We start from the raw sequence: 144,179 nt of genomic DNA, 5'->3' as shown, positions 1-144,179 counted from the left end.
ACCCTTCACTTATGTTTTTATGTGAGCTTATGTCTCACTTTATCTCTCACACCTCTCATTATAAGGTGAACATCTCTTGTGCACATTATTGGTGCACCCCCACCCTTGACCCTAGTAAGCCAAACAATCTATTTATACTAAAATCTAGGGAGTTTGAGAAATTTATTACATAAATTTACATTTCTCTATAGTATTCTTATACTTTTTTAGATTTTTCTATCATTGTCTAGATTTTTTTTAAGGCTCAATTTAGTCTAGTTTATTCTAGATTTTTCATATTACATTCCATCACTCCCCCTAATATGAAAAATCTTGTACACAAAATCTGGAGTGATTGCTGATGCACATGTCACCAACACTTGTCGATCTTCTTGCTTACTTTTGCTGTCTTTGGCGCTCTTGTCACAAATGTACACTATTTTTCAATTATCTTCTTCTTGTTGTTGGCACCCTTGTTACCAAACGTTTTTCTTCCAATATGTTTTCGGAACGTTTCTTGTTTTCGTGGGTACATATGTTACCCACCATTCTCCAAACTTTATTCACTATTTTTTTTATGCTCATGTTACCACGTATATTTTTGATACAGCTCCATTTATATTTTCCTTAACATTTCAAATTTCACCACTTTTCACTTTCCTTATTTGTTTTTGTCTTCTCCCTTTTTTTACTCTTTTTATCAACTCCTACTAATTTTTCTTCGAATTTTCTTTTTTTTTTTCTAGTAGTGCTCATGTCACCAACTTTTCATATTTCTTTCATAAATCTTAATTCTCAATTTTCTCATTTTTTTTAATTTCTTCAAATTCTTTTGTTAATACCCGTGTCATTAACAATCTTCATAATTTCTTCTTCTATATCTTTTACAATTTGTTTGTCATTTTTTTATGTTAATGCTTATGTCATTAATCTCCCCCATTTTCATATTATTGTTAGTGCTCTTGTCACTAACTTACTTAATTTATTAAATTTTCTTTTTATCTTTCCATTTAAATATTTTTCTCTGATTTTATTTTTTTAAAACTATCAAAGTACTTACCACACTCTTGTTGTGGTTCTTCAACCCTTTCTTTGATTGCTTCATCGTACTTTATTCTCGACCTCCCGATCTTCCAGCTCTGATACCATGATAGAAGTTTTGAGCGCACGTGAAATTATAGTTGGACTCAAGTAAATATTGTATTACATTAACTGAATACAAATATCTAATTACATCATAAATTGTACAATAATAATTTTTGGTGGGACACTTGTTCCACACCTATACACTCTTCACTTATGTTTTTACGTGAGCTCATGTCTCACTTTATCTCTCACACCTCTCACTATAAGCTATACATCTCTTTTGCACATCATTGGTGCACCCCCACCCTTGACCCTAGTAAGCCAAACAATCTATTTATACTAAAATGTAGGTAGTTTGAGAAGTTTATTACATAAATCTACATTTCTCTACAGTATTCTTATATATTTACTTTTTTAGATTTTTCTATCATTGTCTAGATTTTTTTTAAGGCTCAATTTAGTTTAGTTTATTCTAGATTTTTCATATTACATTCCATCAGACTGTACTTCAATCTAAACATCGAGTAAATCAGATAAAGGAGCACTAGTTTTAATGATATACGATGAATAGCGGTCAAAGGCTAGGGTGAATTGCAGGTTACTAATACTTGAGTCCCAAGTTTAGTTGTAATGGGTGTACAAGAATTACTGAAAGGGCATTATTATAGTTCCAAGTCCTTTTCATTTTATTGTCACCCCTTATATATTGAACTTTTAAGATTGCACCTGGTTACTTTTTAAACCTTCAATCTCTAACATCTCTCTAAAAACTCTCTCCGAACATTCATTCAACTAAAACAAGCTAAAACTAAAAATCGAATTACAATGGCCAACGAAAATGAGCATCAATATGATTGCGACATCAATATGATTGTGTTAAAATTTTATTCATGTTCACTCTTTTGGCTATAACTTTAAATAGTAAAATCATATACTTCCTCCGTTCCATATTAGTCACAACATTGGCAAAAATGGCACTATTCATTCATGACTCTTAATTTGTGATTATTTTTTAATCTATAGCTTAAAATATAGTCAAGTGAGATCTTGTTTAATTCGTCTGATTGCAAAGATTATTAATATTAAGTTTTTATAATTTTTTATCATACATAATTAGAGATAATAAGGATTGAATTAGTGCATCGGACTGCGTGAAAAAGCAAATGTTGCAAGTAAATTGAAACGGAGGAAGTAATTGCAATGTTTGCGGCATTAGAACCTAGACTTCAAGCTTTCCAATGATATATTATACGGCCAATTCGGGTAACCGAGCGAGAAATGACGATCATTTAAAGTTTAAAGAGATTTTTGACATCTAGTCGCGCGACCGTGGTATGGTCGCGTAAAATGCGCTATCGAACCGCTGTATGGTCGCGTAAAATGTGCGACCGAACCGCAGTCTGGTCACTTAAAACGCGCAACTCTGCCGCGGTCCGGTCTGGCTCGACTTAATGTTAGAAATCTCTGTAAATTTTAAACGATCGTCATTTCTCACTCAATTGTCAGAATTGGACATATAATATGTCATTAGAAAGCTGTTGAAGTCTAATTTCTAATGCCGCAAACCTTGCATTAATAGGATTTTATAAAAAGTTATGCCCAAAAGATTGAACATACATCAAATTTTAACACAAGCAAGTTTTAAACGATCATCATTTCTCGCTCGGTTATCGAAATTGGGTATGTAATATATCACTGAAAAGATATTAAAGTCTAGGTTCTAATGCTGCAATTATTGCAATAATGTGATTTTTCTATCAAAAATTTTGGCCAAAAGAGTGATTATGTATCATTTTAACACAAAACGTGTGATTAGGTTTATTTTCCGATTTAAATTTTTTTTTTCTGTTTTAAAATTAATATTTTTTATTTTAATTTAATTATTAATAAAAAATTTAGTTTAGTAATAATAATGGTTGATTTTATAATTAAAAATAGATTTAAGGGCATTTTAGTAATTGTATTAAAAAAGGGTGGCGATATAATGAAAAGGCTTGCGAAGTTTAAGCATTGGATAATGCGGAGGGGAAGGGAAAGGCAATGGACGGTCTTTGGGATGGCAAACGGGTAAAATTATATGGATTTGGGGATTCACATTGCATTCCCCCAGTTATGGGTATGATTTTGGTGAGTAATAGGTGGGTATGAGTATGAAAAGTCCTGCGTGCCATTGGTAGTGGGTAGATGGTGGGTATAACATTGACCGTAGACAATGCAAGTTCAAATGACATAGCGGCAATTACCTTAAGAAAAGACTTAACATTTGGGATACTGGTTTGTTAGAGGGTCAATACCTTAATATGAGATGTGCATCACATATTTTGAATTTGATTGTGAAAGATGGTTTGAATGAAGTTGATTTGTCTATTTTGAATATTCGTGTTCTTGTGAAGTATGTAAGGTCTTCTCCTGCTAGGCTTAATAAGTTTAAAGAATGCATAAAAGAGGAGAAAGAGGAGAGCAAAAGCCTTGTTGTTTTGGATATTGAAACTAGATGGAATTCAACTTAGCTAATGCTTGAATCTACTATCAAATTTAAAAAGTCATTTGCTTCTTTATGCATGAAAGATTCTGCTTTAGTTAAGTTACTTAGGAAGTTTGGTGATGCTCCTACTGAAGTGGATTGGAAGAAAGTGTCTACTTTCTTACCTTTCTTGAGTGTTTTTTATGATGCAACTTTGAGATTTTTCTCGTTATGTAACTTGCAATTCTTATGCACATGAGATTTTTGGGACTAGATTATTGCTTGCCAACAACATGAGTGCCGATGATGAGAGTATGAGGAAAATGGTTACCAATATGATGGAAAAATATGACAAATATTATGGAAACATTGATATTATCAATATTTTAGTGTTTGTTCTCCTTGACCCTAGGCATAAGTGGAATTATGTTGATTGGATTGTGCGTGCTTCATATGATGCCACAAAAGCTACTCTCTTGTCACTAAAGATTAAAATGGTTTTTCAAAATTTGTTTGATTCTTATACTTGTTCTATGCCTCCACCAAAGACAAGTGGAGCTACTTCCTCCACTTCCACCTCTTCAACCTCTTCCATTTTTACTCAAAGTGGGACTCAAGGAATGGGGAAGGTGGACCTTATTGAACTAATGAATTCAAGATATCAAATGGAGACAGGTTGTTCATTAACCAATGTAAACAAAAGTGAGTTGGATAGGTATTTAGAAGATGCATGTGAACCTCATGATTCTAACTTTGATATTTTACTATGGTGGAAAGATCAAACAAAAAGGTATCCCATTCTTCAAAAGATGGCTAAAGATGTGCTTGCTATACCTATTTCTACCGTTGCTTCTGAATCTGCTTTTAGTACTGGTGATCGTATTCTTGATGATTTTCGAACATCATTGACTCCAAAGATGGCCGAAGCCGTTATTTGCGCACAAGATTGGCTTCGTATTTCTAGAACTCCTTTAGCAATAGAGGAGAGTTTGCTTGCACTTGAAGAAATGGAGGGAGGTTCGTATAAATTTTTAATCATTTTTCAATTGATTATTTAATATTTAAGAGTAAAAAAATTTTTCCTTTAACCTTATATTGTTCCACTGTTCGTGCTCTTGGTTTAGGTAATGCATTAACTTTGGAGCATCCGGAGGTCATAATCGATGAAAATCTTGACGTCGTTGAAGATGCTTAATGGAGCTTGAAGTTTCAACTTATAAATTTTAATTGCTTGCTTGTAGTTTTTTAATAGTTAGATATTAGATGTGTAACTTTATGAGTTTATGGAATTATGGTTGTATTTCAATTAACTAATGGTTGTATTTTAATAGTTTATGAATAATTAAGTTAAGTATTTATAAAGATTTAGTATTTGAATTATATATAAAAAAATGTTAAAAGAAATAAGGAAAAAAAAAAAGTTTTTAACAAAACCGAATCGGAACCGGATCAGAATTTTAAGTATCCGAAAAACCGGGTACCCGGTTTTCCGGATCCGGGTCGACCCGATATCCGGTTTTGAACACCCCTAGGTATAAGGTCATAACCCGCCCCATATCCACCTGCCCCACCCAATACCCACCCGCCTCGCCTTATAGTACCCCATCCTATATCTACAGACTACAATGTACTAATTTACATCAATTTTGTATATTGTTATTAAAACTATTAATAAAGAATTTAGAATACTATTTTTATTTTGTTACATTCTATGGTTTTAACAAATTAAATGTACAATTAAATTTGTAAGGATTTATGAAATATATAATGCAAACTTGGAATGAACGCGAGATTGGTATAAGGTGAGTATACCCAGTTTGTCATAGTAGGTGGAAATGAATTTAAATGCATATCCAGGTGGACAGGCGTTGTTACCCCTAGACAATCTTAACAGTGAATGGGGAGGAGCTGCAAGCCTATAATTTTACCGTTGTTTATTTTTTTGAATAAATCTACTTTAAATATAAAAAAAATTCTTAAATGAGACGGTTTCATAGTGAGACCATCTCTAATAGACTGACTCATATATATTTAATGCGTTAAAGTGACCACTTAAAATTTTGAAGTGATCAATTCGATAAATAAACTAATTATATGGGCTCGTCTCATGGTAAAATGGTCATATATAAGTCGAGTAGTAAATATAAATATATAATTTGAAGATAAAAGTAAAATATTAGTTATTATCATTATTATTAAGATAAGAATTTGATCTTACAATTAAATAACTAATTAATTAAAGTTACAATTTTTAAATTAAAATATAACAAAAAATGAATTAAAACTAATTTTAAATACTTACTTCCATAAAAGTATATATTTCCTCTGTTCTGTATTAGATGCTACATTAGCATGGGCACACAAATTAAGAAATCTGCTCACCTACTGTGTAGCTTACTGTTCACATTATAGAGTACTTCAGATTACTGTTTACAAAGTACTGTTCTGTATTAGATGATAATATTAGTAGCTAATTAATAATCAGAATTTCAAGATTATCAAAAAAAAAAAAACTGATCATTATTCAAATAGACCTAATAAAAACTGATTAATATAAAAACAACATGCAAGAGTATCATTAATTAAAACATAACAGGTAAAAGGCTTAAATTAGATCTTAGTTTTCGGATTAAAAACCAAAGAAACAGGTAATCAAAAAAAAAAAATCAAAATCATAATCAGATCAAAATAAACATGAAGTTAGACTACAAATGAGCAGATCAAAATCAAAATCATCATTAACATACAAAGAACAAACAAGATTATCAAGAAAGAAAACAGATCAGGGAAAAAATCTAAAATCAGATCATGATTTTCGGATTAAAAACAAATAAAAGAGAAAATCAAAATACATAAGATAAATCAAAATCATAATCAGATCAACATAAAACTGAGACAAATGAAAAAAAAACAGAAGAATTAGAGAAATTTTGGAAAACCCAGATGTAAAGCTTAACCAAATATAAAACCAAAGATCAGAAACAAAACCAGCTCTAATCCCTCTTTTCGTCAAATATAGTGAAAGAAAACAAAAAAAATGAAATCAGAAACAAACCCAAAGAATTGAAATCACAAAGCCAAAGAGTTTAGGGTTAAGAGTTTTCAGAGATTTAGAGAAACAGAGAATGAGAGAGAGAGAGGGGGGGAGGGGGGGGAGGGAACGGCAATGGAAGGGAAATGGGAAATGTGATTTGGTGGAACCGTGGAAGGGAAATGGGAAATGTTATTAGGGTTAGGAGTGGGTAGGGGTTAGTTTATATAGTAAATAAATCAACGGTTAGATTAAGGCCAAATAAAATCCAATGGTTGATATCAATCCCACTATTAATATTAGGAAATTGGGAAGGTTGGTTTAAATGGGAGAATTAATTAATTGGGATAGTGTATTTAAATGGGAAAATAATTAATTGGGATGGTGGGTTTAATGGGAAATTAGGTGAGTTTTTAATGGGAATAATAATTATGGAGGGAATATTAATTTTAGTTGGGAATAGATAAAGATTAAATAATGGTAGGTATAAAAGTAAAAGAGGTATAGAGTAGGATAAAAATAGGAGTAGGTAGAATTTTAAATGATTGATTTATTACTAAAAATGGAAATGTAGCAAGTAATATGAAATTGTCAAAAATAGAATATGTAGCAAGTATTATGAAACGGAGGAAGTATAAAAGAAACGCCATGTGTATGATCACGTGTACAATCAAATCAAAAAAATGGTATTCTTGACTTGCCACATTAGCCAATGACATGAAGTTCAAGTCAACAATTAGTAATAGCATGTTGGATTAGACTAATTTACAAAATTCGTCCCATGGAATATAATTCCTAACGTCCATCCTAATAAACTTGAAGAGTAAAAGTCCGCATGTTTGGGGCAATTTTCCCTACTTATTAGTTTGTTATTATGAAGTAAACTAATTTGAATAGAACGACTTATTAAATTTACTTAATACGTATGAGTATTTTTGAATAAAACTTATACTTTTTCTGATTAACAAAAATAGAGTTGAAAAGATAACTCAATCGAATCTATAAAATAAAAACAACCTCAAAGTCCAAAATATACAAATTTTCTTACAAACAATTACTTCTCCCTTTGTATTTAATTGGTCCATCTATTCTACTTTGCATTATTGTTATTTTGGATTGTCTCGTCAATACTTTTTTTATTCTAATTTACTTAATTTTTTTCATTATTCGTTTTTTTTAATAATCGTGTAATAGTATACTGTTGTACAGTGATAATTTTAAATAATTTAGTAAGAAAGGACAAATTGTGTCCAAATAAGTGAGTGAGCACTTAGCAGTTAGCAGTGCATTTGTTGAAGATTCGGGAGCAGAGGCATATGATGAGAATGAGTGAATTAGCCGATGTTGGGGACATTAGCCACTAGTGCTTGACCCTGCCTTGTCAATTGTCGTCCCCCTTATATGTTAGTTTTGCTACATTAATTAATAATGTTGAGGAACTTCTTACCACACCTTTAAAACACTCACATGCCATTGCATTCTTACCACACATTCTATCTATATTTAAAGTTGCACTTCCTAAATAGTGCTCGTTCCCGTCACTTTGCCTCATCAACTAATTGGTATAGAAACTTAAAAATTAAGTATAATAGGTTCAACCGATTTTCTGAGAGACGTCTCTCAGACCTAACCCATTAAATTTTAATGCATACTTATGTTATACTTAATGCCTACTTACAATATATTTAATGTCCACCGAGTAAGTACTTAAAATGTCTTCTTACAATATTTTTAATACCTACCAAGAAACATAGACTACTAGCTTATTTATCATATCCTTAATGTCTACTTACAATATCATGTAATACGTTAAAATAATACTCCTTCTGTTTCTTTTGTTAGTACACTTTAAGTTTTTTTAACTTTAGGAGAAAGAAATTTAAATTTGATTTTTGAAGTATATATTGAAGACAAAATATATTTATGTGGGATCTTGTTAGATTCTGTTAGATTCGTTCTGATGCAAAGAATTTTAATATATATATTTTTACAATTTTTGATGATTCGTATTTAGAGATATTGAGGTTCAAAATTTACTTTGAAATGCATGCAAAAAGTAAAGTGGACAGACAAAAAAGAACATATGAAGTAGAGTATTTAGAAATAAGAGAGAATATAGAAAGTAAAAATTATAATGTAATATCTAAAAATAGAAATAAACCAAATTCATAGGTTATGTTTGGGAATAAGTATTTTATTTTAAATTGTAGATTTTCAATTATCAAATCATAAATGAAGAATTTGAAAATGACAAGGTGTGGGAAGTCATTCTCAAATTCTCAATTTTAATTAACTTTTATGTAATGGTGAAATTGATACAAATTGAAATTTCGTTTTTATTAATTTGCCAAACACTAAATTTATATCAATTCAAGATTTTCAAATGAAATCATTATTCCTAAACATAACATTACGAATTCAAATAAAAAATAATTGAGTGAGTTGTGAGTACAATATGTTTGAAACATTATTGTCCCATACTCCCCCACAATCTTGAGGATCGGCCATCGGGCAAATGATTTTGCACTATACAATACAAATGTTAATTATTACAAAAAGTATTTTAATTATATAAATGATTTAGACATTTGATCATACTAATAAAATTTTTATCTTGGCACTTGGTTATTATTCAAACTTTTAACCTATAAGATTCAACAAATATAAAAAAAGTATTTTATTATATTTACTATTATTGTCTCATTTAATTTTTTAATATTATTTATCGATGATTTTTAATTTAAATTTTATTTTTAATCTATAAATTAAAGCACAGTCATGTGTAATCTTATTTGATTTGTCTCAACGTAAATTTTATTAATGTCAATATTTTATAATTTTTAATCAAATACAATTTAAAATATTTATAATTGAATATGTAAATTGACAAACATGTATAAATCGAATGAGATAATAGTAGTAAATTGATCAAGATATCTATAATAAATTTTATCTTTTAAATGTTCTTGTTTTCGTTCCTATTTGGTGTAACTTTTTTGGAGTTCAAATTAGCTAAAAAAATTGTTGACTGGTTTGTTTTCCTACATGTTAAATGTGATTAACTTGCCATGAATGATATTTATACTCAAGAATTTAGTATTCAGATAGTTTCTGTCTCTTTGAGACACGTATTTCAACTCCCACCCATTAAAAATTAATGTCTACTTACTGTATTTTTGATGTCTACTTATATAATTCTTAAAGTTTGCTTTCCGTATCCTTAATGTCTACTTTCAATATCTTATTTTGATAAGGGTATATAATGTCAATTTTCAATCTCCTCAAATGATGATTATAACTTACATGAGCAAAATATAATTAGATATGAAAATTATGATAATTAAGTCGACCAATTTAGTAAAAAAAGACTTCAAATAATTACTACTTTTTTTTAATAGATATAATTCTATGTAAAAAAGAAGAAGAATAGCAATTAAAAAAAAGAGAAAATAGTGTTATGGTAGATTATTGTTATGAGTGATGCATGGCCTATTTTTCTTCCCCACAAAAAATCAAAACAATCAAATAATTGCGAACCTTAAGGCTTTATATATTCTCATTGCAAGTAAATGTGCACAAATCAAATTTTAGAATTTATACACCTTTTCCCACCAAAATAAATTAATATATTATCTAAGCTAATTTTATCCTTAATTGCCTTGTTCAAACCAACTTGGCCTTTGTTTATTTCAAAATATTTTAAAGTTTATTTTAAACTTCCAAGTTTAATCAAATTGTTGCTAGTTTTTTCCACCAAAACTAAAAATCAATTGGCCTGGCTTTTTCAAATCAACTATTAAAATTTTTTTTAACCCAAAATAATAAAATCATGTAGGAACCATGCCCAACACACCTTTGAATTTTCTCCCCTAAAATCAAATTTTTAAATTGGAAGTTGCAACAATGTGATTTAAGAAAACATTTTACATAGTAGAAGCCAAGACTAACTAAACAAGAACCCTTCATTTTGCAACTTTTAAATTTTAAGTTTATACTCCGTATATCTTAACTAACTTAAAGCCTAATTAAAACAAAGCTTAATTACATAAAAAAAAAAAAGGCTTAATATATCTTTCACAAATGACAAAAAAAAACATGAAAATACAACCAAAAAGTAATAATATGAAATTTTCGAAAGAATATAAATTTGATCAAAGTACAATACTAGCTAATTATCAATTAATATAAGTATATATATTATAAAAAATAATAAAAGAATACAAAATCGAAAACTTATCAAAAATTTGTTGAATATTGATTCATAACATATCATCGTAACCGGTAAATCTTTTTTATAAAGCTAGAATTCGAGGTAAATGACATATAAGTCATACTCGTACTTTGTAAGGGAGGACCGGAAGAATGCGATCAATTCATTCCTATGCTCTTTAAGTTTTCAAAAATAAACTATGAAAGAAGGGGATCCTTCAATAATGGGAGACGGAGACGCAGACGAAGGCGATGAAGATGAAGATGAAGATGAAAGATACGAAATCCGTCTTCGAGCATTTAACTCGAGCCTCAATCTTGCAAGAACAGCCTTGGATTGCTCAAGTAACTCAGCTACAACACCAAGCTTCATCATCTTTCAAATTTATTTTTTTTTTTAATTTTTATTATTTTGGTTTGATTAAGTTTTTCTCTCTTCTCTTCTCTTAAGTTAAGTAGCAAAATCAATGTGGATTTATCGGTGGAGCAGTTTGTGGGGCCATTGGTTATGTGGTGCAAATATCATACACATACAGAAATTTGAATACTCGGACTAGTTTTAGGAAGTGTATGGTGTATATGATTATGTACTGGGTTTAAAATAGACCTAAAAATATAATATTTATTTAATTTTTTTAATACAAATTAACTTGATTTAACTTTAAAAATATATTTATATTTATATAAAAATCAACGTAAACACAAATTTTAATTTTAAATTAATTTGAAACACCTTATTTGAAATTCAACGAATAATGGAAATGAATCTCTTAATGAGAATGGTTAATTCTTGGAGCGGTGTTCAGCTTTTATTGACATTCAATGTTGCAATTATATTTGAATAGATACAATGATAGGTATTTCAAGTGGAATCAAATATTGTTTAAAGAATTGTAAATTAATTCATTGTGTAAAATTTTAAGGGTTTTTTACATTTTTTAAAATTTGTTCAATTTTTATTTACAACTTAGTGGAAATTTGGTGTATTAATTTGTATTTTAATTATATTTTAGTCTAACTTTGAGTAATTATAAGACCATAGGTGGTCCAAATTTAAAGATTCAAGGTTTTAGAAAAACTAAAATATAACGACGAGTCATAATATCAAGTTTATGATCGCTACGATTAAAAGTGGTGAATGGGGTGGGTCGGTCTATTGAGATGCAAGCTTTGTTATTATATTAAGCGGGTCGATCCATTGGGAATTTGGGATGCAATCATGCAAGCTTTCTTATATTACGCGTGTCGATAATGGGATGGATCTTTAATGGATTTTATAATACAAGTTATTAGTGGTTCATGAGGAAATTTTGAGAATTTTAGAAAAAGTTGAGCGAAAAAATAAAAAAAATTAAGCAAATAAGCGAAATTCTAACTTTTCCCAAAAGTAAGCGTCCAAACCCCAAAGCTGTGCTTTGGAGTTGTTCGCAGTTACTAACTGCGAACAGCTATAAAAGACAAAAGAGTTGTTCGCAGTTAGTAACTGCGAACAGACCTGATATACAAATTCAGATCAGTTTCTGTTTTTCGCAAAATCCCATTTCTCAAACCCTACCTCACTCGACATTTCCACCTTCTCCCTCTAAAACCTTTGATTCATTCCATCAAATCGTGCAATCCTCTTTCAATTTGGCACTTCAAAATTAGTGTGGGATACTATAGCTTGCGCAAAGGTAAATTTTTTTTTGTTTTTTTGGTGTATATTTGGATTTTAGGGTTTTAACCAAATTTGTTTATTTTTTCAAATGTAGGTTTGTAGTTGTTAAATCAAGACTAATCTTAATCATCCATAAGCATTGAAGGTAATTTCTAATTGTTTTTATAGCTTTATGTTGGATTTTGAAGTAATGTTGTTGTATTAGTTGAATATTATTAGAAAATGTTGATGTTGATGTTGGTATTAGAAATATTGTTTGTGAACTTATGAATTGATTTATTATTTGGATTATGTGTATTATATATGTATGAACTTAGCTACATTATGGATTTGAATAATTTGTAGACCAAAAAAGATTATAATCAAATGAATATAATGTACTTGTATGGGCATGAGTTGATGTTGATGTTGATTTTCTTTGTGTTAATGTAGAAAATGGCATCATTTCGCGTCACTATAGTATGTTTTTGGAATGGTTGTATTAGAGAAAATAATGGCAAAGTTCATTATGTTGGGGGAAGACGTAAGTTGTTTGCTTGCAATTCGAACATGGATTTGAATCACTTTAGACGTTTTATATCTTCTAAGATTGGATTGGACCCTACTAGAAGTACCGTAAATATAAGCTTTAAATATGCCTTGAGTGGAGAATTTATTGCCTTTCCTGTTGAGGATGATGAGGCTATAGATGCGATGTGGGAGCATTCAAAGTACACCCAAATTCCCTCTTTGGAGTTATACGTAGAAGAAGTACCATTAGAGAATGTAGTTGCTTCTAATCCTACTCCTACCCCTATGCCTATAGTAACTCAGGAAACTGTAAATCCCGTCGTTTCTTCCGCATCTTGTAATTTTTCTCAACCCTCTACGAATCAAGTTCCAATTGATTCAATGGTTAACTTAGGAGAAATTGCTGAGATGGGACCTTGGGATGATGGAAATGAGAGTAATGAGCTCATTGACGATCCTTCTGAGGACGATGTGGATGTCGATGAGGATGCGCTAGCAAATGACATGACTCTAGGCAACATTCCTACAATCATTCCTCCTACACCTTATGCCCTCTGTCCACCTTTAAACGAGTATGCGGAGGACAGCTCATGGAGGACTTGGGCTTGTGATACCACATACACCGAACAGGGAGAGTTTGAGAAGGGTATGATGTTTGATAACAAGGAATCGTTGTTGGAAGCTATCAGAGTGTATCATATTGGGAGAAATGTGGAGTACAGAACGGAGACCTCGAACCAAACTGTCCTTTCCTTGAAGTGCAAGCGGGGTTGTTCGTGGAAACTTAGAGCTATGTTTGACTCTAATATATCTTCATGGCGTATTGTTACCTATAAGGGTAAGCACGGTTCTTGTGTATTGGGTAGTGACAATGTGTCGGCTGGACACATTCACCTAACATCTTCTGTCATTAACAATGTTATTAGAAATTGTGTTGCTAAAGACCCATCCATTAAGGTATCTGTCATTCGTCAGATGGTTAAAGATCGCTTTGGTGTGGATGTGAATTATAAGAGAGCGTGGTGTGCAAAGCAACAAGCTTTGTTATCCATTTACGGGACATGGGAAGGTTCTTACTCACTCCTTCCACGCTTTTTAGAAGCTTTGCAACATTCCAACCCGGGGTTAGTATTTGAGTGGTATTTTAAGGAGGACAATGACATTGGTGTATATGTGAGACCTAATATTAGGACCTTCCAGCGTGTCTTTTGGGCCTTTAAACCTTGCATTGAAGGCTTCAATTATTGTAAACCTCTTATTGCCATTGACGGCACACACTTGTATGGTAAATATCGTCATACCTTATTGACTGCCATTGCCCAAGATGGTGATAAGGGAATCTTTCCATTGGCCTTCGCATTGGTAGAGAAGGAGAACATAAGTGCATGGTCCTGGTTCATGTCCTGTATTCATAAGCATGTCACACAGAGGATGGGGTTATGCGTTATTTCTGATAGACACGCTGGTATTTTAGCAACCATGGAAGAGCCGGAGTGGCAACCACCTAATGCTTATCATAGGTTTTGCTTACGCCATTTGCTTAGCAACTTTAATCGTGCTATGGATAATGTTCGGTTGAAGAAGTTGTTTGGTAAAACAGCTGAGCAAAGACAACAAGTTAAGTTAATGAATGGTCTAAAGGCAATTGCGACTGTGCCACTCATATGCTTCGACATTGTCGAAGCACATCTACCAGAGCGCGTAATGCGCCAATATGGGTTGGTACAGGGCATTCCACCGCCTTGTGACACTGAACCCCGGCTGCACCTAATTTCGCGAAGAAATCAAGCTGGGGCTAACTGGATGGAGATCAACGGGCGCCACATCGCTCGTTGGGATCATAGACTTGAGCTGCTGGCACAAGGTGCGCCGATCGATGTTGTCGGCGCACCTACTACACCTGACTATATGCCGTGGTTCCTCTCCATCACGCGCCGATGGATGACACCACGTGCCATCTTGGAAGCAGCACATTACGCACCTGCTGCGCCTACGATGACCCAATTTGTAAGTCTTCATTTGCATTTATTTGATTAAGTTGCCAATTAAATAATAAAATGTTACATTATCTAAATATTAATTGCAGGCACAAGGTGCGGCAAACGTGATGCGGTACAGCCAGGAGGAGCCGGTGAGGGAGATTGCGCATGGCATGCTCGTTGGCTCGCAGTTCCAGCACTTCATACCGGAAGTCGCTACACAACACTCACCGACTATCTCCCATACGCACATGGCATGCTCTCCTTCTTATGACTACCATTTGGAGGAGATGGATCATTCATATCCCGTTGACGCTGCGGGGACCTCGCAGGCTGGGCCATCACAGCCATCACAGTACCAGTCCCCTCCACTGCCAGAGCGTCACGCGAACGCCTCTTTCTATCGTAGGAGGCGAAGGAGACCAACTCAGTTGGATAAGGTAGATGAGGGTTCGTGAGCGTTAACGATTACCTTTTGTGTATTTGGATCGACTATGTACATATATATATATTTTAATTGACTTGTATATTTCAAACATTTGTGTATATTTTGTTGTATATACATGTTTAATTACTTTATCATAAGCCCCAAACTTTGACTTATGAATGATCGGAGTTTTGGCGATGAATCATGCCGCCTTAAAAATACATCGACTTGTAATTACCTATTCTAATGTCTCTAGTGCAATTACAACAAACAACAACTCAAAAATAAAGGAAAAAAAAAATTAATTAGCTGTCCGCAGTTAGTAACTGCGAACAGCTATAAAAGACAAAACAGACTGTTCGCAGTTACTAACTGCGAACAGCTCTTTTGTCTTTTATAGCTGTTCGCAGTTAGTAACTGCGAACAGCTCCAAAGCACAGCTTTGGGGTTTGGACGCTTACTTTTGGGAAAAGTTTAGAATTTCGCTTATTTGCTTAATTTTTTTATTTTTTCGCTCAACTTTTTCTAAAATTCAAATTTTGAAGTAGACAACTAAAATAATATTAAAAGTTTTCAAAATAAGCAATGAAAAAATTTATTTCTTAAAATAAACACTTTTAGCCCAATGCTGAGAGCCGATTTTTTTTGACTCAACTTATTAATGGGCCGACGTCAGTAAGAGCGGCCCATCAATAAGCTGAGTCAAAGAAAAGAGCGGCCCATCAATAAGTTGAGTCAAAGAAAGTCAGCTCAGAAATGGGCGGCTCTTATTAAAACAGTGGTCGATTATTGAACTGACTTACGTTGACTCAACTTAGTAATGAGCCGCTGTTAATAAGTGCGAACAAATATCAAACCTTAATATTGAACTAAAAGTACTTATTTTGGAAAATAAGTTTCTCCATAGTTTATTTTGTGATTTTTTAATATTCTTTTACTTACTTTCTTCAAATTTTAGTTCATGAACAGGCCAAACATCAAGTAATTTTGTCCATGATAATAAATTTACGAGCTACTTTCGCGAGACATCGTCTCTTGTGAGACGATCTCAAAACAAAGAACTCATATAATAATAATTTTATTAGTTGGACTATTTAATATATATATATATATATAAGACGTTTCACGATGAGATCATCTCATAAAAAATTTGTTTAAATCAATCATATTTCACAATGTATACTACTTTTCGCACGCAAATAAAAAAAATGAAATCTCATTTGCCATAGTCTAGTTCAAAAAAGTACGTCTTCATTTATTAAAAAATATATTTAAGCTAATATATAGAAGTACTTGCAATCTACTCCTCTAATCTAATATTGGCTACCTTTTCCCACCTAAAAAATAAACAAATTGAAAATCACTTCTCTTTTTCAAATTAACATGCTGAGAATGAAGATTTCATTTGAAAATATAGATTTGACTTAAATTTAATATTTGTCAAATAAAAAAATTCTAAATTTAAATTTGAGTCAAATTCACAATTATAATATAAATGATTAAAGATGAGAATTTGAGAATGACTTCCCAAACCTTATCATTCTCAAATTCTACATTAATAATTTTATAATTAAAATCTATAATTTAAAATAAAATACTTATTTCCAAATGCTAACATAAATTTCATTTATTTAATATAGAAAGTTTTCTGAAAAAATTTATTCATACCCATTTACTTTTTTGTGAGAGCTTTTTAAGTTAAATAATATTATTTGAGAAGAATCGAAATAATATTTTCTTTGTTAAATTCTTAGAAATTTTAAAAATTGTTTATTTAACACAACAGTAAAGAGTTCTAAATTATTAAGGGATAAGTATGATAACTAAAATCTCATAAAATATGGGGAAGTTGAACTTTCTTTTAATTCTAATTTTAAGTTCCTACTATTTAAATTTTTTTAAATAAACAAATCTCTCATCACTGACTTTATGAAATTTAAAATTTTAAGGGTAAAAACAACTTATCATCATATATCTAATCTATTTCACTCATACAAATACAAATAAACTATAATTAGGATAAAATCGACTCCCTAGAATTCCATCGGTGCACAGGACCTTCTTTTTGCAGCTTTCAACGTCATCCATATATACACCATATTAAGTAACTTAATGCCTTATTATATATTAAAAGAAAAAGTAACTTAACGCCCAATTACATCAAAAAAAATTAACTTGAAGCCTAATTAAAAGAAAAGCATTATTTATGAAGGAAAATTTATTCAAGGAATAATACAATTTTTTTTCTTATTTCCCTATAGTAATATCAATTTTTAATTAACTGTTAATAATATCAACTTTAAGGATGTTTTCCTAAAATATTCTTAACATGTTGAAATTCAAATTATAGGAAATTATATGATAAAAAATTGGTAAATTAGCTAATAAACAAAAATTGGTATTATTCTCAAAATAAATTAAAATTGGTATTATTCATGATTAACTAAAAGTTATTATTATTATAGAAAAATTATCAAAAGGTTGAATTATTCGTAGTAATTTTCCTATTATCAATCAAGAACTAAAATGAATAAGAGAAGTTCCTTTCAAAAAAAAATGAATAAGAGAATATTGTTTTGTCTCGATCAAAGCATATATATTACTCTTTCTAAGAGGATTCTTGGTTCAATTCTTGCATTGTTCCTCTCCCTAGTCCTTTTCTCCCTTTCTTTCCCTTAAAGTACCTATAAAAAAAACTATTTTTTTGAAATATAAGATTGACTAAAAAATAAAACTGTAAGAACCAAATTCAAAACTAATCAGAGAAAATAACTCTTGCTTTTTAAATGAGAACACACCTAAATATTATGAAAAAATAACTTGAATAATCAACTAGAAAACAACAAAACAAATATAAAAACACCACAAAACTAGTCATCAAATATATTTCATATTCCATATTGACCATATTCAAAGAGACTACATATATTTTTGATCAAAGAACAATACTTATTGATTAATAATAATGTAAAAGAAAATTAAATCAATGAATTAAGATAAAACAATAAAATAAAAAATAAACCTCATTAAAATTGCCTGGACTAACTAATTAATTATTTAGTTAATATATACTCCTACGGTTTATTTGATTAGTAGAACTAAATGGTGGTTATAAGATTAATTTGTGGTGTAAAATTTTATTAAAAGTTTCATATCAATCCCATGGTGATGAACTTTGATCACTAAAAAACATCTTTTTGTTTACAAACTTTCATTACCATTTAATACTAACTCTTCCATTCATAATGCATTAAAATAAATTTTATGAAAAAAAAGAGATAATTATAAATGGATAAGCATAGGCATCAAGGCAGCCAAAAGATTTTTCAATTAAATTGACACTAATTTTCATTAATATTACCACCGTTTATTATCACCTACCAAACGAACCGCTAGCTAGGGTTTTCAGAAATAAACAATGAAAGATGGTGATCCTTCAGAAATGGGAGGCCAATTAGACGAACGAGATGAAGATGAAGATGACAATATCCGTCTTCGAGTTTCCAACTCTATCATCATTCTCTCAAGAACAGCCTTGTATTGCTCAATCAATTCTGCCACAACACCCAGCTTCATCATATTTCAAATTTTAAGATTTTTTTTTCTTTTTTCTATTTGCTTAATTATTAAGGTAGGGTTATTTTGGTGGAATAGTTTGTGGGGTTTTGGTTTTGTGGTTCAGAAATGGGTTTTTATTTATACTTGAGTTGATGATGATCATGTAGGACTTGGATGGAGTATTGGAGTGTTTGGAAGATAAATGGTCAATTCTTTTAGGCAGTTTGTGCTTTTAATGTGAAATGTCAATGTTATTGTCAAATAGGATACGTTTTTCAACGGAGGTAGTTTCTTCCCGGACTTACGTGGCATATGAAATTATTCCACGCCTTCTCTTTTATCAACTACCACATTAAAAAAAATACAATTAGTTCTTTTCGTACTTCTTTCATTTTAAAATACTTGTTATATTTTGATTATCAATATTGCTTATCGTTTAAACTTAATTTATATATTGCCGCTAATGTGTAAATAAAATATAGTTAAGTGAAATTTTGTTTCAATCGTTTAATAGCATACTTTCGTAAAATTAACTTTTTATAATTTTTAAATATGTATAATTCAGCTTACAAAATAAACAAAATAACTCATTGGATTGCGTAAAAAGTCAAATGTAGTAAGTATAATGAAACGGACGAACGGTAGAAGTATTTGCTGACTCAATATACATTGATTGTTTTAAAATAATTATTTATAATTTTAAAATGATCACCAGTTATGAAGTGATCAATATTATAATTATAAAGTGATCACTTATAACTTTAAAGTGATCACTTATAATTTTAAAGTGATTAATTAAAAAAAATAGACTAAATTCATAAGCTCGTCTTATAGTGAGACGAGACGATCTCATAAAAAAATTTTTCCATATTTTTTAAGTTTGCCTAATGTCCTAATTTATAGTCTATACCTTTGAATTTTATTGCATTTGTCTTTTTTAATTGTCTCTTTTACAACTATTTTGCATAGCTGTTATAAGTAATTATTTGTGATTTAGTAAGATTAGATAAGATATTAATTTAAAGAGAATGTTATTTGTTATGGTAATATTTAAATTTATTTAATTAATTATTTATTAGTGATAATTTTACCTTAATACTCTTTGACTTTTTATTGACCTTGACTCTTAATTAAGGGGCTTTTACGACTTTTCAATCTACTTGCTTGGTTACCAAGTAAGTTACCTCTCTAACCCTAAAATAACTACCCACTACTCACTACTTTCCTCCGCTACCCTCCATCATACATTCATACCCATAATGTCCTACTGTTCTCTGGTATAACTCCCTCTTTGTGATTATAAATATGTGTTACTTACATCATTTTGGAGGGGACGCTCATAAATACCGTATCGAAACACTGCCTAAACCTCTATTCATTATCATCTTTATCAACATACCAGACTATAATTAACCAGCATCCCGATATGCACGGTCTTGCATTCAATCTATTATTGTTCATTCATTAATCTCTTATCTCCTATCTGACTTGAGCGTTGGAGGGGTTTTCCGGGAGATCACCATCGGACAAGGCTAACGTGTTGTGTTGCATGACTTCAGGTTACTTCCGCGGAAGAATTACATCACACTTCCAATTCGTTGACCGTTGACTTTGATAATGCTTCCACTTTAGGTATTTTAAGTGTCTTTCGCACTTCTTCGTTTCATTATCAAAATATTATTCTTTATTAAATAATAATTTAAGTAACTTTTAGTGGTGTTATTAGTTGTTTTCACAACGTTACAACTTTTAGCATTTTAAAATCAAATTAATCTTTTAAGATATTCTTTATATATTTCTTGACACATTGTATTCCAATAAATACCATATTCATTACTTTTTTGGACTAGTATTAATATACATAGCTAATGAGATTGCTAAATTTGTTGTATTTGTTTTTTTTAAATAGTGAATTTGCTATATTTTATTTTAGAAATATTAATTTAGGCATTCTCAATTTTTATTGTTCATTTTATCCATATTTTTTTTGTTTTTTCACCGAAAATTTAATAAAATAATGAATTACATTTGTAACTAACTATGTGAGATGGAGGAGGTAGAGTAATTGTTCAAAGAAACAAAAGGAATACAATTTAAGCTATTAGTAAAATAACAAATTTAAGTCTGAAAAAAAATAATAATTGGAGAAATAAAATTAGAGTCATCAATTTAGTATCTCGTATAAGTTAGAATCTGATGAATAATTGAAGAAACACTAGTAATAAATCTGTAAAAAAACTTAACGCACCTTAGTAAAAATAAGTATATTTAACAAAAATAGGTCAAGCGAGACTTTTGTAATGGAAAATATTGAGAATTGAGATAGCGTAGTCCTTATTTAAAACAAAAGAACCTCAAATGTGTATTAATAGTACAATAATAATTGTTTGTAATAAAGTAACTAATTGCAAATTTACAATAAAAAATAGGTCATTTAAAAATGATTATTATGAAGTTTAGATTCCAAATTGGTAATAGACTAAGAGCCCACTTAATTATTTTGGATAAGACACGAAAAGAAACTAAAAAAGGTACTAATTGAGTATTAAGGTGATGATAACAAGATTACCAGAGACTACCCATTACTTTCAATTATTTGTCCAATTTGAAGTATTTTCTTTGTCCCACTGATTTTGGTTTATTTCTATTTTGGGAAATTATTCATTATTTTTACTCTATATTTTTTATTTAATGACTATAACATTTTAACTCTATATATTCAATTCTTTAATCTTTGTGTTATTTGTAAATAAGAAAAAATGATTACCAAAGTGATCCACGTAGGCGTTTTAGGTATATTTTGGGTGCCCGACCACTTGGACCAAAAATTAGGGATCCCTAATTAGTTTTCTATGTATTTTTTTTGTATAATCAAGTTTTGCAGTTTAAACTAAATTTTTAGCTTTTAATAGATTTGTTAGATTATAATATGAATTTTGTGTTGTTTCTTCTATTTACGAACGAATATTCAAGCATAAACTATTTCATTTATACCAGAGGGGTCCTTGAGGGTGTGCGAAGTGATTGACTGCATAAGGCCTCCTTTTTCTCTCGTATATGAAAAAGGTAATCAAAAAAAAATATGTTAAGTTATTAATAAAATAAATATATTTAACATATACAAATAAGATGCAAAATAAAAGTTTTGCACATAACCCATAAATTTTTCAAAACGACTCTGCTTCATACATATCAATGTCAAATAATTTACAAGTTATGCAATTTTCTTTAATCATCCGTAAAAGGTGTAAGGGCTCCAATTTAGAAGAAACTGAAAAAAAAAATAAATAAATAAATTAAGCTCCTTGCTGAGCTCCACCCCGAGGATGTAACTATTAAAAAAATGACCTTTTTAGTTTTATATGCATTATTTTGTCGTTGATGTATTTGAAAAATGCCAAATATGATTGACTTTTTGGCACATTTTAGTGGTAAATTTAAGGTGTCAAAACTTTGAAGTATGAATCTCATCATATCTATAATCTTTAGTAGGGCTTATGAATATATATGTTAGGACAAAAAACGTCACAAATGTATTCTTTACGCGTTAGGGATTAGATTATAGATTTGGTCATAGGTTACCGTCAACAATTTTATATTTTCTTCAATTCACGTTTACAAAGTAGAATTCACAAATTTTTTTTTAAAAAAAAATAAAAAATAAAAACAAATAAATAGAATTCACAAAAGTCTCTACTTATCTTCTTTAACAAAAATAGTCTCCTGATATCTACAACTACAAGACCATTACTTGCCTACGTCGTCTTACAATTTAATAACCACTTGTAATATATACTTATATATCTAATCTAAATTTATACTACTCCGTACCATCAAATTATTAGCAAAATAAGATATGATTTTTTTTAAAAAAAAATAAATATACTAATAAATACAATAATAAAGATAAATTGTATAAATAAAATTAAAAGAAAGTTAAAATATATGAATAATATTAAAAAAAACGGTAAATTATTGTCCAGAAATAAAATTAATGGAAAATGAGTGGGACGGAGACAATCAGAATTTTAAGGTGGATATTTGAGTAATCAAATTTGATTTGTATGTTGTCTTTTTTGAGTTTTTTTTGAGTTGTTTTATTTTTTTTGACATTGTGAAGCTTTAGCAAGACTTCAATAAAAAGAGGGATCTTTATACACATATTTAGAGTAAGCATTGAGTTTGGATTTAAAATATAGTGTTGTGGGACAAGACTTGCATTATGAAATACCCGCATGTTCAAAAATCTAAGAAGCATATTCAATTAGATCGAGATAAGAAATGACCACTAGAAAGTCTAATAACAACATTACTCCAAAAACAACTTAAAGGAATTAAATCCCTCATACCAAATTCGGAATTCTCTGAATAAAAAATTTTCTAGAAAAAAGTACGAAAACCACTAAGAACAGTGTCATCCATATATATATATATATATATATATATATATATATATATATATATATATATATATATATATATATATATATATATATATATATATATATAAATATAAAAGAAGATAAGCAATATCACATCCTTGCTTATAAATGAATAATAATGTTTACAAGTGCTATGAATGAAATCAATATAATATGTGAAAACAAAATTGATTGTAGCAATCACAAGGAACTTGCTTTGGACTATACAATAATTTGTTTAATTCGTATATGTAATAAGCACCCGTTTCTGATTCTCTTAGGGTAGGGGTTAAGGGAGGGGTTTTTCTTCTCTTCACACTTATGCCCACCTAAGGATCTGGAGGGATGAATTTTCCTTTATTTGGATAGTAAATTTTGAAGGGGGATGCATTCGGGAGAAAGGATTTGAAGGAATTTAGTCTTTTATTTTTGTTAATATTCAATTCTTTTCAATATTGTAAACATTTGAAAGGAAAAAGGTTTATTGACTATCAAAGTAATGGAATGACTTTTACTCTTACCATTTTATTTTCTAATTTGGATGAATCTATGTCATTTCCTTCTATGATTTTTAAGTACAAAAAATTCATGTTCACCATTTCCTTTGTCTTCCTTCCAATTCCCTCCTAAATAAACAAATAAATTATCTCTTTCTATTTCTCTTTCCTTCTTTCCTTTCTTTTCCCTTCACTCTCTTAATCTTTTTCCAGTTAATGCTCTATTCAAACACAACATAAAAGTAAAAGAGAAAAATTAAAAAATTTAATCCAAATTGGTATGTCTATGAATCTCTTTCTTAAAATAAAAATCTTCCTCCCATTTCTTTTGATAACAAGCCTTGATCCCATAAGTAATGGGTGTGGCTTAATTGTTGGGCACAAAGGATTGATTACAACTCACCAACACCCACTTTAAGACCAATTTAGGGAAGACAATCATCCAAGCCAAGACAAAACTCTAACTCACTTCAATTACTAAAATAAAAAACGAGCATAAATAACACAAACAATAATGGACAATAGCCAATAACAACACAAAAGGATTTTTATGTGGAAAACCCCTTAGGTGTGAATAGTAAAATGAAACACCCCATTAAAATATCAATTAAAAATTAATTATTTAATAAATAATTAGTCGATTAAATATATTAAAAAATTATTTGATTATATTTTTGTTGTGCGCACTTTTAGTCGTGTAACAAGTTTAACGCATAACGGTATTTGAGTAACCGAACAATTAATTTATTAAATTAAAAAAAATTTAAAAAATATGATCATATGAATAGTTGGCCGGTTGTGAAGAAGGAATTGAGGAGTTCATGTAACTCCTCCTTAAATGCCTTTTATGGGTATTAACTTAGGATTTTTAAAGATAGGCATTATGAGACTTAAAGTATGCACATGAATGTGATTGTTATTTGCAAAAAAATTCAGAAAATTCTCTTCATTTTCCTATCATTTCATTCAAATATTGAGAGCAAAAAGGGGATAAAAAGAGAAAACTTCAAGGGTGGGTTTTGGTGTTCAAGAGTTCTTAATCCTAGCATTTTGATCTATGATTGGTAAGTATTCATGATTCATAAACTTTTAGCAAGATTTTAATTTGTTCAAAGGATTATGTTCATACCTTTTATTTGAAATACATAGAAAGAAATAAATTAGTAATGAAAATATATTATAACAAGTATGTTTATATTTTGTTTCATGATTTTATATGATGATGAAATTATGTATATATAATATGTATATATCATTAATTTATAAATAGATTTTTTATGAGTAGAGATTTAAAAGAAATGTGTGATGTGATGATTTAGAAAATAAGGCTCAATGTATTCAAAATATAAGATTGGTAGTCATCATTGAAACAATTTAGATATGTTTGATTTCTAAGGATTTTGGTTGATATGTATATATAATGGTATGAAATATGAATTTTTAAACGAGAATATGAAAATGAAGTTAGATTTATATATTTTCTGTTTTTTATAAAATTATTTCTAATTTTGGTTGATTTAATTATTTTGATAAAAGAGTGATAACGTATGTTGTTGTTTTGAGGTTTTTATATCGTGGTTGAATCCGTAGAATTGAGGAATGACATGGAAAGAATTAATTAGAGAAAAAAAATTAATTTCGGACATAATATATTCTGTCTCGGGAGGCGCATCTTTTGCCTTTATGGTTCGGGTGCGTTTCTTGTGTTGTTTCACTCCCGATTGAATTAAAAGTCTCTTAAACGCGTAAGCGGGTATTAAAAATAGTAAACGGGTATTAAAAATTATGAAATTTGGTACCCCAAGGTAATTGATGCCTTCGGACGCAGTGGTGAAGTCGGATTTTCTGTTTGAATATTCTAAACTGTCCAAAAAGGCCAGTAAAGTTACTCATCGTTTTTAGAAGATAGGAAATATTGAGATTTATGATTCAATCTTTTAAGATTATGAATAGTAGTGATGCCTTGATGGTATAAAGTGGATTGAATGTGTAAACACATACTAATACGTGATTTTTGTATGTGCATTTGTGTTTAGAACCTTGGTTCATAAGAGGTTGAAATTCCATTCGTGCAGTGCTTGTGTTGATCTATCATGCTACTAAGGTACACGCTTTGAACATACTTTGTAATTGGTTATATAAAGTAATTTTGTATTCATTCTATGATGTGATGTTGTATATCACTTAAGGCTCAGACACCTCAAATAATTTAAAAGGAGTTTAACATATAATTGGAGGATGAATGTGTTGTTACCCTAATTGGGTTGGTATAAATTAGATTTGGTGCCCTTATAGGGTTGGAATTATTATTATCCGTCCCATGGCAGTTGTGGATCATTACGGTCACTATGGGGGTATGCATACTTTACCTTTGACGACCCGAATAGGACAGGCAACGTCTTAGGTTGGAGGTTGCCTTGGGATTAGTTCTCCCATTTGTATTCCTCCAAACTTTGATATTACTTTGGCGACCCGAATAGAAGTGGCAACGACATGAGTTGGGAAATTGGAATGTCAAATATGATATCTAAATTATTAGAGCCTTTGCATGCTAGGATGAACTCATTACTTGTATATATATAACCTATATAATGCGTTGTATGAAGTCTCTGACGTGTACATGTTTATATTCTTTGGAACATGCTATGTTGTTGTTATTCGACGACTAGCAGGTTGACTAGTAGGTGGGACTGGTGTGTAAGGAATTAAGCAAAAAACCTGTAGACTTATGTTATTTTTGTCGAATGAAATTTGTTATATATTTTTTTTGAACATTAATTAATTTTGGATGAGGCCAGTAGGTTCTCAAGTTGTAAATCTTAAGAAACTTCCGCTAATTTAATATTCTCGTTATTGTTATTTATTTCTTTTATCACTAGTTAGTCGTTGGTCCTAGAAACAGTTTAACTTAAATGTCTGACATGTGACCCAAAATTCATATATACATGTGAATATCCGTTTCGCTTAGACTCGGGTTATTACATAAAACCTTCGAGACTAATCAAGGGAGCTCACCCAAGTCACTCTTATTATAATAAAATGAGAGTACAAGCACCAATAGCTAACCAACAAAGTGCACTACTCACCATCAACCTTCAACAAGAGAAATACAATAAGAGAAGAAAAGTGAAAAGAATTTCACCCAAAACAGGTCAGGCACTGTTCCAGCCAGTTTTTCGGCACACCGGAGCACCAAAACCGATCACCACCGTTCAGATTGAAGCCTCATGTGTCCTCTACAACAAATTCACAAATTAGAGTTGTTCATGGGCGGGCTACTCGAAAAACGGGCGAACTTGGACAATGTTTTTCAAAAAAAATTATAATTTGGACGAGTAATACTCGCCCTACAAAATAAATGGATGGGTAAAGACACCAAAAAAAACCCGCGAATATACCCATTTGTCTGCTTATTTTAATATTCTTTCTTATTCATCTTAAGCATCTCATTTATTTTATGCACTCTATTCAATGAACTTATTCAATCATTAATATATCTAATTATGTATAATCATAAAATTATAAACAATTGATATTAATATAGTTTACACTAAAACAAATCAAATAAGATCTCACATGACCATGTTTTAACTTATAGATTACTAATAAAACACAATTTAAGAGTAATAGATGAATAGCGTCCCAAAAATAAATGGAACACTTAAGTTGAATAGGAGGGAGTAATATTGGATTAAAAACAAAGTTAATTAGATAGAAAATTAAAGGAACTTAATTGTCAGAGAGGTGGAAAAATTGGTTCAAAAGTAAAGAAAAATGAATAAAATAGCAATTAGTTTCCTCATATTGAGGGATAAATGTACCCTAGAGGAGGTTAGGGGAATACATTTCTCCAAGTAAGAGAAATCATTTTCCTTTTTTATTCATCTTTTTTAATTTGCTCTCTAACAAGTATTTCATTACTTTATTTACTCCTTTACTTACATTTATTTTATTAGTTTGACTTTTTTTTTTACTCTCTTAAATCTTACTCAATCCAAGCGAGTCCTAAATAACAATCCTTTACCCCTCGGAAAAATATTAAGGATTTGAGGTTGTAAACTATACTAATTGGACATCTGATGAATAAAATTTCGCCACTAACATGCATTAACTAGCTTAATAATAAGTTTAAGACTCTAAACTAACTTTTACTAACATACTTTTGTTGGTGCTCTTTTTCTCTGGTTTCCATTGACTAATTACTTTATATTGGTAATGTATATGGATTTGATCTGCAAATGAAATTCCTAACTTTATATTAGTTAAATATCTAATGTATATAGATTTGCTAGTAATATACTGTTCAGGTAAAAAATCGGAAATAATCAAATAAATGGCTACCTTTGGGTAGGAATACTATTGAATACCTGAAAATTAACACCAACAACCCCGGGGTGATCCCTGAGGGCGGTGCTTCCGACGCCCAAATTAATACTCACATATAAGTTACTATGATGTAGTAGTATTTTAGAGAGATAAAGTAAGACTTTTGTCTGAGTTGTGAGCAAATATAAATTTTCCATCCCCCTTAACTTACCTCTTAAGAGGTATATATATAGAGGCTCCTAGTGGACTTATTAGTGAGTTGACTTTAGCCTATTTAAGTGGGCTTATATTTTATTTACAAATAATTGCCCCCCAAACTTCAGAGCTATAGTAAATGGGTTTGAATTCTATAACTTAGCTGCCCTAAGACACTATGTTTGTTCCATGAATCTCGCTTATCTAAGCTTAGTGGTGAAATATTGGTTTAAATTGGAAATCAATTTGGACTAGCTATTGGTTTAAACTGGGGATATCACTAACACAAAAATGTGTTGTACCTAGGTTCTTATGGTTCAAGTTCTCAGCTGGGTTCTTATGTTGCCAGTCTATACTGAGGACACACCCTTCCCAGCTATTGATAGTTCTTATTAGTCTTTACCGCATACTAGTTTAATTGAGAACCAATTTTCACTAAATACAGAACTCTAATAGGTAAATGTGATCATCTCACTAGGTATCAGTTCTACTAGTAATCAATTTCGACTGGATGTTGATATAAACTGGCGGTTGCACTGGCGCAAAAATTTGTCGTACCTGGATTCTTATGGTTCCATGATCCAACACATGTGCTAACCTATAAACCCCTTTAGATCAATGAGTCCTTAACTTATGAGGAGAGACCTATCAGGATTTTGGATACCTGAGTCAAGGAATTGAGAAACTCTAGGCTTCTGTTGGTTAAGGTTATGTGGTCAAACCACAGAGTCGAGGAAGCTACTTGGGAAAAGGACACATACAAGAGAGAGCGATACCTTAACCTTTTTCGTAAGTTCTAGTTTCGAGACGAAACTATCTTAAGGGGAAAGAGTTGTAACAGACTCGAAATTTCAAATCTTAATAATTTTCGATTGATTCTTAGTTCATTTAATCTAATTTCTAATTCTTGATCATTAAACTCCAAATTTATCTAATCCTTAAAACTTATATTTCAATTATTCATATTTTTATTTCTTGATTAAATTTCATTTTTAATTCCTGATTCGATTTTCAAGTTCTTAACTTATTTAATTCCTTTAAATTCCCGATATTTGTCCGATTTCATAAACTAATCTAAATATGAAACTGTAAATTTTTTTTATGATTTCTGAATATGATTCTTTTTATGAGCCCAAAAGTTTTGATTATTTCTTTATATTACGAAAATTTCAAAATCATTAATTAGTTTACGGATTACTAAAACTTTAAATTTAAAATTCTTATTTCTTAAATACTTCCGTTAACAATTATTTTGATGACTTTAACACTTTTATTAAACTATTCTAAACTATTATATTTTTATTAATAAAGTTTTTAAGCTAGTTTAATACCTAAACTAATTTTTAAACACCTAAACCTATTTGGTCAAAACTAGGGATGGTCATGGGGCGGGTCTGGTCAGACCCGGACCCGGACCCGGACCCTTTTATTTTTTTTGGATCCCGACTCGGATCCGGACCCTAAGGGTCCAAAATTTTCAGACCCAGACCCGGACCCTACGGATCTGACAGGGTCTAGGGTCCTTAATGGGTCCATAATGGGTCTTATACAAAACTTCTTTGATTTGTCAAAATTGAACCTTTTTCGAGTCTTTTTGTATTTTTGTAAGCAACTTATTATTGTATTACAAACACTTGTTCGAGTCCATGAAATTCAAATACAAAATAATTACTAGAGCGTAAAAACACTTGTCTAAATAGCGATGGCTGGCGAATGGCGATGGAGGCGCAGAGATGTTAGAGGAGAAAGAAAAATTAGGGTTACTGGAGTTTGCTTTACTGCTTTAGGCTTTAGGCAAAAACGGGTTTTCAACTTTTCATTATATTAGAAATAAATTAAGAAATCAGAAATTTAAAATATAAAATTTAAAAGTTTAGGGTCTGGGTTCGGGTTCGGGTCTTCACCTTAGGACCCAGACTCGGACCCGTTAAATTTTTTTTAGATCCAAACCCGGATCCGGATCCGATGGGTCTAAAAAATTAAGACTGTAACACCCCTGAATTTCAAACCCCTTAAACGAAACCAGAATCGTGAAGGAAGGGAGGAAATTCGGGTGTTACATAAAAAAAAAGGGAAAATAATTAGAATAAACGCTAAAGATTAATTAAAAAGGGTGAGTAAGTGGAAATTTCGGCAGCATCTCTGCTGAAAACTGAGGATGTGACGAGAATATATACATGGATAACATAACTAAAATAATCTAAGGCCTTTAATGCTTTCAAGAATACGTCACGACGGAAAGAATCATCGTCGGCTCCTCAAATCGTCAACTCTAAGGAGGATCGTGGTTCCAGTGTTAACGCATCGATTTGACGGGTACTCAAGGTGTATTTTCACTGCTATACATCCAAAAATTACACAGCGTTACTATGGATTATACAAGGAGTCACATGGCTCCATACAAAAGAAATTTACACAATCCCAAAAGAAAACTTTACAAGTTATAGCAGCTACATGCATTGGACTATTTGTATACAATTGTTACGATCGTACTCCACTCTTTCCCCCAATGCATAGCAAAAAGAGCTCCTATACCTGTCATGTCAGGCTATGATCCTCCTGCTGCTCAACATAATGACCATAGTCAGATGTGTCATAGCAGGAACATCATAGAGAGTCATGAACAAACAACAACAAACACATACACGTCAGTAATTAATCAACTTACAACAATTAAAGTCATCGAACAAAACTGTAGGCAACGATATAGTATGGCAATAACGAGTCTACTCATCTGTCTAAACACCTCTATTTATTCATAATTTCTCTTTCAAACTACTAATCTCTCAAGGTATATTCAAGGTAGAGGATCCTCTCTCTATTCATGGCATAGTGACACGGCCAAGGGCGTTATCGGCCTCCCGGCGCCCATTGGCAAAGTATGAGCTCATGCCCCCCTCTAGCTGACCCTCTTGGGTCCTACCTTCGGGAAAAACTAACACACTGGGGTACTAAACCAGTGAAGAGGCCACCATATTGGGGTTTGCAAGGCCCACATGGTAACACCTCGGTCACGGGGCGTTATCGGCCTCCCGGCGCCCAATGACCCAAGCATGCTCATACCCCCCTTACGGTGGTCCCGTCAAACCTCACCTAGGGGACTATTAAATCAACCGGATATAATCCAGCTGAGTCACGCCAACTAATCATAAATCAAGGCTCAATAAGTAGGAAAAACACTTCGATACTACACTCAATCATGGCGCGTTCTCTACTATATAGAAATATGTTCTCACAGTCTCCTTATGCTTTCATTCTACTTGCCTATATCTCTATTATGACTATACGCCAGCATAATTAACTTTGTGGCGCTCTATAATTCTAATACAATGCATATAATAGTGAAATATTGATAATACTTTGTAACGATAAACATGATAATAAATTACTGCGTGTACGTACCTGCAAGCGTCACTGCACAACCAAGAGTTACAAAAATCACCCAATTAAGTTCTACTTTCCTCTTATGAATTTGGAATCTATACAAGTTATGAGTAGAACTAATAAGTTCCCTTAACTACTTTGCCATACCAAACTAAATACGACAGTAACCGCTATTATCACCTAACTACGAAACTAAAAATAATACTCAATAACATAACAATATCCACCATCATCTTTATAATACAAGTGACAATTAACACCACTTTTGTGACTAATACTCTCAATTATTACAACTATTATCACCTATTCACAATCAAATCATATATTCAAATCTCATACCAATCTATTTAAGTTTTAAAACATCCCCAAGCACAAAAGTAGTACAATTATTATCACTTCTATTCATACTTTAACTCTAATTCATAGTTATATTCAAATCATCACTTAAACTCTTACCCATCATAAGATTTAATAGAAATAAAACAAAAATCTACACAAAATCCATAAACTTGATACAAATTCCCATTCAAAACAATGAAAATCAATTAGGGGAAGAAGATGGCTTACAAAGATGAGACTAGCAAAAGGGATGAAGGGGGTAAGTGGAGGTTGTAGTGGTGGATCACAATTGATGGTCGTGTGGGGTGGTGGAGCAACCACCACGTGGCTACTGACCTGCTGGCGGTACACAGATCAGCCGGCTGCTGTTGGAGAACGCGCAGCCTGCTATGCTGCTGCCTGGGGCTGCTCGTGGAAGGGGGAAGGACTGAGAGGAGCAGCTGGCTTCTGCTGGTTGCTGCCGTGGAGGGGGGAAGAGAAAGGGCCGGCTGCTGTAGAGCGTGACTGTGCGTGAGGGAGGCTGCTGCTGTGGCGGTGGTGCACGGTTTCATCCGTGAGTGAGGGAGAAGGGAGAAGAGAGAAGAGAAGGAGAAGAGGAGGAAGGAGTGACGGCTTGGTCTTGTGAGCGTTTAGGGTGGGTTTTTATACTGTTTTTTTATTTTTTTTTCTTATTGTTATTATTATTAGGCTTATTTTATTTATTTTTATCTCGATTCATTTTCTTACGATACCCAACTTACCTTCGTGGGTTCACATATTTTAATAAAATAATCATTTTTATTCGAACCTCTTTATTTGAGAAGTCGTAACTATATTTTTAATATATATATATATATATATATATATATATATATATATATATATATATGTTAACATTTAAATCCGTATATGAAAGAAATTTATTAAAACTAATTCAGAAATAATTAATAAAATTTTAAAATCTTTAAAAGTTGTTAAAATATTAAATAATTTCATTATTAAAATCTCGTGGTGTTACAAAGACCCAGACCCTTAAAAAAGGGCGGGTCCAACAGGGTCCTGGACCCATGACCATCCCTAGTCAAAACCTACCATAATATTTTAAAGTAGTATACTTACATAAGTAAAGTAAGTTTGAAAAGAAATCAAACTCCTCCTTACCATCATTAGAGGTGTTCATTCTGGTGAACGAATTGGTTTTGGAACGGGTGTCATTCGGTTCGGTTCGGTTGTATTTCGGATTGGTTATATTTTGGATGCGTGTTACAACGGGTCACACTCGGGTCGGATCGGCTAGTCACGGTTCGGTTGAAGATCGGTTATTCGAGCTATCGGGTTAGCATCAATTTGGTGTCGGTTGAAGTTCGTGTCAAGTTTTAATCGGTCTCGGGTTGTCATCGGTTAATAGTTGGTTTGGTTTTACCAGGTACAAATCAGGTCTGGGTATTTTTCAAGTAGAATTCGGTTACGAATTACTTATTACTATCAATCGAGTCAGTATCAGATGTTATTAGTCATTTTTTAGTTAATGATAAGGTTCCCTTTACTTAAAGCAAAATAGTTAAAATGCAAATCAATTAGTGATCATTATTACATTGTTACTTTTACTTATTTGACCGAAAATTAAAATTATAAAGTTTTATCAATTTTCATCTAATTCCATCAAAAGTAGTTAAATAAACATTGACCGTTGATTATAAACTCTAAATATATGAAACCATGTATTTATAAAAATTATTTTTTAAAATATTTATCAATTTATTAGAATAACTGATTAGATGATTGAATATGAGTCGATTATACTTCTATGTAAAAAATTGGTTTAGGTTTACAGCAGTTCGATCTAAACTTCGTTCGGGTTAAGTCGATTTTAGCCGGATCAAGTTTGTTTCGAGCATGATTCGGGTTGGATATGACTCGGGTCGGTCATTAATAGGTTCGGATTATCTCGATTAATGGTTATGTGTCGGTTAAAAAAATCGGTTACAGCTCGGGTTTAGTTTTCCCATTTTCGGTTGTTAACCAGTTTGGGTATAACTTTGGGTCGGGTAATGTCGGTTCGATAAACCTAAAAAAGAAACACATTTTTGGGTTGGTTTACTTTTGATTTCGGTTCGGGTTTACGGGTCGGGTCACTTTTGAACAGCTCTAACCATCATGTTGGATGGATATGGACTTAGATTTGGAGCATGCTTTTTTTTTTTAAATCCAAATTCTTTAAGATTTTGTCCCCTAAATATCTACTTTATATAGTAGTTTTTACCTAAGGGTTCTACATAGGAAATTCGAAGCAAAACTCATCCATTTTCCACCTTTCCACGTATACATCTATAATTTCATGCCCTATAATTTTTCTTCCATTTTCCTCCTAAATTCACTTTATAAAATCAAGTACTAAATTCCTAATTCCTTTTATAGTTAATGAAATTCAAGAAGATGGAGCATAAATAATTATTTTCCTAGCATTTTGGGGTTGGATAATTATTTTGGGTACTTAAAAGATCATCATTTTGGAGTTTGGTAATTATTTTGGAAGCTTAGAATATCATCACTTTTGGAACATTGGAGCTTGGAGTATTTAATTAGCTTGGAGGATCATATTTACTTATTAGTACTTAGTACTACTACTCCTTGGTGTCAGTATGGTATAACTTCTTACCCTATTCTTTATGTGGAATATTTACATTATATTTACTTTATAATATGAAAAGTATGAAATATGTTAAGTATGTTTAAGTGAGAAGTTAGTTTAATGAAATTATAATTAAGATTATTTAAGTATGTTTATGCTAAAAGTATTTTTAGTATTTTAATAAGTAATTTTTGAACATGTTTGGAAAGTTGGTGAAAAATATCATATTCTAGTGATATTAAGTATTATTTTTATGTGTTACATTAGAAATGCTATTATATTTAAGTTTTTTTTAATGTTAGAATTTTTGTTAATATGTTTATGTTTGCCTATAAACTAGTTTATAAAGTTGTCTGCTATTTTACAAACATACTTTTACTAAGTATGGTTATGTTAAGATTATTGTCATTATACTTTATTTTAATATTAAACTTATCCTTAAAGTTATATTAAGTTTCTATTTATTGTGTAAAAGTTTTTATTTTAGTGATTATGTGAATTATTTAAATTTTGAATTTATTATGATAAAGTAAGTTTTTTTTAGTGAAAAAGGTCTAAAAATAATCATAGGCCATTTGGCAACTATCATAAAAAAAAAGGATTTTATTTACTATTTTAATTTATTACAAGCATTTTATAAATAATAATAAAATAATAAGTTAAAAAGAAATTTTTGAGAAATTTTTATAAGTTAAGTGTTTTCTTGAATATATGAGATTTTTTTTTATAAAAGTAACTTTTGTGATATTAAATAACTAGTGTGTACCAAATATTCCTTAGTTGACTATTTGACCAAAATTTATATAAAAAGGTAAAAATAGTTTTTTTTTTTAATAAAGTTGTCTTTATGTGTCAAATTTTGATTTTATGAATATTAAAGAATAAAGTTTTTACTAGTTTTATAACAATAATTATTGATTTGTGTGAAAAATATAAGTTTTACATGTTTTGTAACTAGAAGTAATGTTTTTGGTGAACTTATAAAATGTTATTTGCTTTATAACTAAAAATATTGATTTCGTAAACGTATAATTTCTATTTGTTTTATCATTAAAATATTGATTTTTGTGAAGTTAATAAGTTTTACTTATTTTTCAACTTGAAATATTGATTTTTCGTGAATTTATTGAATTTTGGAAATTTATCCAAAGAATAAGTTTTACTCGATTCATAATTAAAATATTTAATTTTGTGAAAAGAATAAAAGATTTATTTATTTTAAAGTTAGAAATGTTGATTATTGAAACTTATTTCAAGAAAAATAAATTTTAGTGACTACTAATGAAAAATATTAATTTTGACTATTAATAGAACATTAAGGTATTATTGTGAATTTATTTAACAAAAGAGCTATTAAAAATAAAGTTATAACTAAAGTTTAAAGTGTAAAAATTTTTAGTAATGAACTAATAAGGGTATAAAGGTAGATTTAACATTATTATTAAGAATCTTATTAAATTAAGGAAGTTACCACCTAAGTTAGTCAAAATCGAAGTCGAAGTTAACTTATAGTAATAAAAAAATATGATGTGCTTGTGTAAAATTATTTTAGTATTGATTGAATGATCCTGATAGTAAGGTAATGTCGAACTATGGACCGGCATGTAAAATCCCGGCGCCCGTGTTAGCTGACACTTAAAATGCGGTGTAAGACAAGGGGTTAGCTACCTATCTTGTAGAAGCTCGAGCATAATTGTATTGGAGGGGTGACGACTCCCACCACAGTTAGATGTAGGGCTTCGGTCCTAATCTAGCCAGACCCTTCCATATATCAGGTGTCATATTGTTGTGCTTGTTGATCGGTGATAAACTTGATTAGTGTTGACGCTACGATGCTTGGTACGATTATAAGTATTAACCAAATGAACTTACTTAAGTATTAAGATTATTGAATTGTATAAGTCGCAGTAACGTACTTCTGCCAGCGTTGAGAATGGTATCTTGATGACTTAAAAGTATGGATAGTTAAGTATTCCCGCCTGTCACGCGGGTGACCCGGGTTCGATCCCCGGCACTGGCGCCAAAATTTGGTAGGTACTTTCTCAGTCGCCTAAACTCTAACCAAAAATAAATTCACTTACTTTTCAAATACAACTTAATGTAGTAGGGTAGTAAGATTCGTATCCACAAAGAGATGGGGTTCGAGAAGGTTTTAGTATGATATGTGCTTTGAAAATTGAAATTGAAAACAATCAATAACGCAAAGAAAAGGGGGGTTTTGATTTGTTTTTCTGGAATAAAATAACTTGAACAAGCAATGAACTAAGTGAAATCTATAACAATGGTGTTTTCTACAAATCAATAGAAAGGATATCTTGAGTTAAGTTGATTGTATACTTCTTGTTTCTCATTGATCATTGAATATTCACTTTTGACTACCTATTGTGAAGATGATTATACTTCTATTCTCCTTAAGTGTAGCTAAACATCAAAATCAGTTTGAATGTAAAGCTCTTATTATTAGTTAATTCACTCTAATTAGAGAATAAATTCAATCCAACAGTAGCTTTAAGAAAAAAGAATCAATAGGTTTGCTAAAACTATTCAAGCAAATAGTTTTCAATCAAAATGAAAAGTTCATTTAGATTCTAATAATTCACAATCTGCATTCACAATTAGAAGTAGTTGCTACCACTAAACCAAGTACAAAACTAACTGATTTTGCAAATAGATTTAGCATATATGAATATTGCAATAATAAGAACAATAGTTGATTTCCAATTCAAACAACATTCATAAGATTATAATAAGAACTTTTCAATAATCAAAAGTATATTAAGTAGAGGAATTCTTACAATGAGTAATTAGAAGTCTCCAATCAACCTTCCTTAAGAAATGAAAATTTAAGCTTGAAGCTCCATAAACATGGCAAACAGAAATGAAGAAGAAGAAGTATTTTAATGAAAATTTACATGCAAGTCGCCTCCCAAATCCCTCTAAACATCCAATTGAAAATGAAAGCCGAAATGGAAAAAGTGAAATAGTTGCCCAGCCTACAGACTGAAATCCGCACCCCGCATAAAACTCTGCGGGTCGCGCATCTCAGTCTGATTCGGTTCTTTGCTTGCTTCTTCTTTTTTGCTTGAAATGATATATTTACATAATGACCTTCTAATAAGACTAGGATTATCATCTTAGAGAATTACATCAATAAAACTATTCTATAAAGTAATTTCTCTAATTGTTATATAGTTAGATTTAAATTCTACTTAATAAAACCGAAATTGAAATGGAAAAATACACAAAATAAGGCATTATAAGGAACAGTGAAGGAATATAGTAAAAGTATACAGTGGTGTCAATTAATTATAAGTTTGTACTTTAATGATTATTTTGTAAATATAGTGTGTAATTTCGTATTTTGAGTTGGATAGGTTTTTATGCTTGGCGTTAAGTGCTGATCGATTCAATCGGGTGTCATCTGTATTATGGATGGCAGCATTTTGCAAAATTTAGTTTTAGGTTCCTATCTAGGCCGCAACTACAATTTATTTACGCTATCAAGGACTTAGCTGCATTTTGTTTGATGATTTTGATGTATTTGATTCTAATTATTATGTTTTTTTGGAACAAACGATATGTATTTCTTATTTTCCAACTCTGATGTAATATTTATTGTTCATCATAAACAATTTTTAGTTTTTAAAAGTTTTTACTAGATCGGCATTTTGAGACTTCCGCATTATTATTGTAAACATTATCATTAATGTTAATTACGTATCGAGACTGTCGATCCTGCTACACTTGGTATCAGAACTAAAGTTACTCGAGTTACGGAACTTCAATTCTAATGTTAAAAAAATATCTCGATAGCCGACATTTTCAAAAAAAAAAAAGAAAGCTTTTCAAATAACTTTTCAAATAACTTTTTTTTTCTAACTTTTTTATATGTGCTTGGGTGATATGTGTAATTTATCTGTTAGAATTAGGTTGATGTGATATCGATCACATGTTTAAATTTCATTTGTGATGACGAGAGACGATAATATTCTCCTCTATTCAAGAGTCTAGGATCCGAGCATTAGAGGAAAAGTTCGCAATAATCAATAGTTTGAAGATAAAGTTATTTGAAGTTATTTTCTCATAGAAAATTATTTCGCGAATATTCTTTTTGATTTAAAAGCTGATCAATCTTTTATTTGAACTTGTTTTTTTTTTCACAATTTCTCTATCTCTCTTAAACCTCATAAATTCAATCCTCAAATTCTATTACCCGACAGTTCACCATTCTTATATGACAGTGTCTTTCCTAGCTTCCCTCTTATGATTCTAGATCATCATTTGCCCGCCAGCTAGATAATGTTTGAATTGGGTACTTATGATATAATTTTGGGTATGTCATCATGTGGAGATTTTGTGTAAGGAAAAGATTGTTTGGGTTAAGACTGAAGAAGGAGAGTACGTGCTTGATTATGAAGAATTATATGTCCCATATTCAAACCATTTATGTCGTTCAAGCAATTGAGATGATTAGGCATAGAGATGAAGGATACATGCATGTGTTTTATTTTCTACAGTGAGGAGAAATACAAACTGAGACTCATGGAAACCCCAATTGTTTGTGAAAAAAATGAATTTTTTTTCTTAAGGATTTACTTGGTTTGCCCCGGGGAAGAGTGGTAGATTTCCATATTAATCTGATTTCTAATGCTAACCCTATCTCTAAGACTCCATACTGTTTTACCTCGGTTGAGTTAACCAAATTAAAGAAGCAATTGGATGAGTTATTAGAAAAATGTTTTATCCATTCTAGTGTCATCCTTAGGAGTCCCTATTTTATTTTTGTAAAAAAAGGAAAGATGGTACAATGAGGATATGCATTGATTTCAGGGAGATTAACAAGGTCATCATTAAGAAGTGTTTACTATTTGCCCTTGATAAGTGCTTACGTGTTTTGTTAAGATTGATTTGAGTTATGGGTATCATCAATTGAGGATAGCCTAGGGGATTTCTCTAACACTGCGTTCCAGATCAAATTTGGACATAAGAGTTTTTGGTGACATCATTTAAGATAACATATGCGCCATCAACTGTAACATTCGGGAAAATTAATATTTTAAGACGAGTAAGTTTAAGAGAATTATCAGTGCGAGAATGATCTTAAATACAAATGACATAAAATATTCTTAATTTAACTTCTTCTTTCCTTTTCCTTTTCTTAATAAAAAGAAAAAAAATATCACGTGTCTCACTTTTCATCATCATCTTCAACACAAAAGGAAAAATCAAACCCTTCTTTGCCTTCCGAAAACCTTCGAAAACCCATACCTCATCCCGTCATTCCTTACCTTCGATCTTCAAAGAAAACGCAGCTTTACTCATCTTCTCCATCTGATTTCGCTCCTGCTTCTTCAACAAACGCAATCCTTCGCTCGAATTGTTTTTGAAAAGTAACGAACTAAAGCTAATAAGGTATAATTTACTCGATTTCTTCTTTGATTTTCGACACGTTATTTCAGCAATCTCTTTATCTTTTCTCTAATTTCGAACCACCATAAGTGTAGAAGGAATCGAAAACTTCGTCCCTTGACTTGAATTCTGCCGATTTGGGGAAGTTTGAGTGAGTTTTGGTCTTGTTGATTAAACATCAGATCCAAGTCGAAAACAAAGTGTTGAATCTGGAATTTTTTTCGTTTCTTGCTGCTGCAAACAGAAGGTAGTCCTTCTAGAATTCTTTCTTTGTTTTTCCTTAATAATCATACTCTTATTCATATAGAAATTAGTTGCATTGGCATACTTTCACTTGCTTAATTCTTAACCATGTATGAAGCCTAAATGTTGATGAATCTTGGAATGTGTATGAGATGGTAGATGAGTCATTAAATTGGAAATTATGGATAATGTGTTATTAGTGAGTTATGTGAGGATTGATATGTGATTATAAGAGATTGTGATTGAGGAGCTTTGGGGAAGATTTCTAAAATCAAATGTAATTTGGGATTTATGATGTAAAAATGATAGATTGAAGGATATTGAAACTACTTGTTGAAATTATTGATTAGTACGTAATTTACAAAGATTAGAATACCGATAGGATGTTAGATGTAGAGAGATTATGAGAATTGTTGTTCTTGAATATTAGGAATTCTTGTGAAATTACTGATGGTGGATAAATCTTGTTGTTGTTATTAATCGAATAGTTGTGGTAAATATAAGTGTTGGATATAACCCTTGATTATATACGATTGGTTGTTCTTGAGAATATTTAGGGTTTGTGTGGAAATTATTAGTTGAATGGATAACTAGCTGAACCTTTCTTTTGGACAGCTTGTTAATCTTGTTTGGTTTCTTGGTTTTGAGTTTAGATGAACATGAAAGTGTTTGAATTGAAATATAAAAGGGAATTGTGGAGACGTACGATCTTTACAGGAATATAAGCTAGTTTTAAATAGGTTATATATTTTCTTATGACTTTTGGGGGTTAGAATTATAACTTGCGCAATCTTTGAAATTAGAAATATTAGAATAAAAGATGGAATTGTGATGCATTCTTAGGATGAGATGTAATGAGCTATAAGAACTTAGTTGTAGTACCGTATGCTTTGTTGTGATGGTATATTTGTTATGCTTCAGGAGGCGACGTCATCGAGGAACCTTTCTAGTTGATAGCTGCGAATCAATCACGGCTCTTTGGAGCGTCTTGTTGGTGAGTAGTAACAGTCCCTTAAAGGTTCTGGCCAGACTACTTTTCGTGTAAAAATCATTTTTATCCAAGTTCTTTTGAAATTGAAAATTGATTGAGACAAATATTGTTGTGATTGCTTATGTTGATATTATGATATGGTCAATGGATCGGGCTTGCGAGCTGGTCATTGACGGAGTTGAGGAACATTGTTCCTTGCTCCCTGTTTTGAAACGAATTGTCATTGAGATATTGACTAGCTTCACCCGAGAGTGGCATAGCCTTAGAGCTATGGATGTTCCTCTCAACTAGACTCCCTGTGCGCATATAGATCTAGGGAACTGATGTTGCTTATAAATCTATGATTTGTTTTATGGTGTTTTGTCGTTTTGGATTGTTACTTCTCATTCAGTTTAATCTGACCTTCTGTTGTTTTTCATCTTTTAGTTTGATTACAGATCGGAACCGGTCGGGAATGATGGGTTAGTAGTGTTGAATAGCGTTCCAAGGATGTATAGTGAGCTGAGCACATAGGAATTTGTAGACTTGTATTAGAATTTTGGATAAATGTATACTAGATTTGGTTGTGTTGGCTATATTCGACTTGTAGAGATTTGTATGAATATCTTGTGTTTTAGTTAGATGTTTGTTTTGAGATATAGTTGAGTTGGTTACGTTAAAGAGCTGGTGTTCCTTAACTCAAGTTTTAGAAGTGTGAATTCAGTTTCTTGGGATTTAAACCCCGTGATGACTCTGTTTACTCAGTCAACGGTAAGTCGGGTTGTTACATCAACATTTATGGATTTTATGTAGCAATAACTTTGTCCTTATTTGAATAAGTTTGTAGTCGTTTTTTTCATGACATTTTGGTACATTTGAGGAACATGAAGAAACATGAGGAACACGTAAGGATCTTTCAAAAACTTTTAAGGAAAGAAAAATTATTTAGGAATCAATAAGTGCGAGTTTTGGTTTGAGGAAAAATTTACATTTTTTTAGTCATATTTTTTTTCTAAGGATGGAAATTCTGTTGATCCGAAGAAGATCAAGGCAATAATCAATTAGCCGATTCCGAGGAATAAACTATTATCCGAAGCTTTTTGGGATTAGTAAGTTATTCTAGGAAATATGTTGAGATCTTCTCTAAAGTTATTTGTCCCATGTGTAAGTTGTTGAAGAAAGGGAGTCGATTGAGAGTGAGAGACACACGATTGCTTTTGAGGAATTAAAGAAGAAACTTACTATTACTTTTGTTTTAACAATGCCTGATTATAGCAAACCATTGAGGTTTATCGTGATTTTTCATTTGAAGGTTTGAGTTGTGTACTTTTGCAATAAGGAAAGGTCATAGATTATGTATTGATGTAGTTGAGGCCACATGAAGGAATTACCAGCGCACGACATCAAACTTGCTGTACTCTGAAGTAGTAGAGACATTATTTGTATGGTTTACCATATAAGATCTACACCGATCATCAGAACTTGAGGTATGTCTTCAACCAAAAGGAATTGAACATGCGCAGAAGGCGATGGCTTAAGGTTATTAAGGATTATGATTTTGAGATTGTGTACCACCGTGGGAAAACGAACAAGGTAGCTGATGCCTTAAGTAGAAGATTGAGAGTGTCTGTGAATGCTAGTATGTACGTACCTTGGGAGTTTTACATGAGATGCAAAGTTTGGAATTACAGATTTGTAGCCAACATGATGTTGTTCAGTATTTGGGAGCAATGACCGTATAAACCAACTTTGTTCGACTCATATCATTAAGGCACAACTTGAAGATCTAGAGAATGTTGAGTTAACCTATGGCATTGAGAGAAATGAGACTGATGTTTTTGAGTTAAGAGATAGAGGAAATTTGAGCCCAAAATTTTATTTGAATTCTAATAAGAGTCGGGGAAGTTGCTTAGAGTTGGCCTTACCTCTAAGTTTGGCAATACTTTATAATATATTCCATGCATGTTTCACAGTTGAGGAAGTATATTCATGATCCAACACATGTGCTAACCCATGAACCCCTTCAGATCAATGAGTCCTTAACTTATGAGGAAAGACCTATCAGGATTTTGGATAACTAAGTCAAGGAATTGAGAAACTCTTGGCTTCTGTTGGTTAAGGTTATGCAGTCAAACCACAGAATCGAGGAAGCTACTTGGAAAAAGAACACATACATAAGAGAGCGATGCCTTAACCTTTTTCGTAAGTTCTAGTTTTGAGATAAAAAAATCTGGGACCAAAAACATATTTGAAAGCTAAAATTTTCTGGGTAATCCGTAAACTGGGATGAAGTATCCGGATGAAAAATGTTTTTGAAAGCCATTTCATTTTCCGGGCGGGAGCAATTTCTTCTGGGACTGGGTCATAAAATTTGGAAGCAATTATAACAACTCTATCAACAATGAGCCAAAACGGACCACATTTGCCCCTCCATCAAACATATTGATTGAAATTGTGCAGGCTGATTTTTTTGTAACAAACCCACTTACTCTCACTTTTTCTACTATATTGTATTCTGATTTTTCTGCCTTCTTATTGCCCCTTTTTCAGTAATATAAAGACTAAAAGAAAAAATTAGTTAAAACTTCCAAGAGAAGCTAACCACATTAATAATAAGTAGGTCTAAATATTACAAATGGTATGTACACCCAACACAATAACCATTTTAGAGTCTGATTTGATCTTAAATTTAACAATATAATACCCTTCTTCTTTGTCACGCAACCTTTATAAATATAGGGATGGGAGAAGATAGGTTTTTTACTAGCTTATCTCTCTTTGTAGCTTTATTTTGTAGATAATGCGTAATACATAAGAGGTTACAAAGCCTCATACCAAAAAAACTCATATAACTTAAACTATATGATCAAAAGAGGATTGCATAATACATGCTACCCTTCGCACTCATGATTTCCCCTAATATAATACAATGTAAAAGAGTTTTAGTACTTGCTACGCCTGTTATTACACATAAAACCAACAATTAGGTGCATCATAAGCTTTAACTAATCCCTTTTTTTTAGTTTTAGTATTACTGAAAAGGTAGACAGCAAGTAGACAGAAAAATTAGAACACGCATATATGTGTAGCCAACAATTCATTAGAGTAAGATTGCAAAAATAGATTAAGGTAAATATCTAAATCTATACAATAATAAAAGCGCTACTTGTTATCCTAACCATTGTCTATCTACTTCATAGATTGCTTTCTAAGTTCTAATTTCTTAAATATTTTCATAGGCAGTCTATCTATTCTTCACGATAATGGTCATTTATGTGATCAACAAACATATGTTTGCATTGTGCTTGGATTAGTTCTTCGCGGTTATTGTTTTTGGACCATGATTTGAGGTTTGGATGCATGTATTGTAACAGTCCATGGGGGACACGATTTTTGATGGTATTATTTTTTCATCTTAGCTTATGAAATATAATCATATAAGTCACTTCTCTAACATTTTGAAAATTAAATAAGTCTAATTACCTTCCTCCATTCTTTTCGCAGATCAAATTAGTGGTGGATTCAGACATTATATCAAGTGGTTCAAAAAGTCAGAATCAGAACCCAAATTATTACCGAATGACTAAAATTTTTGCAATTAGTAATGCCCACCATTTTTTTGTTGATTTTTGGTCAATTGTCGAATAATGTATGTTAAATTTAAATTTGGGCCAAAAATTTTATTGTTGAAGATAAGTTGTAATTTATATTTGTCTACCGAACATAACGTATCCAAAACAAAAAATACATAGCCTATTATACATTTATACTCATTTAAATTGATTGATAAATGTCACTATAACATTTACCTAGAGTTGTCTAAAATTGACTTGATTAACCAAAATCGAGTACGACTTGACCTGAAATAACTTGTATTGTAAAAATCAAATTAGATTGTCAAGATATTTACATGTGATACTCTAGAAGAAAAATCAAACACCCGACTTATTATATTCGAGATGCGGTCAAACACCCAATATTTTGGATACCTCTAATTAAACCACTTAGATTCATTCCTTTTTTAGTTATTGAAAACGAAAGTCTCAAAGAGGTTCAACAATGAAAAACAAATGAAAAATATAATGCAAAAGATGAACACAAGTGTTTATGAGGTATCTTTAATACCTCCCCCTCAAATATAGTTTATTATAATTAATTCAACAATTACAAGTATAATAAACCTCCCTTATCTTGAGAACAATCTCTCAAGACCACAAATACTAAAGCAAAGTAAGAACACTCTTAAGTTTCTAACAATGCAATAGCCCTCTCAACAATATGTGTGTTTTGTGGTTAATTTTACTATGAGGGATGAATCCTATTTATAGGCAAGATATTCATCACTCTTAGTATTCCCTCATAAATCACCATAAACTCACATGTAACATCCCAATTAATATCCTAATTAACTATGACAATAAACATTACAATAAACAATAGAGTAATGCACCACATAATTGCATAGTCACTACAAATTCTGACCAAAAACAGGATCCAATGTAGTCTGCTGGACTTCCGCTCGACCGAGCCACTACCTCGCTCGGTCGAGCAAGCTTCTAGTGAAGCTACTGACCTGTTCTGGACACCTTGCTCGACCGAGCCAACACCGCTCGACCGGTCGAGCTAGGCTCTACTCGATCGAGCGGCTGGTCGAGCCACTCACAGTCTGCTTCTTTCTTTGTTGCTTTGATCAAGCAACTCTTATCAACCGTTCCAAACCTTAAATCACCCATATCCGACACATCTTTATCGACCCTCTCTAAAGTACAAGACAAAGCATGTTCGATTATATGTTTAAAGTTAACGTCATCATTAAGATTATTGGCACTTGCTTTAACAGTTATCAATATGTCAAGTGTGTTCAATGAAATAACTAATTTTATTTTTTCATTATTATTATGAGTAAAATATCTAAATTTTCAAGAGTTGAAAAAATCAAGTAAGGTCGAATGACACTATAGGCACGTTATATACTCTAACAACAACTTAATAAACAAACTTGAGCACTCAAATATTACTAGTGTGCAAGCAAGGATTTTTAGTGACAACAAACTTATTTGTAAGTACTACAATGTTAAAAGATAACTAAATGCCTACTCTGTATTAGTTTTTCTCCCAAATTCTTAACATAGTGCACATATATATAGAAAAGCTCAAAAAAAAGCTTATTATTAAAAAAATTCTCAAAATAAACTTCGAAAAATTTTAATTTCCAAAATAAACGTTATTGTGTCTGAACCTAAGGCCAGATATGTTCACTGTTACTAATAACGAACAAAAAATCCAGTAAAAAAGTCAAAATTTTTTGTTCGTTGTTACTAACGGCGAACAAAAAAAAGACGATATCATAGTATTGGAAGGGACAAAAACAATTAAAACGCGCTTGTTCACTGTTTGCTGTTAGTAATAGTGAACAAACATATTGTATTTTTTTGTCTTTTTCAACGCTATAACATTATCTCTCTTTTGTTCGCTGTTAGTTACAACGAATAAAGAATTTTGACTTTTTTGACTCATTTCTTTGTTCGTTCTTAGTAACAACAAACATACCTGACCTCAACTATGACATAAATACCCTTATTTTGGGAATAATTTTTTTGTTCAATCTTTCCAAATAGTCCATCCCATATTTTGGTCCATTATATGGTCATTCCTATATTTAAATCACAAATTCTTGTGAAAGACAATTTCTTTAAGAGACCATCTCTAATTGGGCCGACTCATTATATATTTTTTAGAATATATTATAAATAGACATTAAGAAATGTAAGTAGGCATTTAAGATATTGAAATTAGACATTAAGAATACGGTAAGTAGGAATTAAGGAGAATATAAGTAAGTATTAAGAATACGTTAAATATGCATTAATCTTTAATGAGTTGGACTTAAAATATGTCTCTCAAAGAAACGGTCTCCCACGAGACCAGGTGTATCCAAATTTGATGCAAGATGAGGTTGAGTTTGGGACACAAAAAGGTGGGTTTCGAGCTGTGTTTGGCTGGTTGTACACAATAAACAAAAAAAACCCAAACCCTTTTCCCATCAACAAGCATGGCATTGGCAGCATTGTATTTGGAATTGAAATGGCAGGTGGTGAAAATAATATTTCAACCTATTCCTCCTACTTGTAGTAAATTTCCATTTCCCCCAAACAAACCCGTACATTTGTTTCCCTACACCTCCTTACCCTCGCCAAACACTCCTCCTTCTACCGGAGATCGCGGAGAGTGAGAATCGTCGGCCATCGGATCTACATCCCGGCGATTTCCACGGCTTCATTCTTTTCTCCCGATCTCTTTTTCAATCAGTCTTTTGGCGATCATTGTAATATACGGTCTTTTTTTTCAACCATTAGGGTTTTTTGATTTTGTTTAATCGGAATCGACTTTCGATCGAAATAATTAGTCGAAGAAGAAGAGGAGCTCTTCTTCATCTATGTAAGCTCTTTTCTCTTTTATTAATGATTGTTGTCAATATCTTTTGTTGTATATCAATCGTTGGTTGGCTGTTTGTGTAATTCAAATGCTGCAATTAGTTCTTTTTTATGAAATGATTGTAGTAATTGTTGAACCAAGGTATTGTAGTGGAGCTTAGTGGATGGTGTTAGATTATCGCTGTTTAAGCTGGTGAAATGGAACAAAGTTGTTGAAATTGACAGCTTAGTGTCAATTGTTGTCATTTTCAAGACTTATGATCTTTAATAGAAGAATAACTTGTTATGGCAATGTGCGTTGTGGTCATAGGTGACGAAGTCTCAGTGAAGTGATTTGTGCTTGATTTTGTGCTTTTGTCTCCATAATTATGTAATGGCTTGATTTGCGTCATGGTGATTGTGATAATGATGGTTTACTTATGAGGAAGTTTATTAGTGGTTTGTGTACCTTGCCTTGTTGTCGAGATTGTGGGAAGTTACTGCACAGATGGAATGCTTTTGATTCATCAAGAAGCAAAGTGTTAATTTTCATTTGGAGCTAGGAATATAGGGGAAGGGGGTCACTACTATTATATTGTGTTTAATAGAAGGTCATCTTGACTGAAATCTCGTTAAATAACAAATTGTTCCATCTAATAGTTATAAACGGTTAAATACAATTTACAAATGTATAAAAACGGTTCTGTGTTAAGTCGTTTGACTTTATGGCATACTTGTTAATGCTTTCATGATGCTGTCAAAATTTCTTTGTCATTTTCCTTTTTCTGAAAATTTTGAGAGCTGTGAAAGGTGTTGTGCATATGTTAGGACTTTGGCATCTATGGCTAGAATAGGAAAAAAGGTGACCTGCTAAGATAAGTTAGAAAATATGCTTCGAAGAATGCAATTACTGAGCTTTGGTATGTGATATTACAATTTCACCTTTTCTTGCAATGGTGGTGAGCTGATTAATCTTCTGTTCCTTTTACTGAAAATTTTGGTTATGTGCTCCATGTGATTGGATTATTGTATTTGTATTTGTGAACAAAAGTCTTTAGGCTTACCTTCGATGTGTTTTGACTCTTGTACTTGTAGAACCTGTTGTGTGAATATGTCTTTTTCTAAATAGATGAGTTGACTTTCATATTTAGTTACCTATTCTTTTGTTTGTTTGCTTCTCGTAAAGTTCTTTTTGCAAATGAGTACAACGATTAAAAGTTTTGATTTATTGCTGTTTTGGAAGGGAGGGATGCAAGTTTGTGTAAGTTTCTCTTGGAAGTAGGTTATGCTTCGTCATCTCAGATGGTTAATTGATTTGACTCAGAGAAATTTAACGACAAAGAGATTGACCGATGCGGAGGTTAAACCATTTAAGCCAGCTATGTTGGATTCTTTTCATGAAGTTGCTATTTACCTTCATAGGTTTCACAATCTTGATCTTTTCCAGCAAGGGTAAGTTTGTTGCTCAAGCCTTTTTTATTCTTTTTTTTCTTTTTTTTTTTTTTTTTTTATAGTTCTGCCAAAAAAGACGGTTGTCTTTCATCTCAAGTGTGCTTACACTAATTTAAGTTTATGTAGATGGTACCAAATTAAAGTTTCGATGAAGTGGGAGGATGGGGGTGGGACCTATGTTGGAATTCCCTCAAGAGTTGTACAATATGAAGGTACTTCTGTTAAATATATTGCTTTTTATTTTTTTGATGCACATTTTGATATTTGTGATTTTTGAAAAGTTTTGTAGTTACTCAAAGTGGTGGTCAAGTAAAGAAAAATATGGTTACCATTTTTGTATGTGGTTTATTTAAATACTCATTAAAATGATCATATTGACTTCCATATAGTCACGTCCAATCAAGCAGAATATTAAGTTTCTTTTGTGGTCTTATTATTGTTTTTTCTTTACTCTTTGTTGTGACATGCTTCTCTCTATGTTCTTCCTCTTTCTATTCTCTGTTTCTTTTCCTTTCACTTAACCAAACAAGTTAATTTCCAAACCTTGATATGAATGCCAGAGAAATTGTTTTGTGGCCTTGCTACGTACACGTATTTTCTTGTGATGGCTTAAGAATCGTCATCACTGGTCGATATTGAGGATGCAAAGTGTCTTGCCAATGCTTTTAGGGAAAACAGTTTCGAAGAATTTTTTGGGCATTTCAGGGTGCATTTTTTTTTCTACTATAGCCAATTGTTTGTTCCAGAATCAAAGCTTGTGCATGTTAGATTCCGTGAAACTCGTCAATTGGAGTAATTTTCGATGATCAATATTTGTGGTAATGAATCACAATCTCAACGTAGGAAATTAAGTTGAATAAGATATATTTTATCTATCACTGACCCTTGGTTAAAATATCGACAAATTGGAAGCATGGCTGGCACATGTAGCATGCGAATCTCACATAGCGGCCTTCGAATGAACAAAATGAGTATCAAGTTCAACATGCTTAATCCTTGGTGCTGAACATTTGTAGAAATAAATTACAATTTCATTCCTAACAATCTTAGAAAAACCTAAGCATACAAGATGTAAATTAGATTAGACATGTTCGTATCTAAGTGTAGACATCTCCTATTAGATGTTGTAAATATTGTCGGCATAGTTGTTAGAATCGCAATCCAAATCGTGGGATTGTATGATCCCATGATTCTAAAATGCCCAAGCGATCCAAATTGGTTAAGAATCGGAAAATTGCATAGAATTGTTCATAATTACTCAGAATCAAAGCAAAATCGATCAAGATTAGTTAGAATCCCTCAGACTCGATGTAGGATTGTCAGGATCGGTCGATTCTGCAAACAACTTCTGTTTTTGCTCATTTTGTATATTTATTTTGCACTTATTATGCAAGCAAAATATAATGATACTGTATTTAAAGCATATATATAGATATAAATGATTAATTTTTATCCATATATAATTATTTTTTTTGAAGTTAATATATATATATATATATATATATATATATATATATATATATATATATATATATATATATATATATATATATATATATATATATATATATATATAATATGTGTGTGTGTATTATTATCCTTTTATAAATTAAAAGAAAAAATAACTTAAATACTAATGTATTATTGTTAATGAATGTGTATTACCTATTATTATCTTATAATTTAACAATTGTACAAAATTAGCAATTTCATGTTCACTTTTAGGATTCTCCATCTCACAACCTTAAATAATCTTAACATGAATCATTTATTAATTATAGCCATGAAGTTTGAGTCATTTATAAATTATAGCCGCAAAGTTCAATATTTTCGAGTTAAAGCCACTATAAAGTGTAACAATTATAACATGTCACTGAATTTTGGTCACTATTGATGTGCTAAACTCAATTTATAACCTTTGACCTTCATTCTCAACTATACTCCTTTAACCCAAGTTAACCCATCCTCCAACTATTTATACCATGCTATATTAGTTTGGGAGATCTTCAACTAGGATATTCTTCTAAAAGCAATAGACATGCCAATATAAATTCTGATGAATGATTTCACAAGCCCTACAAATCCAAGCCAAAATAATATTTGGGATATTAGTTATCGATCTAGTTTTTTTAGAAAGCCGCAGCTCGTATTTAGGAGTACTATTATTAAGAAAGGAAAAGTTTTTGAATATCCTAATAATAGTGCAAGTACAAATGGTTAAGAGTGAATTTTAAACTGTTGAGCTGAATATTTACACTTTCTATCATCCTTGTGCAGTTTTGGACCTTACAACAGTTTGTGCTTTTAGAGTATCATTGGATAACTGCTTCAATTTCCTGTCTATTTATATCATTTGTTAGATTTATGTGATTCTGATTGCTTGCTGCTTTGATATAAGATGGTTAATAGAAACAGCAGTGGAGAAACAGTGTCAGAAAGGGAGTTTTTTATATATTATTTTCTCTGTTTATGAGAGTAGAACTATAGAACTTATTATTTTGTAGATATATATTCAATTCTGTCTAACTACCACACACTTGCAAGTTTTTGGTACGCTCTCTGATCCACATCCTAGCAATTTTGTATAAAAACTATCCATACTCACCTTTGAGCGAAGCATAAGAGAAGTGCTAAATTTGTCATTGCTCATTAAACTTGACTCAGTTTTGTTGAATGTACTTGTGGTAAATATTAACCACATTACCACAAAGGGATTTTCTGTAAATGGTGCAAGAATCTGGAGCGACTAAGTGGGTCAAATTTTGTTAATGTAAGGAATTTTAAGGTGAAATTTATGATGTTCTTGTGAGCTTTTTCTATTGATATTTAACATAATTTTGTAGAAAATTTATATATTTCTGTTTTGGGCATAATTAGGATGTAATCCTCATACAAACTATGTTTGATTATACATTGCATTTGCTTATTTGTTAATCAATACTTCCTTTGTCCATGTGACTTTGCTACTCTAAAGCTAAAATGCTCACAAACTAAGGCTCAATATTGCAAATTTAAAGGGACTGAGGTAGTACAATGTTACCCTCTTTAGGGATTACACTGGCATTGGGAATTCTGAACCAGTGGAATTTCTTCATGCTAAATCCTGTTTGAATTAGAAAATGAAACTGGGGCTTATGCAAGTGAAGGTGAAAGCACTATTGTTTATAATCTTATGTGCTAAATTGTTTAACAAAGATAATATAGGGTCTGCAAGGAGGAATTTTAGCTACAAATACTTTCTCATTGCAAGGAAAAGAATTCTTTTCAATCTATAACTACTACTAAAACAAAACACCATCGACATCATCTACTATCATAACTGTATATATGTCATATTTTCATGAAAGATTTTCGCTCCAAAGTCTAATGATGATGTCATCACCATTATTATCATATTTAGTATTTTTCGAATTTACTATAATCCATTATTACACTATCATTTATATTTATTGATATTTGACTTTTTAGATAATATTTAATTTAAGACATTAAAAATAAACTACAAATACTTCACATCTATAAATTGAATTTATTTTCATCAAATAATATTTTTGCCTTTTGGTTATTTATATTATTAGTAATATTCTTTTTTGTCTACATTTAGTTATGACTATCTTTGTGTAAGTCACATAGATTTTTTTGTGGGAAAAATGTATCTTTTTTGGTTAAACTTTTATAAAATGTATTTAGATGTCATGTGTTGTGTGTACATCTAGTCTCACATTGGAAAAATAAGAAAGTGTTGACAAACATATAAGTGATCTAATTTTAAATTAATGTGAGGCTTATTGGGAAGGTGCCCAAAAATAAATTCGTGCGGGTTCGATCCAAAGCGCACAATATCATACTAATGCGGATCATTTACAATTGGTGGGCCAACAATTATCAAGAGCCTTAGATTCAACTGGGATACCATGGAGCACTACCGTGAGTAGCATGCTAGATTGCTAAAACAGATTTGTGTGTGGATCCTTAGTGTGACCTCGTGATGAGAGAATGTGGTCTTGGTGACTTGTTACGAGAGTCTTCTTGACATGGTGGTCAAAGAATCAGGTTCCGTGGTGATGCAGTATTGCAAGGAGACAAATTATATCATTGGAAAAGAGGACACGAGTTATGTGGTCCTTGGCTTGAGGAAGGGATTGTTAATTGTACATCACAAGTCCCACATCGGAAAATTAAAAGCGTTAGACAAATGTATAAGTGATCCAACACAAAAGTAGTATGATGCCTTTTGGAAAGGTGCTCAAAAACAAATCCATGCGCACTCGGTCCAAATCAGACAATATCATACTAATGTGGATCATTCACAATTGGTTGGCCAAGCATTTCATTTTTTTTTAGGCTTCTTGGTTCTTTCTTGATGGTTCTTTGAGATCTACACAATTAATTGTGTTAGGTGTGCTATTTATAACTCGTCACAGTAATTAATCACGTATTATGTTTTTAGGTTGTAGTCTTTAATTGTTTTACTCAAATTCCACTTCCCTCAACGTCTTGGCCCTTGCATTAATTTTTTTGAGCGTGAATTTATTTAAGGTGGTTATAGGAACTTATTTGCCTTAGTTTTTCTTGGAATTCCTTTTATAGTAATAAGAGGACAAAACAAAGCTTTAATGGTTATTTGATTGAACTTATGTATTTCACTTAATTTTGTAAGGATTGTATAATTGTTGTAATAGTTTCTCTACCCCCTTCTCAATTCCTTACTCAGATTTGTATGGATAGTTTTTTAAATACTTCAAAAGCATAAAATGTTTACATGAATAGCCGAGTTCAGAGTGCTTTCACCATATTTCAATGAACTCTAAACATTGCTCTTTGATTTCCCTTGTTCCAATGGATCGTAAACTTTGACGTTCCTTATCCAAGTGGAGCCAAAGGTTCATATTTCTTTGGTTATATATTATGATTCAATGAACTCTGAACATTGCTCTTTGATGTCCTTTGTTTCGATGAACCCTGAACTCTGGCGTCCCTTATTTTGGTGGGTCAAAGATTCATAGTTCTTTGGTTATATATTATAAATGACTATATTAAAAATGACTTATTAAATCATGTCCACTTCTTTTTTATGTGAAGTCGCATATGATGTTTGATACTAAGAGTCCATCAGCAATAACCTCTTTGTTGTGATAAGAAGTAACAAGGGTAAGGTTACGTGCATTCAACCCCCCAAATCTCCTGTGGTGGGAGCTATTCAATGGTATTGGGGAAATGGAAAAAAAATGAATAGCCGAGTTCTATACTCTAGCTCAGATTAGTGTCTAACTGGGTCATCACGGTCCTGGTAACGTAGACCGTAATAATTGTATCTCTGTTTTTCTTGGCCTAAGAATTTTATTCTCCAATATGTTTGATGATGCAAATAGATATAACTAGCGCGTGTCACTGGTTCACTGCAGTATATACTAGGATATATTATGCCTGAGACATTGAGACTGAAATGTGTAACTGACGTATTCTTTTCTGTGCTGTGCCGCAGCTCCTAGCATGGGTTCTGATAGTAGTTATGGAGTTTGGAGGATTGATGATTCAGATAATAGTTTTTCAACTCAACCTTTTAAAATTAGATATGCAAGACAAGATGTTCCTTTGTCCGTTATGGTAGCTTTTAACCTCTCACTTTCAAATCGTGAGGTATATTAATTCTTCCTTGTGCCAGTTGTGATTATTATTATCATTATTTCTATAAAATAGTTTTGGTTTGGGTTGAATTAGCTAATACATAAGTGGTCTGATTTAGAGCTTATCTTCTCTTAAAATGATGCGACAAGAACTGGGGATGTGAACCTCTATTTATGATATGGCTATATGAGAGGTGAACTCTATATAGCCTTAGTAAGCTACATACTGGGAAGGAAAAAAAATAGTTTTCTATTTTGTGTGAATAATGTGCTGCAATTTTTGGGATCCATTTCATACTTGTATCAGTGATATCAATGAGTGTCTCAAGATGCAGCAGTATGGCTTGAGGGGTCATGATTGAGCTTGTGCAAACACTATGGTCTTAATGTTTTTATGACTATCTTGTCTGTTTTGTTACTTCTGCTGTTTATATTCCATACTCTCTGGAATGATGATTACATACTCTCTTTCTTTGTGCAGGTACCCGCTAAGTCTGGTGTTGTTATCAAATTTGAACTTCTTTACTCTTCTTTACTGGAGAAAGGGTGAGTTGACATAATTCTACTTTTACATTTCTATGTACCTTTCATTTTCTCATTTAGCTAAACATGTTAATTTTCGTCCTAAGAGTTCTAAATTCTATATATTTTGAGCAGCTCAGAGCTGCATGCTTCCTTGAATACTTCTGCTGCGGCTATTCATGAGTTCAGAGTTCCTCCTAAAGCACTTTTGGGACTGCATTCATATTGTCCTGTCCTTTTTGATGCTTTCCATTCTGTGCTTTTAGATGTTACTATACATGTTAGCCTCTTGAAAACAGTTGCACAGAGTCTCCAAAAGAAGGTACCCAGGTTTGTTTCTCTTTCCATTGCTGCTGTCTTCTTCTGATATATCTTATTCATCGACATTAATGTAACTTGTAATTTTGCAGCAACTCTTTCAAGGGTGAGAATATTGAGGGGAAGATTCCTGAAAAATCGGCTAAAGTATGTGCTCTTGTCTTTGTTATATTAGCATATGAGACTGTACTGTTAGCAACTTTGTTCAGGAGTTGTAGCATGTTTTCTCATATTTCATCAAGCACATTCTTTGGTTTCCCGTCCTCTGGGATATATTTTTGGTTATTTAATATTTGTATGTGGGTTACTGACTATAATTTTCTGTTGCTACTAATTTCTGTGCAATGGTGGATTTAAGAATTTCATAGAGTATGATTTTGAAAAGGACTAAAACATGTACGCACTAGGATTTAGCACATAAATAGATTAACTATTTGGAGGTGGGCTCTACGATCTCTTTGCATGTCTGATGTAAATAAAATGTTGCATGAATAGATGCAAATGTTTCTGTTTGCATGAGATCCCACAATGAAATGGTAACAAATTAACTGCTTTATAAGCTATAGCTCTATAGGTGACGTTACTCCTCTCGTACCTATCAATTTTGGGGAGGAGCCTCCCATAGTTTGTTAGTGGTCTTGTACAAGTGCTTCTCTTCTCATGGAGGTTGCTTAAGTCCATATTCAGTTCTCTCTCTTAGTAATTAAGACTTAGAAGAGAAAGAACTAGTTTAGTGTGAGAACCAACTCTATACGCAATCTGTTTCTTCCCTGTTCAAGTACAATGAAGATTATAAGCTGTATTAATTACTATATCTATTAGTTATTGTAAGAGAATTCAGTTATTTCTAAAGGTTTATGTGATTGTGCCTCTTATATTTTGTGTTATGTTAATCTGTCAGCCATCTTTTGTGGTATTGATTGATTTTGGTACAAACAAATTTTGAGAAGTGCTTGGTTAGGCCATTATATTATTCTTTTATCTGTTTTGATAGCTGTTGATGGGATGCACAAGCTACTGGCATCTGTCATCCGTTATTTGTGTCTGCATTAATTTTTATTATTGTAGTATAGTGATCGATTGATAGGCCATTATATTATTTATTATAATATGTGCTTACTTTTCTGTCTGGCTGATGTTGAACCATCAGTTTGATAATTTTTATGGAAGATTCCTCATCGATTATTATTGAGCCCTATGAGAAAGCGTATTTATTAGAGAAAAGTTTGATGTTAAAGGGATTTTTTTACTTGTGATTCAATCTTTTGGGATTGGGGCCCTGACATTGTTGTTGTGATTCTTTGATTTGTGAGATAGTATTTTCTTTCTACATCTTATCAGTTTGTATATGTAGAGCATGTACTTATTATATTTTGTGTGCATGGGGTGCATAATAGAAAATCCATTTGAGTTATTCGGGCATGCTTGGAATGGGGTAAGAAATTGGAATTGTTGTAAAAGAAAGTTAATGGTCTTAATGTGAGAGAGGATGAAGGGGATATTTGTCCCGTTTGAGGGGGATCATCTTCTCTTCCCTCGCATTAAACCATATTTTCCCCTTTGCTAAAAATCAGTCCCTTGTTTCCACCTTTCAATACCTATATATTCTTAGTTTGATTTTATTTAGCCCTTTAATATCGATCCGTATTCCAATGTCCTCAGTGGTTAACTTCGTTTCCCTTGGTATAGATTTTTGGCTATTGTCAGAGGTAGTTTATACCAGTTATGAATTTCATCCTGTAATTCTTCTCATAATTTGGTTACATTTTCTAGACTGGCTATACTCAGGTCAAATGTTGTATTATAAAAATTTCCTTACATCTGCTTACTCGTTACTAAACATATGCTGATATTAATTTTAACCTTTCCATTGGTCAGGAACTGGGTAAAGTGGTAAAAGAGGTGCTGCTTGTCAAATCATTGTTAACTGCACGGGACATTCTTCTGGAAGAGGCACAAAAACTCGGGAAAGCAATTGATCAAACGATTGACTTCACAGATTTTATTTCCCAACTGGATGATACAAAGTTATTTGGTTCTTTATCACAAGCAGATGGATCATCTTCAACTGATACAGATATTAAAAATCCAGAACTAGCTGACTCTCAGAAGAGTTTGGAGGTTAGTTCTCTTACTATGTGACTTCGACGCTGTGATTTCAATAATTTAGGAAATTGATTCATTTTAAAAAAAGATAATTCAAAAAAATATTTAGAAAATTGATAGTATTGTCTAGAATGATTCATGTTTTCCCTTTGTGGTGGCGGTATTTAAAAAATTGGCTTGCTCTATCTCTGTACTTGTGTCTGCTTGTTGGAGATTAGGATTCAGACACTTTCCTCTCTTAATCCCTTTCCTAGGATTTTGCATGGGTAGTCTTTGTTATGGAACTGCAACAAACCAAATAATCATTTGCAATGGATTTGTTTATTTTTTTAACAGAGAGCAAGCCTTTTTCTTGATTTTCGAAGTAATGGGGCTCTCCAGTCCCTATCTAGGGACAGTCTACTCCATTTTGCTCATACGATTGGGAATCAAATTCACTACTTGTGGAATACTTTTCTGAATTTTCACAGGTTAGTTTATTTTTAGCAATAAAGTCTGGATTCAATCTCATGTTTTGTTTTTGCTTTTTATTTATTTGCTACCATATCTGGGCTCTCTTGGCAATATGGTCAATTTTAATGATGTTTTTGCTAGAGCAGTTTTGCTCTTCATAAGATTTTTCTCAGGCTTTGAGCCTGTGATGGATTTTGGATTCGATGGAGGGTTATCCATTCAGTCATAGTATCTTTGAATTGGATTTCTTTCACTTTAGTGTTAGATCTATATCCTATTAGTTCATTGTGACATTAGAAGACAACGATTGTATTTATTCGCAGCATCAGTTATTCAAATTCAGATGTGTTACATACAGGTCTGATGAATTTATGGTAAATACAACCATTCTGGTCTCAGCATTGTTGACTTAATTTCTAACTTGTCCATGCCAGACACCTAGTCTGTGTATGACAAGGATTCCTAATTATTTGAGAGGGGAGGGGATCTCTTAGAATATTGAACCTTCAGGCTCCTACATATCAAATGGGGTATGTCACCGGTGATTGGTGAAGGCACAAGATTGTATTTTTTCTGACTTTTGTATCATGCCATGGTGTATTGTGAATTGTTAGTGTTAGCAATTCAAGAATTATTATGACACTAAACAAAGTAATGAAGAAAAGATTGCAGACAAATGAATCAAATAGAGAAATAAAGACCAAATTTGGAAGGCGGGAAAAATCCCAAGATCAATGTGATCTTGGACTATAAAACCCACCTATAACAATTGATCGTTAATCTTATTAATGGTAAGAGTTCTTGATTACAAATGAATTCAACCCTTTCTTGGAGTGCACCCCATAGAATGAATTTATGAATAATTTGGAAGATCTCAAGACCTCTCACTAGAAACCCTAAGATTTATGTGTCTCTCTCTCTCTTACTAGATTGCTCCCCAATGTTATGTTGCCATGATTAATGATGTATATTGTGTATTTATTTGATAGAAATACAAAGCAATACTGCAATAGGACTTTAATAGTCCTGCCCATAAACAGGCTCAGTGAGAATGTCACGAACTGGGACAGAGCTTTTGCTCGACTCACTCGAGCGAGCATCAACTGTCACTTCTGACTTCTTCATGTGCTGAATTCTGTTTTGGCACAAACATACTCCTATCTTTTTTCACCAACCATATCACAATTATACATCATTAAACACCACAAGACACCTCTAGATTGAGCTTATTGAGTCACCACATCAACAGTAGGTTATGGGTGGGGCATGTGGCTAATGCACGTTATTTATGTCTCCAACAACTTTTGCTAACTTGATCTATAACAGTGCAGTTAAGTAGAACACATTGTCTTTCATATTAGGCAATATATCATTTGACTTCTACTTGCTTTAACTTTTTGAGTAACCCCTTAAGATTTTCACCATAAATTAATATTTTTGGAATACATTTTTGAAATGGCTGACTTTTACAATTAACTTGTTAGGTGCGACATCTGCATACGTTCTGTACTTGCACAAACACTGATTTTTATTTGATTGCAGGGCTAATAAAACTAAGCTAACAGAATATCTTAGGGAATCGTGGGCCAGTGATCGGAGAACTGAATGGTCAATATGGATGGTGCATTCTAAGGTTGAGATGCCACACCATTTTATTAGTAGCAGAGGTGATGAAGTTTCACTTCATAGTGGACTACGTGGGAAAGTAGCAGTCTTACGGAAATTGCCTGATGATGTAATTGGATCAAAATACAGTATATTTTGTTATCTAAAAATGTATTTCATTGTTGAAGTCTGATATGAATATTAAACAGTGTTTCTATCCTTCTTCTAGCCTGCTCAAACTGCTGCTACACGAGCCGAGCTTCATCGACGCAGTATTGCGCAAATGAAAGTGAGTTGTTTCTGTTGAACAATACTTCAATTTCTTTTGTTTTTGTGCAAATTATTTACATTTTTACCTACATTGCAGATCAACAGCCGCTCAGTTCAAGACTTGCAAATATTTGGAGATCCTTCAAGTGTGCCTGTGGTAATTGTAGAACGTGTTATCAACGCACCAAGACGTTCTTCTAGTGGCAATTCATACTTTGGTCATGTAGATCAGAGGGCACCATCTACGTTGCTTTCTGAACTTAAAACTGTGAGCAAAATAGCTGGTGCCGATAATCTAGCGAATGGTCGTGTGCTGAAAATTGTTGTCTTTGTGCATGGATTTCAGGTATATCTTTTGAAATCAGTGAACTATTGGTAATGGTATGTGGAATTTTTCTTTGATCATGTTTGTGAGAAAAAAGAGGGTTTTGGGGTGGGGTGGTGGTTCATAGTCTCTATTCTAGCTAGGGTCTGCATTTTCTGTCTGTAGTAGAAGCAAAGCCAGAATTTGTGTGATTTTCCACTTCCTTCTTAAGGTGTGTTTGTGAGCCTGGCCCCTGTTAGAATGTGTTAAATCTTTCTGCTCATTGCTAATCTATCACTAGATTCTAATCTATCACTAGATAATTCAATGGAATGAATTCTCGAGTTGCTTTGCTGAAGTCGTAAATTCAAATTTCTGATGGAAGCTTTGTTTTGCAATGATGGTTCTAGATCAAATCCTCCATCCTTTTTAGAGGCTAGTGCGTATTGTGTTTCTGAAGTCTGGTGTTGAGTTTTGTAGATGAACCCATACATGACAGCTATAAGGCGTAAAGTTTGGTTCTTTACAGTAATTACCTTCAGGGCTTTAGATTCCACGCCTCTATGGCATTTCTCACCATTCATCTAAGTATATTTTGCAGGAACAAATTTTTTCAGCATGTTAGTAATTAGTTCCAGTGCTTCCAAACTTGCCTAGTTCTCTGTAAATTGTGAATTGAGACAGTCAAATTGTGGTCCATTCTGGTTTATTTTAGCCCATTTTGGTTAATATACGAATTCCAAAAGCAAGATAAATAGGAATTAGGTAACACTAATTGCTTCAATGCATAAGCTATTCCTACTGTCTTGTTTCTATACAACGGGCATACCTTTTGGAAAATAAATTAGTTCCTCATAGAAGGAAAGAATTTTGAGATAACTAAGGGCATGTCTTCATTGGCTTCAAAGAAAAAAATTAGGGGGACCTCTGCATGATATTATTCCATTTGTGGTTTTGTCACTAATGGTTTGTGGAAGTAAGACCTGTTACTAGCCATTTAGTAGAACTAGGAACCCAAGCTGTGGTAAACTCTTCTCTTTCATTACCGTCATGTAGGAATTTGATCGTCTCTGTTAGCCACGTTACTAAGCTTTGAGAAAAGATTTGCTATGTCTAATTTGTTATACCGATCTAGCTAGTCTTGCAAAAGTCATCTTATCTTGTGCCAGTGGGTCTTGTGTGGGCACATTATAATTGAGTGAAAGACACTGTAAGAACATAAACCCGGTTTAAGTAAATGGGCAGTAAGGTGTTTTTTGCCTGCTTTAAAAGAATAGATAGATCTTGAAAACAAACTCTTTATTGATGAGACACAAATTTGTATTAGATATGGGGATAAAGAAATTTCGGTTCTCATTATCTTTAAACATGCAGGGACATCATTTGGATTTGCGACTTGTTCGTAACCAGTGGCTTATGATAGATCCCAAGATAGAGTTTCTTATGTCTGAAGCAAATGAAGACAAAACATCTGGAGATTTCAGAGAAATGGGAAATAGGCTAGCAAAAGAGGTTGTCTCTTTTGTTAAGAAAAAGATGGACAAACTTTCAAGATCGGGAGGTTTGCGAAGTATCAAGCTTAGTTTTGTGGGGCACTCCATCGGAAATGTTATCATAAGAACGGCACTGGCTGGTATGAGTTTGTAGTTAAGGTTGTCCTGCTATGATGCTTAGTTTTTAAGCTTAACCCTAATTATTTACTTTTAGTATTGCAGATAGTATTATGGAGCCTTATCTCAGATTCTTGCACACCTATATCTCTGTATCTGGTCCGCATTTAGGATATTTGTACAGTTCAAACTCTCTATTTAATTCTGGGCTGTGGCTTTTAAAGAAGCTGAAAAGCACGCAATGTATTCATCAGCTTACTTTGACTGATGACCCATATCTGCAGAATACCTTCTTCTTCAAGCTATGCCAGGTATAACCTATTCATATTTGAACTTAATTGCCCCGCTCTTTCATTGTGTTGAGTTGGTTGTCATAACTTACAAATCACAACCCAGTGCAACGCAAATGACCGGGTTACATTTAAGCTGTTCTGTAATCGTAGATAGCCTGGTGTATAGGAATGTAATTGATTTCATGTGTTGGTTATTCCACTTTTTTACGGTTTAAATTTTGTGTTTCAGCAAAAAACGTTGGAATACTTCAAGAATCTCATTCTACTATCTTCACCACAGGTATATAACGGTTCCCTACCTATGAGTGAAAGATTATGCTAGCTTTTGTTTTAAATGATCATCTTTTCTGGTCAGTTGACTGCATGCTGGATTGCAAATTTAATTTTTGGGGGTTTTATGTGGTCAAAATTGTGTTGGTTCAGTATAGGAATAATATGGATCTTTTTTAATTTCATATTTTCCGAGTAGTAAATTCTCTCTAAAGGCATTAACTTAAGTTTTAAAATTTGGTAAGTTCAATTTTCTGTGTTGTGGTGGCCAGTTTAGCCAAATGCTCTTGCTTGTGGAAAATATCATAACTGCAATTGCATGGTAGTAGACAGTATTATAATATAATTGTGTATTATAATAAAGTTTGAATGCTTTAGCCATTAAAATTTTTCGATTTGTAATCCAATTTAGTACTGCTTTTCCATTAACTAGTTCCCTTTCAGGATGGTTATGTACCCTATCATTCTGCTAGAATTGAACTGTGCCCCGCATCTTCAACCGACTTTTCAAAAAGAGGCAAAGTTTTCCTAGAAATGTTGAACAATTGCTTAGACCAGATACGATCTCCCTCTGTGGAGCATAGAGTTTTCATGCGATGTGATGTTAATTTTAACATGTCTTCTCATGGCAAAAACCTAAACACTTTCATTGGACGCGCTGCTCACATAGAGTTCTTGGAAACAGACATCTTTGCAAAGCTCATAATGTGGTCCTTTCCAGATCTATTTCAGTAATCAAGCTGAAAGGTAGTATTTGCATTAAGATGCTTATATAACCAGTATTTGTTAGCAAGATATGTTTTGTCGAGGATGTAATTCGAAGTTGCTATTGTTGGACATGGGTTGGGAGCAAGGAATGATTCCTTGAGAAACAAGAGCATAAATCCCAGGAAATGTATACTTATCTAGGTAAGCTGGATTCTGTATTTGTACTTCATCGCGATTTTATCAGCTTTTTGTTTAGGATCATAGCAGTAGATCCCTTGGGATTTAGGTACTTAGAAAATCTCATTTGTACAGTTGAGAAATTTACATATGTAGTTTATTTGTTTCACAAGTTGTTCATTCCCATATTGTATTTTGTTACTGCCTGTTGCCTTTGCATCTAATGTAAGCAACCAGTTTTGCGTTCTATTTCCTCATTTGGCAATCTGGGTTTATTCAGTTCATTCACTTAGTGTTGTATTTTTTTGATTATTTATTCAGCTGGTTTTGAATGAGACGGCTTCATAATGAAACCGTCAATTTGAGTCGGCCGAATTTACGCGTATAACAATCTAGGCATTTTTTTCATTTACTGCGCATTTTTCAATTTTGATCTTAAAGGTATTATTTTTGACCTTAAAGGTATCAATTTTAAAAATTGATACCTATAAGGTCAAAATTGATGAACGTCCAGAAAATTGAAATGTTGTTATACGGGTCGGCCCACACTTCGTCTTAACTTGCGACGGTCTTGTCCAAGTTTTTGTGTTTTTTATTTTACACGGCTTGTTCAGTTGTTATGGTCCAATTATTTACTTTTTTTATTATGATCCAATTACAATTTTAATGTCGTTTGTTTAGTGGTAGGTGACTCCCCAGTCGAGCTGTATGTCACTCACCTTTCTTCTTTGCATAGCATATCTATCTGTGGAGTATCTTAGTGCGTGCATTCTTCTTTGCCCTCTCCTTAAAGGGGATCTATTTTTCTTTTTGGACCCTTTGTAGGGATACTGAATTGATGACTATGAATATGACTTGAATGTCTACCTCTAATAACATTTTCTGTACCGAAAATACTTGAATTATTTCAACGTTCACCCTTTTAACTATTGACTTTCGTCTTATACGTTGATTATCTAATGGTACATATATAAAAGTTAATATCATGAAATCCGACATCGAGAAAAGCATCTCTCTTGATTATGTTTTTCTCACTTGAGTATGTTTTATATATATATATATATATATATATATATATATATATATATATATATATATATATATATATATATATATATATATAATATAATATAATATAATAATCAATAATTTATCGAGATCAAATTTTGTGAAGAGTAGCGTTCGTTAGAATAGTGATAATAATACTACACTACAAAAGATAATCTTTGTTGTATGTAAACCCGTCTCTGTTGTAATATTTCTCATGTGATATTTGTGAAAAAAATGTTTGGTTTGAAAGAAAAGACAAAAAGTATTTCTCGAACAATAAATCCATTTTGGACTTATCGCAGATGGCGTTTATGGGGTGAAATTGATAGGAGTAATCCATTTTGTCATCTTTATACTCAACTAGGGCTGTCTAGTGGTTGCTATATTACCTACAACTAGCATGTCGTTGTTATAAATGGTCCTGTACAATATCAAATGCAATGTCCTTTTTATTGTTATTTGTTCTGCTCTTTTTCCCACAAAAAATCGAACTAACCCTAATCAGTTTGGCTCCTTTATACGCTGTCTACATTTTGCATCACAAAATTTACGACATTTTCTTCTTTAAAAGAACATTGACACTACTGTATTTTTTCTGCTTCACAAAATATTACCACTTCTCCTTATCACAATCGTCGAATCACTGTTTCTAGACTCATCAAGATTTTCTCATATCTATACTAGTTTGCTATCAAGAAACTAACGTAACCAAAAACTTGAACTGACGGTTGAAGCCCTAGGATATTTTTATATACTCTAACACGCTTCCGCACACGAGAGCCCATTGAGCTAGAAGTGTGGATGCAGTACTGACCCTCATCATACTTGGTGTTAAATATTCCACTTTAAAATGAGGGATAATTGAGATTAGAACCCGTGACACCTTGTAATGGTGGCTTCTGATACCATGTCAAGAAACCAACTTAACCAAAAGCTTAAGCTTTTGTTTGAGGCCCTGAAAACTGTTATGTACTCTAACATTTGCAAACATGAAAGGTATGTTTTCGAAATTATTTATTTACATATTACAAGACGTACATGTTGAAAATACATGACCTACTACTTTTGTGTAAGACAGACTTTCAACAAATCATCATATAATGATTCCTTTCTTTATTATGAATCATCTTAACCTCTCACAATAAGTCCTTATATATCTTGTGTTCGTATCACCTTTAAAGAAAGCGGAATAAAAAGACGGGTCATATTATTGTAGGAAAATACATAAGTAGCTTGCCCTAGCTAGCAATATTAGAAAGAGTGAGTTCTGATGAAAACTTTTCTGAGAGCTCTAACACTAAAAGACTTGGCTCTAGTCAAAATAGCATTATTATTAGTATTACTAGAAAATCTGTAATTATCTCTTTCATTTTCTTCCATTTTTATGTTGTCTTCAGGATTCCAAAACTGAGCTTCCTTTCTCTTATTCTTGATAGTTGCAAGCACATCATACTTGTTGCAAATTCCCCACACTGTCACCTTCTGTTGAGGATAATCAACATTTACTGAGTATATTCCTGATAAAATACATTAAATTTCATTTAGTTCATTCCTAAATAAGGAAAAATACCCAATACAACATAAATAAGAATTATTTATTTATTTATTTATTTTGTATCTGAATACGTGTTGTGTTCTAGTAAACATTTATGCTTGCAGATTATAATAAGCATGAAATAATAAAACAATACATTGTCGTTGAATGCCGCAATCCACTCAAGTGATTGGTTGTAAAGGAAAAATATATGTAACTTTATAATCTTGTAATTGTAATAATAAAAAAATTAGATTTTTTTTATCAACTTTTCTATTTTATTAAGGGTTAAGGTGTATGTGGGGGTGTCAAGGAACCAACTTAATCAAAAGTTTAAGCTTATGGACTATGGTAGGCTCCATAGTATGTTATAACTCTAACATGCCCCCTCACATGAGATCCCTTTTGGCTAGAAGTGTGGATGCAGCACATGTCTGCTTTATATCTGACACTGAATATTTCACTTTAAATGAGGGATAGATGAGATTCGAACTCGTGACCTTTTGTGCTGACTTCTAATACAGAGTTAAGAAACCAACTCAACCAACACAAATTCTTGTGAAAGACGGTCACTTTGAGAGATTATCTCTAAATGGGTCGGCCCATTATATATATTTTTTAAAATATTGTAAATAGACATTAAGAATGATATAAGTAGACATTTAAGATATTGAAAGTAGACATTAAGAATACGGTAAGTAAGCATTAAGAATAATGTAAGTAGATATTAAAAATATGGTAATCGTTAATGGACTTGAGATACGTCTCTCAAAGAGACAGTCTTTCAAGAGACTAGCTACTCAACCAAAATTTTAAATCTCTAACAGTGAAAAACAAATCTTTGTGATAAGGGTGAAAGTGAATACCTTCAATTACCCGACCAACCCATAATTGCTATTTTTTTATCAACCTTTGATAGCACGAAAAGGAGATAAAAATTATATCATGAAAAATAGTTACCTCTAAGATTACTCAAGGCCTTCTTAACTTTCCTCTCACAGCCATAAGAATATAGAGGAACCTTCATCTCTACATATTGAGGCTCTACATTCTTGTAAGCAGGAACAATTTGTAAATCCGCCATGGAACAAATTTGAGAGAGATTATTTTGTAAATTTGTAATGGATTAAATGTTTTTGGATAAAGCTTATCCAAATATACATGCAAATTGGTAGCTTTATATAGAGAAGATTAAGAAACTTGTTAGGGTTACTTAATCTAATTAAAATTACAAAGATTAAAAGTATATTTAAACAAAAATAATTAGTTTAAACATGTTATACATAACTTTAATTGGCTTTTCTTCTAATTAAGACATTTCTTTGCATTTCTTAAGATTACACTTTTTCATAAGTTGACAAGAAACTTTAGGCTAAAAGATGTTCGTTTCCGTAGATTCTTTTTTATGATTGATTATTGATATTTCTTGGAGGGATTGTATGAATTCTGAGTCAGATTTGGTTATTTAAATCAAAAGATTTAAAGCTTTAATTAGGGTTTTGCTTCTTTTTCATGCACGTCATGCAAATGAATGATGCTTTTAGCATTGCTACCATGTGCGTAGGTTATTTGCCTTGGGAAGAAAGTTGATACTTATATTTAAATGGAAAGATTGTTGTGAATAATCTAACCTATTTTTCACTATCTGTTAATATTTTCACATTTTGAAATTTTTTTAATAATCTAACTTTTTGCTTTCACTTTATTGCCAATGGATCCTTCAAAAAAATGACCTGCTATATCAAGTTACCTCTCATCTTCTTCCTTCTCTATAAGTCGAAGATTATTTTGGACGAAAAAAATTAACTCGACCTGCAAACTCACCCAAATCAAATAAAAAATAAGTAGATTTAGGTTGAGATTATTGACCCAATAGATTAAATGGGTAAACTCGACCTGATCTGTTTGTTAAATGGGTTAGATTAAAGTTTAAATTAAACCTAAAATAAATCAATATAGTCCATTTAATTATATGTGTAAATTTTGAGTCAAATAAATCAATATATCATAAACTTAATTTATTTATTATTTTTCTTTTTTTCATAGTTATACAAATAAACAACTTCTATAAGTTTAAAATAAGACATAAAAAATGAAATGCAATCAATATTAAAACCTCTAAATGAAAATATAACTCTAAATGGATTAAGTGGCTTGTAATTAGATTGACCTAATCATTTAATCGGGTCAGGGTTGTGATTTCCAATTAACTAAACGGGTTATATCTAGGTTAAGGGAATTTTGAACCAATCTCATATATATATATATATATATATATATATATATATATATATATATATATATATATATATATATATATATATATATATATGAGACTCAAACACAAATACGAACAAAAACCCGACCTGATTGGACTTGTTTGACGGGCCTAATTAACTCCCATATTTTCACTCCTTTTCGCCTAGCTCATGGACAAACTGAAAAAAAAAAAAGTAGTTAAATTGAACTTTTTAAAAAAATATTGTTAGCTTTCTATTATGGTTGAAAAAGATGCATAAAATTGAATATTTTGTGAAAATAATTAAAGCAAAATTGTTGTGCTGACATAATCTTCCTATATTTTTGTAACATACTTTCACCCTTCTTCTTTTTCATTTAACATTATTTTTAATTTTGGATTGTCTTTCTTTATTTACATTATTTCTATTTTTAAACAATAACTTATAAGTTTCTTTTAATTTCATCAATACAATTTAACTCTTTTTTAATTTTATTCACATAATTCATTCTCTTTTTATTCGTCACTAATTAAATATCCACATTTTTCATAAAAAAAAAATAATAAATAATTTTTTCATTGGTACTATTCTAAAGGGAGAAAGGAGTAAAGCTCACGAAAATCATGCATGACGCACATTTGACTAGTAGGAATAACAACTATAAATGCATGATTGATGAGTCTGAATGCTTCAACTTCCAACTGAATACTGATGATATATGCTTAAATACATGCATAAGCAATAACGGCCATACCAATTGACGTTTTCAGTTAAAGAGATAATCAGTTATATATTGGCAAAAGAAATATTACCAGTAAATCTTGTATTTAAGGTTGTATTTATGGTATTATATTGTTAATAGCATTATTCTTGGCTAATTACTTGTAGTTTTTCTTAGCAGATTTTTTATATCCTCTTGCTATAATTTTGACATTTAGTTGTATTTAAACAACAACGATTAATGAGAAAGGCAGAACACAATCACAAATTCTTTCATTGTTTTCACTAGAGATGTTCAAAACTAATCCGACAATCCGATTTTTACCCGATTTTGTAACCAAATTCGACTTGATCCGACTTCAAAATGCGTTTTAAATTTTGTAAAAATCAACGCGGTTTCAAAACCTAATTTTAAACTGAACCGAAATGTGTGACCCGATAAGTGTACCCGAACCCGAATCCAAATGAACACCTCTAGTCTTCACTTTATGGTATCAGAGCCAGTGTGACAAGAAATCACATGTTCAAATATCAGTCACCCCTCATTTAAAGTGAAATATTTAACACCAAGTTTAAAAAGAGACTATGTTACATCAATATTTCTAGCCAAATAAGTTCCTATGAGGACGAGTTAGAGTATATAACACAATCACTAATTCATTCTTTGTTCTCATTTTTTTTTGGCAATTAAAAGTAATATACTAACTCTAAAAGAACCTTTTTTTAAGAAATTAAACTACTTCACCTCGTTTCCTATCATTGTTAACCAAGGTTAAAAGAAATTAAACTTTAGAAAATAGAAATATTGGCAAAAACTTAAAAATCGAAGGTGTGACAATACTTTAAACAATATAGTCACTTCATCAAAGAAAATCTTCAGTGTCCAATAAGTTGCAACAATTTTCATATTAATCTGCCCCATAGAATTCACTATAATTTTATTTTTTACTGTGAACTATACAACTTTTTTAATTTTATATCCATACTTTTAACTTATTTTTTCATCTTATTTACATATTTCTTCCGTTATCCAATAAAAAAAAATTTCGGCCCAAAACCTTATAAAACACCAATATTAATTGTACTTTTTTCAATTCCTACGGAACAGAGGTAGTAAAAAGTAAGTTGATTAATATGTTATCTTACACCTTAATAATTAGAGTTCGAAACCTATGAAGCGCCTTTTGCCTTATTTTAAATGGTGATTGTTATTTTTTTATTTTAATTTATTGACATCACTTTTTTTTTTCTACATCCGCCACTAAATCTGACCCCACAATCTACGTATTGATGATACTGCATCACAATTTCTGGGCTCGTGATCGTGATCTAATCAACTTAGATCATTTGGAAAGCTTATTAGTATTGAAAGAGACAAAGGGGACAATACACAGGCAGCATTTATCAGAATTCAGATAGTGAGTCAGCTAAATTTAGTGCTATTTATAGTCATTCTCTCATGTGATTTGTTCTACCTATATTCTTCATATATACTTTCCCTCTTGGCTCCTTTTTCATGAAAAGACGAATCAAGTGGGCATCTCCATGTTGAGTTTAGGAGTCATTAGAGAATTAATTCAAACAATTATCTCAATCAAAACTTAAAAAACAATTTTCTCAATGTTCACCATATTTGTTGTATAGTAATTGCCTAATTGGTGAATAAATCAATATAAGAGGGTAAAAAAGTAAATATGTATGAATGAGATAAAAAATTAAATTAACTGTGCGGATGAAAATTAAAAAAAGAGTGTTAGTCATCGCCAAAAATAAAAATAAGGAGCGAGTCAAATTTGGTGGGACTTGACTAGGTAGTACAACATCAAAATGTGTCATACTTAATGAAATACTCTCATATGATATCCAATTGATATTGGTAAAAGTGTTATATGGATTTGATTTATACTATTTTAGTATGTACAAACCTGAAATAACAAATACTTTTCAATAATTGTACATGATTGTGCTTGTCAAATAGAAACACTTACTATTTTTTTTACATTTTTAGGTTGTTACACTTTAAAATAGTGTAGATCAAGTCAACACGAACACTTTCTCTTGATATTGATACCTTCTATAACCAATTTACACAATAGAGTGGCAAATCTAGGTTTTATAGTAAAGTGGAGCCAAGATAATCAAAGTCAATTTTAAAAATGAAATCTTTTAGATGATGGATATATTAATTTTTTGAATGATAAAGTTAATGCAGAAAATTTAAGGACCATAAGCATTGAAATAATATTAAATAAATTAGTGTAAAAATATAAAAACCACAATTATTAAAAAAATGTTTAAGTAAAGCTAGCAAAAACATATAGAGACTATTAACAATATTAAAATATTAAAATGAAGTTCGTGAAAAATATAAAAATAAGATAAATGTACAAGGTTAATTATGTTCAAAATTTGTGATAAAATTAAAATGATCCTTTAAGAGAATGATAAACAGAAACATGTTAAAGCATAAGAATAAGTAATAATGATCCTTCGTAAACGTAATTCATGGAATTCTTCACATAGGATGATCATGGCATCAAACTTCCATACACATGATTTGAATTCAGACCTTCCCCTGATTTTTAAATTCCAAATACATGATTATAAGCATGGAAGTTAGAGTTTTAAACCAAATATTCTGTATTGTATTTATGTATTTTACATTATTTTTTTATTTTGTATTGTATTATTTATTTTACATTTAAGCTGCACCTTATTTTTATTTTGTATTGTATTATTTATTTTACATTATTTTTTTTATTGATTTTCGAAATTTTCTTTTAATTTTACCTATAAATTTATTTGCTGATTTTTTTATCTCATCCAGTCGTTATTTGACCTGATCACTTGATAAACCAACAACACATTTGTATTTACAATTTTTTGTAAAATATGCAAAACAAATGAGAAGGAGGACTGTATATATGAACAAATTAAACTGTACTTACTAAGCATTATTATACTTTACGTCTCCACCCATTCGTTTCTTATTCTCATTACTCTTCACATATTGTCTTCAAAACATTTTAAACTTTAATATTTTCAAATACTTATCATAAAAATTCTAAAGTGTATAATAAAATTTTATAAATTAAGACGAATCCCAACAAGATTTCACATTGGGATTATTTTATACTCCCTCAAATTACACTAATTATCCCATTTGATTTTTACACAATATATTCAATGCACGATTTAATACTAAATATATCTAACTGACTGTATAATTAAACATTATAAAAAATTGATATTAATAAAATTTACATTAAGATGAAACAAACAAGATCACACTTGACAATATTTTGACATCTAAATTAAGAATATAATATTAAATGAATAATATTAAAAAATCAAATGACATAATCACTCTGAATCGAAAGGAGAATCATACACATATAATCCAGAAAATTTGTGCCAGGTGGCATTCATATACAACACAATTTGTCGCTCAAATTAATACTATTTTTATTTTCCTATGTCTTTTTTGCGTTGAAACTCTTAAATATCAATTAAATTTAACTATATTGAAACTCTTAGTCTTCATCAATTTAATTCATCTTTCTCTGTATAAACATTCATATGCTAGAAGATAAAACTCTTTGTCCTCTAATTTAATTATATTGAAGATGAAAAGACAAAACTTAAAGCTTTTTGGTTAGTGCCACATACATAGCTTGCTTTATTTATATGATTGAATTTCAAAGTTTTCGTTTAGTGCATCTCACATACTTAAGAAAGAATAGATGATATTTTAAGAGTTGAGTTTATTGATTATTTTAATTAGTATAAAATTGAGATAAAACTAAAGAAAGATATAAGTTTTTGTTTCGTTGCTATGTGAATATGTAATTTTATCTCATAAATTTTATACGTGTAGATTTGGGATGAAATAAGGTTTATAAATTGAGATCAAATTTTGAAGAGTTGAGTGGAGATGAAATGGAAGCAAAGAGAAAGAAAATATTGATGAAGATGATGTTTAATTTGTTTTCATATTGACATGTTATGTAGTTATGCATATCATAATAATCAAATATATGTTGTTATGTTGATGATCAAATTTATTAAGCATATGAATAGCTTTTGTTTTAAGTATTACTTCTTTTCAAGGGTTAGTAAATATTTTTGATTAAAAATATTAATATTAGGTTATTTGATATACTTAACATAAATTGAAAATATTTTGTAATATAATTAGTTGTTATTTTTTTAGTTATGTTAAAACTTTATAGATATAATTATTCAAAAAATACTATTTGTATTAATTTAACAACAATATCTAAATTAATATTGTATATATTTTTTATAAAATAGTTCTATAATTACGTGCATAACAGGGGTAAATACCTAGTTTTATATATCTCTCAAAAACTTCACTATGACATTAAAGAAGAAATGAAGTACATGAGACTCATAGTATTAATTCAACTCAAATGATTGAATACATTATAAAAGTACTTAATTAGTACATAGATACATAATATGATTCTAATCAGCATTATTAAAATGAACACTTTATGACAACACCCCAATAAAGCTCTGTATATCTTCACACCATCATGTGGTAGCAAATCTCTATGAGTATTTTTTGAACTTACAATAATATCTTACAAAAAAACCATTAATTATTATAAGTTCAAATTTTGATAATATATTGCTTGTATTTAATAATTTATGATTCATAATCAAGATCAATTATGTCATAAATTATAATTATGGCCTTATGGGTTATGAAATGCAACATGCATTAGGATTTTCATCACTAAATAACTGTGGAGGTGGGATTCTCTCAATCATATAAATTGGTTGTTGGTAATTGTAGTAATTAAATTGAGGATGATACATCATTCTCTTCATTGATTCTTCTTCATAATTAATGGGATTAATCACATCATTAATAATTTCTTCACCTTGATTTTCTTTTTTAGGTTCTTGTTTGTTTTCATCTCCTTCTGTTGGTTTGTTTTCTTCACCCCCACCTTCTTTTGGTGGTTCTGGATTGTTCTCTTCTTTTGGTTCTTCGGGTTTGGGCTCGTCACCGGGCTTTTCAGCCTCCGTGGGTTTGGGCTCTTCAGCGGGTTTATCGGGTTCGGGTTGTGGGACTATTTTGGCTTGCTTTTTGGTGCGTCTATACACATACTCAACTAGTTTGTTTGCATCCATTGTACCTGTTACTGTCACCTTTCCACTAGTTAGCTCTGTTTCTGCTGTTTGTACTCCTGCAACAAAAAATTAAATGTACAATTATTCAAAAGGTATTCAAAACAATTATTCATTTAACCTTGTAATTGAATTTGATTTGACCAACTTAAAAATGAATTTATAATTATATAAAAAATTTTGTGGACAAAAAATCGATTTTAAACCGACCCAAAACACTTAACCTAAAATCAACCTGATGAACCAAACAACACCTCTATGTTACCGTGTGAAATTTTTGGTGAGTATGGTATGAAAGTGGGGTGTCCGCACCCACCTGCCCATTTTGAAACCCCTGGATCATATTATGATTGAAATTTTTATTGATATAGTATGAAAGTGGGGTACTAGGGTCCTGTTTGTTTTACTTTTTAAAAAAAATTTAAAGTCTCAAAATAAATAATTAAACTAAAACAAAAGTAATATAAATTTATGTCAATTAATATTTAAAATTCTTAAATTTTAGGGGTTTATGCGATCGAATATCTTGCACATGTTCAAAACCACCTCCAAACAGTAATTTTGCTTTCACACAAAAGTGCTAATACAAATATATTTTTATTGTTTGTAGTTGAAGAAATGAAGGCAGGTAGATTCCATGGACCACAAGCCAAAATGGTATGTTTGGTGCATGACTAGCATGTGTTAGATACAGGCCATGTTATTGGGGCCTAACACATACGAAAAATACTGTACTAAAATTAAGCTTCTTTTTCTGTTGTTTACTTTTCTGGGCAAAAGGCTGAAACTTAAAAGAGAATTCCTAAAGAAAAAGGCTGAAATTACAAAGATAAACTGATCAAAAGGAGGGCAATTATAAGCAGTTTTTCAAAATTTCATGGTGGGGTTTTGTTTGCAGATAATGTGCTGAACTTTAGAAAGTGGGCCAATTGTGATACTATTACTTTTGTCAGGAAAAAATTGACATCAAATGTTACACAATTTTGTATAAGAATAAATTTTTTAAAATATAATAATTATAACAAAAATTCTTGCATATTCATAGAAAAAATTCAAAGTCTTTTCACTTTAATAACTTTGTCTCATTTTCTTATTTATTAGGTTCTTTTTTACAGTATTATCCTTACTTTACCCTATTTTATAATGGTGCCCTTCACTTTTTTATTCTTTACTAATTATTTAACAAATTATGTATCACTTTATAATGACCCCCTCCATTTTCTTTGACTTTGTGCCTAAATAAAATGAACAAAATCATTAAAATAGAGAAAGTACTATAAAATTCACTAAACTCATATTACTGTATATATGTCGAATCGCCTCAATTATTTTTTTTCATTATATCACATATAAAAATATTTAATAGTGATATAATTTTAATCAAATGACATGGACTATGAGATCGGTCAGCCCCTAAATTGTCATTTAAATTTTTTTCAATATTTATAGGATTTATAAAAGAGCTAGCTTTAGTGATGTACAGTACAATATTAAACTAAATTATATCATAATTAAATACCTCTCATTTGGAGTATTTTCTTCTTAAGTTGCCCAGCACAGGCCTCACAGTGCATATTTACATTAAGCTCCACAGTAGTTATTCCACTTACCTGAACATCAAAAGCAACAAAATTAAAGTTATTTTCATGATGAAGCAAGATTATTACAGAGCAAACATAAATCAAAATTACAAGCAAAGCTTCCTCCATTCAAAACAATTTATTACTAATTTTAATATATATATATATATATATATATATATATATATATATATATATATATATATATATATATATATATATATATATATATATATATATATATATATATTTGAATGGAGGATGCGCAAAGGAACTAATTCAATCAAATTAAACTAGAACTAATGGTTAAAATCTCAGTATATGTTATATTCTCTACTCTTTTAACATACACACAAGAATTTTTTGGGCTAAATGTTGTCTTGATGAAGCACATGTCTTTCTCATACCATTGGTGCTAACAATTAAGGAGAGATCGATGAGATTCGAACTCAAACCCAAAGGTTGATAATTAAGGAGAGATTGATAAGGTTCAAACTCGAATCTCGAGCTCTGATACCATATTAAATAGCCTAACTAATTTAAAGTCTAATCTTATGATATTGGTTAAGACCCACCAATAAAATAAAATGTAAAAGGGTAAAAAAAAAAATTGGTAGGTATCCCATGAAAATTACCTGTGAAGAGACTACTTCTGGTATAGGCTCACCCTCATTAGTAGGTAAAGGTGACAAAACTTTAGCCTTTCTCTTAGTTTTCTTCATAATCTTGTTGCAGATTGCTTGTGGCTCCACCACACCTTTTATTGTTACTTGGTTTTGACTCATGTCTATTACTACCCCTTCAACTCCTGCTTACATAACACAATATTTTTATAAATTAAAGCTTAATTTGTGACAGAATCATTTCAACTCATTTACTTCTGCAACTTCCTCTAGGAACTTTTGAGGAGTATTAAAAAAATTCATTCAAATATTTTTGTACTCCCTTCATTTAGCCTATGTACTGTGTCCCAATTACTTTAATTTGTTTTTCTTCTTAAAACATAATTAATTTGATTAATTAAAATTAAGTATAATCCGACTCGATTAAAACGCATATTAAAATCAGACAATATATCCATTAGTTTTATTTATTTTTATAATTATTTAATTATTACTCTTAATATATATGTTATTTTTACTATATAATTTAAAACATGATTATGTGAGATTTTTTGTTTCGTTTCCATACAAAGATTTTTCATATTAATTTTTTATAAGTTTTAATTAAGAACAATTAGATTTATTATGGGTTAAAATATTATAATGGAACTAATGACTTGAATGAAAGATATTACACACAAAAGTCGAAATTATTCCCCTCCATTTCAGAAAAAAACTTAAAGAAAGAAATATAGACCTCTGATTTTCATGAGGGATCTCTCAATTTTCTTGGCACATCCAACACAATGTAAGTCCACATAAAGAACAAAAGGTGGTGGTGGTTGTGGTGGTTCTTCTTCCTTTTTTTCTTCCTCAGCTGGAGGTTTCTCCTCTGCTGGTGGTGGTGGCGGTGGTGGGTTTTCTTCTGCTGGTTTTTCCTCAGTCTTAGTTTCAGCTGGAGCTGGTACTGCAGCTGGAGCTTGCTCTTCCTGTTAATCACATTCATTAATCAAAAAATTAACACTAACCCATTTCATTAAATCCACCAATAAACAAAACCCACTTCCTAAAACTTGGGAAATAATTAAATAAACCAATCAAATTTAAATCAACTTTAAACAAAAGTATATTTTTATATATATTAATATATACTTACTGGCTTAGTTTCTTCACCCATTGGTTTATATGTCAAGAATTAGTTAGGATCTTGAATCTTGTAATAAGAAAATAGTGAATTGGGAAGTGGAGAAATAGATATAGAAACCCAAATTGAGTAGTTATAGATTTAAAATGTAAAACACATGCAATGCAAGTAGATATATATGCCTAGAGATTTTTTATTTTTTATTTTTTTATGAGTTTAATTCTTTTGGACAATATTTTTGAAACTTAAGAATGTGGAAAAGGGGAAAAGCAATGAAGGAGAGGGGGGTAATTTATAGAAAAGAATGGGAAGGAAATTGGTGAAAGTTTAGGTGTGTGGGATGAGGGTGAGGGTGAGGGTGAGGGTGAGGTGGGGGAAGGTTAAGGCATGAGGTGATGGTGAGAATTTGATGACGAAAAGAAGTGCTAATGTGACTGGTTGCCATGTGGATTTGTCCAACTTATTATTCCATTACTTTCGTTTTCTTCTCGTAATTTCTCGAAACAAGAGCTTTGTAATTATAAAAAATATCGGCTTTTTGGCAAATTGTTGATTGCAAATAGGTGATAGTTGATTATAGTAATTGATTTGAGTAGTTGATAATCCATTGCTATTAGCAGGTTTTTGAAAATATCTTATTTATACATACAACAAGTTGTTTTACCCAGATAACTATCCAATTAAACATTAGCATTTTGATTATTTGATTACTCAACTTTTATTTGTATCAAAATAAGCTAAAATTGTCCAATAAGTTATTTTGTCAAACATCCCATATGTCGTACCGAGAGTTGTTCAAAGGTGTCCCGATCCAAAAATACAAACCGTAAGCGAAAGTTATCCTACCCGAAAATGTGTTTTTTTTAGGCTTATCGAACCGATATTACCTGAATCGAAGTTGCACCCGAACCGGAATATTTACAATCGAAAATGAAAAACTAAACCTCAACTACAACCTATTTTTATAACCAAGATATAATTATTAATCGAGATTACTAGAATCTAATAGTAACCGAATCAAGTCATATCCGTCCCAAATCATGCATGAAATCGAACTCGATTTAACCCGAACCAATTTCTAATCGAATTGATGTAAACCCCAAACTAATTTTTAACATAGAAGAATTATCGACTCATATTTAATCATCATATTAGTTAATTTTAATAAAGGAATAGATATTTCATAGATGAAATTTTATAAATACATTGTTTCATATATTTAGAGCTAATAATCAATGGTCAATGTTTATTAAACTATTTTTAATCAAATTAGATGAAAAATAATAGAATTTTAATTTTAATTTACAGTCTAACAAGTAAAAGTAACAAAATAATAATAATCACTCATTGATTTGCATTGTAACTATTTTCCCTTAAGTAAAGAGAATTTTGATCATCAATTAAAAAATGACTAGCAACTTAATTTGATACTGACTCGATCGGTAGTAACGCGTAGTCGCATTCTACTTGAAAAAATGCCCGAACTTGATTTGTACCCTGTAAAATCGAACCAATTATTAACTAATGACTACCTGAGACCGATTGACGCTCTACTTGAACTTCAATTGATACCAAACTGTTGCAAACCCAATAGCCCGAAAAACTGATCTTCAACTGAACCGTGACTAACCGACTCAAGTCGAGTGTGACCTACCATGGCACGTATCCGAAAATAACTACAATCGAACCAAACAACACCCGTCCAAAATCGACCCAATAACCCGAATGAACATCTCCATCCATACCAAAAACTAAAAAGCACACAACTACACGATTATTAACAAAATGCATGGTTAGGTTAATTAAACTTTATGAATATGATCGAATGTTTGAAAAAATGATAATAAATATTTAATGGTTAAGAATTAAAGAAAAGTAGTTGAAATTTTATCCAAAATAAAAATATTACAAAGTAAAAAGTAAGGTTCAATATTAAAATGTTGGTAATCTCATAAAAAGAGAGGGAGTAGTACTTTTCTATTTAAGGATTAATTGTTGAACATTTAGAGTATATAAACCTAGATTTGTATATACTACATACTTAGTATAGTAGTGGGACTTAAATAAATATATTATAAGTCCAAATTAAATGCCTCAAGGAATTTGATGAATCATTACTTTGATTCATAAGTTTTGTTTGATGAATCATTACTTTGATTCATAAGCTTTACTTGGTAAAACATTACTTTGATTCATAAGTTTTGTTTGGTGAAACATTACTTTGATTCATAAGCTTTACTTGGTGAAACATTACTTTGATTTATAAGCTTTGTTTGGTGAAACACTTTTGTTTCAAAAGAAGGTATTGTTTCATGCATAGCTCTATAAATCTCATCTCCATATCATTTCTTATTTCTCTCTTAAGAATACTCCCATTCTTATTCTTCCTTTCATTAGATAATATTGAGAGAGTAATTAACTCTCGATACCATTAAAGTTCTTAATTCACCACAACACTTGTATTTACTATTGCAATTTCCTTGTGCTAGGATTTTGTTGTAGATTGTATCTCATTGTGAATTTTATTTATCATCCCAAGCACCTTCGTGGGAGAAATATCACAATAGGAACGTGCATGAACGCCTTCTACTCATATCAAGTTTCCGAGTGACTTCTTTGATTGTCGCAACCATATCTTCATCGTTTCCTTGGTGATTCAACAAGAGTTCAAAGCCATATACAAAAGATTACAAATAGTGTAGATTTATCTTGTAACACATATTTGTAATACATCATTATTGTAATATTAATACATCAAATACTTTTGTGAGAGATCATCTCTTAGTAAAACGATCTCAAAACAAGGAATTCATATTCGAATGAAGTGGACTATTTAGGCCATATATGAAATGCATCTCATAATGAAACAACCTCATACAATATATAATTTGTGCTAATAAAAAAACTAAAGAGTATTATAACATAATAAATGACATGAATGGTATTTTTTAAGAAAATAGATGTGTGAATGCTATAAAACACTTAAAATGAAATTTTATAAAAATAATAGGGACTATTTCAAGTCATGTATGAAAATGTAGAAAGTTTTGTGGGACTAGCAAAAAAAATTATAGCAAATCTAGAGGCACAACAACTATCAATTAAAGATTTTGTTATATTGTTCAGCAGACATAGTATTACGGCAAAATGTGACATAAGGTTACGAGACTTACTTAACATAATGTTCAACATGAGTTTATACTGCATTCACGCTTCTAAACCAAACATAAAATAATGAGGATAGAGTGACTATTAACAATATATAAATCTACTAATTTTTAGGATGATTTTTACAAGAAGACGAACTATTCTCTATTGTTTAATCTTCTTGTAATTTGGAATTTGATTGGTAATTAGTTTTACTTGTCATTTTTTTACATTATGTTTGGATAGTGAATGTGGAGAAAAAAGAAAGAAAGAAAAAGGAAAAGGAAGGAAGGGGATACACGGAAGGGAAGGGTCAGATAAGGAGGAATATTACACTTTGTTTGTTTAGAAGGGAAGTGAAGGAAAAAAAAACAGAAAATAAGTATTTTTCCTCCAAATCTCTCCACGTTAAAAGGAAGATTAATTTGTCCATATTTCTTGTGCCTCCCCTTTGTGTTTAAGGGAGTATTTTTTTGTCTTATAGCCTAGGTTGTAAAAGATTTTTAGAGTTAATATATTGCTCTGAATTGGCAAAAAAACAAAATTGTCCATGTTTTCCCTCCAAACGCCTCCCCCAGTCTCTTCTTTGGTCTTATTGTTGGGCAAACAAGAGGTTTTCTGAATAACTCTCTTTTATTTTTCTTCATTTTTCTTTATCCAAACATTGAGGGAGGAGTAAAAAGAATGAGCTTATGTTGATTTTTAAAAGGATATTATTTTTATTGGCTATCAATTATAATATACAAAATAAAGCTTATGCATCTGATAACTTAGCTAGGGTTCATGAGAATGTGGAGATTTGGTGGTTAACATGTGTAACAACTAACAAGGAATTTCAGACAGGCTGGACAAAAGGAATGTGTTATTAAAAAGTTTATGCCATTATTTAAGTAATAATTTTTTTTTAATTATAAATCAAGAAGATACAAAAAGCTAATTCCTTTTTATTTTTTCTGGTTGATGCAATACCTAACCACATAGTGGAGCCAAAACACCATAAAACTTAGACATTGATCATGCATATGAAGTGATTAGTGATCAATCACTTCATATACCGATTATTATGTGGTCCTATAAGGATGAAACATCTAATTAGTGTTCCCTAATTAATTATTTCAATAAATTAATAAATAAAATTATTAATATAAATTCTCAAATGAGACTGTCAACTCTATTGGCTGGCTTAACGTACACTTATAAGATTACTTATAATTTTATGGTAATTATTTACCATTTTAAAGTGACTAATTATTACCTTAACGTGATGATATACAATTTTAATGTCATTATCTTTTATAATCTTAAAGTAATCACTTACAATTATAAACTAATTACTTTTTATAGTCTTAAAGTGATTATTTATAATTTTAATTTAATTGATTACAATTACAAAATAATCAATAAAACAATAGACTGATTGCATGGGCCGTCTCATGGTGACACCAGCTCGCTATATTATTATTGCTTAATGGAAGATGATATTTTCAGCCACAAGATTTTGTCAGAATTATGTTTTGACTCTATTATTTAATTTGATTGGTCAAGATTTATGTTTTTTGATTTAACAGACCATTATAGTTAATTAATAATTTATTAAAAATGTGCATTTTTTATTTACATAAAATTGTAGATAATGTTTCCTGTTAAGAGTGAATTAGATTCATACTCTTTGTTATGGTAAAGTTGTACACATCCGACTTTACAAAATAACACCTTAAGTGAGTAATAAAATGTTGTTTTTGTAATCTTTGAATGATTGATGTTGTTAAACAAAATAAAATTAAGAATATTATGTATATGAAAACTAATTAACCAATAAACTCCATGGATTATATAGCTACTAAATAATCACAAGAACAAGGTGATTATATATAATTAACTCGTGTAATGGTAGAAGGATTATGGCATTTTGCTAGAAATACATTTCATGATTTTTATAATCTTTAATCATGCAATAAGTTGGTATTTTAGTTGAAACAGTTAAGCAACAAATTGTAACAACAATGATCATGCTTTCTATCATGGCCACATTATTAGAGAGGTGCAAAAAATTTCATAAAATTAATGATGTTTTATTCCCTTCACTATTCATGATTAACAACTAATTATTTGTATTCATTGGACCTTTAATTTGAAAATACTACTTCCTCCGTTCTTTTTTGATCTTCCACATTATTATAACGGGTAGTTTCAAAAGTTTTTCCACTTTAGAATACTTTCTATTTTTAGAAAGTTTTTATCCCACTTTTACCACTTAAAACCCCCCCTTTTCTTTTAATGTACCCATTTTCTTTTATTTATAATTATTTTCTCTCTCATACTTTCAATACAATCATTACTTCACACTACTATTTAATTAAAATAATACACACTACAACCTCATACTTCCAATACAATCATTAATTCACACTACTATTTAATTAAAATAATACCCACTACAACCCAAAGATTCTATTTTCCTTAATATGTGTGAAAAACCCAAAGTGAAAGATCAAAAAAGAACGGAGGAAGTATTTAGTTATGGATCTACAAATTATCTACTATGTATTAATGTTAGTTACTATGTATTAATAATGTTAATAAAACAAGAAAATCCCTTCCTAGTTGATATTTTATTTATATAGGATAAGATAAGGGAAGAGAAGGACTATATGAGAATTAAATACAGAACCTTACTTAAAAAGTGACACTTATTTTTCAAATAAGACAAGATTTAATCATCACTGCCTAAAATTTATTTGGCTAAAAAAACATTTTTACAAAGGCTTACATAAAATAATTAGGTTAATTATTAGCAAACAATGCAAATAATGAGTGTTGTTTTCCGGAGTATGTACATTGATGAAATTGATATCATGATAGATACCAAAATATTCATAAATTAATGAAACATCACTGATAGAAGGTTCTTTCAAAGCAATAACGAATTGATGTGGTTACCACCAAATCTAGGACTATATTAATTGTTTCTTTCCTTATGATAAGTTCCAATTGCATCCAATTTGCTTGAATCATTCTCTCAACAAAAACTTAAATCGAAACCAAACATTAATATTAACCTAAAATTTCATATACTACAAAAATTCAAAAATTTATTAGGTGACATCATTTTGTGATGTTGATATGACAAATTTCGGCATAATATCTCATTTTAAGGTTTTGTTCTTCTTAGATTAATTTTATATGGTTGGAGTCGTAGGATTTTATTTCGGATAGGTATCATTCAATTGGTGGATTTCAAATCGATTACTTTTCAAATTGATTGGATTTGGGCCTTAATTTTCGAGTAAGAGTTTATTAAGGAAAAGTGATTAGAGTGTAAATCAGTTGGTAATTTTATCGATTGCCTAAGACTAATGGGAACATAATTATTATTTGTTGCCACTTACTTTTCAAATCGATTTTCTAATAATGTCAGGTTTCGGAAATATTTTGTGTCAGTCTGTCAGATATGACTTAGTTTAGTTACTATCATATTTGGATAATTTCGATTAGAACCTATATGTAGGTTACAATATTAAACCTACAGTTCCGATTCTACTTTCACAATTTCGGTTATCGCAAAATTTGATTCATATGGTTTGGTTATCCACAATAATAACATGGAGTATTTTCCATCAAACAACTTTTACTTTAACTTAAAATGTAACAAATCTTGAAATATAAACTTAATTTTTTATGGATGGCGAATTAAGTCAAAAACTTAATTTTTTATGGGTGGCCAATTAAGTCAAAAAAATGGAGGTATATTGATTAGCTAAAAGAAGAACACGAATCTTAGCAAGTAGAGTACTAAATATAAAAAAGGAAATTAGTTTATTAAAGACGGATGCAAAGAATCATGTGGGTGCATCAGCTTAAGTAGAACTTTGGGATGGAGGAAGCGTGGGGATTCAAAAGGTTTAAATGAATATACGTCTTAAATTATACTCCCTCCTATTCTATCTATTAATTTCATTTATTTTTTTCACTATTTACTTATCATTCTTAATTTGTATTTTATTCGTAGTCTATAAGTTAAAACATAATCATGTAAAATCTTGTTTAATTTGTCTCAATACAAAAATCATTCATATCAATTTTTTATAATTTTTAATTAAGAATAATTAGAGATATTAAATGTTAAAATGTTGCCTCGACAAGTGTGAAAATCTAAATGAGACTAATGAGTTGAATAGAAGGTAATATCTGTTTTCATCTGATCTGTACTATTGTCTACTGTCTACTTTCTACTTCTATATTTCCTTTGTTTCATATTACTTACTACATAATCAGATCAGACACTATTTGTTTACCATACTTAATTTGTCATTAATTTTTAATCTATAAGCTAATTAAAATATAGTGAAGTTTGAATTTTGTTTGATTTATCTCAATGCAAAAATTATTAATATCAAAATTTGATAATTTTTTATTATACATAATCAAATATATTAAAGATTAAATTAACACATTAAATTGCGTAAAAAGTCAAAAATTACAAATATTTTAAAACAGAAGAAGTACATTTAAATCTATAGGTTCTTCACGTGCTGCCTTCTCTACTCTAAGACTTAAAGTACACTTAGTTAGGAGTAGTCTTTTCATCTACCCATATTTATTTTCATTTTGTTATGTTTTTTTAAACTTTTCCTTTAAGCAAAATTGAAGGTGTTTATTTGTGTTATTGAGTCGATTTTAAATTGTTATTTTTTCAAATTGAGTTCGATTACTGTTGTAAATGGGCTATGACAATAGGGAATAAACAAGCACAAAAACAAAGTGCAAAGAAAGCAAGAAAAATAGAGCACCAAACAACAATGGCAAACACACAAGAAATATGAGGTATCTATGGATACCTCCCCTCAAAACAAATATCTTATCATTAATATACTCAAGCCCTAATAAGTTTTTTAGGGCCTATTTATACTAAAAGACTTAACCCTAAAAGCTAATTCAAAGATTAAAGGGATGAAAATCTAGTGCAGCAAAACAGAGACTCAAAGCCGAGTCGGCTGCACCAAAAAAACTTGAAAGCCGAGTCGGCGTTTTGTGCTGGAAAATCGTAGCAACTTCAGACGGTTGCGATTTCTTGCTCGATTATTGGAATTGGACATATAATATACCTTTAGTAAGCTCTTGAAGTCTAGTTTCCAATTCCGCGAACTTTGTATTAATACGATCTTCCTATCAAAAGTTATGATCAAAAGCGTAGGCATGTATCAAATTTCACCTCAAAACTTTTGCATTAGAAACACTCTTCTACCCTTTTGCTCATTTTCTTCGTAGAACATCTTCAACCGAGCTAAATTCCCCTTAGTAAACTCTGTCATCATTAAAACCATAAGAATTATGCTTAAAACAATCAAAATCACTTAAAATCAACACGAATAACCAAAATGAGTAATACAACATAAATCTTCAAAATATGCACGAAATTACTAGCAACGACCATCATTAAGGAGTATAAAATGATATAAATAAGTGCAAATAAATGCACTTATCATTTAGCAAGACGTTAACTTGTATATAAACTTGTTGGACTATTTCTCCTATTGCCATATAATTTTGAAAAGAAATTGCATTAGGTTAGTGTGTAATCAACTAAGCTCGTATATTCATCAATAAGGATCTTTAAACTTGATTTAAAAAATAAAGGGATTTGTAATTGTATAATCGTTTAACTTTAACACTAAATCAACTATTCTAATATATTATGGTATCATTTAGCAGGGGATGACAATGGGTCAGAGTTGGATCATATTATACATGCTTTGAATTTGCTCTGAATAAAAGTTGGTCTGTTTTTCACCTCCGCCTCTGACTCGTGTTTTATGTCTTCCGACTTGTTAGGATAGATTCTCGAACCATTGGTGGAGTCAGATTATGTCATCTTTAATTTGTACAATAATTTCTATAAGGTCAATGATGAGTCTTATGTGTACTTATAACTTAAATATCTCGTCAATCTGACTACACATTCAATAATGTTTGAATAGTCATCGATCAATATTTTATTTATATGTTTGGATAGATTTAGCATAATTACTAATGGACGATCAATCCTTTCGATCATTAGTTAAAATTGTTTATTTGATTAATCTAACTTTCTTTTATGATTAATATTTGTAATACTTGGATCCAACTTCATCAACTATGAGCCTATGATCTACTTTATATTCGATTGATGAGACTTGGTAAAATCTTATAATACAAAAAATCGCATAATATAAGCACATTATATATCTCTATCAATATTTAAAAAAATTACATAAACTAAAATATACACTTAAATATTATGACAAAGTCAACATTGGAATCAAGTTGGAGTTGGAGTAAGGTCGGAGTCGGATTCGAGTTGAAATATCGGATTTTTTTTAAGATTTATCTCCAATCTTATCTCGATCAAGAGTTGGATTATATCATCGGATTCCAAGTCAAGTCGGATTAATGTGGGATTCGGATTTATGTGTCTTGCATATATATACCACATTAAGAATGTGCTTGTGTCCTTTTGATGAGAATACCCAATAACAGACTTGGTCTTCAATAATGAATATACCTAATAGTCCATTAACAATGTGCTTGTGTTGTGATTACCCGATAGCAATTAACAAACATCCCACGTTTTCTATGGGTTGTGACTGAAAATCTATGACTATTGGATATTATTTCTTATAGGATTTCTTGTGACTAATGGTTCGCTCTTTCCTAATAATGAGATGTAAGGTTATTAGGATCGGGATTCTATTTAAGATCGTTGAAGGGACAAGATCGAAATCGGTGGAATTGGGTCGTAGGATCGTGTGATCCTACAAATATGCATTAATGTGCATTGGATTAGTGATTATCAATTATATTTGTTCTCTTTTTAAGTTTTTAAGGTGTAAGTAAAAACTTATTTGACTTCATCTATTAAGTTTTGAAAAAAAATTCTTTGATTAATTATTTTAAACTACAAATCAAGAAAAACATGAATTTTATAAAGGTATTAATATAATTATTTTAAATATATATTTATATGTAAGTGAAATTTGTTTTATATGAAAATATATTACGATTGAAACTACCATGCAGGATCGAATCATCGGTTCGTAGGATCGTGGAATCTTGTTATGATCCTACCACCTAAATTCTTGAGCTAAGTAGGATCGCACAATTTTACTACATTAAGATCCTAACTACGATCCAGATCAATCGCATATTTTAAGATCGTAAGATTGTAGAATCGTAAATCAGAATCAGAATTCTGATAACTATGATGAGATATATAAATTGCATTTTTAGTTGATTGTTTAGAACAAATTGTCAATATTTGAACTAAATTAGGAAAATGTATTTTTTAATTGTTATTAGAGTCTATTAATAATGTTTATTATAGAGAGTTAAGTCTTACCTCAGTAAAGGGGCAAGTATCATATTCTCCGGTAATTTCGAGAGTCAGGTCTTGCCTCGGCAAGGAGGCAAGTATTTCTAATTAATCATTATCTGATCATTATGGCTAAATATGAAATATAGGGTATTCTCCTCAAATTATTATAAATTACTTCACTTTTATACATTACTTTTTCTCTTGCAATTTAAATAAATATATATAGTCATACCAATTACCTTTGTTCATAGAATAAACAATTTCTCTTATAATTTAAATAACACATCCTTATTTTAGAAACTTGCTTACCACATAGGCAACTCTATAAATCTAATCATTACACAAATGTCTTTAATTCAGTCATAATGTTTACTAAAATTACCAAAGTTTTTTTATGGTTGGATCATCATCATTTTGATGGATTCCCTTTACCAAATTGTGGGCACACTTAGGCTATTAATGTTGGTACATAATTAACTTCCTATCAAAATCAAAGGCCACATATATGTCGTTTGGATCGAGAACTCATGAGCGTGCCTAAGATGCCACTAATAATAATATGTATAAATGAACATAGAAAAAATATTAAGATGACGCAGGTTTCAATTAAATCAAAAGTTTAAGATGATGGATGAAATATGGTATGTGTTATATATTATATTATGCCTTTACCCATGATAGTTCTTTTAATTAGAAGTGTGAAATCAATATAAATTCAATTTACATTTGACGCTAAATATCCTATTTGAAATGAAAGGGGTGGATGAGATTCATAGTCACAATATTTTTCATATTTACTAACACTTTGTCAAGAAAACAACTCAACCAAATGCTTCGGAATAAATCCAAAATAAAATCAAATGATATTAAGTATTTTTTTCCAAAAATAATACTAACGCTTAAACCTGAAACAATGCTGTAACACGTCAATATTAGCTAGTACACTTTTTAGTATATTTAGAGATATGTATAACTTGTTAATTGCTGTCAATTAACATTGAAAAAGGCTGTATTTACCTTTACAAATGTTTAAATTGATAGTTGAAGTTATATGATATTAATTAGCTTTAATTTCAATCCCAAATTAAAGATGGTTGTTTTTCACCAATATAGAAAAGTATAGGCCCAACTTACACTTGTTTTCTAGGGTAATTAGGCGTGTAAATGAGTCAGCATGGGACACTTAACAGAAAAACCAACCTTTCCATATTAAAAGGTATTCCTACATAAAGAGATGATCTTAACCAAAAATTGTTTAGACCATGCCTTAGTTAGTTGTACTTTGAATGTCAAATTTTATGACTTCTCACCAACCAAGGAAACATATTGAGCTTTATATTCACCCTTATTTCCTTTTCATTTGTGATCGATCTTTAATTCCTTACCAACCCTTTATGATTCTAGTAATTCATCTTGTAGCACACATTATTGAATGTACTACACCTTTTTTTCTAACTTTTAAGAATTAAACTTAATTAAACTTTATTAATATATTATTTTTTATTTCTTATTCCTCTTATGTAAGAGCTCCTTTTAAAAAACAGCTATTAGAAAACAAAGAATAATATAAAAGTAATAATAAATTGAGAAAATAGAAACATAATATAGTAATACATCACTAGAGACATACAATAGAGTAACTTTGTCCCATCCCTAGTAATCGAAGGAATTAAATGTCCTTTGATCAAATATAACTACAAAGTAGAAAAAGATAAATTATAGAGATAAAATATTTAATTATGTTCAAGGTCATAGTAATATAATAGAAATCAACTTTAATTTGTATACTTATAAGATTAGTTTACTGTTAATTTATACACTTTTATTAACAAAAATATGAATTTAAAATATAAAATGCTTATGTGTTGTAAAGTTGTGAAGGATGTAAGGGGTAAAAATATATGTATAGTGTTTGAACAAAAAAATAAAATCTACTATTAATCATGTTTTCTCCATCTATCGAATTGTTCACCACCCATAAGAAGAATTATTCCCAACATATGAACTTTTATAATTAGTGGTATTTAAAATCTTCAGGATGTTTAGAACCTAATTGAAATAATACTAAATTTCATCAGATTGAGACTCGGTAACTCCTAAAATAGAATTAAAACAAGAAATTTTCAATAAGAGAGCAAAATCTAATTATTAAGTCGCAAAATACTCATGCACTCAAATTTAACAACACACATCAATCAAATAATAAACCTAACTGAATAATCACAATTCCATCGCTTTTCACAAAAGCATAAGCAAAGAACAAATATTTTCAATGCTCAAGAAAAATAAAAAAAAATCAAACAAAAAAAATAAATCAAATTAACTAAACAATTGTAAAGAAGAAATCGAAGAAATAAAGAATAAATTGAGGAAGAAGGGATTTCAATTCCACAATCAATTAACAGATTAAAACTTCCATAAATAAAGACCAAATCAAAATCCTAGAATGATCAATCACCAACGAAAAAATGATAATAGAAGAAAAAATTAGTTGACTATAAAAAAAGTATATTCTCAAGCAGATATATTAATCAGATAAAAATAGGTATCCTCAAGCAGATAAAAAATAAGGCGTAGATCGCAAAGGAAAAAAGTAAAAACTGAAAAGAATGGGATAAGAGAAATGATGAACAAAAAAAAGAGATAAATAGAATGATGAATAGGGAAAACACTATTCATTTTTGTCGAAATAAATAGTGTTACACCCTTACCCATATTTTTTAATAAAGGGATAATCAAGTCATGTGAGGTCACGCTTATAAATATAATATTAATCGGATAAATTTGCACCATAGAACATAAGATGGGTTTTGGATTTATGATGGGAGTTTTATGAAATTGATTATGTGTTTTGAGTGAGAAATAAAATACATATTAATTCCACATAAATATTACATGCACTAATTAATTAATTGTATGTAACATTTGAAGAAGACTTCTTGATCATGTGTTTATGAGATGTCTAACTTTAATAATGTTCTCCATACACAATACATGGTACCATAAAAGTAATAAGAAAGGAGTTTATTATTCCATACTAATAAATATGGTGATTCAGCCGATACATGTGAACTACAAGTATAGAGATGACCATTTACATTCTTTAAATCTCCTTATGCCGTTAATTATTATTTGGTTTTATCTACATGTAAATCATACATCAAGTGTATGAAATTCTGATAATTAATTCATACTCCCTCCTATTCACCTTAAGAGTCTCATTTGACTTTTCATTGATTTTAAGGAGAGTCCAATAGATTGCTATTATTTTCTAACTTCGGACATGGATAAAATGACATAGGATTCAAGCTGGAAAAGCATTACTTGGACATGGGTGGAATAATATTTCACCATGTGAATTGTTGTACCAAACTAGCTTTTGTTTTGATTTTTAAACCTTTTTTTTACCTACCTAGTATCTAAATAACCGATTAGTTTAGTGAAGTAAAAGAATCTAATTATTTCCTTTTATTTTTTTTAATAATACCTGAATTATTATTAAAGAGTCATACGACATTTTTATTAGAGATACAAATTAGCAAGTACATAATAACTTTAACTAAATATGACTTAAAATTAACAAAATTACGATCGTTGTATATGAGATCTGATAATTCTGAATATTTTTTTCTACATCATTGTATGATACAACTTTGTACGAAAGGATCTTTCGATATGTTGTAGTTTTGAGATAGAATTAAATTTGATGTTGTTGATGATAATTGCAATTTTGGTATCTACTGTATTATTACATTAATCACTACCAACAAATTAACTAGAGACCAAAATTTATAACCCCAAACTCTCATGAAAAGTTAAATAACCAAAAGATTGATAATAAATCCAAACCACATAGAAAAGATAGGGAGGGGGCCCACTTGTAATTATTTCCTTTTATGTTACAACATCATGTTCTTTAATTTTTTTACTATCAAGTATCAACATCTAATAATGGGTAATTTTCATTATAAAAGTGACCATACAAATGGAATCATCTTTGCTGATAGACTTGTATCAATACCTAATTACCTACAAATATTGTTTTTGTAAGACAAGTTGAATGAAATTAGAGTAGGTCACTACCGTAATATAATTATAAATTATACTCCCTCTTCGTTTTACTTATCCATTTGGTTATTTAGTACTATTCATCAATTACTCTTATTATGTGATTTGTACTTAATTTATAAGTTACAACATAGTCGTGTGAGATCTTGTTTTATTCGTCTTGTTGTAATTTTTATTAATATCAATTTTTTATAATGTTTACTCAAGCACAATTAGAAATATTTAAGATTGAAAACGTGCATCGGCAAATGTGTCAAAACTAAATGGGAAAAATAAATAGAATAGGAGGGAGTATATAGCAAGTCTTGGATATCATCGTCCCATGTAAATAGCTCATTTCTCTAAATAATTATTTTAAAATTGTAAATAATTATTTTAAGATCAGAAGTAATTACTTTTAGCCTAAAAAACTTTACAAAAATTAAGTAACCACATTAAAATTATATATAATTCTTGATAATAAGTATATATTAAACCAATCCAGTAAAAGTAATCTCACCATTGACTTGACATTTGCGAATATTTGTACAAATTATGTTTACACACATTTTTATATGAAACGGTCTCACCGTAAGATGTATCTCATACTTATGTCAAATAGCCTAATAGTAAAAAATTTTAATTTATAAACTTTTTATTTTAAAACCGTGCCAATGTAAAACGATATCATACAAGCTAATTAAGTTAAGCTACTAGTAACTTTTAGTTTTAATCTCTTATCTATGTATAGGGAGTATCTTATGCCGCCCTAAAATTCCCCTTTTTATCCACAATGCTAGTATTTTTATACTCTGATTTCTGACAGCCATCAATTTGTAGCAAATGGAGTCAAAACCTAGCCAAAGTGGGAAATACAACTTCGAGGAGAATACACAAACCACCTTTTGTTGGATTCAACTTGACCACTTGTACGTTAAGAATTATGTGTTAGCTTGTTCAAGACTTTTTCTCTTATATTTATGATATAATAGAGGATCTGATTATTACTATTTATAAAAATAAATAATTTTTTTTCCTTGTATTTAGAAATTTTCTAATTTATCCTCAAACAAAAAAAATTAAAAAGTTAAAAACAAAAAAGAACTTGTATATTGGTTAATTTCCTATTTTTTGACTGCTATTTTATAAAACTATGTTCAATGTACAATAGTATTTTCAAATTGAGAATCAATGGTTATAGATTTTCTCATTCATGCTTATAATAAAGTTTAATTTTCACCTTTTATAAAAAATATAAGTTTCTCTATCCTCTTACTTGTGGGGAATTTCTAGCTCGATCAGTCCAACTCTGATCAAAAAGAACTTTTAAATTGAGTTTAATTTAAACAAAATTAGAAGTATAGTGAAAAGACCACAACATGATTAAAAAAATTCAATTCAAAAAAAGGGAAAATTTGCAAAGAAACACCTTATAAAATCAGTTTTTTTGTAAACAAACACCTTTTAAAATTTTTTTTGTAAAAAAACACCTTTTAAGAGACTTTTTATTAAAAAAAACACCTTAAATCAGTTTCCAGTGACTTTTGTCAACTTTCAGGCGTTGACTATGCTATATCAGGTGCATAATACGCGAGTGATTGCAAACTCAGGGAAGTATAATGATACACAATACTTCGTGAGTTTCTACTGCTTCTTCCTCAACTTCATTTCCTTCCCTCCACATTTCCCTTCACTTTCTACTCTTCTCTTGTCTGATTGTGGTCGTCCATTCACTGCTTCTCCAGCCTGTCACTTTGTCTGGTTTCTCATTTGTCACCATTGTAGATTGTGATCGAAGATTCATAGCGCTTTTACTTCCTCTCAACTGTAAAAGGTAAGGTTTTTTTCCCCCTTAAAGTTACTGTCTTTTCATTTCTTTAATTGGATTTAGTGGCAATGTTACTCTCGAACCGTATGCTTTTTGGTGTCATTTGCATTGTTAATTGAATTGTTTATTGAATTGTTAATTGATATGCATTAGTATATTGTATTTGTAGAGTTATAAAGTTAGGGTTTGTAATTGGTAATTGCGCAGATGAGGACAAAAAACCCTTTATTTAATCCTTCAACTGGAATCAAAACCATTTTCAACCTAAAAATATGGCATGAGGGACGGTTTATTATTAAGAAGAAAACGAGGTTGTATGATGATGGGTGCCTTGATATCATAGTGGGTTGTTCTGAAATTAATTATTTTGGTATTGTACAATCAGTTAGGAAGGTGATTGAGAGGAAAAATGCTCAGTTTACAGTATATTATAGGTGTAAAGGGCGGAGCTTGATGAATGGTTTAATTGAATTTACACCCAACACACCTTTAGTTGATGTATTGGCAACGAAAGATGAGAATAATTTCATTACTGTATTTGTTGAGTATTATCAGAGTATATTTGTTGTGGGATCTTATGTTGCTGGTGGTGGAGGTGAGGAGGATAATGATCATGATGGATTTAAGGAGGATAATGATGATGATGGATGTCAAGACAATTTTGAATATGAAGATGCTGGAAAGAATATGGATTGGGCTGGGCCTAAGGTATTAGAAGGTTGCCAAAGTACTTTTGTTGGCCCAGAAGTTAAGTTAGACCACAATAAAATGGGATATAAAAGCAAAAATCCTTAGTCCAAAAAAGCATAAAAACTAGCAGCCTTGAAGAGAAAAACAAAGGCTTCTGTTCAACAACTAACCATTGAACAACCAGAACCCCAGGTTGAACCAGAGGATGATTTATTCTATGATGGAGCGGCAAATGAAGATAGACCAGTAGGTGGGGATTTATTTTCAGAGGGTGTCACCAAGAACTTGGACAGTAGGGTTGAGAAGGGCCTGCAACAGCACAAGTTCCCTCAACTGATTGTTGGGGATGAACAGGTTCAAGTCAGAGAAGATGATGATTTGAATGAAGACTCAGAGGAGGAAGGCAGTGGAGCAGATTCAAATGAGGATAAGGTGGATGAGGGACCAGTTTTCAACCCTAAGGTTGACTTTAAAAAAAATGTGGAGTTGAAGAAGGGAATCAGATTTGAAACTATGGAGGATCTTAGGAAGGCAATTAGGCACCATGCTATTATGAACAGGTATGATTACTATTTCTTGCATAACACTAGAAGAAGAGTTAGTGTTTACTGTAAACATAGATGCAAGTGCCCTTTGAAGTATGGTAGGTATATAGAATGCATATGTGATGAGCAGAAGTGTTTATTTAGAATTCATTGTAGAAAATTGAAATTGGAGGAAACTTGGCAGATTAAAAGTATGACCAGTGAACATAGTTGTGGATTTCATAGTGCAAACCCCAAAGTTACATCTGAATTTCTTGCTGAAAGATATTTAGACCATTTTAGGGATGACCCCAATTTGAAGCTCAAATACTTCATGAAGTTGATTCTTAAGGACATTGGGGTAAGTGTGAAGTATTACAAGGCCTATTATGCCAAGGTCATTGCTCTTCACATGATTCATGGTAGTGCATTAGAGCAATACCAAAGGGTTTGGGACTATGCCGCTGCAGTTAGGAAATACCTAGTAAGTTCATCTGCTTTTGTTGTTGTGAGTGATATAGAAAGGCCCCCAACTACATTCCAAAGAATGTACATCTGTTTGCAGCCTTGTAAGGAGGGGTTTATACAAGGTTGTAGGCACATAATTGGTGTTGATGGTTGCCACTTGAAGGGGCAATGGCCAGGAGTTTGTTTGGTAGCAGTTGGTAAAGATGGGAATAATAACCTATTTCCCATAGCATGGGCTGTTGTAGTAGTTGAAAATAAAGAAAGTTGGGCATGGTTTCTTGATCTGTTGAGCAAAGATCTTGGTAGTGTTACTGAACACATCACTTGGGTCCATGAAAATGAGCAGCTCACCTTCATGTCTGATAGGCAAAAGGTACAATAAATTTCCTCTATTTTTCCCCTTTTTTGTTCTATTTTTTAACACAATTTCATGTTTTCTATGCAATACTATAAAACAGGGACTTTTGGATGCATTCTCCAAAGTAGTACCTAATGCAGATGTAAGGTATTGTTGCAGACATATATAGGCCAACTTCAAACTCAATTTTCCAGGAGCCGCTTTTAAATCTTTGTTTTGGCAGGCAGCAAGGGCAGGCTCCAAGGCAATGTTAAAAACTCTACTCTTGATTTGGTATATATTAATCCATAACAATGTATTAATCCTACTTAAATAATGCAGGACAAATTCAAAGACCACATGCAAGCCATTAAAATGTTGTCCGTTGATGCTTTCAAGTATTTGGACAACATCCCTGTTCAAAGGTGGAGTAGGCATGCCTTCAACCCCAAGAGCAAGTCAGCCATGCTGTTGAACAATTGTTGTGAGTCATTTAATTCTGTTTTAAAGGAGTGCAGAAACAAACCAATATTGAGCATGATGGAGTGGATAAGAAGATATGTCATGGCAAGGGCTTTCAACAAAAGGGAGGGAGTTAGGAATTATCAAGGGTCAATCATGCCAGCTGCTTTGAAGGTGCTCAAAACTGCCCAAGAGATGGCCAAGAATTGCTTTGAGACAATTTATGACATTGACTTGTTTGAGGTGGATCATGATGGAGATAGATGGGTGGTTGACTTGAAAAAGCATTCATGTGGTTGTTTCAGGTGGGATTTGACAGAAATCCCTTGTTGTCATGCATTCAAATGCATCATGGCATTCAGGGGCAATCCTGAATTGTATGTGCACAAGGCATACAGTAAGGACATGTATACCTTAGCATATGCACCTATTTTCCAACCAATGCCTGGAATGAAGCAATGGGATTCTATAGACCATCCCAAACCTAACCCCCCTGGTCTTAGAAAGCTCCCTGGCAGACCATCACAAAAAAAAAGAATCAAAGAGAAGGGTGAGGGGGAAGCTGAACATGAACCTCCAGTGCTGAGAAAGAGGAAGCTGAATGCATGCAGTAACTGTGGAGGTCTAGGCCACAATAAGAGCAAGTGCAAGAACCCACCTGCACTCCCTAAACCTCCAGCAAAAAGAGGAAGGCCAATGGCTGATGGTGTTCCAAAACAAGCAATACAAAAGAAAAGGGGAGGTATGAGCCAATGTCAAGAAGAGGTCAACACCAACTCTTCACAACCACTAGAAGCATCTCAAACATCTCACACATGAATGTAATAGCTTTGATGTTAGTTTGTGAAAAATTATTAGTGTTTATTAGTTTGTCGATGACTTTAGTATCTCTGATGTTATTTTGTGAACACATGAATGGATTATTAGTATTTATTAGTAAAGTCAACGCTATGTATGACTTGAGGATGTAGCTAATGAACCTTATGTAGTTTTATGTTATGGATGATATGCATTATGAAATTTGGTTCAATAATTCAACTGTACATTATGAAATGGAGGCAAACACAAAAATAACCAACCAAACTAGTCCATAATCTTAAATAGAGTTCCTAAAAATAAAACAACCAAAAAAACCAAAAATTGAGCCAACCAAACTAGTCCATAATCTTAAATAGAGTTCCTAAAAATAAAACAACCAAAAAAGCCAAAAATTGAGCTTTGCTGCACTTTTTGGCCAGCTTCAACCTCCCAACATGCCCACCGTCAAATCCATCACCAGCAACCTTTGCAGCAGCCTTCGCAACCTCTGATCCGAACTCAGCAACAAGACATGATTTCTCATACTCCGACCTACTCAACCGACTCCTCAGCACATTCACTTCATTCCTTAGTTCCTTCGTCGCCTCCACCAACTCATAAATTGTAACCCTTTGCCACTCTACTTGATCAGCATCAATCCACCTGAAGAACGAGCAACCCCTTCTTCCACTTTCAATGTCATATAATTTACAAGCCATGAACCTATGACCAGGATTTTTGGGGGTCCAAGACCTCATCATCGCAATTTGCATCCCACAGTAGCATCTAGTAGGTTGTGAGTTCCCAATGGCACGAGAAGAACCACTAGAAGAAGACATACTACACCAAACAAAAAAAACAGAGCAACATTGTAAACAGAACATCAAAGCATCAAATTTTCAAAAAAAATGGAGAAAACTTCTACAACAACGCACATTCCTTCAGAATTTCAGATGAAAACCCTAAAAATTGAACTTTAGAAGCACAGAGAGAGAAAGAGAAGAGGTGATGAAAGTTAGGAGTGATTTGAAATGGGAGTTGAGGGTGTAAATGGAGTATTTATTAAAGTTGAAATGGAAGCAGCGTGGATTTACAATCACGCGCACGTATTTGGAGCTCAAATGGCATAGTCAACGCCTGAAAGTTGACAAAAGTCACCGGAAACTGATTTAAGGTGCTTTTTTTAATAAAAAGTCTCTTAAAAGGTGTTTTTTTACAAAAAAAAATTTTAAAATGTGTTTTTTTTACAAAAAACTAATTTTATAAGGTGTTTCTTTGCAAATTATTCTCAAAAAAATTATCCAGTTAAAAAAAATAAGTTTAATTCTAATCTGATATTAAAATTAAACTAAATAAAAAAAAAAATTCGGCTTAGAAATTTTTCAGATCCAATCAGACCGTTTGAATTATCAGATCGGACTGGACCAAACCATTCAACAATAGTCTGATTACAGTTTTTATTTTTTTAATTAATATATGTGTTTATGCAAATATTTCGATCCTACAATCACCAAATATAATAATCTATAATAGTTGATTGTACCAACATCATTCAAACATATATTACTATAAAAATAACTATATCTTGAAATATTTAGGTAATGACCTAATTTTTATAAAAAAAAAACTATGGTTTTCCGATCATAGTAAAGTTTGCGGTTTGGTTTGGTCAGAAAAAATTTGATACCACACCAAAAACCATTATGTTTTTGTAAAAAATCGGACCAAATTATTTAGACCGTAGACCAGACAAAATACAAAAACAACGATTTGGTTTATAGTTTTGACCAAATTTTGTAGACCATAGTATACTTACGGATGTTCATAGGTTAAACCCTACTGAATCTGCCGCAGACCCCCAGCCCCTCTATTTTTGAAGTCTAGGTCTAATTTTTTGAGACTTACTAGATCCAAGTCTATTTTTGGGTCATTAGATCAAAACCCAAACCTAAAATTGTCTCAAGATCTATTGATGACATAGACCCGCTAGACCATCTCAGATTCGTCTAACCTGTTCTAGGCTCGACCTATTATACAATTCAAAAAAATCAATTTTAAACATATTTATATATATATATATATATATATATATATATATATATATATATATATATATATATATATATATATATATATATATATATATATATATATATATATATATATATATATATATATATATATATATATATTTGTCTACTTTATTTTAAATGAAAGGACTGATCATTTGAAATTCTGATTGATATAGTAATATTTGTGAAATATATGTATATTTTCAAAAATATATAAATGCTACAATATGATTCTATTGAATAAACCATACAATATAAATTTTTGAAAATATCTATATTCCAAATATATATATATATATATATATATATATATATATATATATATATATATATATATATATATATATATATATATATATATATATATATATATATATATATATATATATATTAATTTAATCATAAATAATAAACTTATTATTTATGTAAAACACTATATGAGTTGAACGAAATTATGGTAAACAGCTATTTTCGAATATATTTGCAAAATAATCGACTAAATATTTTTTTTGAATATTTGCGAACTATGAATAGCTTGCCCAAATGGATTTAATTATTTTCTAAGTAAACTATTCTTATCGAATTATATATTAGCTTAATAGTACAACAACAAAAAAAAATTCTAAAAACACATTTAATCTTTAATGCCACCTAATTTATATTAACTTGTCAAATAATAGCATTTGGAAAACCTCTAAAGACACATCATTTAGAATTTTCTAATAAAATTAGCTTTCCATTACTACGGTAGGCTTGTTTGGTCAAAGATAGAGCATCTATGCATAATAGTTTACACAAATTTCAAATGAGATGGTTTTACGATTAGATTTTTCTATTGGGTTGACTCATAATAAAAAAATTTTAAGAAATATTATAATAGCAAAGGGCGACGAGCTAGGATCAACCCCAGTCGTCACCCAACACAAAAACCAAAAAGGAGACGTTAGACTTCAAGGGTGACGATATTATCCCATCACCTCTCCTTCGCCATGTTTTAGAAAACACCTGATGATAATTCAACCATTATTCTTGACGATGACTTTTAAATTGTCGCCTTTCACCGTCGCCTTTTATATATTTATTTATAGTGACATTCATAACATTCAAACTAACTGCTTAAATATATGATTCATCCACGCACCATTGTCACAATTTTTTCTATATTGGAGATTTATAACCTTTTCAACTATATTGGCCAAAGTTTAAAATAAAAAAAAAGAAACATTTTGTAATAAACAAACTCTGATTTATAAGAAACTAAATCTTTGTCCTAGGTTTATTATAGGACAGTTGTAAAGGTTATACATAATTCAAATTCCTCATATTTGTTCAGGAGAATATTGTCATTTTCTAAAATCATTATGTACATACAAGAACAAATTATAGAAGTAGGAATACCAATAATAATCAATGATAATTTGCTTCTTAAATGTATAGCAGTTAGCACAAGGCATCTTCTAGGGAAATAAAAGTAACCCTTGGATCCTTAAATGATCTAGAAAGACAATTTATTTATTATTTTTAATAATATAAAGCAATTAAATTATGGAATTTAATGCCATCAACCATACGATCAATCCATAATTTCCTAGAAAGACATATTATTCATATTTCTGTTTTTTAGCCGGTTTTAAAATTGTAGTTGTTCCTTACTCTTATTATAATTAGTACTCTACTACAACATGATATTCAAGTTGCAAAATCCACATTTCAAGAAGGGTGTGAAGGGGACCTAAGAAAAAAATTTTAAGGCTGCTACTTTTTACAAAATATGTAGCAAAATGTCCAAATAAAAGTCATGTATAGACTCGATCCACACTATTTTATTATGAATATACGTAATAATAGAAAAATATTTTTCAACAATAAAATATACTTGACTGTACTTATCTATAAAAATACTTATTATTTAAATAATTTTTAAGGTTAATATCTATTAAAATACTGTTGACCAAATCTATACAAAATGCAAAATATACTTCTTAATGATGATGATAAAAGAAGTAGCAAAAGCCAACATTTATTCATGAAATGAGTGCCAAATAAAAGATTTGAAGATCATTTCCTGCAGCCGAGGAACCTTACAGAATGGAATGTTATGGTCATGAGCTAGCTAGCTACCAATTACTCCAAAAAAAAGAAATACTATTAAGAAGTAATAACGAAAAAGGCTACACCACCAAGTAAAGCAAGAAACATCCATGGACCACACAATTTTTTTTTTTTGCTTTAAGAACATGCAATATAATACTGCCTCCTATTAAGTGTAAGTGTCCTATTTTTTAGCATATTTACTTATTACTTTTAATTTATATTTTACTCTTAATTTATAAGTTAAAACATAGTCGTGTGGGATTTTATTTGATTCGTCTCAATATAAGGATTATTAATATCAACTTTTTATAATTTTTAATTAAGAATAATTTGAGATATTAAAGGTTAAAATATTATCTCGGTAAATGTGAAAAGTCAATTGGGACAATTGGACTGAATAGGAGGGAGTATAAGATCTTGCACAATATATGATTTTCATGAGTGATTAAGTTTGAGTCTGTCTGTGTCATGGTTATTAGATTAAATTTTTGATTAGTTATATTTTGTCTAATATGTAACACAGAATTTAGAATGATAATTGATGACAATCAATTTGATTTATTATATATACAGACAAAAATGTTCGACCAATTTTATATTAGTATCATGAATTCTTTATAGAATTAATAATAGAGATGTCATAATTTGATGGATCGGAAACATGAAATATGAAGAACATGGATTGTTTGTAATGTAGCTTGGAGTTGATTTTCCAACTAAAAATTAGCATCTTTGACTTAAATCATTTGATGTATCATGTATGTGCACAAGAATTGGCAAATTATGGGATGGGAAAAGGCAGAGTTATAAATTTGTTCACTTCACAACAAAGTCTTGGGCCTTTTAAATGATGGGAATTGGAAATGGAATATACATCAGCTGGAAAATGGAATTTTTAGGGTTCCTAATTCATGAAGTAGGTAGAAGTGTTCAAAATAAATCTGATGATCTGATATTTATCTGACTCTATAGCCGAATCTGATTTGACCCGACATCAATCAACATAAACACAAGACCTAATTTTTAACTAACTTAAAATATCTAATCCGAAATAGATCTGATAACCCGAATGAACACCTCTAGCTAGAACTATGTAAACATCAATATTTTTTTCGAACTAAAAAGTTGTCTTGTTGTATCAACTATATTATGGTGTTTACATGGTAATAGCTTCCATACTTTCATTATATAAAGGATGTCTCTTAACAAAATGGGTTGCCATACTTTAACTTGTCATAATAACAAACTGTGTAGGGCTGGGGATAATAAAATAATCATGAATGTTTTTTCACAAGTGAAATAGCAATAGATTCGATTCGATTTAACTAAAAATTTGAATTGGTGTGGTTGAGGCTTCTATATACATTGTATATTAGCTATCATGTCCTTTTACATAAGAGTCGTTTATGCTAAAAGTAGGGATGCAACATTAAACTCCCTTATAATTAACGTTAATAATTTCACTTCAAAAGAAGAATTAAAATTTAAACTTCTGACTTGGGCTTCTAATCATATGTCGAGAAACCAATTCAATTAAAGCAAATAATTTTTTTCGTGATATCAAACGTCTTGGTTGCAAAACCATAAAAACTAAGCACATCTCGAGCTGTTCAAAAGTGACCCGACTCGAAAATTCGAACCGAAACTAAAAGTAAACCGACCCGAAAATGTGTTCCTTTTTTTGGTTTATCGAACCGACAGTACCCGAACCGGTTGACAACCGAAAATGGGAAAGCTGTAACCGATTTTTGTAACCGACACATAACCGTTAACCGAGATTACCCGAACCTAACAATGACCGACCCGAATCATGCTCGAAACCGAATTCTATTCGGCTAAAAACGACTTAACCCGAACGAATTTTAGATCGAACTGCTGTAAACCTGAACCAATTTTTAACATAGAAGTATGATAGACTCATATTTACTCATCTTATTTGTTAATCTAATAAAGTGTTAGATATTTTAATACATTAAATTTTATAATTACATGGTTTCCTATATTTAGAGTTAATAATCAATGGTCAATGTTTATTTAACTACTTTTAATCGAATTAGATGAATATTGATAAAACTTTATAATTTTAAATTTCGGTCAAACAAGTAAAAGTAACAAAGTAATAATGATTACTAATTGGTTTGCATTTTAACTATTTTGCTTTAAATAAAGGGAATATTGTCATCAATTAAAAATTGACTAACAACTTAATTTGATATTGATTCGATCAATAGTAATTAGTAATACGTAGCTGAATTTTGCTTTAAAAAAAAACTCGAACCCGATCTGTACCCGACAAAACCGAACCAGTTAGTAATCGATGACAACCCGAGACCGATTGACACTCGACACGAACTTCAACTGACACCAACTGATGCTAACCCGATAGCTTGAATAACCGATCTCCAACTGAACCGTGACTAACCGACTCGACCCGAGTGTGACCCGTTGTAACACACAGCCGAACAATAACCGATCCAAAATGCAACCGAACCGAATGACACCCATCCAAAACCGACCCGATCACCCGAATGAACACCTCTGAGCACATCCATGAAAAGTTGTACCATATTTTCTACAAACAATAGTTTTTTGAGTAGTGAATTGTTGCAAGTTCAAAAAATTACAAAGGGTCGAAATAAAAGTTAAATTTGAAATTATGAAAAATAAACAAATTTAAATGAGTAAATTTGAGAAAAATATTATAATTCCTTGTATCAAATTAGTTGATAAATATTTGGTTATAGACTGTCACAATTAATTGCAACATTTATTTTTGTAGCCAACTTTCAAATATTAAATCTTAATATAATTTATCCAATTCTACTTTAATACATTTACACTATGTATTTAATAAATATTTCCATATATTAGGGCAATTAAACCATCAGATCTAAGTTTATTTTCCATTTATAAAATCCTATTGTATAAGAGCAACTACAAATTTTGGTCAAAAAAGTCACCAAACTAAATGATTGATTCATTAATAAAGAGTCATACGACATTTACATAAGAGATAAAAATTAGCAAATACATACCAAATATAATTCAAAATTCACAAAACTACAATCGTTGTGTATGAGATCTGACAATTCTGAATATCCTTTTTCACATTGTTGTTTGATACAACCTTTTACGAGGGAGTGTTTCGATCTGTTCTAGTCTTGAGATTAAATTGAATTTGATGTAGTTGATGGTAATTGCAATTTGAATATTTGCAACATTAGCGCATTAATTTCTGCCAACAAATCAACTTGAAACCAAAATTCATAACCTTAAACTCTCACAAGGAAAGAGAACAAAATCCAATATATGGATAAAATAGATAGAACAAAAAATTACAAAGCTTGATACATACTTTTTTTATATTATCAATTAATTATTTTAGAATTAAACATATAACTATTTTGAATATATAAAAAGAGTCCACTTCTGGTATATATAATTATGAAAAAATAATATAAAATGGTATTTCACACAATTATCCCATAGTTTTTTACCACAATTGGTCGGGATGCATAGTTTTGTTAACTTTTTATTCTAAAATTTTATTTTGGTGGTCAAAACAACCACCATTATAATTGATCTAGGACGCTACTAATTTATAAGGGAGCATTACATCAGAAATATTAGATGATTTTGTGCAGTTGGAATAATTTATGACATTATTTTCTAGTAATACTGATAAAAGCTCCTTACTGGATAACTATGGTCTGTGACAGCCTATAAGGGAGCATTACATAAATGATTTTGTGACAGCCTAAGCGCATTTAGATGGTCAAATTTTCAAACTCATATATCACTTTGTATACTTTCTCTTTTTAAAATTATTTTGTTGAAACAAACTTCATTTGATTCAGAAAATGCAATATAGTTATATGATCAATATGAACTTTGTTGTGTTGTTTAGTGTTTAGTGCATGAATGCATTTGAGAGTAAAGAGAAAAAGTTTAGAAGCAGAATATTATTAATGATCTGAATGTCATTCTTGATTTACAGGAGGAGGAGAAGCAATCTATTTATACAACAAGATTGATAGCTAATTCCAGCTATACAAGTTTGTTGCAAGTCGTAACAAACATAACCAAATAATAACAAACTAACTAACTAACTGCTAGATTAGCTAACTAACTGTTCTAGGTAGAGCATTCTGTTTTTGAGGTCTATGATAACCAATACCCCCCTTCAAGCTAGGGTTGGTACTTGGTAGTGTCTACCAAGCCTAGATTGGACAATAGGTGTTTGAAATGAGGAGATGGTAAGGCCTTAGTGAAGAGATCAGCAAGTTGTGACTTAGTGGGGAGGTAAGTCAACTGAATTAATCCTTCCAAAACCTTGTCTCTCGTGAAATGGCAATCAACCTTAATGTGTTTTGTTCTATCATGAAAGACTAGATTCTTGGCAATGTATATGGCTGACTGATTATCACAATGCAGAGTTATAGGTTTTAAATCAGAGACACATAATTCCTCAAGCAATCTTACTAACCAAGTCAGTTCACTTGCTGCAGATGCCATAGCTCTATATTCAGATTCAGAGGAAGATCTTGAATCAATTGTCTGTTTCTTGCTTTTCCATGAGATCGGAGATTGGCCTAGTAGAACCAGATATCCTGTGCCTGATCTCCTAGTATTTGGGCATGCAGCCTAATCTGCATCTGAGTAGGCTTGTAATGTGAGTTTAGAAGTTCCATTGAGAAGTATACCCTGATTCAGTGTACCATAAACATATTGTAGGACATGCTTTAGAGCAACAAGATGTGGTGCTCGAGGTTGCTGCATAAACTGACTTAGTGTTTGTATAGCAAAGCTTAAATTTGGTCTTGTGTTTGTAAGGAAATTGAGTTTGCCAATTAGTGATCTATAGTGAGCAGAGTCTGATATAGATTCCCCTTCATCATTATGTAATTTGAGGTTAATAGGTAAAGGTGTAGGTGAAGTTTTATGTAGCTCAAAGCCACTAAAGGCAAGAAGCTCTTTTGCAAATTTGCTTGGGATAAAACAAAACCTTTATTTGTATTGGTTACTTCTATGCCAACGAAGTAATGGAGGGGGCCTGAATCCTTAATCTGAAAATAGAATGTAGATGTTCCTTTAGAGTTGTTATGGAACTTGAATGATTACCTGTGAGCACAATATCATTTACATACACAGCAACAATAGTGACTTGATTCTCTGATCTTTTGATGAATAGGGAATAATCTGACTTAGATTGAACAAAACCCTGAGATTGCAGTTTAGTCACAAGCTTTGCAAACCATTGCTTAGATGCTTGTTTCAGACCATATATTGATTTCTTTAACCTGCAGACTTTGTGTTCAGGATTAGGTATGCCTTTAGGCATCTGCATATATACTTCCTCATGTAAGTCCCCATGTAAAAAGGCATTGTCCACATCCAATTGATAAATAGGCCAATGGTTGTGTGAAGCTAAAACTAGGATGCATCTTAGAGTAGGCATTTTGATGACTGGTGAAAAGGTCTCATCAAAATCTATGCCAGGTTTTTGTGTGTAGGCTTTAGCCACTAATCTAGCTTTGTATCTCTCTATGTCTCCATTGGATTTTAGTTTAATTTTGTATACCCATTTGCAGCTGACTGATTTCTTTCCTTTAGGTAGGGGAACTTCCTCCCAAGTTTGGTTGTCTTTGAGAGCTTGTATCTCCTTATGGATGGCTGTAATCCATTATGTATCAAGGACAGCCTGTTCATAAGTTTCAGGTTCTTTTATATCAATGGTATTAGTATCAACAGAAACCAAGTTGCACCAATGTTACTGATTGAGATGGCATTGATAATCTTTGAGATAGGAAGGTGGTTTTGTTATTCTTGTAGAATGTCAATGGTTTTGTTATATAAGCAAAAGATATGATGCATGTACATAATTGTCTATTAGCTAGTCGTAAACAAGAAATAAGAGCTATCTCAAATCATTTATTGACTTTGTATTGAGAGGCATGCTTTATTAGACATAAATATTGAAGAGAAAAATAAAAGTTAAATTATATAAAAAAAACTTTATTTTGGGAGAGAAAGATGAAAACATTTCCACTCAATTACACAAGGGTAAATATTTACCCCTAAAATGAGGGAATGTAACGATGCTTTTATTTTCTTCTTCTCTATCACTTTACAACTACTATTCTTATCTTTGACAATAATAGTATTTTTTTTAGCTTTTTCCTCTAATAACCTTATTTTTTTATTTGATTTTTATTTCTCCTAATTTTAATACATACATGACCATACAGGTACTACTCTATATATTAACTTATAATTTGTTACATTGTGCAAACTAATGTGAGGGATATTTGCTTATTTTCGAAAATAGAAAATACAAATTCTTAAATGAGATGGTATAGTGATATTATCTCTAATGGATTAAGTATTTAGTTTTTTAAAGTGAGCAATTAGAAAAAATAAACTAATTATATAAATTTATTTCATAATGAGACGGTTTCATATAAGACGATCTATTCAGAAAATTGCGTCTTATTTTGGAAAATTTTGCCGGGTTTGCGATGGGCCCTAGGTCTAGTGAGTGTACCATTTCCTCCTCTTATCCTTTTGTGTGTTGGGCCCTCATAGGTTTAATGTCTATGTATCTGATTGGGCCTAGGATGAATAAGAGTATTTAACTATTTATAGATGTTGGAGTTGTGTTTTTCTTTGAGGTCATTAAATTTAGTTAGTGGGAATAAATGCCTTGGAAAATTTCTAACTTATAGTAAGGGGTAGAAACTTAGAAACTTTATATATTAGTTCATGCTATAAGAGTTGAATTAAGGGAGAAGAATTGTTTCAACTTTCAAAGTATAAATTAGCATGCTTGGGAAATTTAGTCAATGCAAAATGGATATACTATTTTTATTGAGAATTAATCTTTGTTGTTGCCACTTCTTAGTGATGGACATGGATCAGATCTGGATATGAAATACACGCAATTTGGTTTGAAATGGAAAACAAAGTTTTCCAATTTTGTTAGGCTGGTAATATAAATAGCAACTGAAAATCGGGTGTTAGTCTCGGCAAGAGATCAAGTACAACTTTTCAGAAAATGTCAATAATTCGATTCTTACTTAAATTTCTCCTTCCTTCAACCTACCATTTAATAAAAAAAATAAAACACAATTATAATCATTTAATAAAAAAGATAAAATTGCAACACGATTTTTAGACGATCAAATAATAATAATTCAACATAAAGAAAAATTAAAAAGTCTAAAATGCATCATACTACATAGAAAAAAGATATATCCAAATGACTCAAACATAATTCAAAAAATTTAAATACTAAGAGTACAAAAGTAAATAATCTTAAATAAAGAAACATTAGTTTTTGTTTTGTTTGTAAGCCCAAATGGAGAAGTTTTACTCCCTTTTAATAATTGCACAGCGGATCCAACCCGACCTTGACCCGACTATCCGTTTTATTACAGGTTTTTCCGATTCGGTTATTTTTCGATTTTAGATAAAAATTTTCAAATTTTAACTCAATTTTTACTGATCAAATTAATTTTTGGGACGAATTAAGTTTGTCAGGTCTACTTAGAGCCTTGGATTTTCTATGAATCAGACCCAGGTGCAAGTTCAAGTTCAAACTAGAAAACATGATAATCACAAACACTTATGCTTTATATTAGACCGTCTCATTATGTGACGAATTCATTTAATTAATTTATTTTCGAGTTAATAGTCACTTTAAAATTATAAGAAATTATAAGGGATAAGTCCGTATAACAGTATGAAGGTTGTGATACTGTGGTTGTTGAATGTTGGGGTGTGTTGGGTATAGTGTTGCAAGTATTTTAGCCATTTACTTTTGTTAAAATGTTATTTAATAAAAAATATTAATTTTTGACAAAATAGTTTTAATTGTTTCGTAAAAAGTAGCTTTTAAAATAACGTTTAGCAGTTAATAATTATTTACAAAACGTTCACACTGGTGGCATTTAAAATTAGCAATTTAAAATAAAGTAGTGCTTAAGAAAAATCAATATCCATAATTTTTAAAAAAATCATAATTTTCTCAACAACTAAGAAAATAATTTTTTTGGGTGAAGACTCCTTGGTTTGTGTGCAACGTTTATATTGACTTGCAATTTATTGCTTTGCAAATTCAAAGGCTCCTTTTTATTTCTTTTACTGGTTATGTTAAAAAATTTCTCTACATATTATTTTTTGCGTTATAATATAATATTTTACAATGGACTGCTGTTTTGATTTTGAATTTAATTATTGTCATTTCTATGTAACTTTTTTCTAATTGATTTTTAATTTATTTTCTCATATTACTATTGAAATTTAATCAATAAATTAAATTAAATAAATTTAAACTTAATAAATAAAAAATTAACTATTTAAAATCAATTAACATAACAAATTATATTTTAACAGCTATTTTTTCCAAAATAAATACTTAAAGATAGCAAGCAAGAATTCATATGGATCAAAGTATATAATGAAAGAATCTCGTACTGTACTACATTGTAAAATAGGTATTTTGATTATACCCGTCATAGAGAATGTTACCATACCTCGTTTCGGGTTATTTACTTATTATTTGGTGATTTTTGATGACCTATTAATTGTTTTTTTTTACATTTTTGTACCATTTTATTATGAGGATTGAGGAGAAATAATATTTCTTATGTCACAAATTTTTATGTAAAACAATTTTCTTATGAGACCGTTTAATATTAGGCTAAATTGTTTAATTTTAATTACCTTATATAGATATGTCACAGTTAGACGATTGGATCAAGACTTAGCTGCCATCTCTATGTCTCAAAATGAGCTAGACGGCCTCAAGCAAAACAATTTAATGCTCCTTCTATTTCATTAAAATTGTAATATTTACTTTTCTCAATGAGAAATATGAGTATGATATAAACACTAAATCAAGTAACTAATGGAAAGTTTGTTTTACAAGAATATGCATACAGTAATAGACTAGCAGCTAGCGTCTAGCAAGTCTAATTATGCATAATTAAACTATTTACTTTTTTATTTTTATCAAAATAAAATTCTAACCATTTAATTAAAAATCTGGATAAGTTGATATTAATAATTATTGTATTGAAACGAATAGAATAAAATCTCATTTAAATATATTTTAACTTATAAATCAAGAATAAAATATAAAATTAAAGCGATAATAAAATAGTAATCCAAAAGTAGTAGATGGGACTACTATGAAAAATACGAACGAGTATAAGATTTGAGATTTTCTATGTGTATTAAAATCAAAGCCTCTTATAATGTATCTTTCATAACTTATTTGTTCTTTCACCTATATCTTTAGCAACACTATCTAGTATTTCAGATCAAATACTGCTTTTAATAGCACTACTATACCCATCATCATACGCCTTCGACCACAACATAACACCTCCATATTTGGCTGACCCCTTAATTGTGGGCAGAACTTGAGACGTAAGCGCATCAATCGGAATAAAACCACTACTCGCAGCATCACTAGACGCAGGCAGTCCGAGAAACACCTGACCTGCCTGAACAGATGTCCATTGATTCCACGCGCTCAACAAATTATCAGCACTATTATCATATTGGCAAGGTGGATTATTGTAGAATTGTACCCAAACATAATCAAATAGCCCTGTATTTATAGCATTGTCTAAGCTAGCATCAGGGAAAGGACACTGAGGAGCAGCTGATAAGTACACTGATTTCTGACCATTATTATGACTACTTAAGGCTCTTGCTAGATCATCCCAAAATCTGTTGTCGTTAGTCTCGATATCAAAATCGACACCATCTAAAACCGCGTCTCCAAGGGGTCGGGTACTAGACTGACCCCCTAGATAGTTGTTCCAGATGTAATTAGCTAGTTGGTTTGCTTCATCGGTTGAGGAGAGTGAGTAGCCCCCGGCACCGCCGCCTAAAGAAAGGAGGACTTTAATGCCTGATTGTTGGCAGGTTTTGATGTCGGTGCTTAGAGTGTTGCAGTTTGTGGCAGGGTCACAATGCCCTGCTAGGTTTAGTGTTGGGGCTTGCCCATTGCCAAAAGTGGCTAGGAAAGCTAGGATTATGATTCCATAGTTTCCGGAGTTACATGTGTCGGATAAGGTTCCTTCGTCGCCGTTTTGGCCCCAATATATGGCTATTTGGGAGCCATATAAGGAGTGGAATTGGGTAAAGAATAAGAGAGAAAATAGGAATGAAATTGGTACAATTTTGGATGCCATGTTTGGTTGTGAAGTTTAAGGTTGGATGAATGAGTATTTATAGATGTTGGAGTTTTTTTTTTTTTTTTTTTTTTTTTTTTTTTTTTTTTTTTTCTGAGGTCCATGAATTTAGTTAGTGGGAATAAATGCCTTGGAAAATTTCTAACTTATAGTAAGGGGTAGAACCTTAGAAACTTTATATATTAGTTCATACTATAAGAGTTGAACTATGGGAATTAGGAAGTTTAGTCAATGCAAAAAGGATATACTGTTTTTATGCAGAATTGGTCTTTGATGTTACCATTGTGGTTTGAAATGGAAAAAATGTATTCCAAATTTGTTAGGCAAGTAATATAAAGGCAATTTGAGAATTCGTGTGTTGTCTCGATAGAAGAGTAAGTATTACTATTCAAAAAAGGTTATTAATTTGATTTTTAGCTACTTTTTTCCTTTCCTCAACCTATCATGTAATAAAAAATAATGTATAAATAAAAAACAACTATAACCATTGATGAACATTAATCAGTAAAATAGAGCAAGGAATCATTAATTTACCAAACTTTAACGTCTTGTTTGGCAGTAGGTATTAAATGGTGGGAATTATATCAGAAAACTTGTATAATTTTAATAGGAAATCTCTTGACAAGTAAAATGGTTATTCTTGTTCATAGGACCATCTGCACTTTGTTCATTCAACATTAAGACCGTATAAGGTGCGATTTGATTTGATTTGACATTAAAATTAAAACCAAAACAAAAAATTGTGATCTGAATTTTTTAAAACCAGTTCAAAGTAGGAAACTGTTTTATTTGGCATGCCAAACGTTGAGCTTATATTAAGAGTATGTTTATTTTAATGTTTTCTTATATTAGCCTTTATGTTTCTTCATTTCAAAAAAAAAAAAAAAAGTCTATTTGTGCTTATGTATATCCTTTATAAGTAACATTGACTTTACGGAATCATTTTTTTGATACATACAAGAGTCTCACCAGTAAATACCTGGTTACTATCCCTTGTCATTGTTTTATATAAATAAACTATTACATATGACTTGTTTGATTGTCGGTATTTAATAATAACAAATGTAATAAAAAGTTAGTGTAGTTTTAGTAGAAAAATCACTTCATATGTTTAATGGTCTTGCTTGTTTTATTTTATTTATCGCATTTTCTTCATAAAATTAATTCTAATAATGCATTACCATTTCAAATGGGATATAAATTGGTTTTTGAAGAATTATAAAAAAATAGACTATTTAAGAATTAAAATTTCACTACCATGAGAATAACATGTTTCATATCATGAAAATTTACACTACAAATTATTTTCGAACCCACCAAACATGCCATAAGATTCATTCTCGTTACCAGATTCAGTATCAATTACCAAATCAACCAATAAATTAAATTAAAGCATTGACCAAACACTGTAATATCTAATAAACTATTCACGAGGTTGATTATTAAACAAACATGACAACTGTAAGTAAATCTTGAAAAATCACATGCTACCCTATTAGGATATTTTGTGATAATATTTATTTTGGGATAATATTTATTTTGGGATAATTTCAATAGTTTTTTATTATGATTAGGAGATATTCCCTAGAGATTATTATTCCTTAATTATAGAAAATAATTGATCATAATCTTTTGAGTGATTGTAATCACCATTATATTTGGTCATCAATAGAATGCACAGAAACAATTGAGTCCTCGAAATTGTTCTATCATGGTATCAGTCGCTCGGGAATATTTTACCATTTAAAAAAAAAAACAAAACACTACGTTTAATCCTCCATGGCCAGTAATCAAGCTACACCACCACCACTACCTCTGTGCATAGACTCAACTTCTCTTTATTATCTCGGTCCCCATGATCATCCCGAAGACTTCATTACTGCAACTCGTATTCGTGGTGGCAATTATGACGAATGGGCCAATGATATTCAAACTGATCTGGAAGCAAGACGTAAATTTGTTTTTCTGTATTGATCAATCACTACTTCTACACTTCCATGTACGCAAGACGATTGGAATACTCTTCAAGCCATGCTAATTTCATGGCTTATGAATACAATTGACCCCGAGGTCAAGGCCATGCTTTCAAAATATAAAAATGCTAAAAAGTTGTGGGAGACTCTCAAATTATGGTATTCCATTGTCAACGGTCCGCGAATCCAACAACTTCACTCTACGATTGCTAAGTGTGAGCAATCCAAAACAATGTCTGTAGCCACATATTTTGGCAAATTGACCGCGTTGTGGGAAGAATTAAAAAAACTACGAAGCTTTAATTACTTGTTCGTGTTGTACCTTTTGCACCGCGGGATTAGAGCATGAGAAGCGAAGGGAAGATACTCGGCTGCATCAATTTCTTATGGGGTTATACCCAGATTATTATGCTCAGACTCGGGATAATATTTTGTCCAAAGATCCACTACCTACAACTTGACCGAGCCTATCAATTAGTGGTTCAAGATGAGCGTGTCCGACTTTCAAGAATCGTGTCGGAAGACAAGCCAACTGACGCTGTTGGGTTCGCCATCCGAATGTCAGCCGGACATGGCAGATCACAGTCTACGGCACACCACCGTGACAAACCCGACAAATCGCACTTACATTGCACCCATTGCAAGAAGTCAGGCCATCTTATTTCCAGATGCTTTGAATTAATTGGGTACCCGGATTGGTGGCCGAATCTGTCCAAGGTACAAGGGAATGCTGCTGGTCGTGGAAACCGGACCACCACCACCGGCAAAGGTCGCGGCAGCAACTCAGCCAGGGCAAACGCAACAAACTCCAGCAGCGGCTTCACAAGTCAGCCCCCAAAAGGGGCTAATTCACAGCAGCCTCCTTCGCAAGTTTTTACACCGGAGCAATGGAAGATTCTCGCCGGCTTTATCGGTAACACCAAAGTATCTGATGAAAGGTTGACTGGTGAGTTTATCGTACTTCGTGGATCATCGATACCGGTGCTTCACGGCATGTAACTTGTTCAGATTCGTGGCTTTTTGATATATATGATATTAACTGTCCCGTGGGTCTTCCAAATAGAAAATTTGTTATAGCCACAAAGGAGGGATCAGTTTATTTGTCTAACAAAATATTTCTTAAACGTGTGCTTTTTGCTCCGGAATTAAGTTGTAATTTAATTTCGGTTTCGCAATTAATTGATGACTTAAATTGTATAGTACAATTTACTAATACTACTTGTGTTATACAGGACCCGTCGAGGGAGCTGATTGGAACGAGTGTTAGGAGGGATGGACTTTTCTATTTTGACGGTGACAAAACACTACAACATGTATCAGTCAACGCAGTTTCTTCTCCATTGGATTTATGGCACAAGCGAATAGGTCATCCGTCCGAAAAAGTAGTGAAGCTTCTTCCCCCTGTCTTTAGCTGTAAGGATAGTTTGAATAAAGCATGTGAAATTTGTTTTCGTGCTAAACACCCTCGGAAAAAATTTCATTTAAGTTCCAATAAAGCTTCTAGGATCTTTGATAAAGTACAATGTGATTTATGGGGAGCATACAGACATCCCTCTTCTTGTGATGCACGATACTTTTTGACTATTGTTGATGATTTTTCTCGAGCTATTTGGCTTTGTTTGATTGTTGATAAAACAGAGGTGTTTCGTATGTTTATGTCGTTTGTGGCTATGATTGATAGACAATTTTTCCAGACTATTAAGGTAGTTCAAAGTGATAACGGAACAGAATTTAATTGTTTGTTCGATTACTTTAATGACAATGGAATTTTATTTCAAACATCCTGTGTTGGGACTTCTCAACAAAATGGTCGGGTAGAACGAAAACATAAACATATTTTGAATGTTGCAAGGGGATTAAAGTTTCAAGCAAATTTACCGATTTATTTTTGGGGTGAAAGTGTTTTAGCTGCTGCCATTCAATTAGCCGTACATCTACTCCTTTACTCCAAAATAAAACACCATATGAAATTCTTTTCAATAACCCACCTTCATACGAAACAATCCGTACTTTTGGATGCCTTTATTTTGCTCATAACCAAAAGACAAAGGGTGATAAATTTGCTAGCAAAAGTCGTAAATGTGTCTTTATGGGATATCCTTTTGGTCAAAAGGGGTGGAAACTTTTTGATTTGGACTCAAAACAATTTTTTATGTCTCGTGATGTGAAATTCTTTGAGGACGTTTTTCCCTTTCTTGATCCTATAACTTCAAATATAAATCTTGAAAATATTATGCCAATTCATGAGGATGTACACTATGACTTTGCGGAATGTATTGTTGATGATTTGGGTCTTCATAACCATCTACCCCAAACTATAATAACAGAAAATACTACCTCACAAATTAATAGTCCAACCCAAACATCCCCAAAAACCACGCCCACCACCCAAGTTTCAAAACAGCCACCCATTCCAAATCTATCCACACAAATGTCAGGCCCAGATCTCTCCCATAGCCCATTTAACTCACCAAACTCACCAAACCAAGAAATGGACCAGCCCACTACTTCTCCTGAAGCCTAGAACTACCACTCTTCTACATCTTCAGCAGCCCAGCAAGTGCAAGCTCCCCAAAATAACAATACGAGTCGTGGTTTCAGGACCAAATTTCCCAATGTCAAACATAAGGATTTTGTCACTCATACTATCTTGACGAAAAGTCCATCTCCTCCGACCACTTTGACTTCTTAGCATCCCTCAGGTACTCCTTATCCCATAGCACATTATGTAAATTGTAACAGTTATTCTTTGCGTTACCGAAATTTTATTGCAGCAACACTATCGGGCAAGGAACCATGTTCATTTAAAGAAGCCATGCGGATGCAGGTTGGAGGAAATCAATGCAAGATGAGATACGGGCCCTTGAAAATAATGGCACTTGGACCATGGAAGATCTACCTCTCGGTAAGAAGGCTCTTGGAAGTCAGTGGGTTTATCGCATTAAGTACAAGTCTGATGGAAGTGTGGAACGACTCAAATCTAGGCTCGTCGTCTTGGGCAACCATTAAAAAGAGGGGATTGACTACAATGAAACATTTGCTCCAGTGGCCAAAATGGTAACAGTACGGGCTTTCCGTGCCATCGCAGCTTCTAAACACTGGGAACTGCATCAGATGGATGTTCACAATGCCTTTTTACATGGCGATCTTGATGAAGAAGTTTACATGAAACTTCCACCCGGGTTTGAGTCATCATATCCAAACAAGGTATGTCGTCCCCGAAAGTCGTTATATGATTTAAAGCAAGCACCTAGATGTTGGTTCGTCAAATTAGTTTTTGTTCTAAAAGATTACGGCTTCCTTCAGTCTTATTCTAATTATTCTTTATTCAATTATACAAGCGGATCGATTCAAATTAATGTTCTTGTTTATGTTGATGATTTGATATTGTCTGGGAATGATTCTGCCGCTTTGAAGACCTTTAAATCCTATCTTTCTGATTTTTTCAATATGAAGGATCTTGGTCCTTTAAAATATTTTTTGGGCATAGAAGTTGCCTGTAGTACTTCCGGTGTATTTCTTTGTCAAAGGAAGTATACGCTTGATATTGTGTCTGAAATTTATTAGGCTCAAAACCTATTAGTTGTCCTATTGAACAAAATCATAAACTTAGACTGGCCAGTGGAGTTGTTCTCTTGGATCCTGAACCTTAACGTCGGCTTGTTGGAAGATTGATTTATTTGGCAGTTACCAGACCTGATTTGGCCTACTCTGTACACATTTTGTCTCAATTTATGCATGAACCCAGAACGAAGCATTGGGAGGCTGCTTTAAGGGTTGTCCGGTACTTAAAAGGTACTCCCGGTCAAGACATTTTATTAAGATCAGACAATGACTTGACTTTGCAGGGATGGTGTGACTCAGATTGGGCTGCATGTCCCATAACACGCAGGTCCTTGACCGGGTGGTTAGTTTTTCTTGGACAGTCACCCATTTCTTAGAAAACAAAGAAGCAGATTACAGTTTCACGCAGCTCAGCTGAAGCTGAATATCGCTCCATGGCTGCGATCACCTGTGAATTAAAATGGTTGAAGGGCTTACTTTTGAGTTTGGGTGTTCAACACTCAAAAGCAATTAAATTATTTTGTGACAGTCAGTCGGCTTTGCATATTGCCAGGAATCCTGTTTCCATGAACGGACAAAACATATTGAGGTTGATTGTCACTTTGTCCGTGATGCGGTTACTGCAGGTCTTATTGATCCTACATATGTTCCTACTCATACTCAATTGGCCGACGTTTTCACTAAGACACTCGGGAAGTCGCAATTTGACTTTTTGTTGTCCAAGTTGGGCATCTTTACTCCGGCTGCTCCAACTTGAGGGGGGTGTTAGGATATTTTGTGATAATATTTGGTCATCAAAAGAATGCGCAGAAACAATTGAGTCCTCGAAATTGTTCTCTATCATACCCTCTCAATCAAAGTTATAATCCTGATTGGTGGGGTTTGTTTGAAATGTCAAAAGAAAAATCCATGTCTGAATTGTTGAATGCTAAATGCAATAATATGTGGTGGCCACTCCTCAATTGTCACTAACATGATTGAATACATTGTTTCCCATTCAATTCTCACTAGCAAATGGATCACCATTCTTACTTTGTTGGGTTTGTTTTAAATGAGATTGATATTTTTACAAGCCTGTCTTGGAATGGCCTTCTTCTAGCTGAGCCATTATGGAACACTATCAACAAACGTCATTCTGATAAATATATTATCGGATTAGTACTTTACTAGATCCGCAAAGGATAGTTGACTGCACACAAACTCGATGAGGATCCAATTTAAAACCAATTGGTGATACAAAGAGTAGCCCATCAAGTACATATGTTAATCAACCTCTAATTCTTCCATATGAGATCACATCTGGGTTATTTTCTATTAGTTTTCCTATTTACCTGTCTTTGTGTCACACAGATTTATAATGAAATTCCATGGAAGTTTTCCTTAGTAGATGCAAGTAGGCAACCTTGAAATTATTACAATGGTTCAACATATATGAAATCGAGTTTTGAACACCATTGTATTAGGTGATAGGCGATAGCTTATACCTATCACTGTACGGGATACTGGATTAATGACTATGACTATGACTTATACCTGGTGTCTGTAATGGTAAATCAATCTCGAAGATTGCAAAAGGAATAGGCTCTTTTGGGGTAGGGGAAGAGGTAGGGGCGGGGAGGGAGAGTAACGTTTCATAGAAGTATAATTATGTTTCATAAACATGTATAGTGTACTCTCAATTAAGTCTCAAGTCTCACCACCATGATCCCTGAAAAAATCCGGATTGAAACCAGTATGGTATTACATGTACTAATGTACATATAAAATAGATACAAAATCTCATACTAGTCCCTATAGAAATACTTTTATTTATGTACTATACATAAAAAACCAAATAATATAATGTCATTCCTTGTTAAGTGACAGTAGCATTTCCACCAAAATGGTCGGAATTCTGTGGTGGTGGATCTGGTGGCACTTGCCGGACAAATTGTCCTTTTACACGAGGTCGTTGCTCTGCGAGCTTTTTCCTACTCTCATACCGAACCTGTAAAGAAACATATTGAATTAGAAAAGCTTCAAAGAAACGTACTTTTCATGTCACATGTTTGGCTAATCCCTTCGCGAATTGGAAATTTAAAAAAAAAAAAAGAAAGCAATTTGTGGTCGATATTGTGGTATTCTTGGGCAAATTTAAACGAATTGCGAATTGTGATTCTTTTACATCCTCATTTTTAGACAACGAAACGTGTTCTTACCTTCTTGTCATAACATCTTTCCTTTCTCTTAAGGCGAAACTTATTAAGGGCAGCTTCCCTTTGTAAAGACCTTTGTCGATTCAGTTCATGAGTAACTTGACTTGGATCGTTCCCTGCTGTGTCGTTGTGTAACGAGCTACTAGCACTCTGATCAGCAGCACAAGAAAAATGATTCCGCTCTTCTAATGATTCGAGATTATGATCCTGTATGCTCACCGGTTGATTAGTGGAAAATCTTGTACTTGGTTCAAAAGGGTTGTAATGTTGTCTTCTATTCATCGCATCGATGCTGAATTGATGGTAAGAATTCATTTGCCGGTTGGCAGAACTCGGGCTTGGTGAAGGAGATCGTGTGCACCTTACAGGACACACGTCTACTCTTACCCCTCTTACTGGAAGTGGGATCGGAAATAGCTTTTGTGAAGCATTTCTGTATTCGTTCTCAACTTCTTTCGACAGCTCCGTTTGGTGGGTTATCACCCTTTTATCATACGAAGGCACGTTATCAGACAAATGATCACTCAAATGTACATATTTGTCGCTAGGACCAGAATTCGGATTATGCAATGCCTTGTTTATATACCTAAAACAAGGAAAAATATGTCAGAAAATCATTCAAACCATAATTAAATTGGTTAAGTGTATGCCGGAGATCAAACTCACCGCGTAAAAGCTGATGCATTGGAATGATTTAGTGTTTGATTTTCATTGATAGTCTTATTATCGAGTACACCGGGAAGAAATCTCCTTAATGTAAGATCAAGTTGTTGTGAGGGTTCTGATCTTTTTACTTCATCATTTGAGCATGTATTATGTCTTGAGTGGTTATCTAGAGCGCCTATCAAGTCGATGGCTTCTCTAAACGAGCTCGTTCGAGCATCCCTGCTTTCATTTGCTTCTACATATCGATGATTCTCATTCTCCTCATGACATTCTTGTTCTTCCTTTTGATCTTGATTATACGGATTATTACTATTGCACGCAGCAGTATCCGATCCTACAACAAAATACGAGGGAAGGTAACATTAGTTGAACAATGTTAAGACATGAGAAGTTTGGAGAACGAAAGTTCATTAACCGAAAATCAATACCTGCAACAGCACTCTCGGGTGTAAGTAAATTTTGACTCGAGTTGCCAAAATTGCCTTGTTCTTGTATCATCAATTCCGAAGAAGGAGAAACTCCTTGCTTCGGTTGTGAATAATCTACTACTTCAACCATGTCAGCGCTCTCGGCTTCCAAATCTAGCTTTCCACAGGAGCTCTGCAAGAGACAGCAAACATGCAGTCTCTATATAAACCTCAAGTAGCCAACTTAAACTGTAAGGGATCCCCTTAATCCATGAGCATCCCTATCATTCTTAACAGAGAACAAGCATTCCCATCATGACTAGAGTTAAATTACAAGTTTTGAACATTCTTTGTAGAGAATTTTCTAGCGTTTAGGCATCAAATTTTCCTATTGATAGCGTATATAACATAACCTGAAGTTTCAACCATCAATTGAAATTTTTGGTTGAGTTGGCTGATATGGTATCAGAGCCAGCGTGATAGAGTATATAGATCATCCTCGAATTTAGACCATCAACTTAAGTTTTTGGTTGAGTTGCTTCTTAACGCCTGTAGATTCTCCTACCATTTAGATATCACTAGAATTTGATTTGTAGTGTCTAAAAGTCGTGTAAACGTCCAATATCACTCATGTTCTCAGCATTTCGGTTTTCAGATTTTAAAGGTTGTCATTTATGGATTATGAATTACTAATCAAAAAAAGTATCAGAGCTAACGTGATGGAGGATATAATTCATCCTAGAATTCCAAATATCAACTTAAGTTTTTGGTTGAATTGATTCTCGACACATATAGATTCGCATGTTCTCAGCATTTCGGTTTTCAGATTTTAAAGGTTGTCAATCTATGAATTACTACTTAGATTCATGATGCAAAAGTTTCCGACCTGTGCATCACTTCCTTTTCTACTTTGATCTTGTCCTTGAACACGAGTTTTCGAACTGCTTGAATGATTACTTTCCGCATTGTTTTCTGCAGTGGCTTCGAGCTTTTCCTGTGCCACACTTGCATTCTGTGGCTTAACTTCTATGCTCAACTGCTGCGACATAATACACGACAGTTAAAGAATGCTCGAAATGAAACTCCAAGAGGAAACTTCGGAAAAGTGTAAGAAATAAACTTACAGATTTCCTTCTCCAGACATGCTGCCACAAATTCTTCAGCTCATTTATCCTGACAGGCTTAATCAAAAAGTCTGCTGCTCCTCTCATCATGCATTTATAGACCATGCTTACTGTGTCGTGCGAAGACATCACTGCACAACAATAAACTTGTAAGCATCTAACTTAAATCGTAGTTCTATTTACACATTAACGAATTATGTCGTACTTATAACCGGGGTGTTCTTGCAGATCTCGTGTTCCATGATCAAGGTCAATAGAGCATATCCCGAAATTGATGGCAACTCGGTTTCTGTCAATATGAGATCTATGTTATAAGGTCTCGTCTTCAATAACTCCCATGCCTTCAGACCATCAGCAACGGATGCAACTGCAAAGAGAATATAGCATGTCACGTTAGTTTAAGTATCGATAATCGATATGATCCTTGTACAGTCGAAAACACAGCAACCATGAAAGCCTAATAATTCGATGCTTAATGATTTTTCTAGCTCGAGTACTTGTGTTGGATCCTTGATATGAGTCAGTTAACACTTCGTTTTGCATATGTGTGACACAAGTACTTGTATGAGTACAACAACAACGTCAAAGACTTAATCGCAAAAGATTGAGGTCGGGTACATAAACCAATATATCAGTTTCAACGGTAACACGGACCAATTTCATGTCAAATTCAATTTCATGCGTCAGAAAGTACTTGAACGTGTGAGAGATATCAAAAAGCTTGAAGATCACTCACTAATTTAGTTAAGTTTTGGAGGACTTTGGAAAGATCTAATTTTGTCCAAGTCATAACTGTGATGAATAGATCATCTTTTAAGACAGTACTTTAATCAAATTATTTAAATTGAACATAGAAAAGTCAATTTATCATCATCATGATACCCAGAAACTATGATCAAAGTCTGTCTGCAAAGAGGAAGGAAAACAGCAACCCGCAACCATAAAGGAAATGTGCCAAAGAGTCTCTCGGTTCGAGAATTATCAAACACTTCAATAATTGATAAATTAGCCATTAACAATTCTGAATCTTACAACAAACAATCAATCTGTATATCTAAACAGCATCCATCAGAATTAAGTACAAATGAATGAACAAAACCCATAAATAATTCAATAGAAATTACTCATTCAACCACTCAAAAATTCAATTTAAACAGTAAAGGAACAATCACAAATGTTTACAAATATGGAATTTTCTAATTTCCCCCTTAACCCAACTCATTAAAACAGATTATAACCATATAAAACAAAAATTAAATAAATTAGTATATCAAAAAATATCCCATCTTGCAAAAAGTCTTAAACCTTTTTTACACCCAAAAACAAAAACCCATCTAACATTCAGATTCATCATTCAATTCCAAACACACAAAAACAGAGAAACCATATTCTAAAGCTAGATTCAATAACACCCTTTTACACGATAGCCTTTTGGACTAAAAGTGTGGATTAACGACCTAATTAATGACAAAAATAACCAAAACATACCAACAAATTAAAAAACTAACCTTTATAACTGCATTTTCTAAGAAGGGCACCAATAATTTGCCTTGTAGAATCATCAGCTTCAACCAACAAAATCCTCATACCAATTCTTGGTAAAAAACTTTCTCTTTTTAGTAAAGAACTAGAACCTTCTTTTTTCTCAGCAATTTCTTTTTCAATATCCATAATTTCAATTACTTCTTCACTACTTACCACAACTTCCCCCATTAAAACTTTCCCTTCTAAGATCACCCAAACAATCCCTTAAGAAAACCCACCAAAATTTCACCTTTTTCTGTTTTCTTGTGAAAAAAATGTGGCTAATTAGAGATGTCTGTTAAGTTTGGTTATGTCCTATTGTTTACCAGAAAAAAGTTTCTTGTAAGTGTATATAGTCAAAAATATCTAAGATAGCCGATAGATTTTATATAGATTAATGTTTAAATGAAGGGCTGAGATTATCTATAGAAAAAGTAGAAGTAAGCCGACTCATCTAAATTAAAACATCTTTTGGGAAGGCAACAAAAATATCTAAAATCATTGTATGGCCCAAATTAGCCACGTCAGAAATTTTTAATTAAATATTTTCGAGAATATTTTTGTAGGGCATAATCAAAAAGGAAGAAGTCATTGGTCCCTTGTTTTTTCTTACTATTTTTTATTCAGTGGTTGATATTTTATTTTTTTTCATTTATTTTATTATAATGTACTTTCTTTGTTTTTTTAACTTGAATAGTTTATCATATTTATCAAAAAAAAAATTTATTTTATAATTTTATTTTGAATGAAAATCATGGTCAAATGAAATTTTATTTGATTCGTCTTGATTTATCTTTTTATTATATTAACTTTTTATATTTTTTGTTATACATATCTGAATATATTTAAAGTTAAAATAATGTCTCATATCACAAATTCTTGTGTGACACCGTCTAACTGGGAGACATTCTCAAGACATGAGTTGAATAGTCCAACTAATATGGAGTAATTATTAACATTTGGGTTCTTTGATTTGAGGTTGTGTCATTGAAAAACAGTATTTCACAAGAGTAGTTCATCTCAAATACCGTGAAAACTAAAAATATTATCATTCAAAAAAAAAGAAAATATATCCTAAATGTCGTTATGTTTTATACTTGTGCTTATTTAATTCTTTTTATTATTCATTTAGTATTATTTATCAGTTAATTTATTTTTTAATTGTATAAGAAAATATAATTAATTAAGATCTTATTTTATTTTTACATTATTTAGTTTTATAATTTTTTGGGATTTGTTTGAGGAAGGTGATACTTGTTTCAAATAAGACAAGATTTTGATTTTTATTATTTTATAATATTTGATTATAAATAACTCATGAAAATATGTAGATCAAAGTAATTTATGGGTTAATTTCAAAAAAAATAAATAAATAATTCATTGGATAGTGTAAACTGTAAAAGTATAAAAATGATTTATATATATACGGAGGAAGTGCAAGACCATCAAATATATTACTTCATATAGTAAGATATTAACATAAAATAACTAACTATAATAAAAATGGTACATATTTAAGATTTTAAATATTTCCTTAATACTCATTAAATTAATTTTGAATTTTATTCAATCTATACTTTTTTTCCAAAAATATTTGTTATAATTTTAAATTGGTATATATTAAGTATCAAGGAAAAATTAATTCTAAAAAGTCAAGCTTTAAGCCGTCTACAAATAAAGTGTCAATATTTTGTTTATTCTTAAAAAATTTATACCTTTGCTCATTTTTATAAAGAAACTGGTGTTGGGCTCTTTGCTTCAGTCATTTAGTCCTAATTAATTTAAACATAAAGATTAAAAGAATTTGATCATAATAAATTAAATTATTGATATATTTAGAGATAAAAATAAGATATTATTTGAAAGTGATAAAATCATATGTAAAAATAAAAATAAAATAAGAAAATTTATTATAAGATGAAAATAAAAAAAATTAGGTACATTGAGGAGAATGGACTAGAAATAGTTAAATAGTTGGAGTAGATGTTTTCTATTGAGCTTTGAGTTTAGATATTTTTGGTTGGAAAAAGAGATAGGGATTCAAGAATGCAAAAAGATATTAGTAGGAACTAGATATGTTGAAGATATTTTATGTGGGCCCTATAGAAGCTGGAATTGATGGATAGTACTAATACACGTGTTGTTGTCCAAGGTTTCCAGGGTATTTATTTACTCGTATTTTGTGGTGCGTAATCTAATAGGAGTAATTAATTGTCTATTCCTAAAGCTAAAACTAAAACAATGGATTGCAGTAAATGTTCGACTACTAGTGGACGAGTTGTAATCAACTTTTGCCGCTTCTTTCTTCTACAATTTCTTTTTAAATCCGAATAGCCACTTGTTGATATTTTGTTAACGCATGAAACAAATACTCATTCCTCCACACAAAAAATCTTATATATATTATTCTTATTAATATTATTTATTATTTAAACTTATTTTATATATTGCAATTAATAGATAAGGAAAGACATAATTAAGTAAAATTTTGTTTGTATCGTTAAATTATATATTTTCATAATATTAACTTTTTATAATTTTTTGGATTTAGATGTGCAAAGTTCAATATATATATATATATATATATGATCAAATAACACATTAAATTGCGTAAAAATACAAATGTAGCAAGTATAATGGAACGGACGAAATATGAACTTAGTTTAGTCTATTTTAATGTGCATTAATCTAAAATAACATATTTTCAGTGATTATACTTTATTGTATGTCTGAAATTGAAAAAACATACTAGTTTTTGTGTCCTTTTAAAATTGGTTTACGATATAATATAATAATGAATATTAAATCTTTACAAAAACTTTTACCTTCTATTAATATTTGGGTTTATCAAAGTGCATTAAAGACCTCCTTTCACTAATTTTAATTACAATAAATTTATTTATTTATTTATATATTAATTATATTGATAAAAAAAATTTATATTGACTTCTCTCTCGCTTCCATGCTTTTCATCACCATTCACCACCAAGGCCCCAACTCACCATTCATAAAGACGTTATGCTTTTCACGTGACGTGTACTAAATGCTCATTACCCAACTGATTACACAAAAGTTTTTGTGGTAGGTTTTATTTTGGACAACACTTAATTGATCAAAATATAATTCTTACGATGAAAATATTATTAAAGAATTATTAAAAATTTACTAATTTTTATATTTAGAGGTTTGGAGAATTGCCTACCGTCAAGAAGAATATGAATGGAACTTTTAACAAATTGGGAGAATCAAATTTTAATCACTTAAGAGTATTAAAAATAACTACAACCTCTAATCAACACCAACGCTTCATTTGTTGTTTAGACATTATTCATCTCTTACTCTTAATTTGTACTTTATTATTAATCTATAAGTTAAAACATAGTCAAGTGAGATCTTATTTGATTCGTCTCAATGCAATTCATAATTTTTAATTATGTACAATTAGAGATATCAAGGATTAAATAAATGCATTGGATAGAGGGTATAAAGTAAATGAAACATTAATAGTGAATTGGAGGGACCGAGGGAGTATTTAACTTAAAAGTTTAGCTCATCTTGTAAAATTGAAATTGAAATTAATATTAAGTTGTGCAATAACTGTTTACGTTAGTGGTGTTTAAAACTGAATACTGAATCATATTTGATCCAAATATTCGATTTTCAACACAGGAAAAATTGTAATCGAATTTCGATTCACATAAACTGAATGTCCAAATATTGGATATCTGATATACTCCGGATTGGATACTAAATAACCCTTTTTTCTTATTTTCTAACTTTTTAATTTGCGCTTTTATTCACATAAATATTTATGCCAATACTTTTCATTCTTTCTTTAATTAATCAAAATTATTATTTATAGTTTGAAAAATAAATTATATTGACAATTAGATTGAATGTTCACAGCCTAAATCAATTAAAACATTAAATAAGTTATGCAATGGAACTGTAGTTTATAATTGTAAATATTAGCATCTTTATGAATAAACTTCAAAGGCATAACTCTAATATTGCTTGGGAATACTTCAGGTTTTTTTTTTTCTTTTTTACTTTTTAGAGTTTTATAATTTAAAATCTAAAAAAAGCCTTAATTAAAAGTTTGATATCGACTTTGCATAAAACTCGATCCAAATTTAAATCCAATATCTGATTTCAAAATTAGATATCCAATCTAAATTGTTTAATTTTCAAAATTAGATCAAATATCTAGTTTGAAAATCAAATACCGAATATTCCTAATCTAATAATTTGTTCAATAAGCTTAGACTACCTGAAAATAAGATACTCTAAATTTTGAATGTTAAGGAGTAGAGCTATTAATCGGGTGGGGGTCTAAAATTTTAATAGGCTGGCTCGAGGCGAGGCGAATTTAATAATTGAATCAGAGCGGGTCAAAGTTCATTTAGATTTGATGTGTCTCAATTCGTTTAAAAAATTTTATCTAATGATCTTTTAATCCAACTTTATAAGTTGTTGACGCGACTTACCTATATACTTATAATAGTATCATATGAAAAAGTTTGTAAACACATGTGCGAATGTTTTTAGGGTATTGCTAAACATCGCCACCCTTTACATTTTATCGACACCCTTATATTAATGAAATGACGAAAATGCTCCCGAACTTAAAATAACAATAATAATAATAATAATAATAATAATAATAATAATAATAATAACATTTAAAAAAAATTAAAATAATAAATAATAATAATAATAATAATAATAATAATAATAATAATAACAATAATAATGATAATAATAATAATAATTATTATTATTATTATTATAAAAATAATAATGATAATAAAAATAAAAATAATATTTAAAAAAATAAAAGAAATAATAATAATAATAATAATAATAATAATAATAATAATAATAATTATTATTATTATTATTATTATTATTATAATAATTATAATAACAATAAAAATAATAATAATAATAATAATTATAATAACAATAACAATAATAATAATAATAATAATAATAATAATAATAATAATAAAAATAATATTTTAAAAAAATAATAACAATAATAATAATAATACTAATAATAATAATAATAATAATAATAATAATAATAATAATAATAATAACAATAATAATAATGATAATAATAATAATAATAATAATAATAATATTTTAAAAAAATAATAACAATAATAATGATAATAATAATAATAATAATAATAATAATAATAATAATAATAATAACGATAATAATATTTTAAAAAAATTTAAAAAAATAAAAAATTAAAGGGTGAGTCGCACAAAACCCGCGACTCGGCCGCGGCTCAGTCGCACGTTTGCGGGTTTTGTGCGACTCACCCCTTTAATTTTTTTTTATTTTTTTAAAATTTTATTATTATTATTATTATTATTATTTATTTTATTTTTTTAAAATATTATTTTTATTTTTGTTATCATTATTATTATTATTATTAGTAGTAGTAGTATTATAGTCTAGGGGCAATATCGTCAACTTATTAAAATAGGGTTGGCGATAAAATGAAAAGGGTGGCGATGTTTAAAGATTGTGTATTTTTATGGCAACCATCCAATAATAAACAAACTTGGCCATTTGCATTAAAGCCTGTTATTAACTCGACCCATTAATAACTCATTTCAAAGTATAGTAATTCTCTTATGAGACCGTCTCTTTAAAAGATGACTCTTCGGAGGTCCAACCCACAAAAATTGATTAATTAAAAAATTGTTAATTAATTGAACTTTACTATGGTAGAAATTTAGGGTATACCGAGTAGAGATTTGATATACATGAAGTAGGTATTTGGGGTATATCAAGTAGGAATTATTTGAAATATACTAATAGGTATTTGGGCTATTAAGTAAGGGTTTGAGGTATATCAATTAGGGGTTTATGATATACCAAACATGTGTTTGGATATACCAAGTAGGTATTTAGGGTTGTCGAATAGGTGTTTAAGGTATACCAATTGTAAGTTTTGGGATATACCAATTAGATAATTAGGGTACACACCGTAAGTTTTTGAGGTATGTCAGGTACAGATTTGAATATACCAAGTAGGTATATGGGATATACCAAGTATATATTTGGGATTGTTAAGTACGTGTTTAAGGGTATATTAAGTATGGATTTGAGTATATAAAATAGGTATTTGAGGTGTGTTAAGTAGTGTTTTGAGGTATACCAAGTCGCTAATTGTTTGAGATTTACAAGAACCAGAAGATTAAAAACACCCATTACAACTTCAGCAAGCTAAAAACATACTATAAACCCATGCTTGACGTATCATAAATGCCTAATTGATGTATCCTAAAACTCTACCAAGTAAGCGTGCAGTTATAGCGTTACACTATATTTTTCATTTTTTAAAATATAATGAGTCGATCCATCCAATTAGAGACGGTATCTCAAACAGACAGTCACTCTCAACGATGTGTGTTCAAGGTAACCTATCCTTAAACCGTTGGATCCATCCGCCTATTAAACACCTGTATTTAAGGACAACATTATAATGTTAGTGGAAATCAAGCAAATCTGAGATTAGTCACTAATATTCTTAGTCCCTCTCAATTGCACCCATTTTGTTTTAGTTTATTTTATTAATTTTGTAATTTTTTTTGGCAATAGTTACTTCTTTTTTTTAAATCTCATTTACAAATTTATACTTTTTTTCCACCTTAATCACTCATTTTATTTATCACTTTTTTTGTCTTATTTTCAAACTTAAATGTCTTTTTACTAACATATTACAACAAGTGCAATTTAAGAGAAACAAAGAAACTATATCTTGATCTCAATATTATTTGTAAATAAATGAATTTTAAAACTCCTTTACACATAAACCAAAAAACAATTTCTTGCATATATACTCTAACCATTTTTATTTTACACTTTCTATTTCATTTAGTTTCAAAATTTAATTAATTGATTATGTCTTGTCATACCATTAATTCACAACATTTTTTCTCCCTCAAAATTTCCTAAATTTCTATTATCCACATAATAAATGATACTTTCTCCGATTCACTACTAATGTCCCATTTGTTTTTTGTATACTATTTATCTCTTGTTTTTAATTTTGTATTTTATTATTAATCTATAAGTTAAAACATAGTTAAGTGGGATCTTGTTTGATTTATCTAAATGTAAAGATTATTTATTTCAACTTTTCATAATTTTTAATTATGCACAATTAGAAATATTAAGGATTGAATAAGTGCATTACATAGAGTATATAAAACAAATCAAACATTAGTAGTGAATTGGAGGGAGCAAGGGAGCAGTACGAAAGTTGAATTGATATTTTCTTCACATGTGAATGAAATCTCCACCATCCAAATTGAATTTTGTTGTTTGCATTCATTCTCCTATCAAGACCAAAGACTTCTCCTTTAGAAAAAAAGAGAAAAAGTCAATAAAATTGTAATTCAATAGTGCTATTAAATTTAGACATGAGTAGAGGTGTTCATTCGGTTGATCGGGTCGGTTTCGAACGGGTGTTATTCGGTTCGGTTGCATTTCGAATCGGTTATTTTTCGGCTGTGTGTTACAACGGGTCACACGCGGGTCGAGTCGGTTAGTCACAGTTCGGTTGGAGATCGGTTATTCAAGCTATCGGGTTAGCATCAGTTCGGTGTCGGTTGAAGTTCGTGTGAGTGTCAATCGGTCTCGGGTTGTCATCGATTACTAATTGGTTCGGTTTTTTCGGGTACAGATCGGGTTCGAGCTTTATTTTTCGAGTAGTTATCGGTTACGGAAAACTATCGATCGGGTCAATATCGAAATAAGTTAATAGTCAGGTTTTTAATTGATGTATGCTCATTTTATGGCAGATCAATTTATTTCAATTAGTTTATATATATATATATATATATATATATATATATATATATATATATATATATATATATATATATGAGACTTTTATTTAATAATGCATCATGTTGCTACTTTTGATTATTGGTTGAATATTAAAACTCAATAATCGAAACTCGATTTGTTTGAATGAATAAGAATAATCTAAACTATCTCGTAGGCTATTAGTTACGTACTTAGACTTATTAGCGTTATTGTCTTATTGAGTACTCTAAAGTATAAACTAATAGTCTCTCCAATTCAGAGTAATTATCTCGATTTCTTTTTAGGCTTGTAATTAACCTATTAGAAATTTAGAATATATTACTAGAGGAGAATTTATGCAAATTCCAAATGAGACATTTGTTTTTTAATTAGAGGGAGTATAAGCTATTAGAATATACATTACTCTATTACACTAATAATCGATTGTATTTCTAAGTTTGATAATTGAAACTTATTATATATAATAAAGTGAATTAGATTAATAGTAATCATAACCATTTTATATGATATTATGTATTTATACTTATTAGTGACCATGAATACTTTAAAATAATAAATCTATTACACTAATAATTGATCGTATATTCGTATGTAATTTAAAGCTTAATAATGTTTGGAACTATATCTATTGGAGTGAATAAAACTAATACAAACTATCTTATAGAGTTATACTTATAGAGTTATAGTTATAGACTTATAGACTATCATTGACATTTGACTGTTAACTCAATGTTATTACTTATTACTATTAGTTATTTGTTATTATTGATCTTGAATACTCTAAACTCTAAAGTAATTTATAGGCTATTATTAATAATCGATCGTAGATTCGTAATTCAAAGTTCACTTATCATAATTCGATCTATTATAGATTATAGTAAATGAAACTAGTGTAGTACTCCACCTTTTTTGATTATTCGTAATGCATCATGTTGCTACTTTTGATAATTGATTAAATATTAAAACTCGATAATCGAAACTCGATTTGTTTGATTGAATAATAAGAATAATCTAAACTATCTCATAGGCTATTAGAATATACATTACTCTATTACACTAATAATCGATTGTATTTCTAAGTTTGATAATTGAAACTTATTATATATAATAAAGTGAATTAGATTAATCAAGTAATCATAACCATTTTATATGATATTATGTATTTATACTTGTTAGTGACCTTGAATACTTTAAAATAATAAATCTATTACGCTAATAATTCATCGTATTTAATTTAAAACTTAATAATGTTCGGAACTAGACCTATTGTTAGTGACTTAGAAGAAGAGGTAATTAGTAATGACTAGCTATAAACAAGACCAAACAAGAGGTAATTTATGCTTGTCCCACATCGACTTAGAAGAAGAGGTAATTAGTAATGACTAGCTATAAACAAGACCAAACAAGTGGTAATTTATGCTTGTCCCACATCGACTTAGAAGAAGAGGTAATTAGTAATGACTAGCTATAAACAAGACCAAATAGCCTTGGGGCATATTTAAAAGGGTCGGTTGGCTAATTATGCCATGCTTACCCTTTGATTTGGTGAGTGCTGTATGGAAATCAAGACATATGGCCAACATAATTTGTGCAAACTAGAAGGGTTGGCTCGCTTGGCCGACCCTCAATCTCAGTTAAACACTAGGTTGCACTAAAATGGCGGACACGGGGACACGTAAATGGTGGTAATATAATAAATATTTCAAATTAAAGATAATTTTACAATCTTTCATTTGATATTTGTAAATAAACACTTTAAAAATATAAAACTCACATAACATTCAAATAAGTACCAAATAAACAACATGAGTATTTTTCAAATATCCTAAGTTAGACTAAATATTTCCAATATTTTAAAACATTTATTTTTTTACTTATAATATCCACTTTTGTTATTTAATATCTTATACATCATTTAAGATGTTTAAATTAAAATATTCAAATTTTGTATTTGGACTTTTTATATCGTCTCATATTTCATACAAAAATTACTAAATTATCTATCAGCACTTTCTAGTTCCTATTATAATGGGCATGTATAATATAAGTCCATTATCCTACAGATTATTGTGGAATGCTTTTATAATTTCAAATACTTATACATTTAATTAAATAACTAAAAGAAGTTTTTTTTTTCAAACCTTTTCCAGATATAGAAGGATACTAGATAATAAGATTTTACTCACTATACCTTCAAATCAATCTATACAACACTTCTAATTGGCCCATATAAATAACACACTAGTGGGATTGCGTTCTTTCACCTAGGCGATGTGGAACAATGAGAAAAACAGAATTCATCTTGAATTAGTTGGCCATACATAAAAGGAACGAGCATGCATCAGAACTCAATGACCCAATAAAGCTACATAGATGTATAAGTGATGTAAATTTTTGGGGTTAAAAACTTAATATTTATATATTTAAATTTGGTGGATGTATAAGTGATGAATGTAAATTTTTGGGGCTTAAAGTTTGAAGAATTGGTGGAATCTTATTGGTTTATAATTGATTTGCTAAAATATTTATATATAAACTTGTTTACAATCTTTCAATATTAGAAATTAGTTTTCAAATATTCAAAAAATCATAATTAGAAAACTGAAATTGGATTCGGATGTATAACAGTTCGATTAAGAATCGGTTCGGGTTGGTATCAGTTCGGGTTAAAAACAGTTCGATTAATAATCGATTCGGATTTGTATCAGTTCGGGTTAAAAACAGTTCGATCTTAATCAGTTTTAGTCAGGTTGCATTCGGTTACGTTCATAATTCGGGTCGAATTTGAATCGGGTCGATCATTGTTCAGTTCGGGTAACATCGGTTAAGGTTTATATGTCGGTTATAAAATTCGGTTGCAGTTCGAGTTCGATTTTGGCCTTTTCGGTTATTAAACGGTTCGAGTGAAGTATCGGTTCGGGTAATTGCGGTTCGGTAAACCTAAAAAACTTACATTTTTTTCGGGTCGGATAATTTTCGGTTCCGAGTCGGATTTTCGGGTCGGGTTTGTTTTGAACAGCTCTAGACATGAGGAAATCAACTTGTCCGCCTCCTAATGGCTATAAATAAATAAAGAATTAGATGCCCTAAATTACTTTTTTTAATAATGTCAAAGTCTAATCATTGTTTATGGATTCTTCTATTTATCAAAAATTGATGGAAAATCAAAAGGAGAACAACGTCGTCCATCCTTATATGTTTGTTTATATTTTTTTATAGCTGGAAACCACATATTTTATCCATAGCGTGTTCACCAACTTGCATGCTGTCTTTCTCCTTCAAAAAATATCATTACACTATTTTAGGGGTTGTAGTTAAACTATTCAATAAATATTTATAGGAAATTTCTGAGCATGTTCATCTTATTCTCGATCGTACAGAGCCTAAGGTGTAGATATTAAATTATAAAGTATATATTAAGTATTTAAAGATATAAAATTGTTTGAAAAATATTATAATTTTTAAAATTATATTTGAACTTTATGCCTAATTTAATATTTGGAATTCAATTTTATGTTGCCAAATAAGTCATTAAATAATTTGTTAATTTTTGCTTTGTCCATAATATATGTAAGTGGCAAATCTAAGAATTTGGTGAAGGAGTTGCAAACATATCATTTATAGTATTAAAAGATTTAAGTATTAATAGATTCAACATAAAAGCATAGATTTTCTTTTAATTGTTCCCTCAAGTTCTCATATTCTGAAAATTTAAATTTTGCACCTAATTATTTGAGTGTAAAATAAATCTTTTTCTAATAAATATATAATATGAAAATTCCTTCACTAATCCAACCTTTTTATGATTTTTCTATAATAATCTCACCTATTGATTAACTATGAATAATCTCAACTTCTGGGGATATCTTCCTAGAGTAAACCCGATAACCGGATGACTTGTTATAGTAAGTTTTATTTTTTTAAAAAAAGATAAATTAAAATAAAATGTCGAAAAAATTCTGATTTTTTTTATTATTCAAAATTTTTTATGTAAATTTTCAAATTTTTTCTCTAATTTTACATTAATTTTCAGTTTACTATTTTGGTAAATTACCTAATGTAGCTGGCCATTAAGTTACTCGGATTTACTCTATTTTACTCTAGGCAAATACTCCTTAGAGTTGGGATTATTCATGATTAATCAATAGGTAGAGTTATTGTAGAAAAATCATGGAAATGTTAGATTATTTTAGGTAATTTTCCTATATATTACCTTGTTTAAAACTGTAACAAAGAAATATATATTGAAAATACAAAAAAAAAAAAAAAAACTATAATTATAATGGATCTCATTCACTACAATAAAATTAATTTTTCGCGACATAAGATTTAGTGACATTAAAAAATTTCATTGATTTTTATTTTTAGGGTAATAATTATTGATTTTTATTTTAAGTTTCATTATAAAATAATTTAGTGATACTTTATTTGACCTTTAGTCAAATTTGTAGCTGGTACTATAGTTTATAATGACATTTATAAGAAATGTCACTAGATTTTATGTCGCGAAAAGCTTTAGTGTGATTTTTTATCATGCTGCTAAAGGGTTTAATAAATATCGCTAAATCCATCATATATATCTTTAGAAATTTAAAATAGTAACATTTAAATTAAATGTCACTAAATATATCCTACATAAAATATGTTAATGTTGTAGTGTTTAATCATCAACGTACGTTGAACCGAAAAAATAAATTTTTTTTAGCATTATGGTCGTAGTTTTTTTTTTCATAAATAGGGGTGGGGACATTTTCAGGTAACTAAAATTTTTAGCATCATAAATTTTTGTTGGAAGTTTAGGTTAATTTTGGATCAAATAAAAAATATACAGGTTTATTTTTTTTGAGGTTGCGCAACCCTCTGCAATTAAGTAGAGCCACTAATGTGAATGTACGTATTTTAGGCACAAGTCAAAGACTGAAAGTGTACGTTATAAATCTCAAGTGAACTCTTTTAATTGAGAAAATAATAAATACTTTAAACTTGATTTTTCATGAATATGAAAAAATTAAAGTATGTCTATACTTGAAATTTTATTAGATTCGTTTTAATGTGTGGAATTTAAATATATATGTTAGATAATTATTATAAAACGTATACAAGTTATTAAGGCTCATATTATACTTGAAATATGTGTAAAAAAAGTAAATCGTAATTAATATTGTAAAACTAATAATTAAATAATCTAAAAATAATCAAAAATTTAGGACTGATTTCTCACGAATTTGATAGTTGGAAATTTTGATATGCAATACAAAAGAGCATATGAAGTACAACTTAACTCCGTTCATACAACTTGAATAAATTAATAGGGTAATTTTAGACACAAGTATATGTGAGTATAGATTTTTATATACGAAAAGGTGCGACAATGAGCAATTAGTATTAAAACTAATATTTTACATTTTAATTTTAATGTACACATATTTTATATTTATTGGTAATTTAAGTTATATTATTATCTTAAGTAATACTTCAAATATATATTTTCAATCATGCTTTCATTATGTTGTAAATTGTAATATATAATTATATCGATTATTGCTTTTAATCGGAAATCTTAAATGCTTTCTTTAAAATGAATACTTATAAGTAATTTTATATTCACATGCTTGGTACATTGCACATGGTATATTAGTTACTCATAAGTCATAATGAGATAAATTACATTTTAGAAATATAAAAGGATGTCAACCATGCATTTATATATATTATTATATTATATGTAAATTTCAACTACTAGAAATTTAATACCTTCATATTTTTTTAACTCGTCTAGGCTACACGTGTCACACATAAGCTTCGTATCTTACCGTAAAAGGAAAAGACACATAGCGTAGAAAATGTGGTTTTATTAGAGCCATGATGGCTCTTGCATATGATACAAATATAATTTAATAGTACTATGAATCTATGATCAATCAAAGTAGGGCAGTTGGGAATTTTGATGGAGTGATATGTGTTTGTCCTTTGTCTCCCTCTAATTTAAAAAAAAGTTTTCTATACTTTTTTAATATTATTTTTAATATTTAATATTTATAATTTTACTTATAATAGTTAACAGCTCACTGTTTACCTATAAAGGTTTCACCTTTAATGGTGAAACCCCTACATATGACATTAATACAAAGAAAACATTCTAATGGATGCCCTAGCTTCTATAATGTATTTGTCTCACCTCTCTTATTTCTAGTGATGTTTTAAGCCTCCTTTTATATCCTACAATATATTAGAAACCCAAAGCACAAGTGGGCTTAAACTCCAATTAAACCGGCACATAAATAGAAAACCCGCATATTGTTCCTATCAAGCTTGCTCAAACAAGCACAGGGTCTGCTCGAACGAGCACCTGTGTTTAGCCCATCACTGCCTTTAGCTGCTTCATGCCTCGATCAAGCATCCTTCCCTTTGTGCCTTGCCTCGTTCAAGGCACAACTCAAAGCTCTTTTGGTGCACTTTCTTGTGGTGTCCCAACCAACACATCAACATAGGATTTAGGTCTTGACTCCCCCTCAAGACCAAACCCATCATCAACCTTCTTTGTGCACCACCCATCATCATAGTCACCATCAACAAATGTCACCTTCTATGACTTAGGCCTTGCACCCCTCTCAACATGATGCAAACCTACACTCCTTAGCAACACATGTCCATTGTTGCCTATAACACCCATCAAGTGTACTAAGCACCCATTTGCCACCTTCAAGACTCCATCACCTTGAGTCATCATGGTGTACCCAATCTTTTCTAATCTCCTCAATGAAATTAGATTCTCCATCATCTTAGAAATATATCTCACAGCCCTAAACTTCCTCATAATGCCATTTTGCATTCTCAAATGCACCTCATCTATGGCCTCAATCATAACTTCCTCACCACTAGGTAAGGTCACCTCTCATGCTCATAAGCCATCACCCTTGTAAACAAGCTTTTGTCTCTACAAATATGATATGGGTGTACGGAGTCAAACACCCAATCACTATCATTATCACACTTGGCCAATAGCACATGACCATCATCAACATCACAATTAACCTTCATCACAAGGCTTGGGAGCTCACTCTTCTCTACAACCCTTTCTTAAAAGTTGTTGTCTTTCTCACCTTCTCAAATGGAGCTTCCCTCTTCTTCCCTTTGAGCTTCTTACCATCACCAACCTCAATAGTTGGCTTCTTCATTTCTTTCAAAAGCTTCAAGCTTCTAAGTTCTTTCTTCAACTTGTCACAAGTGTATTGAATATGACCTCTCTTGTGGCAATGATAGCACACCTTATCCCCATAATTAATTCTTGCCCTCTTGATTTCGATTTTCTCTTGATTCTCTCTTTGATGGATTTCCCCCATTGATTTTACCATCCTCAAAAGATGGATTCTCATCAACAATCATACCAACCTCCATGGATGGTAATTTCTGACCATTGATACTATCCATTGTAAAACCTTCAAGTTTTTCAACTCTCAATAACAAAGACTCTATCACTAGCCTTTTCTCTACCACCATTGTTAATAGGTTCTCCTTCTCTCTTGAGAACTCCATTAACAAACTCTTCATCTCTTGCACACCTACTATTTTTCTCTCCTCAAAGGTTTCAACACACTTTAATAGCTTCAACAAATTATCCAAACACTTCTCAAATTCTACCATATCTCTTCTACCTTATCCCCAAGCCTTTCTTCACTCAATACCCCGTGAAAACACACCAAGCTCTGATACCAACTGAAAGAGAAAATTTTGGACCCAAAAATGGTAGAATAATGGTTCGAAGTTGAGTAAAAAATAGAGCAAGAACAAAAGAGCAACAAACAATCAACACAATGTGTTTATGAGGTATTTATGGATATCTCCTCTCAAATAAAGTATCTTATCATTAATATAAAATCAATTACACTAATGACTCAACTTATAATAGTTAAGAGCTTACTCTTAACCCATGTAAAACCCCCACATATGGCACTAATACAAAGAAAACATTCTAATGGCCAATGCCCTAGCTTCTATAATGTATTTGCCTCACCTCTCTGATTTCTAGCGATTTTTTAAGCCTCCTTTTATAGCTTACAACATATCAGAAACCTTAAGCACAAGTGGGCTTAAACCCCAATCAACTCGGCACATAAACAAATAACCCTCATATTGCCTATGTCAAGCTCGCTCGAATGAGCATAAGATCTACTTGAACGAGCGCCTGTGTTTAGCCCATTATTGCCTTCAGCTGCTTCGGGCCTCGATCGAGCATCCTTCCCTTTGTGCTTTACCTCGTTCAAGGCACAACTCAAAGCTCTTTTTGTGCACTCTCGTGCATTGATCATGACCTTCCTTGCCTTCCCCAATGCCACCCTTATGCACCTCACTCATACTCTCTGTTACACCATCATCATGACACACTGATCATGACACACTGAAGGCTTTCTTGTGTTGCTCACAACACCATCGCACTTGGTAGATTGGGCACTTGCTCTAATAGGTTTGAATCTGATTAAATATATGACAACAACTTAAGATTCAAATCTACGATTACAAGTCTAAATTTTCAAACCCCTAATCACAAATCTCACAGATTGGAGTTCAGATTAAAGTCCGAAACAAATTATAAACTTATTTCGTAATTTTAATTTAATTTTATCTTGTATTGCAATAACCATAAAGTTATACTTTTATTAATGATAACCATATAGGAGCGTAAAACTAGTAATTAAAATCCAACATAGATTCAATTAGTTCAAAAAATAATGTTATTAGCTCCAGCTATAAAAAAATACTATGTGATAAAAAACTAAGGGCCAAGCAAAGCTTATGAAGTCCCTATTTACTTGTACAACTAAATCAAAAATGGGCCTTTAACAATTTGAAAGGCAGAATGTCATTTCAATTTCGAATTATATTAGACATTGCAAAGAGATTAAATCACTAAATGAGTATTTGCAAGAAATGATACCAAATGATTAAATGAACAATGTCAAATACAGTGATACACAACACCAACATATTACATTTCTTCCATGCTTTTCCATCGAATTTTTTTTTTCTCTTTTTCTTGATCGAAGTTCCACTTCATTTCTTTTTAGTTTAATGAAAAAATATTCGAAAAAATTATACATCTATCTAAAATATTTTTAAAAATTGTAAAAAGAAAAAACCAATAATTTAATTAGTACCTGATATTAGAGATCTTGAATTGGCACAAATTTTGGTATTTCCCCTTTTCTTTTCTCTTTTGACTAGCTAGAATAGAAAGTTTTCCCATAATATTGCCCAAAAAAAAATAATTCCCAGTTTAGGTATTATGAGAAAGTATTTCCCACAATACCGTCCACGTAGGATAGGTTTAAAATTTTTTTTTTTAATATAACCGCCACATGAAATGGCGGTTTTGTTTAGGAATCTGAACTAAACCGCTAGATGAAATGGCGATTTAGATGAATTTAAGTTTTTTTTTTTTTAAAAATTAATTTGAAGCAAACCGCCACTTGAAGCGGTGGTTTTATACCTGTACAAAACGCCAGTTTCTGTTCATTTTTCTTCACTTCATTTCATTTGCTTCGTTTTCAAGTGCTTGCCGGTTCTCCTTAAAAAAGAAAAAAAATTCTTCAATCCTCATTTACTTCATATTCACAATTCCTCTCATTCAACTAAATTAATCAACTATATTCTCATCTTCTCCTTCTTTACTTGTTCATTTTCATCATCATTTAAGGTATTAATATAAACCCTAATTTATTTCAATTTGCAAATTGAATATTTTGTTCATTATTGTTGTCATTTGAAGTTATAAATACATTGATTGTTTGTTACATTATCTTGATTTCATGATTTAAGCTTACATTTTACACATTCGTAGATGAATTTTATGATTTGGTTTGTATGCATATAAAGTGTTTGAAGAAATGCTTCAATGATAATTTATTACTTTGTTGGGTTAGTTTAATGGTTTTAGTATATATTCATGGTATTTTTAGCTTTATATTTGAATTGAAAGTTCTAATAAGTGTTCTAATACCTTAATTTGACAAATTCTTGTATTCACATTTACACTTCCCTTACTCATAATCAACAATAAAGTGTATGTGAAATCACATGAAAAACATGTTTGTTTTTGCAGAATATGGATCATTATCCCGTTATAGTGTATTGGGGTGGGGACGTAAGTTATACTGGATCTGATGTTGTATATAATGGAGGATTAAATACAGTGATGTTTATCCATCGTCAGAATACTAATTTTGAGGTGTTTCATAGCAAAATCTGTGATGTAATTAGTTGTGATCGCGTAGATGAGTACAGTTGGGGAAGTGCTACCCTAGCGTATCTGTATCGTAACTTATGTCGAGCATCTCGTAAGGGTGCCAAGGACATTGGTGGCTGCTTGATATTGTTACAGATATGGTCATGGGAGCATATTCATATAGGGAGCCCATAATTCGGATGATTCGACCCGATGGGCAACATGATCAGGAAGATGACGCGGATTATTTTGAATCGGTGTTAGGTTCACAACATTGTCGCGGGATGGATCCTTTAGCAGTAAGGTAGCAACCCTTAATTCACTATTCAAATTCATAATTTCACTATTTTATGATACATGAAAATTTTAAACAATGTTCATTTGTTTGCAGCTGGCTTCGCGTATATCTTTCTAGATTCCACTCCCCACATACTCTCGTCTACTATAGAGACGCACTTGATCGACAACGAGACGAGCAAGTTATTGACATTTACTATTTGTATTAGTTATGAATAAATTGTATATATTACTGAGCATATTGATTTCTATTACAGATGACATGACAGCCTTACACAGCAGCTAAGATGGACGCTCTGCCACACATATGTACATCGGGCCACGAGATTTGGAGATCGCGTTGTCCACTTATTTGCTTTGACATCGTTGAGCTACATCTCCCGGATCGTGTCATGCGTCAATTCGGTTTGGAGCAGGTTATTCTGCAAGCCTTTGACACCCAACCTCAACTACATGCGATCGATCGGAGGACTGGGGACAAGAACTAACTCGTACGACATAGATCGCATGTAGATGCCTGGAGTGACCAAGCATCTAGATTGGTTCAAGGAGATAACTTCACAGGTCATAGCTCTGCTATGTACATGAGTTGGTACAAGTGTATTTCCATATTACGCCTAATGAACATCACATTTGCGCAGCCAGGATCACATTGCCATCCGACATCTACGTTACTGGTACGTCTTCTTTCAACACTCATAACATATAGTAATAGTTTTATGTGACTCTTTTAACAATACAATAATAAAAAACAGGCTGAGCGCATCCGATCGGTGCTCATGCAATGCAATGACACGATTCAAGGGGCCGCTACATCGCCAGTTGATGTGGGGTATCGGCAATGTTCTCAAACCCTAGGCTCCATTAACGTGTCGTTGACCGATGCATTGAGTCAGGCGGGTTATGAGTACCTCATACCGACTCCACCCGTCATTGGCGAGGTAGATGACACATTCCACACTCCTTCTCCATGGAGTTCAGCCCACCGAGGTAGCTCTTCTGGAGGATCCAGTTCTCGGTCCACAAGAGGTCGCCAGCGTTCATGTACTTGAGGTCGGTCTTCCAGATCGCCATCGACATCCGGTACTATGTCGCCATTCGTTCCTCCAGCTTCCATCACCACTCCTCCTCCACATCCATCGCCTCCGCAAAGGATCATCACCTATCAGCGTGCTAGTCAACAACGAAATCATGCTCTTAATGTTATTGCGGAGGTTGACGAGTTCACACCATCATCATCCACCGGTGCGCAAAACAAAAGGGCCCGGGGGTTGTAGTTTAACAAATTTTGTATATTCTTATATGATTTGAACTTCTTGTATGACTTTCCTTGATTGTAATATATCTTCGCATTATTTTCTGAATTAATTTTTTCAAATCAAACTGGTTCGTAATTGATTATTATGGAATAGATGGTATTGAACTAGTTTAATGCAGGTTGCGTTCACTATTTAAGGGAAATGAAAGAAAAAAAAAGTTGCAGGCCACAAGCAAACCGCCACATGAAGTGGCGGTTTGATCACCAGGGATCAAACCGCCACATGAGATGGCGGTTTTCCTTGACCAAACTGCTACTTCATGTGGCGGTTTAATGCTTAAGGCAAACCGCCATCTCAAGTGGCGGTTTTGTCTGAAAAATAAAAAAAAATAAAAACAAATTTCCATGTGGACGGTATTGTTGGAAATACTTTCCCACATAATGCAAAGTGGGAATTAATTTTTTTTTTAGCAATATTATGGGAAAAGGTTCGCAAGAATATGGGTAAAAAAATTTTTCACAATTTCTTTTCAAAATGTAATAGAAATTAGAGATCTTGAATGATGAATGAATAGAAACGAGACTCTAACTTGGCTATCTTTTAGATTTAATAGTAAAAAAATAAATTTGCTTTTTCTTGGAAATTCTGAGAGCTATTAAACAGGAACTCACAAAATTAGATGTTGGGAGGAAGATAAATCGAGTACCATTTAAAAATTTGTTGCTGCAAAAGGCTTGACAAATGTCTATACCCAAGTGTATTTAAGGAATGTCGTATCGTATTCAATTTTGTAAATTCTGTCTTTTGAATATGTTTTAAGAGGAATTGGTTTAACCCTGATAAACACCCACGAAAAATACTAAAGGTTGGAAAGTTCGATTTATATATCAATTTAGTAATCCTGTATTGTTAAAATGTAAATTTAGTCGATTAGACTACTTTTGTATAATTGATTTCATCTTAAAGCGGTTCCTCTAAATATTAAAACACGATATTCAAGCATGAAAAATATTTGCTACGTTTGTGTTTTTTTGTCGAACACATTCCAAAGCTCTCACCATTTGCATGATCAATAGCAAACTAAACATCTCAATCTTAGAAGATGAAACAATGAGTTAAGAATTTTAATTTTCCAAAATCTCACACTTCAATTTATTTATTTCTTAAAAAATAAAAAATATGCTTTAAAATGTAAACATCTGAAAAGAAATCATAAAAATCATGAATAAACTCTGTTCCTATCTGTATGTATCTTAATTTACAATCATGGAAGGTTATTTTGGTTTAATAATTGTCTATTAGTTCACTTTTCAGGATCGGTAGCAGGGGAGCTTCCACCAGTAGTTGGCCTAAAAATCACAGAACAAATCGAAGATTTTGTTAAGTCAAAAATCCATAATCTTGTCTAAATCTAAGACAATTGATTAAAGGAATATGAGGGAAGAAAGTGAAGAACTTACAGGCCAACAACCACTTTGAAAGAATCATAGATACCCCATTGAGCACCAGTTAAGGTTCCGATCATGACTATACGAAGAGGAAGTCCACGCGTAAATAAACCCCATACTCCTAATTTCTTCACAGCCTGAGAGTTTCATGTAAATGGAAACGTATATT

At 31.2% G+C, this 144,179-nt stretch overlaps 10 protein-coding genes and 1 non-coding gene across 18 annotated transcripts in view; 4 read left to right on the top strand and 7 right to left on the bottom strand.

Annotated features, from left to right (window-relative positions):
- The first annotated feature begins 12,462 nt into the window (after positions 1-12,462).
- On the top strand, positions 12,463-14,351 carry LOC130805456 (uncharacterized). The gene is made up of 3 exons (XM_057670229.1): positions 12,463-12,571; positions 12,859-14,005; positions 14,272-14,351. The coding sequence occupies exons 2-3, from the start codon at positions 12,862-12,864 to the stop codon at positions 14,349-14,351; spliced, it is 1,224 nt and encodes a 407-aa protein (XP_057526212.1). The 5' UTR covers positions 12,463-12,571; positions 12,859-12,861.
- Positions 14,352-14,691: 340 nt separating this feature from the next.
- On the top strand, positions 14,692-15,373 carry LOC130805455 (uncharacterized). The gene is made up of 3 exons (XM_057670228.1): positions 14,692-14,943; positions 15,023-15,169; positions 15,278-15,373. The coding sequence occupies exons 1-3, from the start codon at positions 14,740-14,742 to the stop codon at positions 15,371-15,373; spliced, it is 447 nt and encodes a 148-aa protein (XP_057526211.1). The 5' UTR covers positions 14,692-14,739.
- A 14,231-nt stretch (positions 15,374-29,604) lies between these two features.
- LOC130805959 (uncharacterized) lies at positions 29,605-32,662 on the bottom strand. Of its 2 annotated transcripts, XM_057670822.1 has the most exons (3): positions 32,291-32,662; positions 31,742-31,818; positions 29,614-30,901 (listed from the first exon to the last, which is right to left on the bottom strand). In XM_057670822.1, exons 1-3 carry the CDS (start codon positions 32,611-32,613, stop codon positions 30,888-30,890), a joined length of 414 nt encoding a protein of 137 aa, XP_057526805.1. In that variant the 5' UTR covers positions 32,614-32,662; the 3' UTR covers positions 29,614-30,887. The 2 variants fall into 2 exon arrangements, 1 of the variants encoding a protein (XP_057526805.1); XR_009040246.1 differs by lacking the exon at positions 31,742-31,818 and having other exon boundaries at positions 29,605-30,901.
- Positions 32,663-47,317: 14,655 nt separating this feature from the next.
- LOC130804736 (uncharacterized) lies at positions 47,318-63,672 on the top strand. 6 transcript variants are annotated; one of them, XM_057669327.1, is made up of 16 exons: positions 47,318-47,733; positions 49,033-49,160; positions 49,287-49,372; positions 54,646-54,800; positions 55,269-55,333; positions 55,445-55,639; positions 55,720-55,774; positions 57,506-57,748; positions 58,070-58,203; positions 59,729-59,921; positions 60,021-60,080; positions 60,159-60,407; positions 61,740-61,998; positions 62,081-62,286; positions 62,498-62,548; positions 62,983-63,672. In XM_057669327.1, the coding sequence occupies exons 2-16, from the start codon at positions 49,090-49,092 to the stop codon at positions 63,271-63,273; spliced, it is 2,313 nt and encodes a 770-aa protein (XP_057525310.1). In that variant the 5' UTR covers positions 47,318-47,733; positions 49,033-49,089; the 3' UTR covers positions 63,274-63,672. The 6 variants fall into 6 exon arrangements, with proteins under 6 accessions (XP_057525310.1, XP_057525293.1, XP_057525318.1 ...); XM_057669310.1 differs by having other exon boundaries at positions 48,952-49,160; XM_057669301.1 differs by having other exon boundaries at positions 47,349-47,733; positions 48,956-49,160; positions 49,278-49,372.
- Positions 63,673-65,624: 1,952 nt separating this feature from the next.
- LOC130806659 (heavy metal-associated isoprenylated plant protein 28) lies at positions 65,625-67,123 on the bottom strand. Its single transcript, XM_057671821.1, has 2 exons — positions 66,968-67,123; positions 65,625-65,990 (listed from the first exon to the last, which is right to left on the bottom strand). Exons 1-2 carry the CDS (start codon positions 67,089-67,091, stop codon positions 65,725-65,727), a joined length of 390 nt encoding a protein of 129 aa, XP_057527804.1. The 5' UTR covers positions 67,092-67,123; the 3' UTR covers positions 65,625-65,724.
- A 6,240-nt stretch (positions 67,124-73,363) lies between these two features.
- On the bottom strand, positions 73,364-77,827 carry LOC130806827 (heavy metal-associated isoprenylated plant protein 9-like). Its single transcript, XM_057672038.1, has 5 exons — positions 77,466-77,827; positions 77,067-77,298; positions 76,343-76,515; positions 75,647-75,737; positions 73,364-74,186 (listed from the first exon to the last, which is right to left on the bottom strand). Exons 1-5 carry the CDS (start codon positions 77,484-77,486, stop codon positions 73,696-73,698), a joined length of 1,008 nt encoding a protein of 335 aa, XP_057528021.1. The 5' UTR covers positions 77,487-77,827; the 3' UTR covers positions 73,364-73,695.
- A 19,634-nt stretch (positions 77,828-97,461) lies between these two features.
- Positions 97,462-105,786, bottom strand: LOC130805454 (uncharacterized). The gene is made up of 2 exons (XM_057670227.1): positions 105,473-105,786; positions 97,462-97,945 (listed from the first exon to the last, which is right to left on the bottom strand). Exons 1-2 carry the CDS (start codon positions 105,784-105,786, stop codon positions 97,462-97,464), a joined length of 798 nt encoding a protein of 265 aa, XP_057526210.1.
- Positions 105,787-110,325: 4,539 nt separating this feature from the next.
- On the bottom strand, positions 110,326-111,506 carry LOC130805881 (acidic endochitinase SE2). The gene has a single exon (XM_057670701.1). The coding sequence runs from the start codon at positions 111,474-111,476 to the stop codon at positions 110,595-110,597; it is 882 nt and encodes a 293-aa protein (XP_057526684.1). The 5' UTR covers positions 111,477-111,506; the 3' UTR covers positions 110,326-110,594.
- A 7,136-nt stretch (positions 111,507-118,642) lies between these two features.
- On the bottom strand, positions 118,643-123,301 carry LOC130806185 (two-component response regulator-like APRR5). 2 transcript variants are annotated; one of them, XM_057671165.1, is made up of 8 exons: positions 122,914-123,301; positions 121,611-121,772; positions 121,406-121,536; positions 121,168-121,317; positions 120,303-120,474; positions 119,875-120,208; positions 119,212-119,794; positions 118,643-119,000 (listed from the first exon to the last, which is right to left on the bottom strand). In XM_057671165.1, the coding sequence occupies exons 1-8, from the start codon at positions 123,116-123,118 to the stop codon at positions 118,869-118,871; spliced, it is 1,869 nt and encodes a 622-aa protein (XP_057527148.1). In that variant the 5' UTR covers positions 123,119-123,301; the 3' UTR covers positions 118,643-118,868. The 2 variants fall into 2 exon arrangements, with proteins under 2 accessions (XP_057527148.1, XP_057527147.1); XM_057671164.1 differs by having other exon boundaries at positions 121,168-121,320; positions 122,914-123,299.
- Positions 123,302-132,283: 8,982 nt separating this feature from the next.
- Positions 132,284-132,412, top strand: LOC130807120 (U11 spliceosomal RNA). The gene has a single exon (XR_009040491.1). It is a non-coding gene; the product is annotated as a U11 spliceosomal RNA (small nuclear RNA).
- Positions 132,413-143,690: 11,278 nt separating this feature from the next.
- LOC130806809 (mitochondrial phosphate carrier protein 3, mitochondrial-like) overlaps positions 143,691-144,179 on the bottom strand; it is a 4,011-nt gene continuing 3,522 nt past the window's right edge. Inside the window, exons 5-6 of the mRNA XM_057672012.1 lie at positions 144,023-144,147; positions 143,691-143,911 (exon numbers count right to left, since the gene is read on the bottom strand). Coding sequence (XP_057527995.1) covers positions 143,866-143,911; positions 144,023-144,147 — 171 coding nt within the window. The 3' untranslated portion in view covers positions 143,691-143,865. The remainder of the gene's footprint in view (positions 143,912-144,022; positions 144,148-144,179) is intronic.

The sequence above is a fragment of the Amaranthus tricolor genome, chromosome 2, assembly GCF_026212465.1.
Source record: "Amaranthus tricolor cultivar Red isolate AtriRed21 chromosome 2, ASM2621246v1, whole genome shotgun sequence".
NCBI lineage: Eukaryota > Viridiplantae > Streptophyta > Magnoliopsida > Caryophyllales > Amaranthaceae > Amaranthus > Amaranthus tricolor.
Note: the sequence above shows the minus strand (reverse complement) of the source record. Positions and strands in the feature narration are given on the sequence as shown.

Coding starts and splice junctions, on each gene's coding strand:
- LOC130805959 (XM_057670822.1), bottom strand. CDS start 32,613: ATGAAACCGTGCACCACCGCCACAGCAGCAGCCTCCCTCACGCACAGT. Junction 31,819..32,290: donor CTTTTGCTAGTCTCATCTTT/GTAAGCCATCTT, acceptor TAACTTGTATAG/ATTCCAAATTCATAAGAGGA.
- LOC130806659 (XM_057671821.1), bottom strand. CDS start 67,091: ATGGCGGATTTACAAATTGTTCCTGCTTACAAGAATGTAGAGCCTCAA. Junction 65,991..66,967: donor GGCCTTGAGTAATCTTAGAG/GTAACTATTTTT, acceptor GTATTTTATCAG/GAATATACTCAGTAAATGTT.
- LOC130805455 (XM_057670228.1), top strand. CDS start 14,740: ATGGAGATCAACGGGCGCCACATCGCTCGTTGGGATCATAGACTTGAG. Junction 14,944..15,022: donor CGCCTACGATGACCCAATTT/GTAAGTCTTCAT, acceptor TATTAATTGCAG/GCACAAGGTGCGGCAAACGT. Junction 15,170..15,277: donor CTATCTCCCATACGCACATG/GCATGCTCTCCT, acceptor TCACAGTACCAG/TCCCCTCCACTGCCAGAGCG.
- LOC130805881 (XM_057670701.1), bottom strand. CDS start 111,476: ATGGCATCCAAAATTGTACCAATTTCATTCCTATTTTCTCTCTTATTC.
- LOC130806185 (XM_057671164.1), bottom strand. CDS start 123,118: ATGGGGGAAGTTGTGGTAAGTAGTGAAGAAGTAATTGAAATTATGGAT. Junction 121,537..121,610: donor CAAGAACACCCCGGTTATAA/GTACGACATAAT, acceptor ATTGTTGTGCAG/TGATGTCTTCGCACGACACA. Junction 119,001..119,211: donor AAAGATGTTATGACAAGAAG/GTAAGAACACGT, acceptor GTTTCTTTACAG/GTTCGGTATGAGAGTAGGAA.
- LOC130805454 (XM_057670227.1), bottom strand. CDS start 105,786: ATGGCATCTGCAGCAAGTGAACTGACTTGGTTAGTAAGATTGCTTGAG. Junction 97,946..105,472: donor GGCTTGGTAGACACTACCAA/GTACCAACCCTA, acceptor TGTTTGGTGTAG/TATGTCTTCTTCTAGTGGTT.
- LOC130804736 (XM_057669301.1), top strand. CDS start 48,994: ATGCTTCGTCATCTCAGATGGTTAATTGATTTGACTCAGAGAAATTTA. Junction 55,640..55,719: donor CTCCAAAAGAAGGTACCCAG/GTTTGTTTCTCT, acceptor GTAATTTTGCAG/CAACTCTTTCAAGGGTGAGA. Junction 58,204..59,728: donor ACTTTTCTGAATTTTCACAG/GTTAGTTTATTT, acceptor ATTTGATTGCAG/GGCTAATAAAACTAAGCTAA.
- LOC130806827 (XM_057672038.1), bottom strand. CDS start 77,486: ATGGGTGAAGAAACTAAGCCA. Junction 77,299..77,465: donor TGGGTGAAGAAACTAAGCCA/GTAAGTATATAT, acceptor TGTGATTAACAG/GAAGAGCAAGCTCCAGCTGC. Junction 75,738..76,342: donor CAGAAGTAGTCTCTTCACAG/GTAATTTTCATG, acceptor TTTGATGTTCAG/GTAAGTGGAATAACTACTGT.
- LOC130805456 (XM_057670229.1), top strand. CDS start 12,862: ATGGCATCATTTCGCGTCACTATAGTATGTTTTTGGAATGGTTGTATT. Junction 14,006..14,271: donor CATTTACGGGACATGGGAAG/GTTCTTACTCAC, acceptor GATGGTGATAAG/GGAATCTTTCCATTGGCCTT.